The sequence below is a fragment of the Sciurus carolinensis genome, chromosome 1 (genome assembly GCF_902686445.1).
Source record: "Sciurus carolinensis chromosome 1, mSciCar1.2, whole genome shotgun sequence".
Classification (NCBI taxonomy): domain Eukaryota; kingdom Metazoa; phylum Chordata; class Mammalia; order Rodentia; family Sciuridae; genus Sciurus; species Sciurus carolinensis.
In genome coordinates, this window is record NC_062213.1 from 15,169,577 (window position 1) to 15,313,755 (window position 144,179).

At 43.0% G+C, this 144,179-nt stretch overlaps 1 protein-coding gene across 8 annotated transcripts; it reads left to right on the forward strand.

Moving 5' to 3' along the window:
- Positions 1 to 13,750: 13,750 nt before the first annotated feature.
- Positions 13,751 to 92,819, forward strand: Lratd2 (LRAT domain containing 2). 8 transcript variants are annotated; one of them, XR_007103970.1, is made up of 8 exons: positions 22,581 to 22,661; positions 23,861 to 24,021; positions 47,961 to 48,140; positions 50,061 to 50,222; positions 68,684 to 68,824; positions 69,633 to 69,769; positions 86,652 to 86,783; positions 89,731 to 92,819. XR_007103970.1 is itself a non-coding variant. In XM_047517849.1 (2 exons), the coding sequence occupies exon 2, from the start codon at positions 14,798 to 14,800 to the stop codon at positions 15,728 to 15,730; it is 933 nt and encodes a 310-aa protein (XP_047373805.1). In that variant the 5' UTR covers positions 13,751 to 14,169; positions 14,702 to 14,797; the 3' UTR covers positions 15,731 to 18,854. The 8 variants fall into 8 exon arrangements, 1 of the variants encoding a protein (XP_047373805.1); XR_007103973.1 differs by having other exon boundaries at positions 22,591 to 22,661; positions 23,935 to 24,021; XR_007103971.1 differs by lacking the exon at positions 47,961 to 48,140.
- The last annotated feature ends 51,360 nt before the right edge of the window (positions 92,820 to 144,179 follow it).

A 144,179-nucleotide genomic window follows, 5' to 3' on the forward strand; every position in this document is an offset into this window, starting at 1 on the left:
TTGCTTGCTGCCTTTTCCTGGCTGCAGACTTCGGGGATCATTGGTCTCTCTGGTGGACACACTGGCTTTCATCTACAGTGACAGAGGGAGAAAGGAGAAAGAAGCCAGCATCTCTGCTGCCACCCAAACCCCTCCATCCAAGCATGTGTCTTCTCTCCCAGATGAACTGCTCCGGTTCCAGCTGCCAGAAAGACCCAAGTACCAGGACAGCTCTGCTGGGACAGCCTGGGAAGTCTGCACTTGACCCCTCACAGGGTCTCCTGGAGACTCACCTGTCCAGAATGGTGGGTGCAAGCAGATGATCCCAGGTTCAAAAGGAACCTTCCAAGTGGGTTTTAATGGCATCAGGAGTCCCAGTGCCAAATGATGACCAGGCAGGGGAAGCAGAGACCTGCCTTCAGGATAACAGATAATATAACCATCAAACTCAACATCCTTGACCTGGGTACCAAGACCTCAAAGACAACAAGAGGTTCCCAGGGACAAAACATTAAAAACAAAATCCTTAACAACAATAGCCATAGAGACCCTTCTGTGTATGGCAAGACAGTACTCTGGACTGCCTTGGACCCTCCAGGTGCATTACCTTGAAGTTCAGTCTAGCCCAGACTAAAGCACAAAGAGGTCAAGTGATTTTGCCTGAGATTTGCCTGAGATTGCACAAAAATAAAGAGAAAGTGTTGGATTAAAACAAGTGACCAGGCTTCAGAGACTGATTTCCCAACCTGGTGCTTTCCAGGTACTAACACACACCCCAGAGTCACCTGGATGTCTTCCTAAAATGCAAGTTCTGTTCCAGCAGGTCAGGGAAATCCTGCATTTTGATAAGCTCCCAGGGGAGACCCATGCTGCTAATTGGAGGACCCAGAAGCAAGTCACTCAGCCTCTCTGAGGCTCCACTGTGGAGATAAAGTCCCCCAGTATCCATTCATTTACTGATGGCAACTCAGAAGAAATATGTAACCAAGTGAAGTGCTTATCCCAACACCTGGAACAGTCACTAGCAGTGAAGAGCAGATACTACTCTGTGAAGGAGAGAACATCAGGTATTTATTGACTATCAGCATCTTGGAGACTAAGCCCCTGACACTCTGCTAGGCACTAAGAAGGCAAGAGACTGTACTACTCTCTACAAAGCTGGATGGATTTCCTCTTCAGCTCAGAACAGGTAGAGCCTGATTTCTCTTAGCAGTCTATCACTGCAGTTAAATTTTAATCCTAACAGATTGGCAGAATAACGCCCCAAGGCATTGTGAGATGGCTGATCATGAAGCAAAAATGTAATTATTTTCATTCTACTCCAGAAACTTATGCAGGTGTGTGAACTAACACAGTTTGGAAAGATTTTCAATAACAAAGGGTGCAACTAGGCAGGTTTTACTCAACCTCCAGTTAAACAGAAATCTAGTTAAATACAGACCTTCAGAGGGGAGTTTTCCAAATTAATCTGTTAGATTCTGCCTGAAAGTTATCCACATAATGTCTGATGAAGCCAGAGCCCCTGGGGTTTGTGGACAATGGAAGGAAACAGGCCAAAGATGCTTTGGTAAATGTTGATCTAGTCCCTGGCAATTTTCACCGGAATTTGTAAAGAACTAGGTAAGGGGAATTGGCCGGATAGAAATGGGAATCTTTCTGACCTTGCCAAACTGGCGGAATTCTTCATACTCAGGCTGGTGCTGCGTTAAGTGCCTGCAGGGATGCAGTGATTTGGTACAGCACACTGAAATCCAATTTATTTATCTTTGTTGGCATGCCCCCAAGGCACTAATGGCTCAGATCCTCCCCTGGTAATAAATTCATTTGTCAAATGAGTCAGGATCCCCAGGTTAGCCTCTACCCCTCTGCACCCTCGGCAACCTTATATAGAAAGTTCAGGTTCCAATACCCGGGGCGGGGGGCATCCTCCACGGGTCTGTTTCTGAAATCTGCAGGGGTGAGCTATAGTCGAAGCGACTCAGCTGAAGCCCTTGGTCAACTGCTCTGTACCCCACTAAGAGGAGGAGGAAGAGGAAAAAGAAATGCCTTGGCTTTGTTAATGGTGGTATTTTGCCTACCAAGAAGCTCCTTCCTGTGGTCTGTGACAAAGGCAGGTTGACAACTATTGAAGTAGAGGGTGCCTCGCACAGTGTGGCCTTGGACTCGGATCTGCCTGGGTCCACCATCCATTGGTTGTTGAAGTTCCTGGTTCTGGGATGGCATCTTAGCATCCACCAGGGAGACCAAACCAGTAAGCGATAGACAGATGACAGATAGCCAGACAGACAGACAGACAGAAAGTGAGTGAGAAGGGATTTATTAGGGGAGTATGCTCACAGGTTATGGAGACAGATATCTCTATGGAGACTGGGGATCTCGGGATGCTGGCAGCATAGTCCAGTCCAAGTCCAAAGACCTCGGCACTTGATGGTGCGATTCTCCGTCTGAGAACACAAGAGGTCACTGGTGTTTGTCCTGGAGCCCAAAGACTAGAGAACGTGGAGCTCTGGTGTCTAAGGCAGAAGGGTGTTCCAGCTCAAGAAGAGAGAAAAGGAAAAAAAAAACATCTTTTGCTGCTTTGTTTGGACCATCTGGCCCCCAGCTCAATAGGTGGTGCCCCTACCCGTTGATTGTCCCCACTCAGTCCACAGACACACGGTCTCCTGTGGAAACAACCTCCCAGACACACGCGGAAGTAACTGGTAACGGCGTTGCCAGCTGCCCAGGTGTTTTTTAATCCAGTCAGGTCGACATCTAAAATTAGCCATCACAGAAGGGGACGAGTCCCTTCTGGAGGTTCACTTTACCCTGCCATAGAATGGGTATGAGTGTCCTAACACTGTGAGGTGGCAGGGAGGGTTTGCCAGGTGACACAGTGCCTGTCACAGCATGTCCTGAAGCCACCTCAGAGACCTCAGAGACAACACCTCATCCTCTCGCTGATTCCAAGCTACGAATGGAGTGACTTCAGCCACCCCAGTGTGCCAAAGGTAAGGTCACAGCTGTTGACTTGCAGCGCTCCCTCTGAACATGCTCTGCTTGGAATCCCCACTTACTTTCCAAGCCCATAAAACAAAGGCCAAACTAGGCGCTCAAGAATCCATTACTTCAAAAATGCTTACCGGACACCTAGGACATGCTGTGGTGTGAGGGGTCCTGCAGCACAGGGACTGCATCTTAGTCAGCTCCACATGTCAACTCACCCCTGAGCAAGAGGCATGGCGGAAAGCAGTGCTCAGTAAGGACCCCTGGAATGGGACGGCCAGGCTCAGCTGGACTGCAGTGTCCAGAGGAGCACACTCAGCTTTGGCCACAGGCCCAGGGCCAAGCCCTGTCCTTAGACCAAAGTCAAGTCCTGGCCACACACCCTGAGAACCCCACCCATCCTTCACTATGCACTCAAATCCCACTCATTCCACAAAGTAGCAATTAACTCCTGATGCAAACTTCAGCAAACACTCGCTTGGTATCTGTTCTACTTAATCGACCTTTATTATTTTCTTCTCAGTTTCTTTCTTTTTTTTCTCTTTCCTCTTTGACCCACACTTGATCAGCTTTCACTTGGTACCACTCAACACCTTGGTTTTGCAAACCTGACCCACACTTGAAAGGGTTTTCTGAAGGAACTCTTTTCTTAAACCCCCCAGAATAAGAATGGCAGCCCGTCTGAACAGATTTATTTATTCTGCACACATTTGTTAAGTTCTTACGGTGCAGAGGTCACTACACGGGGTACAAGAGTGACACATGAAAGCCAGGCCTCCTAGAAAAACCAGCCATAAGGATAAACGAGGAGGTCAAGTCACCATTGCGGAAGTGTTGTGCAGGAGAACCGAGGGCCTGGGAGAACAAGCTGGCTGGCAAAGGCCTCTTTCAGGACGTAAGCCTAGGCATAAAGAAAGCAAAGAATTCGGCTTCGGGAAGAGCAGGATGGGAGTGTTCCAGGGCCAGGAAATAGTCACCTCAAGGTCTGGGGCCAGGATCAGGAAACCCAGGATGCTGCGGCTGGGTCAGGGTGGGCCAATGGGGAACCCGTAGGAGGTGAGCTGGAAGCCTGGTGAAGAATCGGCCTCAGCAGTGAGCACTGGGCTCCAAGAGAATGACGCCATCTTCCACTGATGGGCCAAGGAGGAATGTGGAGTCAAAGGGAGTTGGCTCTTTCCTTTAGTGTCTGTGCCAGGCGGGTGGCTGGATGTTACCCCCACGCCATGGCACTCTCTGCTGTCTGACTGTCACGTCTCTGATACTGAGAATGACGCCAACTTTGCAGGTGAGGATCACATGAGCGATTGCACGCCACGCTCTTGGAATGCTGCTGGATGCAGCCAGAACGCAACGAACGCTAGCTGCTACTATTTATTTTGGCCTCTGTATAAGCAGGTCCATAAAGGTGGCCACATGCTGCTCAGTGAGCTGCTTTCAGTCGACAGGGAGGAGACGCTGGGAAAGCGCCCAGCATTGTGTGAAGGGTGAGTGCCGGGCCCTGAGACGGCTTCAGCCACCTCCGTGACGCTGGGGGTTTCTCCCTCCCAGGTCCAGCTCTCACATTTGCGCAGGGCCTGCCTGTTTTATTTATAAGCCACATGAGACACAACATATCTGGAGGCCACTTTCACCCTCTTTTCACTGCTCAATAAAAGCAACTGTCCTTTAGAGAGAGACGTACATTCCTTAGGTGTTGTAATGAACTGACAGTTTGTGTTCTCCCCAAATCGTCATGGTGAATTCCCACCCCCATGTGATGGTACTGGAGGTAGGGCCCCGGGAGGTGATATGTTTCGAGGGTGGAACCCACGTGAATGGGATTACTGTTCTCAGACAACAGTCCCAGGAAGCTCTTCTGTCCTCTTTCTGCCATTCAAGGTACAACCAGAAGGCGGCAGTCTGCAACCCAAAAGACGGCCCTCACTAGGATCCAACCAGGCTGGCGCTCTGATCTCTGCCTCTTAGACTTCAGCACTGTGAGACAGGAACTTCTGTGGTTTATAAAACCACCTTGTCTATTTTTCATTGTTATAACAGCCTGAACTAAGACAGGTGTTTTAGGACCTTTGAGACTTGTTGATGCATTCTGCATATCTTTGCTCTTATAGGAAAGACAAGGTCACTAAGCTTTTGCCCTCAAGAGTCCAAGAGGAAATGCACTTGAAGACAGAGATCTAGGTGGAATGAAAATAACTAAGAGAGGGAGCATCGTCCAATAGAAATGTGGTGCAGCCCCACGGGTCAACTACTGCACAGGCAATTTAAGTTTTTACAGTGGCCACAATGAAAAAATTAAAAAAGAAACAGGGTGATATTCACTTTAATAATATATTCCATTTGACAAAACAAGTCATAATTCAGACAAGTGACATTTCAGATGCTCCATAGCCATGTGTAACCATGTGGGACAGCACAGCGTTCTATTTTCTGATGAACTTAGTCCTGTACCTGGGACCAATTTCTTAACCCTCTGAGAGGCCACTGCCTAGACTCAAGTGCCTGGCATATTGCAAGCATTTAGTAAGTTTTAAAATTAATTTCCTTATTTGTAAATTGAGAATAATTCTATACCAATAAGACCTGGGAAGATAAGTAGAGACAACCCATAAAAACCCTTTCACTTTTTCACTGAACCAAAATCTATTGAGCCTATCATGTGCCATGCACTGTTCCTGGATCTGGGGATACAGTGAATAAAACAAGGATCCCTGACTTCATGAAGCTTCTATTCTGGGAGAGGTGATAAATAAAAATAAATTAGTAAAATATACAGAATACTAAAAGATGAAAAATAAACAGAATATGTGATAGGTGATAGAAAAGGAAAAGGAAAAGGGATGCATTAGTCCATTTTCCATTGCTATAACAAAATACCTGAGACTGGGCACTTACGTAAAAAAAGAAAGGAGGCTTATTTTTCACACAGCTTCAGAGGTTCAAAACCATGGCTTCAGCTTCTGGTCAGCTCTGGTGAAAGCCTCATGACTGAAGGCATCACAATAATGGAAGTATCTGAGAGATGAATGACCTGGCAGGAGAGGAAACCAGAGAACAGTTGACAGGTGAGGCTCACTCTTTTATAACAACTCTCTTTGGAACTAACCAGATCCCAGAACCGCCTTCATCCCTTCTCAGGGCTGTGCCCCCAAAGATCTAACCAACTCCCAGTAGGCCCCACCTCTTAAAGGCCCCAATACCACACTGCAGACCAATCCTCTAATCCGGGGATCCTTCAGGGACAAACCACATCCAAATCATTGCAAGGGATAAGGAGTACGTATGAGAGAGCCATTTTAAGTAGAGTGGTCAGAGAAGGCTTACCAGGAAGCTGACATCTGAATTGACTTAGAGGGACATGCCAGGAACGGATCTGGAAGGAGGTGTTCCAGGTAGAAGGAACAGGAAGTGCTACAATTCTGGGAAAGACCCACGCCTGCCCTGGCATGCCCTGGGGGAAGGGCAAGAACAGAGGGCCAGTGTGTCTGGAGGTATGAGTGACAGGTGTCAGAGAGGAAATGATGGAGGCAGGTCAGCCAGGGCCTTGAAGATGACCATAGGAACCCTGGCCTTCTCCGAGGAAGGGAGATGAGGGGCCACAGGAGGGTTCTGAGCAGAGGAACCACCTGGCATGGCTCAGCATCACACAGGATCCCCAGGGCTGCTCTGTCATGAATGGACTGGAGTGTTGTGAGCAAGCCATGCGGATCCCTTGGCCCCGGACCTAGAAATGAAGGAAAGAAAATGGACGGACCCCCTAGATTTGCTCAGCCCTCCTCTACCCCACATGTTGGGTGGAGGTCCCCCAAACCTGGGCTGCCGAAGCCATGCTGAACCAGACCAAGGCTGTCTTCCTGTCTCTCGTCAGAGTGCTTCTTTCACGGAAGCATGAAAAATGCCTAGGGAACGAAAGGAGGTTGGGTGTGCTCTGCGAAGATTCTCTTGTTATTGACAGCCTTGCCTGAACACCTCAGCCTCCCTTTCTCACACAAGAAGTGCAGAATAAGATTCTTAGAATTTAGATTTTTTTTTTTAAATCCCTACATTTGGATTTGCAGATATGCCAATATTTGGATTTGTAGAGCTGTAATTTAAGCCAGTCTCTCCCCTGGAACTGCCTGGCGAAATGCATCTTTCATGAGGCTCCTGCAGGAGCCCAGCTACAAGCTCAGACTCCTGAGCACAAATCAAACTTGGGCTCCACATTAACAATACGATGGCAAGGGCCTCCAGAAACAGCAGGCTTCTGGGAGGGACAGACTCCACGGGTGTACCCGCCTCCAGGAAAGGTTTCGAGCTCCCTCGTAGAAAACCTGGCGATAGGATTAATGCATGGAGAGCTGAGGGCTTGAGGCGGGCTACAGCCTGGCTGCTTCTCCAGGCCGCTCCTCATCAGCCAGGCCCACCTGACAGACCAGCTCCGTCTGGTCCAGCCTGCTCTGGTGACCTGAGCAAAAGAGCACAGAAGGCAAGGAGAAGGGCCTCCCCCAGCACTCTCTGTGCCTCCCTCCTTAGTCAAGGTCAAGGAATAATTCCGCTAAAATGTGCCACCTCTTATGCAGTTTTAATGACCAATGACAAGTGGACTGGGAGGGTGAGGAGAGCAGCCGCAGGCCAGGACCTCAGAGGTGGGCAAGACTCAGCCCTTACCTGGTGAGGAGCCCGATGAAAAACACCCACAAAAAAAGAATGACAAAAAACGGGCTGAGCCGAATGCAACATGCCAGGTCTCTTTTACCAGATGGCTGTCTCTGCCTGGACACTAGGGTCTGCTCTGAGCATAAAACCCCCAATTCTCCTTGCTCTCCTCCCTCCTCCCTGCTCCAACCCAGCGCCATTCCCAGCTCAGCCCTGAGGGCAGCCCGTGGCTCAGAAAGGACAATGACCAGATCAGGGAGGTTCTCCGGCAGGGTGGTCAACTGGGCCAGTTTGCCCAGGCCATGAAGCTCTCAGTGGGAAAGCCAGGAAAGTCCCAGGCAAACCAGGACATGTTGGTCACTCGTACTGCCACTTTCTGACCGAGCAAACACACACACATGCTGGTGATCCTCACGGGTGCTTGACACAGTATGACAAACAGACTCGGAGCCGGACACCTTTGGGTTTGAATCTAGTCGCTTCCTTACAATGAGCAAGAGTCCCACGTTGACCTCCCTTGGACTTTGCATTCTTTTTTAACATTCTTCTCATTTGTTCTTTTAGTTATACATGACAGTAGAATGTATTTTGATGTATTATACATACATGGAGTATAACATTCTTTTATTTAAGATATATTTTTTTAGTTGTCGACTTGTTTATTTATATGTGGAGCCAAGGATCAAACCCATGCCTCACACATGCTAGGCAAGTGCTGTGCCACCGAGTTACAGCCCCAGCGGAGTATAACATTCCTATCTGAGAAATGCCACAGGACTGGTGTGGAGATTTAGTAAGAAGACACCCACAACAGATGGTCATCCTTTCACTCCTCAAACTAGAATCATCGTCTGGCTCTCACATGGGGTATAAATTGTGTCTGGCTTCTCCTTCAGGATTTACAAGGTGCTTCTTATCTGGGGATTCACAGTGAGGCAAGCCCTCCCTTAGCGGCCCAGCAAACAGGATGCTGATTGAGGTTGTATGGTTCCTTTTTGCTACTGCTCAACTCCTAGGGTCCCCACAGTTAATAACAGGCCTAAGTCGATCTGAGAGTTTCCCAGCGTGAGGGAGGTGTAGAGGATCCTGTGTCCCAGCAAACTCGCTGGGTTGGGCGCTGCTGCCATGGGCCTGGGGCCCAGAGTGAGGAGGGGCAGCGTCCAGACTGCCGAGCAGCTGTCCTCCCTCCTGCTCCTGTTGTGTACATTCTTCAAGCAAGCCATTTATTTCAACCAAGACCTTCACTCTGCCCGCCGTGTCTGGGCCCGGGCCTTGTCAGGAAGAAACATCAATTCTCAGTTACTCCCCACTGATGTGGGCAGGAATACCGTGCGGGTGACTCACTAGCATTCAGCTGGACCTGTTTCTGTTGAGTGTCTCCCCCAAGGAGGTGTGTGGCATGGGACACTTAGGCCGGCTGCTGGGGAGACAAGCTGCATTTCTATACTTCAAGCTGCTGTTGGAGACAGCATTTTAACAGGCTGTCCCTTGCTCACCAGGCTCCTTCTGTCTGTCCTCTCCACAGCCTGGCCCTCGGTGGCACCTGCCTCCTTTCTTTCTCCTTGGTCCATTTTCCATAGGACAGCCAGCAGACCAGCCGTGTATTCCAAAGGCAGCCTGCCTCTCCACCTGTGTCCCCTCTCCACCTGTGTCCCCTAGCACAGTCCCGTTCTGCTGTACTAGTCACAACCAACCCTGTATTTTCCTTTTCCCTAAAAATCCAAAACCCTTTCCCTCTCTGGTCTTTGCTTTTAGTCTTCCTTCTGGAGAGAGTGCCAAAGCCAACCCTTCTCATCCATCCATTCTCAGTCCACGTTCCACTTCCTTGGGACTATTCCCTGACAGGCTTATCCAAAGGAGGCCCCTGCCATCACCTCCTCCTTAGTGACACTTACTCAGTCCCTTATTCTCTTCCACAGCCCTGCTCTCTCTGACATTCCTCCTTATCATCTGCCTGGTCCCATCACCATGTAAATGTCACAAGAAAAGGGATTTCGTCTGCCATGTCCATGGCTGTCTCCCTGGAGTCCAGTAGAACCAGACACTTGGATATTTGTTAAGTATTTTAGAATCTGTTTGTCTCTATTTAAACCAAGTGATTGCAAGCATGGGCCTGGAAGCAAAGCAGACCTATGTGACCTTCCCACTTACCAGCTGGGAGAAGCCACAGACTCTCGAGATTTTATTCTCCTTTGTAAAAGAATCAAGAGCAAACTCAATGGCGGCTATCGCTAACCTAGGAGTTGCTCTCTCCCCCCAGGCCAGGGCCCCTGGTGGCAGGCACTTCCTCCACCACTCATCCTTGTATCCACATATCTTAAGAGTCACCTCACCTCCTCAGCAGCCTCCACTGCCCCTTCTCCCAGGACATGATGCAGTGTCCTGAAGAGTCTGGGTCTCTGACAACCCTGAATTCTATGGGGACGGGAATATCTATAACACTTAGCCTGCTGTGCAATACATAGCACAGCGAATAAGACTAGTATAAGACCAAAAATAACAATAATACCAAGTATATCCAAGAAATATGTTTTGAATTAAATTCTCTCTAGAAGAGACATTTAAAATAGATGAATTAGAGAATAATACTAAGCAGTGTATGATCAGGTGCTGAATTACATACCATCAAGTGATAAAATGTGAGATGGCCAGCAGAGAAGCCCCCAGGGCCACACAGCGGACCCCAGTAAGCTAGGCCAGAGGAGAATACATCTCCCAAAGCAACTGCCACTCAGCACCAGTTCTCTTTGGATCATGGGCCTGATGGCTCACAGCCTTGGATTCATCAAGTACAGCCAGAAATATGATTTTTTTAATGAGTTCTCTCAAGTTTTTAAATTGCTGAAAACGAACTTAAAATGTATTAAACAGTAACTGAGATGAGCCAAGCATGTTCGAGAGCCATTTTATAACCTCTGACCATGTACTCAAGGTGACCAGATGGAGGGTGAGCCCCAGACGGCATTAACACAAGAATTGGAGCTGAAGAAATAGCTCCTTTTGGAGAGCGCTCGTCTAGCATGTGCAAGGACCACGGTTCGAATCCCGGCCCCTGAAAATCAAGAATCTACCAGAGGCTAGTTATCAAAAGGCGTCATCTCTTCATTTTCTCACTGACTGTCTTATAAAACCAGAGAGTATTGTCTTTCTTTTTCAGTCCTGGGGATTGACTCCATCCACAGGGTGTGTGTTGAAGATGGGTGCAGGCAGTGTAGCACTGAGCTATATCTCCACTACCTTTTCTTTTCCTAATTTGTTCTAATTAGTTACACATGACAGTAGAATGCACTTTGACGTATCATACATAAATGGAGTATAATTTCTCATTCTTCTGGTTGTACATGATGTAGAATCACACTGGTTTTATAGTTATATATGTACTTAGGGGAATGATGTCAGGTTCATTCTGCTGTCCTTCCTACTCCCACTCCCCCCGCCTCACTTCACTCTCCTCTACCTAATCCAAAGTAACTCTATTCTTCCCTGCCCCCACTTATTGTGAAATAGGAAAAGAATCTTTACCACATGCACCTCGGAAAGAGTATTAATATTTAGGACATGTAAAGAGCTCAAAACACTTAACACCCAAAATACAAAAATAACCCAATCAATAAATGGGCTAAGGAACTGAACAGACACTTCACAGAAGAAGAAATACAATGGATCAACAAATACATGAAAAAAAATGTTCAACATCTCTAGCAATTAGAAAAATGCAAATCAAAACTACTCTAAGATTTCATCTCACCACAGTCAGAATGGCAATTATCAAGAATACAAGCAACAATAAATGTTGGAGAGGATGTGGGGAAAAGGTACACTCATACAATGCTGGTGGGAATGCAAATTGGTACAACCATTATGGAAAGAGGTATGGAGATTCCTCAGAAAACTTGGAATGGAACCACCATTTGACCCAGTTATCCCACTCCTTGGTTTATACCCAAAGGACTTAAAATCAGCATACTACAGTGATGCAGCCACATCAATGTTTACAGCAGCTCAATCCACAATAGCTAAACTATGGAACCAACCTAAGTGTCCTTCAACAGATGAATAGATAAAGAAAATGTTGTGTATATACACAATGGAATATTACTCAACCTTAAAGAAGAATGAAATGATGACATTCGCAGGTAAATGGGTGGAGCTAGAAAATATCATGCTATGCAAAATAAGTCAATCCCATAAAACCAAAGGTCAAATGATTTCTCTGATATGTAGATGCTAATATACCCTTGCATTTTGAGACAAGGTTTTGCAAAGTTGCCCAGGCTGGCCTTGAACTTACTATCTTCCTGACTCAACCCCTTGAGTTGCTGGGATTATAGGTGTGCACCACTCCTTCTCTTCTCCCAGCCAGATTAGGAAGTAATTCTTCAACCATGGCCAAATATTTCTCTCCACTATCCATCAAGCATTTATTGAGCAACTGATAAGTGCAGGCATTCAGATAGAAGGTCGACACAGTCTTCCCTCTGAAACTTTTACATTGGTCAGTTCTAGAAATTAACCACTATTGTGCACCTGAATAGATGTCCTTGAGAAATTAGGAGACACAGTTAGACAACTAGGCCTTGTTACCTCAAGCATTAGACCTGTGATTCAGAGCGCTGGCAGCCCACTGTCATTCAAGGGTATCCTTCCATGGTCTCCCATCCCTGTCAACCCATTTAGCGCCACCTAGAGGCAAAGTAGCCTAACACACTGGACAGTAGCAGAGGTTCCCAGTCTAACAGACATGAGATGACCCATCCTTGTCTCAGTCTAATTCTCCCTATAAAATGGGTACCCACACACACAGTTAACATAGCAGTTAACAGCAGCCCCAGAGCACGTGCTATCAAAAGGCCCCAGGGAATGTCACCCAGTCGCATGTGCCTGAGGTCAGTCTGAAAATATTTCAATTGAATCTGCACATACTGTACACAGAAGCCTCATTTTGGTGGAGCTCATACCGTGATCTTAGACTTGCTGAAGGACTAACTTCCATCACAGCCCTGACAATATTGATTTTTCTGGCTTAAAAGTACATAAGTAGATTGATTTTTTTATTCTCTCAAACTAAAAAGGATCACAGTAGTAGTATATTTCTGTTTCCAGGGGTTGGTATACATACTGAATAAATAACAGCATTACTTGGAAAAATTTAGTCAAAAGAAACAATGATGGAAAACAGGGTATCAGTCTTACGTTGCATTCTTACAAATGAGTTTGGGCACTTCCTAAACTTGTCCATTGTAAATGGGGCCGGCAATTCTCAACCACGATTCTGACCAGTACCCACCCCACCCCAACACACGCGCTTTGGTAGCCTACATCTTAGGTACAAGAGATGAAGTCAGTGGGGGGAAAGTGTCCTCTTGTGGAGGAGGTTAATAAGCAATACTTTTGTCACTTCCTTCTCAAAGTCAGCAGGAAGGAATTATATCCACCAGGGGCCTCTGCTAATTTGTTTCTAATTCAAGGACAATTAGGCAATTCCTACATCCCCCACCCCCAAGAAAAGCTGCCATTTCTGCATGACTTTTCTCAGGACTCAACAAACTGGTAACTCTCTAGAAACAACAGAGGTCATGGAATTAACTTTGTATAACTTCGAGGGACCTGTAATAAACCGCGCACCGGTTTTAGGAGCCAGCCAGTAACGGTCTTCATTCTGTTTTACACCATTTCCTTTCTCTGAATTTTTTTTCCTACCCTCAAGCTTCACACTACTCATTCTGGAAATGCCTCTGAGCCGAAGAGCTTCTAGAGTCCTGCGGACGCCTTCCTATGATCTTTAGGTCAAGAAATAACGTTCTGGACCAGCAAAAAAAAAGAAGCAGAAGCCCCTGATGACTCTGCTCCTCCCTCTCCAGGTACTGAGGAAGAAGAAATGGAAGGGAAAAGAAAGAAACGCTAAGTCTCCTCTTCTTCATTTCTATACTGGCAGGTGGCTCTGAAAAACACAGAGACAGCGGAGGACAAGGGGCCAGCGCAGGGGGCCGGCCCCAGCTAGCGGGCTGATTATTTATCAGCGGGATTTAAACCGCTCTGGAGGGGGCGTGGCCCGGGCGGAGCCCCGCAGCCCGGGTGGGCGGGGCGGGGGTGGGGATCCCGGCGGCGCAGCACCGTCTGGGAAAGACCCGAGCTCCCGAGCCAGCGCCTGTCTCTTTAAATGCCACGGGCTGCGTTCCCGCCCGGGAGCCCGGAGCCGGATCTACAATCCCGTCCCTCCCGCTCCGGCGCTTGTTGCTCACCCGGCCCGAGCGGGAGCTGCCGCCGCCGGGAGCGAGGCTGCCTCCTTCTCCTCGCGCCCCACCTCCCTATAGAGCTGGCCGAGCGGGGGCAGCAGCGCCTGTAGGAGGGAGGGGGCGCGGTGTGAACAGGAATTGCCCCCCGCCTGCAAGTCTTGGGGCGCGACGCAGCCGCGGGGAAGACATGCTTCTCTACCCCCTGCCCAGCTTCGCTGCCGCCGGTGCCGGGAGAGCAGGGACTGCGGAGCCCACACCCGCAAACTCGTCCTAGAAGTCTCGGGGTGCGGCAGGGGGCCCCTCCCAATTTCCCTCGGCTTCCACCTCCCTACGGGTGAGTTCGCGCTGTAACCCGAACCGGAGGCCGGCGAGCGCGCGGGGGAGGGGAAAGGAGCCCCGGGAGGGAGCGCCGCAGGTGAGCCAGGTAGGGTGGCTCACCTGCCCGGGCCGCGCTACGGAATCCTCTACTGCTCCCCGGGGACGAAGGCGTTGAGGGACGTCGCAGGGGCTCGGTAGGGCCTGCCGTGGGAGGGGGACTTAGGAGAGGGGAGATTGGAGTAAAGTTTCTATTTCCTTCTTCCCTCCTGCCCGGACTTGGCAGGTAGGGCGCGGGCGGAAGCGGTAGGAGCCGCTGATGCAATGGCTTTTGCCTGGGCCAGGTGAACGCTGGGGACGGGGGAGAGCGGGAGTTGCCTTATCTCCTGTTACCTTGACCCTGGAGGAGGAGAAACGACGAAAGGCGCGCTGCAACCGAGACTCCCCTAAAATGGCCCCAGGTGCTCGGTCCCCACTCATTCTTTCTCTTAACAAAATGTCCTTTTCCTGGAGGGACTCTTACAGATACGGCTTTCTTTCGGTTCCAACAGGTGGCCGCAGCCCCTGTCCGGGGACCCGTGCCAATGACCCTAGTGGTGGTTTCGCTTTCTCCCCTCGCGGCGGTGTGAACCTGTGTCCACAGCGTGATGGGCAACCAGGTGGAGAAGCTGACCCACCTAAGTTACAAGGAAGTTCCAACGGCCGACCCGACCGGTGTGGACCGGGACGACGGTCCCCGCATCGGTGTGTCTTATATCTTTTCCAATGACGACGAGGACGTGGAGCCACAGCCACCGCCCCAAGGGCCGGATGGCGGCGGGTTGCCCGACTGCGGGGACGGACCGCCGCCGCCCCCGCCGCAGCCTTACGACCCGCGGCTGCACGAGGTAGAGTGCTCAGTGTTCTACCGCGACGAGTGCATCTACCAGAAGAGCTTTGCGCCGGGCTCGGCGGCGCTGAGCACCTACACACCAGAGAACCTGCTCAACAAGTGCAATCCAGGCGACCTGGTGGAGTTTGTGTCGCAGGCGCAGTACCCGCACTGGGCAGTGTACGTGGGCAACTTCCAGGTGGTACACCTGCACCGGCTGGAGGTGAGCAACAGCTTCCTGACTGACGCCAGCCAGGGCCGCCGCGGCCGTGTGGTCAACGATCTGTACCGCTACAAGCCTCTGAGCCCCAGTGCGGTGGTGCGCAACGCGCTGGCGCACGTGGGCGCCAAGGAGCGCGAGCTCAGCTGGCGCAACTCAGAGAGCTTTGCCGCCTGGTGCCGCTATGGCAAGCGCGAGTTCAAGATCGGCGGCGAGCTGCGCATCGGCAAGCAGCCCTACCGCTTGCAAATTCAACTCTCGGCTCAGCGCAGCCACACGCTGGAGTTCCAGAGCCTGGAGGACCTGATCATGGAGAAGCGGCGGAACGACCAGATCGGACGCGCTGCGGTACTGCAGGAGCTCGCCATGCACCTGCACCCGGCGGAACCGGACGAGGGCGACAGCGATGCGGCGCGGACTACGCCGCCTCCCAGGCCCATCCCTTCACCGCGCTTGGAGGGGGAAGATGGAGAGGCAGTGGCACACTGACGGGCGAGTGGAGGGCAGCGCTGCAAAAGGGAGCTGTTTGCAGCAGCCGCTGTCCCCTTTCTCCTCCTCTTCCTCCCTCCCTCCCTCCCTCCTCTGCCACCTTCTGGGCCCCCCTGGGATTCCTGGGCCCTTTGGAAAATGGAGAGTTGGTGAAATGTGCAGCCGGCTGTGGACAGGGAAGGAGGAAGGGAACAGAGGGAGCAGGTAGGAGCGCTTTTGAGTGAATAGATAGTATTTCCTGCCGGGCCCCCTCAGGCTTGTCTTCCTTTCTGTTGTGGGGCATACTGTAGACTTGCTTAATCTGGGTTCAGAATCGACCCTTAAACACGCAAGGTTGGAGAAAAGTTCAGAGTACCTTCAGATCCCTGCCATTACCTCTGCTTCTCCCCTACACTGAGCTCAGAGGATGCCTGGTACAGAGGCCAGAGGGGGGTTGGGGAGACACCACCATGGCCTGCAGCCTAGAGCTGCTTATCATCTTCCCCCGCTGAGCTGTGAGTGGGATCCAGAAGGCTGGTGTGATTTATTTTATGGGATTCCTGGGGCGCGAGGCTGGTGAAACCACAACAAGGTCTGGGAGCATCAGACCAAAACCAAGCAGCCCCTATTAAGTGTAACAAATAGTTGAACAAACTCGGGCCACAAAGACTACCTCCCTTCTCCATCCCCAAGTAATTCATCTTCAGGAGCTGGATCTTAGCTTAGTCTGTTGCTCCACCTGCCCCTTCCAGGTTACAAGTAAATCATTGTCAAGGGCCAGTCATGGGAAGGATTCAATTAAGGTTCAGGTCTGCGCCTTTGTTTTTCTGCCTGCTGTTGTAGACACTTAGAGCTGTGTTATTTGTTAGCAAAGGAGAGAATAGCCCTTTGTGTCTGTGATCTAATTAAACCTGCTTGGCTGTGCTGGTCCACAGGTCACAGATGGGGTTCACTCGTGCACCCCATAAAGCATCCACCAGGGAAGCAGCTGAACAGTGCTGCCCTGGCAAGAATAAGTTAATCTCCTCTTCCACTTCCTTCCTGAATGGTGAAGGTAACCCTTTTAAAACAAAGCTTTGTTGGTGATCCTGTGGTTTTTTTCCTCTTTCCTTTTTTAAATTTTTCCTCTCACAGGCCCATCTCCCTCACCCTCTCTTCTGTTCTTCTGGTGGTAAAATCTTGGGCTTGAGACCTGTTTCAGTAGAAAGATACTTATTTTGCCAGCCACACTGATGCGGTTTAATTCAAGGGGCAAAGTCTTTTTAATACTGCAGTAGTCTCCCTGTTGCTTGGAGTACACCCCTCCAGAGTCTTTGCAATTTAGAGGGGTGATGTCCATTACAGTTGCCCCTTGGTGTAGTCAGCACAGAATCCGATGACAGTCCTAAACACAGGTTGGTGGTTATGGGATCTGATAGTAGCAGACTGAGCAGATACTACTTGGATTTGCTACTAAGCAACTGTGTGCTTTAGTGTGAGGCTTTGAATAATTTTTCCACCTGTCCCTTGTATTCTGTGGGTGTGCCCTTGATTTTGAGTGCTTCTCAGTGCCTGTTACCAGTGCTATCTCAAAAGCTGAGTAAATTTTGAGGGTTTCGTTTTTTTGTTTAATTCCTTCTTGGGTGTTGTTATAAACTACTTTGGACAAGTCATTGAACTAATTATTAACAGCTGGAATAGAACCGTCCTTAAGTAATTCACAACCACCTTCATCCTTGGGCTTTTTGCTTGGAGAGCTCTAAGTCAAGGCAGTGAGACTTGAAGGATCTTCATGTCTGTTTACTTTTTTTCAGACAAAGAAGTTGAGGCCATAATTTTTAAATGCCCAAATCTTCTTATACCCCAACGTGAAACCTTTCTGTCACAAGGGCATTAGCTGTGTTGCCAGTTTTCACAGTGGTCCCCAAACAGGTCCTGTTCCTTTGATTGTTAAAAGTGAACCACACTCTAGCCCTGCTGGACATCGGAGGAAAACCAGTCTCCATCGGAAATGGAGGTCTAGTTCCCACATTTAACACAGCTTTGCATTTGTATTCTCTCGCTCATAGAAAAGCAGTACAAGAGAAAATTGGGTAAAGACATTTAGGAGAACCTACTATATCTAACAGATGGGTTGAACACCATCCAGACGGTAGGGGGGAAAAGAAAGAGTTGTCACTGTCCCACAACTCTGGACCACAGGACTCTTCCCCTCCCCACCCCTCCACTCTTCATCTGTCTCCTTCCTCTTCCCCAAAATGGAAAGTCTGGTTACACTGAGGGTAGCAGTGACTTTGTGTTGTTCCAAATGAGACGAAGTCTCAACTTGAACCAAGAGCTCCTATAAAACCTACTCCAACAGTTAGTAACAGACTGCTCCAGGAAGAGGCTTTTGATAATGGCTTGAAAATGGACTAGAATAGGAAATAGATCTGTGCCAGATGATCCTTTTGGAGCGTGGTGCCAGCGTTTCTACAGAGTACCAGAGATGCTAAATGTGTAATGCTTAGGAATAGGAGATTCCACTGGAAATTTTCGTATGAATATACTGCTTAAAGACAAGCCACAACCAACTGGTGAGGGGTTCAGATCTCTTAAGAGCTCCAGGTTCTTAAGATGGATGGCAGTGTTGTGGAGAAGTGATTTTTTTTTTTTTTTTTTTTTTTTTAAATACCCTGGCAGTGACTACATCTGGCACTTTAGAAAAAAAAAAAAAAGTATATTTAATAATTTTTGTTTCTCCTTAGGAATAAGACTTTAAAACTATTTTGTACTGTGAATTACGGATGCTCTTTGAAGGAAAGAAATATCGATTCCAATATTCCTCAGAAGCTCTGGCAGGGATAAGCAGGACATGGACTGGAACGTATGCTAAATGAAACCAGACAAATTCTATTTTCTTACCTGAGCAAATATTTTATTGAGACTGCTTATGTGTGTCAAAGAAGCCCACAACTTCAGCTACACAACTTTTTATATTAAAGGAACTCATAGTTTTTGTAGCTTTTATTCCACATTTAATTTAAAATGACTTTGTAGCACTAAAAATGCCTAGCAGAAGACTTTATTCCAGACCTTTAAGAAAATTTTTAGTTTTTATGAGAAAAAAAAAAAAAAATCACTTCAGTGGTTATACTTCTTGTGTCCCTGGTGCTTCGGGCCCTAACAGCACCGTTGGACCACACTACGACCATATGGAACATATTTTTTGGAAGTAAAACTTTAATTTTATATGACATATGCTATAGAAACTGAGAAAATTTAAGGACTACTTGTTTTCTATTTTTTTTTTTGTTTCTTTAATGGGATCCACTGTGTTGAAGACTCTTGATATTATGTGCTTGTCTAACCATTTTTTACAAATTAGAATATAATCTCATGTGATCATGGTCATAAGATTTGTTTGGAAAGTTAGATTTTACTTGTGAGTTTTGTTTTTTTTTTTTTTTTTTTTTTTTTTTTTAAATCAGAATACCTATAAACTTGACTGGTTTATTCAAATTTTTCATTATGTGTTTTATTCTTGGGTATAATACTTGTGACCCATGGAGAATTACACTAACGGGATAAACTTCATCTGCATATTATTTCCCAGTAAATTGTATGAACCTTATTTTTTGTTGAAGGTTGTATGTTAAATCAATGTTATGTTCTTATACCACTTCTTGAGAAGGAAGTTCCAATTTGAAATTGTATCATTTCCTTCAAAATGAAGGGCAGTGCTTAGTTAAATAAAAGATTGATGATATCTTTTAAGCCATTTCCTCTTCACTCTGTCTTATTAAAATAAAACCCATCAAGTTCTTTTGAAAAAATGCTTGAGGTTTTCTAATAAGCCATCTATTAGGGGGTCACTGAATTCCTATTTTTTCCACTTATATATTGTACTATTTTCTGATATTTTTGATCCAAATTCAAGCTTTTCAGCTTACTATTAAGTTTTCAGAGAATATTAGTATGTATCATCTTTGCATTGCTCAGTAAACATTTTGATGGATTCATTTAGTGACTCAATCTTGCATTTACTGTGTGAGAATTAATCACCTATTGCTTTTAAGCTATCATTGTTCATGAAAAATATGAACGTAAATTTTCAGTACACATTGATTTTCAGAATCAATGCAAAAATTGCTGGATACCATGTTCTCATTATGGAGTCTACACCAGGGAGTTAGGGTGTACAGTAACCCATGTTGCATCTTGAGCGGGTGGTTTGAGTATCAGTTAAAAGGAGCATGCTCACCACATAATTTGATTACAACAAATGGGCAGACTTGATCACATAGCACTGTTAGCATGTTAAGTGATGCAATTGCTAGCAGTTGGTAGGGGGACCATGTTGAACGTGCAGGGCATTAGCATGCCCTATGCCAGTGACAGAAGCCACACAATCCCAAGAGGTTCAAAAGCCTGGGCTTTGTCAACAGACTCCTATGAGGATCTTAAATAAGGAAGTTGAATGCTGAAGGTTACAGGAAATCCAAGCAGCAATGAAGTCATTTTGAAAGCCCCAGACTGGGAAGTCTTAATTTGACATTGACCTCATTGGGGAAATAGGGGAAGGAGAACCTAAGAAAACTGTGCATTTATTCCCTGGGTGGTTTTGGTGAAGGCTGCTGTGCCTGTATTTCCTAAGTGGACTGAGCTTGCTTAATGTAGGAAAATGACATGTTCCAAAGCGTTTAAAAGGCTCTGCAAAATGAACAAACCCACAATATGTGCAAAGGTCTTTTATTTCCTTTACTGAATTTACCTGGAAAACTGCTTATTAAACAAATACAGCAATTTTATCTGTAGAATAAATGCAAAAGCTGGCTGGTGTCTGCATCTGCTCTTGGAGTAAACATAATAGGCAGGAGGGTGCAGAACCCCAGCCTGGTATCCATCTAAATCAATCAGCTCTCCAAGTAAGAGTGATATTGAGAAGAGAACCACCTAGCCATGGGACCGGGTGTGCCACAGTGATCTAGGGCATATTCAGAGGCTGAGGCATGGGGAAGTTTTTCAAGACAAAAATGAGAAGGATCACATCAGATATTTTGAAATAATCATCCTTGGCCACAATGATTAACAAGAAGAGTGGTGTCAGATTGAACAGGCAGTAGTCAGGCAGATGTCCTTGCAGAATTTTTGTATAAGGTCATGATGGACTCTACCCAAGCTGGTGATTCTGGCAGTGTTTTGCAATAGTTAAGCAATTGCTTTGTAAGATCCCTTCTTTCATAACCTCCCAATTTCATTTATTTATTTTTGGTATTAAGGATTGAACCCAGGGGCACAGTACTGCTGAGCTATATCCCCGAATACTTCTAATTTTTTATTTTGAAATTGAGTCTCACTAATTAGCTGAGGCTGGCCTCAAATTTGTGATTCTCCAGTCTTAGCCTCCCAAGTGGCTGAAATTACAGGTATGCACCACCATGACTGGCCTAACTTTAATTTTTTATAAACATTTCTGATACAAATGACTATTTTCATTCTGACAACTTTTACATTTCTTTCACACTAGGAACTAGAACATAGAGGTTCATTTTTGTTTCTTGTTTTTTTTTTGTTTTTTTTTTTTAAGAAGTGATCCTGCCCATGAGCTTCTTTCTAAGGAAAGAAAAATCAGCTGGGCAGAGTGGAGCATGCCTATAATCCTAGCAGCTCAGGAGGCAGGAGGATTGTGAGTTCAAAGTCAGCCTCAGCAACTTAGCAAGGTCCTAATCAACTCATCAAGACCCGGTCCCTAAATGAATTATAATAAAGGGCTGGGGATGTGGTTCAGTGGTGAAATGGCCCTGGGTTCCCAAAATAAAAGAAAAAAAAATCAACTTTACTCACACATATAGTCCAGATTATAATAAATGGAGGCCCTGTCAAGTGCGGATGGTAGGTATACAAATAAAGCAGATGTGTGTGAAGTATAACTGGAGTTTGAAAACTGGTGGTAGATGGGCATGTGAAGTGTGTAGTCCCTTTGAAATCAGACCAGAAACATACAGGGAGGGGCAACCCAGGACAAGGGAGAAAATGATATTACTCATATTCGCTCAGTACTTAACTGGGAGGCTCCTCAATTCCCAGTGCCTAAATGCAAAGATGGACTAGATCCCTAGTTACTGTCCTCATGTGGTTTCCACCCCAACAGACAGGACAGATCACTACTTCCCCAAAAGAAATGCACAAGAAGGTGTTCAATTACATTGCTGTTGAGATAGATGCAATGGAGGAAATATTCAAGGTGTGTGGGACAAAGAATGTCTCCAGCCGTGATTCAGAGAAGTCTTCCCTGAGGATGTAGTATTTATGTGGAGCCTTGGAAAGGTGGAGCAGAGAGCCAGGTGCTTCCAGTGGACTCTGATTACATTAAGCAAGGGAGGGAGTCTGGGGAGACAATACTTGAGGCTCAAGTGCTCCCCAGATGCCTTTGCTTCAGCTCTTGGTGCTCATTCATCTCTCCCTAGCTTCCTTGCACAACCTGTCCCACTGGTTCATGTGTCTCCAGTGCTTAACAAAGAAGCAGGCAGAGACCATCACTAAAATTTGAATGAGTGAATGACTTTTAGGGTTGGGCTTTGCTAGACTAGCAAATACCCAGAATCTCTCAAGGTGGCATGACAGTGATTTGAAGGGATGAACACAGCTTTGGTTTTCAGGATGCATCGAACAGGCAGCTGGAAGTGACTGTCCTCTCTGCCCTCAGCACTGCTGGTTGTCCTGCTAATGCTACTGTGGCCTTAAGTCACCAGCCAGGTTAGGGAGTAGAGTACAGGGTTCAGGCTTTTGCCCAACACAGGGGAGTGGACAGGTGGCATGGCAGACTGGATGGGAAGAACATTAAAACAGCAGGAGGTTTTACAGCCTTGCAACTGTGATTGGTGATTTCATTCAGCTGGCGGGCCACTGCGGCCATACAGTCTGGGCTGCCATCCTCTGAGAAACTCGAGCGGTGTGGTCAACTCCCAGGGTCTGCTTACCTTGCTATTCAGTGAGTTCTTTTTGCTCTCATAACTGGGAGGGTTTTCAGTTACAAATCTGAACTGTAGATACACACACAGCAGGGAAGAGTGAATAGTGAAAGTTTTGTAGTCAAAGTCCTGGGTTTCTCTGCTCCAGCCTCTGCTGATTATTAGCCTGGGAACCTTGGGAATAGTTACCTACTCTTCTTGGAAACTTTGTTTCCTCTTCTGTACAGTGTACTTGTGACATTGGACAGTTCACTTAACTCTCTGAACTTAAGTTGTTTTGGTAAAAATAATACTATATTTAGCATTTCATATTTAATATTAACAAACTAATAAAAGTATGAATATATAATAATACAGAGGCAGCATATCTACCTTAAATGAGGGTTGTGAGGACAAGATCAATAACCATTATGATGGGCTTAGAAAATCTGGGGTAATGTATGTGTTCAAAAACTTTATTTTGCCAGGCACTGTGGTGCTCACCTATAGTAATACCAGTGATCCAAAGGCAGAGGCAGGAAGATTGCAAGTTCAAGGCCAACCTCAGCAATTTAGGAAGACACTGTCTCAAAATAAAATTAAAAAGGACTGGGAGTGTAGCTCAGTGGTACAGTACCCCTGGGCTCAATCTCCAATGCCACACAAACACAGAAATAGCCTTATTTAAATACAGATTCTGTCTAGGAGAGGGAGATCTTCCCTTTAGTCTTGCAGACTTTCTCAGCTTGATATGGGAAATTGGTAAGATATGAAGGAGATGATTCTTCTTAATTCTTCACTGTTCAGCAGGTGTCATAGTGTTTGAAATGTTTGTCGAGCCTTGATCTTTAGTAGATGAACGATTACCTTTGTTTGCACATTTTATTATGTTTACTCATTAATCCAATCCCTCTTTACTGAGAATGTTTAAGGCACTGGGTGTTAGATGGCCCGGCAGGATAAGAGAGGATTGTTCAACGAGGACAATAACAGGGAGGATATCCTCTTGCCCATGCTGATCTGTTTTACTCATTACCCCACTTTCTGGACAGATCATAATGTCGTCTCCATTTTATAGTTAAGTAAGCAGTTTTAGTGAAATTGGCTCTCTGATGTCACATAGCTGATACATGACAGTTTCTGGCCTGAAACAGGAACACTGGTCTCCAAAGCCCCAGGCTGGTGTTCCTCCCTTGGAAGACACCTGATCACTCCCACCAGCCCTTCTCCTTACCCCTAGAGAAGACCCTTCTGCTCCCACATTCCTGCTGGCAATGTTACCTGAAGAGCATTGATGTGTCACTGTTACTGTAGCACCTGGAGGCATGACTGGAGGGCACGGTGAACGGGAACAGAAGGGAGGCAACTCAGCCAAAGGGGATTTTAAGTTCTTATCGTGAGGTGAGTACTGATAACACACCTGGGGGGAATATGGACCGTCCCAGAATGACCCTACTCTCCCTGTGACTGAGCATTGTGACAGCCCCTCCTTCCTCAGCTCCCTTCTGTCTGCCCTTCTGTGACTTCTTCCCCCACCCGACAGGTGGAGGTCAAGTAACACAGCCCTCTTCAGGTCCTGGCTCCAGCCTTTGACCTGCTCTGTGACCATGGCAAGTTAGTGACTTCCGTAAGTCACCAGACTTATCTAAAACTTATGCACTCCCCAGAGCTGCTCATTAGCTTAGATGAATAAGTTAAGCGGATCACAGGGCACTTACCTAAGTGGGTGGCGTTGGCTCTGCCACATTTGACTTTGCTTTGTGTAGGGTCGGTGCCCTTGAGCAAACCCCTTTACCATGCTCAGACCCGGGTTCTGCGTTTCTGTGTGTAGCACCCGACTCTAGTAGCAGTCTGTGACAAGATTCCAGGTGTAACCTTAATACTTGCAATGGTTATAGATGTCGCCAGTTACTTGACATTTATTTTAAGGAAAAGTCATTCCTCCAATCTCTAAACTTTTTTTCCAATAAAAATGTTATAATAATAAATATGAAATTATAAAATTAATTATACATAAATTAAATAAAAAATTCATGGAAGTGTTTTTGTTGGGGAAAGTGGGCCCTATACACAGAATTTTTAATTTTGAACTGGCTGGCAAATTTTGTCATTTTATTTAATACTAGAAACCACACCTGAGATATGGATGGGGAAAAAAAGATGATGATAGGAATAAATTTATTCAGGTCTCCTTTGTCTCAGAAAAGCATTTAGAGATCTTTGTTCATTTTTTAATGTTACTTTTTTCAGAACTGATTCTCTTTCCCTGCTTAAGCCAGAGTCCATTCCCCTTTGCCACCTGGCTCCACTTTTGGCCAGTACCTCATAGCCCACAGAGAGAATTCTCTCACCTCTTACTGGATGTTCATGCTCTATTTTGAGGGAGTCCATTTTTTTTTTAATTTTCAGAAAAAGTGAAGTTTTTCCATAAAGTCATAGGCATCAAATGGTGGTAGTTCTTCGAACCAATATATATTTTTAATACTATTTGAAAAATTAATAAACTTTTTATCTTCTGGGAATTGAACTCAGAGGTCCTTAACCACTGAGCCACATCCCCAACCTTTTTATATTTCATTCTAGAGACCGGGTCTCACTGAGTTGCTTAGAGCCTCGCTAAGTTGCTGAGCCTGGTTTTGAACTCTGGATCCTCCTGCCTCAGCCTCCCCAGCGGCTGGGATTACAGGCTGCGATCCCACGCCCAGCCAAACTTTATTTTAGACTCACAGAGACCTCCCACACACTGTGCCCTCCCGCCGCCACCGTCTGGCATCCGTGTGGTGCCCGTGTTGGGATCAGTGAGCTGACACCAGCCCGATCTCATGATCTGAAGTCCACAGTTTTATCGGGGTTCGTCCTTGTATGCCATGTGTCGCGAGCTTTGACGGAGGCACCCACCATTGTAGCATCTGCAGGATAGTTTTACACCTGACCTTTTCTCCTCCTTCCTTTCTTTGCCCCCAGGCTGAGAGCTGGACTGTTTCTAGCCCCTTTGCCTCATCTTAAAAGACACTTCTCCGTAGGCCCTCTTGCCTTCTTAGCCAGGCCCAGGGACACTCTTGGCTGGAGGGCGTCAGGCCTTCTTGAAGTGTTTATGAGACCGACCAGCACGGGGTGCCCGGGGGCTAGAACGAGGAATGCCAGGTGGTCTAGGCAACCGCCCAGGTTCCACTGGGGCAGGACAGCAACCCAGGCAAAACCTGAGATAAAGCCTGATGGCGGGAAGGCCGGGCTCCAGGCCCGTGAGCAGGGACAGCCGGCCTCACGTGGTGGCTGGGGAGGGTCCGGGTTAGCAGGTCCGCCAGGTCTTAGAGAGAGACTCCGACAGCCTCTCCTCTCTCTTCGACACTCTACTTTTGACAGCAAAGCGCACATCTCTGCAGCTGGTTGGAGGAGTGGGGTGGGCGAGGCCAGCCCTACAGGTTACCTCGTAGTTACTAGTAGTCACTAGTAGCTGCTTTCCTTCCTTTTGTTGATGTAGACGTCAACCGAGTAGGTTACCTTAGGACGAGCCGCAGGGATCTCCATCCTACCACAGCAAAAGTGTCCTCTTCAGCATTGTCTGGCTGACCCTAGATAGCACGAGGGTCCCGACCCAGGAGGACGGGCACACTCTGTCTTGAAGGGACTGAGAGATACCCCGGGAGGCATGGCTTGCTCAGCCAGCACCGCCCTGTGCAGTGCCTCCCAGGAGATGGGTATTCATTTGCAGAACGAAAATAACATGTCGACTAGCGTGCACAGTTCCGGAGTGAGCAGTGATAGACGTGATCCGCCACAGCTAGTCCCGGCACGTCGTGTGCTCAAGGAGAGCCTGTCAGGTTCCATGGTCCTTCCCGGGTGTTGCCCCGCGTCCACGACTCGGCCCCCGACTCAGCTCTCAGGAGGATTCGATTGGGACAGATCTCACCAAACAAGCCTCACTAGAGCTGAACCGGTCAGAGAAGGTGCCGCACTGGGCTCCGTAGTGGCTCAAACCATCTGGCCTCAGACATTTAGGTAATGTCACAAATAATTTGTGAAAACACACCACATACCCAGGTGCACGTGCCAGCAAGTCAAGTGCACCTTGAAATCTGAGTCTTTGGTTTCTCTCAGTGTGACAACCTAAGAGGAGACGCTCTGAGCATTGGTGTCACTATAAAGGCCTGATCATTTTCTCCTCCCTGGTTACTGCCTCTCTCTGCTTGCCCTGCCTAAGAATATTTTTTGTTAACATTATTTTTGTTACTGTGTGTGTGTGTGTGTGTGTGTGTGTACAACCAGGGTGCCCTACCCCTGAGCTACACCTTCAACCCTTTTTATTTTATTTTGGAGGTCTCACTAGGTTGCCTACACTGGCCTAGAACTTGGGATCCTCCAGGCTCAGCCTCCTAAATCCCTGGAATTACAGACCTGTGCCACCACACCCAGCAATTTTGCTACATTTTTACATATCAAAAATAGTCTGAGCTTAATGCAAAAGAAACTTGAATACAAGTCACAATAGCTAAACTGTGGAACCAACCTAGGTGCCCTTCAACCGATGAATGAATAAAAACGATGTGGCCTATATACCATGGAATATTACTCAGCCTTATAAAGAATGAAATGATGGTATTTGCTGGAAATAGATGGAGCTGGAGAATATCACACTAAGTGAAATAAACCAATCCCCAAAAAAACCAAAAGTCAAACGTTTTCTCTGATATGCAGGTGCTAATTCACAACGGAGGGGTGCTGGGGAAGAAGAGTTACTTCAGATTAGGTAGAGGGGAGTGAAGGGAGGGCAGAGGTAGGAAGGATAGTAAAATGAATCAAACATTATTACCCAATAATGTAATATATATAACTATACAACTGGTGAGATTACATGTGTAACCAGACAAAAGAGAAATTATACTCCATTATGTATGATGTATCAAAGTGCACTCTACTATCATGTATAACTAATTTTTTTTAAAAAAGTATATGAAGTGACAGGCAAGGGTCTTCTCAAGTGTGCAGGGTGCCTGTGGCAGCCCTTTAAGACTTTTTTCTGTGAACATTCAGATATGCTCATCTGCATGTGTTTTTCCCAGATGTTTTTTTAACTGCAGTTCTTTCATACTACCTGTATTTCTCAGCTTTTTTTTTTTTTTTTTTTTTTTTTTTTTTTTAACATGTAGCAAATCAGGACTTTGGAATTAGTACACAAAATGTTTGGAAAATTCTTTTTAGACGGCTACTAAATGGAGTATAGTAAACAAGCTTTTGCTTCTTATTTACTATTCTCTAGTTGGTCTCCACTGAAACCATCTTCATTTTTCCCTAATTACAAACGATCGCTCCGCCTGCTCTTGGCGTTCGTGGGGGTTTCTACAGGATTCGCTCACAGAAGTTATCTTTCTAGATAAAGGTTATGCCCAATTTAAATTTTCATAGGAATGGCCCAATGGACCTCTATAAAATAACATTCTAGTAATGCTAATAACATTCTCAAGTGTTTGAAAACATTTACCACTCATCAGTTGAAAGATAGTTCCTGGTTGTTTCCATTTCTGTGACAGTTTCAGGTTTTACCTCCTGAGTTGCCCTCAGATGTTTGGACAAGAATTAAAATGAGTGATAAGCCAGTTTTCTTCTGTGAACATGCAAATTGCCCAAGGCATTTGGATATTGGTGAGTCCAGTGAATCCTAGAGTCCAGCTATGAACTTAGATGAACAATACAAAAATAGTTGTGGAAAGATTCCTGAATTATCCTTCTTCTAGAAACATAAATCTGATTGTGCCCCAGATGGCTCTGTATCCGCCCATGGCTACCAATAGTGCCCAGGATGAAATCCAGGCTCTCTACTCTGGTCGGTTGGCTGGAGCAACCTGGCCTCTGTTTACATGGACCTTGTTCTTATCACTCTTGCAGGGAAGATTGCAGGCACACAGGTGTGTGTTTACACTCCTCAACACAGGGAGACCTGTTTTGCCTAGGCGTGGTGTTTTCAGACCTCCTGACTGCTGCTTACCTGTGTAGAGACACACAGGGCCCCTGGACTCAGCCCCATGCGCAGGGCGTATGTGCAGATCTGACATGAAACTCACCAAACTACTTCCGCTTGTACCACGATGTGTGCTAGCTTCCTCCATTCTCATTTACTCCATTCCATTTTGTTTGGGGGAGGGGGAAATCTTGTTGACAGCCACTGCACTGATCTTACCGCTTATGAATGCAAGGCCCAGAGTCCTGAAGTTCACCCAGGTTTCCTCCCACTGAATGGCAGAGGCCTTGGCTATTCTGCAGCCTTTCATGCCTCAGCATACATATTACCCTCCTTTGCTGTTGTATCCCACCTTGTTATTCTACCACAACATCCTGTTCATTTCTTTTAGATCAATTTCCAAAATTGTAATCACCTAGTCACGTGACTTTTCTTATCCCATTATTATTTGTCTCTCCCCAGCTAAACTCAGAACCAGGACCTCATTTGCTTCGAGCACCACATGTAAGATAGATTTTGGGAAATAATAAGTGCTCAGTAAACACTTATGAGTGACTAAAGAGATGCTGTTTTGGTGCTGGGTCCTGAGATTTGGGTTCTCCTCCATCTCACAGTCTAGCACATTCTGTACACCCTACTGCTTTTGATCACAGAAAATTTTCTCAATAAATTTTTTAACTAGGAGCTCCCTGGTTCTCTCCCTTTAAATAAGATATCAAAAGGTGAGACTGCATATTCTATTTCCAGAGGCAGTGTGTGGAGGTTAAGTGGGGGCTGCGGGCCAGATTGCTTGGACAGCAGTACTCACCTCTTTGTCCCAGATGGCTTGGAATGAAGCAAATGAAAAATAGAGAAATGTACAAGTTGTTTGTTTCAAGAAAAAAATCAGAACTAATATCTAAATAGGACTTTGCATTTCACAAATGTCTAACCTTTACAATAACCCTGTGGAAAAGGGTGGAAGATTTAAAATCATAACAATCCTGCTTACTGAGATGGGTCTTGGTGCTAGGTCATATCAATTCATCTCATATCCTCAAAATAGCCCTGCAAGGCAGCCGTTACCCCATTTTATGAGAGCTGCTCAAGAAGATTGAGTGAGAAGGTGGCACAGCCAATAAGAGGTGAGATTGAGACCCCAAAACCAGTTTTTCTGTCTTCCAATCATGTAGTAAGATGATGTGGTGGACAAAATAAGGCCCTCCTTGAAAACGTCACATCTGAGTTCCCAGAATTTGTGCATATGCTAACTTACATGGCAAAAAAAAAAATATATATATATATATATATATACATACATATATATATATATATATATATACATATATATATATATATATATATATAATAAAAACAGACTGTGTGGATGTTCCTGAATTAAGGATTTTGAAATGAGATTATCCTGGATTATCCCAGCTGGTCCAATGTACTCTCAAGTGTTCTTATCAGAGGAAGGAGAGAGGTTGAAGTCCTGGATGCTTTCACTTAGCACAATGTTTTCATCCAATTATAGCATGTATCAGAACTTCATTCCTTTTGATGGCTGAGTAATATTCCATTTTATGTAAATAACACATTTTGTTTATCCATTTAACTATTGATGGGCATTAGGTTGTTTTCAACTTTTAGCTATTGGGAACAATACTTCAATAAGCAGTGAACAAAGCAATGAGATGGGAAAATGCTATGCTGCTGGCTTTGAAGAAGGAGCCATGAGACAAGAGATTTGGCTGACTTCTAGAAGCCGTGAAGGCAAGGAGACCATTTCTCCTGTAGGAATGCTGCCCTCATGACATCTTGGATCTAGTCCATCAAGGTCTGTTTCAGACTCTTGACATTCGGAAATGTAAGATAAAATGAACTCTATTGCTTATCTGCCAGTCTGTGGCAGTTTGTTACAGCCCCAGGGAAGAAATTCAGTGGCTGTGGAGCTTGTGTGGACTGATTGCAGCCGGCCCTCCAGGTCCACGAGTTCCACATACGCAAATCGATCAACTGCAGCCCACGAAAATTTGAAAAAAAAAAAAAAAAAATGACATCAGTATTGCATTGGTACATACTTTTTATCTTGTCATTATTTTCTAAACAATACGGTATAGCAACTATTTACATAGCATTTACATTGTGTTAGGCAGCATAAGTCATCTCAAGGTGATTTATGGTATAGGGGAGTATGTGTAGGTTATATGTCTTGACTATGGCTTTTATGGAAGGGACTTGGGCATCTGCAGATTTTGGTATCTGTGGGATTTCATGCAACCAATTCTCCACAGATACAAAGAGCAGATATATTTGCTCTACAAATGCCCACTGAGCATGTCTTTCACACAGAGTGGCTCACAAGTATCAGGAGCCTGTAATTTGCTTACAAACATCTACTTATTTCTTAAATTGTGGTACAGATGAGAGACTGAGGCACAGAGGAATTAGCTGCAGTAAGTCCACATGGGCCCACACGTCGGCGGTGCACATGAAGGGATCAGTACTGACTCACGCCACACGCAACCAAGCTCAGTGTGAACTGTGCACCTGGCTTAAGTCGTGTGACATGGGAGAGATAAAGCAAGACGGGACTTCAAAATCTTGATAACGCAGCCCAACCTTTCCAACTCCAGAGGTCTGTGTCTTACCATTTTAAAACTTGAGGTGAGATGCACGTGACATCAACTTGACCATTTTGACCATTCTGAAGTGTCGGATTCAGTAAAAATAAGAATGTCCACAGTGTGGCACATTCACTGTCACTGCCTGGTTTTAGAACATTTGCATCCCCACAAAGAACAACCTCCTACCCACTGAGCAGTCGCCCTGCCCCGTCTCCCTACCCTGGAAACTACAAATGTGCTTTCTCTCTCTGTAGATTAGCTTCTCCTGGGTCTTTCATACAAACGGAGTCATAGGACGTGGGGCTTCTTAGCATGTTTTTAAGGTTTGTCTGCATCAAAGCACTTGTTTCACTTTGTTCCTTTCTATGACTGGATACTATTCCTTTGTAGGTGCATTGCATATTTTGCATATTCATTCATTTATCGATGGGCCTTTGGATTATTTCCACCCTTGGGTAATGGGAATAATGATGCTGTGAACATTGGCATCCGACTATCTCTTTGAGTCCTTGTTTTCAGTTGTTTGGGAATACACCTAAAAGTGAAATTGATGGATTGTTTGGTGATTCTTTGATGAACTTTTTGAACACGGCCAGGGTGTATCTCAAAGCAGCTACACCATTATCTCCACCATTTTTTCTTAAGTAATTCTTTGTAGTGCTTTTTGTTTTCTTAAACTGAACACACTCTAATGTAATTTTAACATTTTGTTGACAACTCTGTATGGTTAGCATTAATTAAGATCAATGAAAAGCACAATTGTATTAGCTTTTTAATTTGGGGGGAAAACAGTATAATGATGATACTAATGATAATAAAAAAGTTCACCATTAAATAGCATATAAAATATAAGATCCTATTGTAAACAGTTTCTATATGCAAACTCATTTAACCCTGAAGAAAACTGTAAGATATAGGTCGATGTGTTTATTATTTCTCTCTTCGTCTTAGGTAGTATAATACAAGCACAGCGAATTCATATCACTCAAATAATTAATTTCATGTGAAATTAATTCCTTGTCATAAGACACGTATTCTCCGTGTTTGGTTCCTGAAGTTGCAATGCCAGTATTAACCTGAGAATTTTTTCGACAAGTTAAGTTCTTGGGCGGGGCCCAGACCTATTGAATCACAAACTTTATAGGTGTATCATCCAGACGTAGAATTAAGCCTTCTAGGAAGCCCTCTAGGAGTCCCGATGCGCTGAAGTTGAAGAAACTTGCCTGAGGAGACTTCCTTATGGAGGTAAGTTTGCAAGATAAAATACAGTACTCGCAGTCACATTTAAATTTTAGAAAAGCGATGAATATTTTTTTCACTAGGGTAGTTCTGCGACACTGCATTCTGCAGTTTTATTTGCCGGTGAATGTGCAGCGTTTCATCGCAAGGATTTGGCTAGTGGTCGAGATCTTCATTCCGATTTCTTTGTAAATGGCTTGAAATCATGAACTAAGTCAATGTGGCATCAAGTTCTCAGTGCGCTGAAGAAGTGAGGAAGCCCAGGTGGAGGTGCGGTGGGTTTTGGAAGGTGGGATGCAGAAATAGGAGAAAACCTAAGGATGCGGCAGGGGGTGGATAATAAAACTGCAGGGATGTTACGAGCTGATGAAAATCTGCTGTGTTGTGCTTACTGTGCTGTGGGGAAGCCCAAACCCAGCCAAGATCTGGAGTACCTAGGATGAGGACTCTGGGCAGCTCAAGCAGGAAGGAGAGAGGGGACTCTCTGCACTGGGGACAGAGGCAATGAGTGAGTTTGGAGGGTAGTGTGGCCCTGCACTGCGGCTTCTTGGCAGGCCCCTGGGGACGTAGCAAGGTCACAGAGGGTGACTTCATGAGGTCTCAGAGACCAGATCCTGGGGTGTACAAGTCCTGATTTGACAAAATATCCCCATGTCCCATAAGAGTGAGGAAGTTGCAGGGATAGAAGACATGGAGGCCCAGGATGCAGAGACCTCCCAAAACCTTGGTTCAGGATAGAGTGACCAGGGAAGAAATATGAAGTTAGACTTTTCTTTCATCTTGGAAACCTTGGGCTTTGGACTATAAATTCAGTTGCCTTATGGAAATAACATGAGTGATAATTCTTGGCCTTCTGGGGACATGGTCTGAGGTTCACATCTGCCTGCGTCTCTTTGACCTGTTCCTGTCCCAGGTCCTATGGCTATCAACATGGATGGAGCAGGGTGGACCTCCAGTATTATACCATGCAATTTTGAAGGTTTTAATGGACTCATGAAAATCTTTATCTATGATTAAATTAGGAGTAAAGACAACTTTTGCTGGGAGAGGAAATCACACACACACTAATGTCCTATTGTATGGCTGGATTTGTGTTGAGCTTTTACACAACTGATGTATTAGCAAAACCAACTGCCTGATTTCATGCCACAAATGGAAAACTAAGAGCCAGAAACGATTCATCATTTACCCACCGACTACTGGGACTTTCATAACAAAGCCCCACAACCAGAGCAGCATTCTGCACAACAGAAATTCATTCTCTCATTGTTATGGTCTGGATGTGAGCTGTCCCCCAAAAGCTCACGTGTGAGACAATGCAAGAAAGTTTGGAGGAGAAATGATTGGGCTATAACCTTAACATAATCAGTGAATTAATCCCTGGTGGGATTAACTGAGTGGTAACTGGAGGCAGGTGGGGTGTGGCTGGAGGGAGTGTTTCATTGGGGGCGTGGCTTTGAGATATATATTTGTATCTGGCAAGTGGAGTCTCCCTCTCTCTCTGCTTCCTGATCAGCATGTGAGCTGCTTCTCTCTGCCACACTCTTCCACCATGATGTTCTGCCTCACCTCGAGCCCCAAGGAATGGAGTCAGCCTTCTATGGATTAAGACCTCTGAAATGTGAGCCCTCAAATAAATTCTTTCTCATTTACAGTTGTTCTGGTGGGGTCTTTAAGTCACAGCAGTGAAAAAACTGACTAAAACATTCATGGTTCTGGAGGCTTATGTCCTAGATCATGCTGACAGAACTGGTTTCCTCTGAAGCCTGTCTGCTTAGCTCACAGATGGTCATCTTCTCACTGTGTGTTCACCTGGCCTTCTCTCTGTACATGTCTAAATCTAAAGCTCCTCTTTTTATAGATAAACCAGTTGCATTGCATTAGCACCCACCCATGGCCTGATTGAACCTTAATTACATCTTTAGAGACCCTAGCTCCAAGTATAGTCATATTCTGAGAAACCAAGGAATAGGACTTCAACATATGAATTTGGGAGATCACACCTAAGCCTACAGCAGGCTGGTGCTAGAACCCAGAATTTCAGACTCCAATATCCTGTTCGATTTAGAGGAAAATTTCCCATTCGGTTCCATCTGCATGTTAGTTTATTCTGGAGTATGTATTCTCTAGGCCATTCGTGTACCAATGACTATTTCCTGAAAACCTACTTTTCGTCAGGCATTATTTTTAGCGCTAGGGTCAGGGCTGTGGAAAGGGCAGGCAAAGATTCTATTTCTTTATGAGTTATCTAGCCAGGAGACGGTCGGAAAATGAACCACCAAGAGAATATTGGATAAATGTTACACAGAAAATTCAAACAGTGACTTAAAATATATTCACTTCATCATTAGTCATCCAGGAGAGGTAGGCTTCTTCACGAAAATGACATTTAAGCTAAGATATGAATAATGAGAAGAGGTAGGCAGGTGATGTCCTGGGAGAAAGAAAACCAAGGAGGACAAAGCTCAAGTACCTTGAGATGATGTGTTCAAGGACCTCAAATGAAGTGGGAATGAAAGAATGGTCTGAAAACTTATGGGAATGTGCTAAGATTCTTCCTCCTCCCAGGTTCTTCAATAAATTAAGTCACCTAATTGTGAAGACTCCTCATGAGTTGAAAGATGGTAAAACTTATGAGATAAGTGACTCTCCTGTGGTCACAAAATCAGTAGCAGGATACCTGGGTCAAACTGTGTGTTTTACATTGCATTGTGCTCTATGGGATTGAGAAATCAATTGAGATTGTTGTGACCATATAGGCGTATTATTTTTTCCTAATGAAATTGGGTAAGAAAATGTCAGAGATGATCGTAAATATCTTAGCAACACTCACACTGGATGAAATTTTTGTTATTACTTTATCTCATGAAGTCAGATAAGGTTCCCCCTCTTTTCAAATACCTCAGTGTTTGCAGGCGACAGGAAATAAAATGTATTTCTGTGGGTCAAGGTTACAGAGATAGGGAAATGACATCCTGAAAGCTTACCTCAAGGAGAACACAGATTTTCCACTTGCTTTGTTTTCCTTCTAAATCTCCAGCTCTTGTCACACATTCAATACACATTTGTAGGGTGAAAGAATGTTGCTGGAAACCATACCCTATAGGTATCTGGGTTCCTTGGCACAGTTGGCATTTCATTCTCAATGAAATGAGAAGTCATTGAAAGGTCTTGCGCAAAGGGTGTAACTAGATCTGACTTGTGATTTTAAGAGCCCATCCTCCCTACCATGTTTAGAATGGGTTTGTTTTGGGTGGGCAGGGTAATAATGGAAATGAAGGGCTTCTCAAGTAACCTCCAATTGATAAGGATGCCTTGAACTGGGATAACAGCCGAGAAATGAAGGAGACAGATTTGAGATACATGCTCTATGTAGATTTGCAGATGCACTATGGTACAGAGGAAGGCTCCAGAGAGAAGGTAATTAAAGAATCAAAGATGATTTTTGACTTAAGAAAGTTAGGTGATAGGGAAGAAGTTAGCTTGAGGGTGAACAGGTTGATGTTGGGGAGAAGGGGAATATTTGGAGGTTCAAGAATGAAGAGAATGAATGAACTCAACCAAAACTGTTCCCCACGTGTGTGGTGCTTTACAACCCAGGCTAATAACACATCAGGAAAATACTATCTGTGTCCAGAAGTATAGATTCTGCTTCAGTAGTTGTATGCTTGTTGGAAAAAAATTAAAGAACCAGAAGTAACCTTTGAGTAATGAAGACCACTTGGCACATTTAACTGCAGGATGTGGTCAGGGGAAGAGCACATTTGGGCCACCTTGGTTGATCGTCTCCAGCTGTAAAGATAACAGTCATTTGTAAAATGATGTGTTTCCAGATCATGATTCCCAGGTTACACTCTGATCTTTGGGCCCTCTGCTGAAGGTATTATTATTATCCTCCTTGAATAGGTGTTGAAATGGAGCTCAAGGCAGGGGAAATCAAATGTGTACAGGGCATACATTATATGCTAGACCCAGTCCTTGGAGCTTCCGAATGCTATTTCATTGGCTCATCCGTGTAGCCTGTCATTGTCATCCTCATTGTACAGATGTACAGCTGAGGCTCAGGGTTCCTGTGATTATAGGCATGTACAATTGCTCCTAACTCCAGCACTATTTATTTCTTACAGGGTCTCAATACCTCAAACTCATGATCCTTTCACTTCAGCCTTCTGAGTAGTTAGGATTATAGGTGTTCATTACTGTGCCTGAATCTGTTTGTTGTCATTGCTTTTTTTTTTTTTTAAATAAGCTACCTAGTCTGTGGTAACTTATTATAGCAATTTTTCATTACTACAATGGCCCATTTTCCATTACTACAATGAAATACTGAGACAGGCTAACTTTATAAAGAAAAGAGGTTTATTTGCTCACAATTTCGAAGGTTCAAGGGGATGGCACTAGCGTTTGCTCAGCTCTAGTGAGAGTCCTCTTGGCTGTGTCATACCATGGTAGGACCACAGGTGACTGAAGAGGAAAGCATAGCTAGAAACAGGAAGCCAGAGGGGAAGTGGGTCCCACAGCAGTTGACCTAAGGGCTTCCATTGGGTACTACCTCTTAAAATTTCTGCATCACGTCCTAGTACCACCATCATGGGGCCAAGCTTCCAACACATGAGCCTTGAGGGACAAACAACACAGAATCCCTAGCTTAGCCCAAGTAGGCCAAGACAGCCACAGAACCAGACACACAGCACATCCCCCTAGAAATGCAGACCCACTGGCAAAGGACCTACACCAAGCCTGTTACCATTTCCACGGTTGTATTTGCCAGTCCAAGAGTACATTTCCAAACCAGCTAGCAATGGCCGCTTCCCTGAAGTCCACCCTGCATCAGCAGAGCACCCCCATCTCATGGGTCATCCAGCCTGTGCCCCTGTGGGTAGTCCCACAATCTGACTAACCAGCAGGTGCCTGTGGGTCTCTAGCTCTCAGGCCCTGCTGCAGCTGAGTATAGCATTTTGATCGGTTGATACCTGCAGGAAAATGCTCATATCAGGGCTGAATATTAACTTAGTGCATATAAACACTATTTCCTTTGTTTACAGATGTGGAAGGAGCTGAGGGAGGGAATTAGGTAACTTTGTTCAAGGTCACACTGCTAACAATGACTTAAACCTGAGACTGTTTAATTTCCAAAACCACTTCCAGTCTCCTTGGATTCGAAGGACTTATTTCTAAACCTGGTGACCTTGGGTTGAAGATGTCACTTGTTGGAGGAGGAGGAGAGGGAGGGAGTTGGGAAGGATGGGTTGGGCTTCCTTGCCTATCCAGGCTTTGCAAAGTGCCTAGACAGAGAAATTGTCCTTGTCTTTTTGTTCAGGGAAAATAATGAAGCTTACTGGTCAACTTTAGACCAGAGGTCAAACTTAACTTGTTAATTATTCACAGAGTTGAAACAGCTGAGACAAGTCAGAAGTACAAAGCTGATAGAAAAAACTTTTGGAAAATAACTTTTTGGAGCAGAATATACAGATATTTTAAGAGACAGACTGAGAGCCAGTGGAAGCAAAGGAAGGGAGAATGACCCTGGAGCCAGATGGCCTCCTCTCACCAGCCCCGTATTATTAGACAAATCATGTGAGAAGTAACCTCTGCTTTGTCACTGGGAAAATGAGAATAATATCTTGAAGAGATATTTAGTCAGAGGCAAGGGGTACCCAGTTCTGAACTCAATCCTGGCACCAGGAGTGAGAGCTAACTATTTTCTGACTTGGAACTGGTTGGAGTACAAACCAGACACTATGATTCAGCATCTCAGAGGCCACCAGCGCTCCAGGAGTTAACCCTTACATTGCTGAATGGTGGATCAATGATTCTGTCATTTGTCACCCAGTATGGAAATCGTTTAGTATCTATACCCACAGGTCAGGCTGAAAAGCATCCCTGCCCGGAAGTAGAAAAAAGCACTCTGCCATGCCAGGTGCGCTCAGGAGGCTGAGGCAGGAGGGTCACTTGTTCAAAGCCAGCCTCAGCAACTTGGCGAGGCCCTAAGCAACTCAGTGAGATCCTGTTTCTAAATAAAATGCAAACAAGGACTGGGGACATGGCTCAGTGGTTGAGTATCCCTGGCTTCAATTCCTGGTACCAAAAAAAAAAAAAAAATATATATATATATATATAAAAATAAAATAAAAATATATATATGCATGCTCAGTCCTCATATGATGAAAAAGGAGTGCTTTGTTTCCAATAGCACAGAAGAGGTAAAGCGAACATAGACGCCTTCCCCCTCCTATCTCCCATCCTTGATCCACAGAGGTAAAAATTAATAGCTGGAAATTAGCCATTCAGCTTCCTTTCTTTCATGTCAACAGAATTATAACAATGACTGTTTTAATGTTGCTGTAAGCCTGGGAATATTTTAGGTCTTCTATGTGGACTACATATTATCTAATCTTCATGACCGCACTGTGCAGAGGTCTTTGGGCCTCTTCCTGTCTCTCTCTTTGCTTCCTGGACACCCTAAGGTGGATGAACCTCACCCACCCTGTGCTCCCAACATCATGATGTGCCTTGGCTCAGGCACAGCAGTGACAGGGCCAACTGAACATGAACGGGAACCTCTGAAACCTCGAGCCAGAATTAACCTTTCCTCTCTAAATTGATTTAGCTCAGGCATTTGGTATGGTAATACGAAGTTGGCTAATATACTCTGTTTTATGCTTGCATAGCATTTCTTAAATGGACGTTTCATAGTTAATCCAACTTATTGTTGGATGTTGAAGTTGTTTAAATCTGTCCTGACAGTCATGGTTACACTGAATATCTTTGAAGTTCTAGCTTTTATTTGATGTCTCCTTTGTGCCCAACACTCTCAGTCCCTCTTACAAACCTTTTGTTATTTAATGTTCCATGAGATTAGGAATCATCCACTTTTCAGGTGAGGATATTGAGACTCCAAGCAGTGAAGTAAACTGCTCAAGATCCAAGGGATAGTGAATGGCAGAGTGTGGAATGAACTCGGTCTCCCTGACTCTAGAACCTCTCATATCACTATCACCATGGAGCATGCACGTGTCCATGGGAATCTTCTTCCAATACCATACTCCTGTATGCTTTTTCTTGTGTGTTAATCTTACAGAGACTCTGTAATTTTACTTACAAAATAGGAATAATGATACCAACTGTTATGGACTGAATTGCATCTCCACAAAATTCACATATTAAAGCCCTAATCCCCAAAGTGATAGTTTTTTGGAGGTGCGCCTTTGGAAGGTTATTAGTGTTAGGTTCGTTAAGAGGGAGCTCTGGTGATGAGGTCAGTCTCCTTGTAAGAAGAGAGTCCTTGTGGACTCTCCCCCAGCCTCTGCCTTCCTGCCAGGTGAGGACCTGGTCAGAGGCAGGCTTCTGCATTCCCGGAAGAGAGCCCTCCCTGGAACCTGACCAGGCCGGGCCCGTGATCTTGGACTTTCCAGTCTCCAGAACTGGGAGAAGCAATTTCTTCTCTTCATGCTGCCCAGTCTCTGATATTTTCTGATGGCAGCCAAGTAAGACTAGCATACTTACCTCATAAAATTATTCTAAAGATAAACAGAAATGACAGACTGTTTTTAACATTAATTACAGAGTTATGACATGCCAGCTCTGTTCTAAGAGGGGCACATGAACTTTAGTTTCCTAAGTCTGGGTGACTTAACAAAATGTATTCTCGCAGTGCTGGAGATTAGAAGTCCAAAATGAAGGTGCTGATAGGCCACACTTCCCTAGAAACCTGTGAGGGCATCCTGCTGCCTCTCTCTAACTCTTGGCTAGTGGTAGCATCACTCCGATCTCTGTTACCAGTGTCACATAGCACCGTCCTTGAGTGTCCTGAGTTTTCCCACCACTGTATTCGTTTGAGGACACCAGTAACATTGGAAGAAGGACTTATACGTTCTAGGATGGCCTCAGTGTAGCTAATGGCGTCTGCAATGATCCTGTTGCCAAATAAGGTCACATTCTGAGACAGTGGACATTGGAATCTCAACATCTAATAAAATGTCACCACAGACCAACACATGACTTTATTCAAGCTCCGTGGCAACAAAATGAAGTAGATGTTTTAATTTTTTTTTTTTTTACTACATTATGATTATTCTACTTTAAAGATGAAGACAGTAGGGTTTAAATAGTTCACATAACTTGTCTAAGAACACAGAATAGACTAAGAAAGTATATATTATCCTGCTTCTTGGCTAAAAATGTTTGGGATACGGGAAGCACTCAGAAAAAAATGTTCTCTTTGTTTGTTTATGCTATTTTGAAATTCCTCAGAAAGGACCATATATCCTTGAGTACAGGTAAATCTTTGCAGAAGATCATGCAGTCTCTGTTGCAACTTCTAAACTTTCCTATGATAGCATGAAATCAGTCAAAGATAATATGTTTAGTATGTTAGTCATACTTTCATCACTGTGACAAAATACCTGAGAAAAATAACTTGAAAGAGGAAAGGTTTATTCTGGCTCACGGTTTCAGAGATTTCAGTACATGGTTATATGACTCTGTTGCTTTAAGGACTGTAGTGAGGCAATAAACATCATGGTGGAAGGACATGGCAGATGAAAGCTGTCCACCTATGGCAACCACAAAGTCTAGAGAGAAGAAGGGACTAGGGCAAGATATAGTCCCCAAGAGCATGTCCTCAAGGACCTACTCTTTACGACTGGGTTCCTACAGTTTCTACACCTCCCATAGTCTTGGGCTCTGAATCCCTTGGTGGATTAATCCATTGATGAGATCAGAGTACCATGGTCCAATCCGTCACCTGTGATCATCACTGCACTGGGAAACATGCTTCCCATACATGAGCTTTAGGGGGATGTTCCAGGTCCAAGAGTTACTTGATGAGCATGACCTTCCAGTAAGCATTATATGCAAAAATAGATGGTGGCTGGACTTAATTTTCAAGCCCATAGTTGGCCAGTAGTCACCCATGAATCTTATAATACTAACAGAGCATAAGATTCATCTTTTCATGAGTGGCTGATGGATTTGATTATTTCCTATTCTTCACTCCTTCCCTCAGCCCTGTGGTCTTGCAGTGGACTGCAGTGGACTACAGTGGACTACAGTGAGCTAAGTACATTTCTCTAGCTTTCTTATTGTAACCAATAAAATGTTAGCAAAGGTGACAAGATGATTTTCTTCATTTTCTTTGGTAAGCATTTCTTTCCCATGATCCTTCATGAGAAGGGCACACCCTGGGAAGCTGCTGGCCTCAGAAGATGTGGACATGTAGCAGAGACCTGCACCCAAATGGCAGTTGGAATCCTGCTTTACCCAAGCCCAGATAATGCAGCTGACTCACGAGTGGGAAATAGATATCTGTTTATTTTATTTATTTTTTAAATTTTTAAATTTTTTTACATACTGCATTTTGATTCATTGTACACAAATATGGTAGATCATTTTGTTTCTATGGTTGTGCATGATGAAGATTCATACCATTCAAGTAATCATACATGTACATAGGGTAATGATGTCTCATTCCACCATTTTCATACCCCACCTCCCTCTCATTTTCCCTCTACATGATCTAAGTTCCTCCATTCTTCTCTCACCTCCCCTCCCTATTATATATCATCATCCACTTATCAGAGAAAACATTCGGCCTTTGTGTTTTTGGGATTGGCTTATTTCACTTAGCATGATATTCTCCAATGTCATCCATTTTTCTGAAAATGCCATAATATTATTATTCTTTATGACTGAATAATATTCCATTATGTATATATACCACAGTTTCTTTATCCATTCATCTGTTGAAGGGCATCTAGGTTGGTTCCACATCTAGCTATTGTGAATTGAGCTGTGGGATGGTTTGTTGCCCAGCAATAACCAACTAATATCAAAGGAAACAGACCCATCCTCAGAGCTGGCCTTTCTAAGGAAGATACTCATGATTTGCCTGTGGCCACTTACTTTCATTTCAGGACTTGAACCAATTATAAGGAAGCATCACTCCAGTGGGTCATGCTTATAATCCTGCATCCCTCTTCAGTACAACAGAAACCCTAAAATAATGACAAGAATCAGAGACAGCAAGGGAGAAAGCAGGGGTCTTAGATTTAGTTACTTCCTTGCTTCCCTTCTTTCTCCAATCCCTCCCCTTTTGTTTTTTCCTTCCAAGTTTTTTGTAATGTTAGGGATTGAACCCAGGGTACTCTAGCACTTAGCTACATCCAAGTCCTCATTATTTTTTTAAATGTTGAAACAGTGTCTCACTAAATTGCTAGAGCTGGACTTGAATTTGCAATCCTTCTGCTTCAAACTTCTGAGTAGCTGGGATTATAGGCATGTGCCATGGCACTCAGCATGTCTTAGGGCTCTAAGATTCAAACTCAAGAGTAGACATTCCTCTGTGACCTAGGGAGAGACTGATCTGTGTCCACATCTTTAATATGGGCCAGGGATTCAACTCTCTCTAGATCATGAAGGACACTAAGTGGCGTCTGGTATGAAGGAGATGCCTTGCCAACCAGGTGGAGTGCAGGGAAAGCCAGAAGGGACGCCTACATCTTCAGTAAGCTGTCTGCATAGATCTTAGAACTTTTAGGAACTTTCCTAAGGTCAGGTGATCGACCTAATATGATCTTTACATAGTAAGTTTCAATAAATATTTGATCAGTTCTATTCAGGTGTCTTAGGATGGATAGTTCTGTCTTTCTTGTCTGCTTAGTTTTCTAGTAGCTGGTTTTAGCTTCCTAAGTAAATAGGAAAGTTGGCAATTGAACGTTGTTCTTCAGGACACTCACGTTTCCCTCTCACCTGTGCTCAACTGCTTCCTTTTCCAAATTCTCATAAAGTGCAAGTGCTGACGATGATGGAAGTGAAATTTGTTAGGAAAAGATATAAACTTCTGTAAAATAGGATTCATATTAGTTTTCTTTTTTCTTTTTAATGACAGCTTTATTGAGATATAATTGATACACCATAAGATCATCTTCTTAAAGTGTAAAATTCATGGTTGAATATAAATATCATTATATGGATATACTACATTTTCTTTATCTGTTCATCAGTTGATGGACATTTGTTTTTACCTTTTTCTATTGTGAATAATGCTGCCTTTCAATAGTGTCCTTCAAAGTACTAAATATTAAATTTTGTTTGAACAATTTGTTTTTCATCTCATATTTGTGTTGTCATACTTAAGAATCCATTGCCTAATCCAAGACCATGAATACTTGCTCCTATGTTTCCTTCTAAGTATTTTATAGTTGTAGCTCTTACATTTAGACTTATAGCTCATTTTGAGTTAACTTTTGTATATGGTGTTAAGTAGGAATATTATTTCATTCTTTTGCATGTGCGTATTCAGTTGTCATGGGACCATTTGTCGAAAACAAACACTATTATTTCCCTGTCAATAGTCTTAGCACTCTTATCAACATCATAGGTCATTAACTTAAGGATTTGTTTCTGGATTCTCAGTTCTAATACACAGATCTATATGTCTACTTCTATGCCAGTTACTCCTTGTCTTGCTTAGGAAACTTTGTTACTTGTTTTGCAATCAGAAGTTTAAGTCCTCTCCTCTATTCTTCCTTTTCAAGGACTGTTTTGGCTATTCTGGGTTCTTGCATTTCCATATACATTTTAGGACATGCTGCCAATTTCTTATAAAAGCCAGTTGGGTTTTGATAAAGATTACATTGACTCTGCAGATCAGATTGGGGAACATTGCCATCTTAAACAATTATTTTACAATCCATGAACATGGATGTCTTTCCATCTACTTATGTCTTCTCTCATTTATTTCATTGGTGTTTTTAATATTTCAATGTACAAACTTGTACTTTTTTGACAATTTTATTGTTAAATATTTTGGGGGTTTTGATGCTATTGTAAATGGAATTATTTCTTAATATTTGATTTTCAGATAGTCTATGGTAAATGTATATAAATGTATTTGATATTTATTTTATAGCTTATGATCTTGCTAAACTCATTTATTAATATGAACACATATATAGTCAATGTCTTAGGATTTCTAGAAATAAGATCATATTTTATGCAAATAGAAATTGTCTATTTTTCTTTTTTAATCTAGATATCTTTTAATTATTTTTCATGTTTAATGCTCTAGTGAGAATTTCAACACGATACTGAGAAGTGACAAAATGGTCTTATTCCTGATCATGTGGAAAAATAATTCAACCTTTTAGCACTAAAATGTTAATTGTGGGTTTTTCATAGATTCTTTGTATCAGCTGAGGAAATTTCTATTCTTAGGGGTTTTTTAATTGGTGTTTTTATTATGAAGGGTGTTTGATTTGTTCATTCCTTTTGTTATTGAGATGATCATGTCATTTTAAAACTTTGTTCTAGTAATATAATGCATTACATTCATTGATTTATTTTTCACTGGTGATTGAACCCAGGGGTGCTTTACTACTAAGCCACATTCCTAGGCCTAACTGATATTTTAAAAGTATTGAACCAAACTTGTATGAGATAAATATCATTTGCTATGGGTGTATATGTTTGTAGATTCAGTTTCTCTGATGCTTTCTCAAGGATATTTTCATCTACGTTCATATAAGATATTGATTTGGTTTTTCTCTTGTTATGCCTTTGCCTAATTTTTTATCAGGATAATGTTGACCTAATAGTATTGTGTCCCACAGGTCTCTGAGACTGTTTATTTTATTCTTTTTCTTTTTGTTTTAATATTCAATAATCTGAGTTTTATGTGCCATCAAGCTCACTGACTTTTTTCTTCTGCTTGCACAAATCTGCTATTGAACTCCTCTAGTGAATTTCTTATTTCAGTTACAGTAATTCTCTAGAATATTTTTGGTTCTTTTTTCAAATAATTCATATCTTTCAATTGATAGCCTATTTGATGATACATTGTTCTCATATTTTCCTTTAATTTTTTTGAATGTAATTTCTTTTAGTTCTTTGACTGAATTTATTGCAACTGATTTAATGTCTTTGTCTAGTAAGGCTAATGCATGGGCTTGGCCGGAATCACTTTCTATTGACCATTTTTCTCCTTGTATATGGGTCATACTTTCCCACTTTCCTGTTTCTTGTATATATTGCATTTTGTTGTTGCTGTTGGAAACTTTGGAAATCAGGGCTTTCACCCTTCCCCAGCTGACTTGTGTTGTTGTTGACTGTGCTGCTGCTATCATTTGCTTGTTTAATGACTTTCTGGATTAATTCTACAGTCTTTGGCTGTCATGTGTGGTCACTAAATCCTATATAATTAGTTTAGTTATTAGCTACTGATTGGACAGAGATTTTCTTACAATATCTTGAGTTTTGTATGCATGTGTGTGTGTGTGTGTATATTTTCAGTGTTTTGGTAAGTTCTTCATAACTTCTACCTTTGCTTTAACTTCCATCTTATACTGATAACCAGAGGTGAGAGACTAGGATTTTCTCAGGTTCTTCCTGGGCATATATAAAGTTCTGAAAATGTACATGGATTGCAGTTTTTCAAAGGCCTTATGGATAGTTCATTCCCCGGTTTTTCTTGATAAGATTTTTGGTTAGCCTCTGGTAGCCCCAACTGGTATCGCCTCTCTCAGCAGTTGTTAAAGGATTGTCACTGATCACATTAGACAATATCTTGTGAATAGACTTCTTCTCCAAGAGTGAATTCTGATTAGGTCACATGAAGGACATTCCTGGAAAGTGGAGATTTTTAATGAGCTGCCAGACTCGGGTCAAATAGTGAGGAATTCTCTGGGGATGAGGCTTCTGGGAAGCTCTAATATGTTTTCTCTTTCCAGTGCCTACTAAGCTACTAGTTTTATAGCTACTGTCATTGTGAGGCTCTTAAATTTCAATACTAGTGAAGAGCTGGAGAGACGAGGCTGGACATAGGTCAAGTTAAAATGCCATGAGACGGCTTTACTGAAATGCAATCATTTCTCTGAATAAATTTTCCTTGGTTGCAAGCCTTTTGCAAATTTCCAGTGCTTTGAAAAGTTGATTATGACACTTGTCACTACTTTTCTCATTGCTTTTATGGACAAGTGAATTTCAAAAGTTCTTAATTATTACTTCAGAACAGTCAATTATATTATAGTACATAATATAGCTATGCAACAAATTGAACAAATAGTATCTAGAAATACATCCTATTGATTGTCTCAGTTTTTTGTAGGGTCAAAAGACCTGGCAGAGAGTAGTGGAGGTTTTTGCTCAAAGACTTACAAGGCTGAATCTACAAGTGGTTGGAATGTGTTTTCTGAGAGTCCAGGGTCATTTTTTTACACTGATTTAGGTAATTTCCAGATTCAGTTTCTTGTCATTGCAGGACAATAGCCAATGGTCAAGTCTCAGCTCCTAGAGGCTACCCTTAGATCCTTACCATTCCCTACCAGCTTCCTTTAGCAAAGCCACAGGGAAAAAATCTCTTATCTGTTAAGATGGAGTCAACTATGATGTAACCTAATCAAGAGGGTGACTATCACATTCACAGGACATCCAAGAGCAGCAAGTCAGGGTTGTGGTGGGTTTTCACACATCCATCTACAATGAACACCATTTCCAGATATATTTTGGTTTGTACAGCACTTTTTATATAGCACTTTCCCATAATTGATTCAACTTACTCCTTACAACAGCTCTCTGAGATAGCCAGGGATGGTGTTTCTAAACCCATTTCGAGATTTGAATCGAAGGCTCAAAGAGATCCTATGACAAGCTTATAAGCACTCAGCTTGTAAAGGCAGATGCCCTCCTGACTGTAAGTCCCATTGCCTCTGTCCGTCCCGCACTTGCATGCCCTGTCAGCCCAATTTTTGTTTTGTTTTCCCACAGCAGGTGTTGAGGATGGATAGTCCTGAGTCCCCTCTAAGAGACTGTCCCTGCCACAGTCTCCCTTCCTTGGGCTTCTGCCTGTCCTGCCTGGGTGCTTGGGGAGAATGTCTGGGCATGGAAATTACTATTAACCAGAAGTTTTGATAAAATGGAGTTTTCAGGGATGAATTGCCATTTAAATAGCTGAAAAATTCCATTTACTTCCAGCAATGTATTCTGAATGCTCCCTCTGGCCCAGCTCAAAGGGGTAGACAGTCATCTCCTGCAGAAAGTAAATGGAATTTTTATTTTCGTCTTCGAAGTGCTTTGAAATCAGCAGTCTTGTGACAGGCAGTGGAACCTCAGTGAAGACAACATCAGAAAGAATAGCAGAAGGTTGTGAAGGTAGTTGGCCACCAACCAAATTCACTTTCACTTTAATTGAATGACTTTGCAAAAAATAGAAGAAATTCACCATTTAAGATCAGCCTTCCTAGCACTGTGTTTTATTGCCTGCTTCAGTGTGTCTGAGCATCTAAAACATTGTCAGTTTTTTTAAGTTGCAATTCAGACCTTTCATTTATTCTGCTGTGTCTTTCTAGGATTGCATATGGATGCTTGTGTCCACATCATTCAATTCTTCAAATGTTTGAGGAGAATGAAGCTAGGATGTAGTTTCTTCTCCAGATTCTACTTTTCTGGCTCTTGCATAAATCCCACAGCTGCAGTGAATAGGTGCTCTTACCCTCTACCCAGGCCAGACCCCTGTCTCAGAGGAGGTGTATTTCATGTTCCAGAGTTCCCTGTGCAATCAGGCTGCAGCCAGACTCCAGCTGAGACCTCGTCCCCTTTAGCTCCCTCTCCTGCCCATCTCCACCCTGTCACTTCTCTCTCCTGAGAGCCCTCTGCAGTGAGTCTCAACCACTCAAAACCACTGACTCAGGTGCTGCTTTGAATGCAATGATCTAAGACACAAGGTAAGAAATTTCTGCTCCACCCTTCTGCTCTTTTAATTAAAAAAAAAATCACACCTAGGAATTAAAACCTTTGCTGCAGAGAAACTTGCAGTTAAGTAAGGCTTTGCCAAGGTTTCTATCTGGGAGTCATTTACCCCTCATCCTATTATCTGGACTATGACCATGATACATGGAAAGGTCTTTGGGCAACTGAATAAGATGTTGAAAATAGAAGCAATCTGTACTTTCATTGCTTCAAAAGGGCAGGTTTTAGAACTTGATAGATAACACACATGAATGGTCCTCTCCCAGGTGCAAGACAAGCTGTAAGTTCTGCAGCTCCCTGTGACATAGGACTCAACCCCCACCTCAACACACAGACACGCACACACACACCTCACAGTGTTGCTAGGGAGCAACCATGTCATAATACATTAACTGTTAGTGCATATCAGGACTTTAAAAACAGCACTCATCATTCGGGCCTTGTATGAGAGGGAAAAAACAAACACAACGACAATAATGCTTTTTAAACAAGGAGGGACTGTCTTCTAAACCAGAGCACATGATTCAAATTCAAACTTTAGAGACTTTTAGTTTCAGTTCAGTTTCACTGAACTATTTTAGTCCTATTAAGGCCAATTTCTATTTCAAATCCAAGGCTGATACTTGTGCTTATGCACATAAAAATGGAAAACCTCTCCAGTTCTCAGGGAAGCAGAAATGAACGTTAATATTGTCTCACAGCACCCTGCGGCATTGGATAGGAAGGGCACGGGCAGCTATGCCAGAGGACTTGGCAGATTACCCCTCCGGGTGTGGAGAAGTGGGCACTAACTGGGGAGCTGGGGTGGGCCTTGCTCAGCATCCCCGCAAGTCTGCTGGGTGATGAGTGCAGAGTGCTGGGTCTGCCTCATCCAAACAGGGAAGGGCAGCCAATGTGGGAGGTGCACATGCAGCATGTAAGTCTGGGCAGTGACTGCACCATGGGTGTCTTCCTTACTCTCTGTAATTTTTTTTTTTTTTTTTTTTGTACTGGGAATTGAACCTAGGGGTGCTTCACTGCTAAGCTACATCTCTAGGCTGTTTTATTGTTTTAACTTTGAGACTTACTAAATTGCTGAGGCTGGCCTTGAACGTATGATCCTCCTGCCTCAGCCTGCTAAGTCGCTAGGATTACAGGCATGTGCTTCTACACCTGGCTACTCTCTGTAACTTTATGTAAGTTTCAAATATTTGAAAATAAAAAGTTAATAAATGACAAAACTAAAAAAGAAATAACTGAATGAGAATAACTCATGCGTAGTTTCACTTTGAAATGAAGTTCAGCTTCCCGTGGCCCCTTCCTGTGGCTCTCTCTACTTCCTGGCCCCGAAGTGAGGCAGCTCTCCTGGGCCATCACGCTCCGCCTCACTCAGACCCAAAGCCACGAAGTCAGCCCACCATGGACTGATCCTCTGAAACCAGGAGCCCAAAGTAAGCACTTCCTCCTCTAAGTTGGTTTTGTCAGGTATTTTGGTCACAGTGATGAAAAGCTATCACACATCTATCAACATTCATGTATTTCACATGCACATGATCTTAACAGAACTTCTTAGCAAATAAGCAAAGCTTGGGTATTATTTTACCCTGTAAATGTCTGTTTCTCCTCAGACCTCAGGTTAGACTTGTGGCCTCAGTTCTTCGATGGGTTCAAAATAGCTGTAATTTGTAGTATGTACAGCTTTTTTTCTTATTGTGAGAGTGAGAGCAATATTCTTAAACTATTCTTTCTAACTCTCTGTATTTCTGAACTGAAACTAAAAGTCTCTACACTAAAGTTTTGGAATTTGACCATGCGCTCTGGTTTAGAAGACAGTCCTCCTTTGTTTAAAAGCATTATTGTTGTTGTGCTTGTTTTTTCCAGGTAACTAGTAAAATTTCACTTCTGTTTTCCATCAGTTATCTGCAGTCCTCCACACCTACTGAGGTCTTGGATCTACCCTCTGGGTGGGGCAGCCTATGGGTATTTGACCTGGAAGAAGCTGTGTAAGGGTGATTTGAGGAGCTGAGAGGACGGCTGGAGGTGGTTCCTGGTTTCCATCCCTCTGCTTTTTCCTCAGGGTTTGTTTGTTTCTGAGACTAATACCACTAGTAATGCCCCCTTTAGTCCTTTGGGGGCTGGCCTCTCCCCCCCAGCAAAATTTATTGTAACTAAAATTTTAATTATTCTACCAATGAAGAACTTCAGTCACAAGACAAGAAACTTCAAACTGAGCTCTGGCTCTCTTGGGGCATGGAAGCCTCAGCATCCAGGGCAAAGTAGGGAGGTGGTGTCCTTTTAGTCCTTGGAGGGAGATGTCACCTTCACATCTGGACCACTCAAGCAGGATCTGGACTATGTGATGAATAGGGCATAAGAAACCCACAAGCAGAAGCAACATCTGGGCTCTTGAGAAGTTCCCTTTACCAGTCAGTCCTAGTGTGTGGAAAAGAGTGGGGGAGAGAGAGTGCAAAGGCATAGCCCAGTTCCTGAAGAAATGGGTGAAGGTGACAACACCTTAGGTCCACAAAGAGCAGCTAATTCTTTACATAGTGCTTTGTGTTTCAGGCAAATGCCTAGATATTTTTCCACTGACTTTTCATAAAATCACACACAAACATTCTCCTTATCAGTTGCTCTTCACCATGAGGGTGAGACAATGATAGCCAAAATAGTGCTTCCTGTTGTCCCGGGAAGGTTTATCACATAAATATCTTCCTGGCAGTGGTGTCTTTTCATTTTTGGTACCCCTAGTACCTCTGTCATGTTCAGCACTGGGTAGCCAATACAGCAAATATGTTAAATGAGCACATTGGAAATGACATGAACATGGGACCACAAGGGACTTGAGACCCACTAAGGTCAGGGCCATCATTCTCCTTCTGTTGTGTAGTGATGAGATTCTGGGGGAAGTTTCCTAGGCTTCTGAGCCTCAGACTTCACACATATGAAATTGGGGTAAAGATCACAGTTGCCACAGTTGTGGGTTGTTGAAAGTCTCCCACACGGCAGGCTTTAGCACCCCGCAAGACAACACGGTGCACATGATGGCGCGACCATGACGGTGTAAGGTAACACTCACTGAGGGATCCTATGCTGCTTGTCTGCCGCCATTATTAGAACCAGTTCCTTTCCACATAGCTCATTCAAAGCAGCTCACTGTTCCTAGCTCGCATTTGAGGAAGCGGAGCGTGTGAAAGCGCTGTCCGCGAGTCAAGGTGACTCTATTACTAAACCAACACAACAGCAGGCTGGCTCACTCTCCCTCACCGTCCATAAAGGAAGGTTTAAAAGCCACCCCACTACGTTCCCTTGGAGGAAAAGCTCTTGCTGCAGGGGTTTGCTGAGCTTCCCTGAGCCGGGGCCTGACACAGGGTCACAAGCTGGGTGATGGAACACCTCATCCCTAGTTGAGCTGAGTTTTTTTCTTCTTTCATCCCTCCACTCTTTTGCTAATCAACTTTTCTAGGTTTGTAAAAGGATCAGTTTTACTTTCATTCTTCTCATCCTTCCATTCCACCCCTAATAGCTCTAAAATCTATATGTTTAGTGGTAAAACCAATATGAGGGCATTAAGTAGAAAGAATGGTGACTTTCAGTCCTGACTCTCTTCCTGCTTCCTGACTCTTCCTGGCTTGCAAGGAGACCAGGCAGGGGCTCTCCTTAGTTAGCCTGTGTCCACTGTGGTTCCGTGTTGTGGTCCTCCCCCTTCTACATAACCTGGGATGGTGGAGGGAGGAAGGACTCGGCAATGAGGCACGCAGAGCCACTTACCTTCAGTCAGTTAGATAGAAAGAAAAGTGTAAAGTACTTTAAGTGAAAGCTATTTAGTCCATGTGCATTATGATGATCCTATTAATGTGAATCACAATCATGAATCTTAGATGAGATTAAGCAAACTTACCTGTAAAGCTTCATCTTAGTAAACACTGCCTGATGATGCAGGAAGATGCACAGGGATACCCCGTGGAGAACTTTGCTACAGCACATTTCAATAACATGTGCACCCGAGTGGTGGTCTTCTCCCCCACCCCTGGACTCCTTAGGAAGAACAACTTCGGATTCACTGATCCTCTGGGTTCCCCCCACCTTGTATCTTGGGGATCAAACCAACTAAGCTACATACATCCAGTCCTTTTATTTTTATTTTTATTTTGAGATAGGCTCTCGCTAAATTACTCAGGCTTGTCTCAAATTTGCAATCTTCCTGCCTCAGTGGTGAATTTCTGTCGTCCTTCACTGTGTCCTTCTGCCTTGATGTTCTGCCTCACCTTGTTCCAGAGCAAGAGAGCTGACCATCTCCGGACTAACACCTCTGAAACCATGAGCCCCAAATAAATTTTTCTTCTTCCTATGTTGTTATTTTCAGGTCTTTTGGTCAAAGCAGGAACAAAACAAAGCAAAGCAAAACAAAATAGAACCAAAAAAAAAACCTAACTGCAAACATCCATTAATACTACAATCTGGTTTCTTTGTTCAATCCAGAATAAATTTCATTCACTCAACCTGCCTTTTATGGATTTAATAGTTTAATAATAAATTTGGTAAAAAGCACTAAGGGAAAAATGAACCAAAAAGAACATAGAAACCTAGGTATTCTGGTCTTGATGGAAAAAATCTAATTGCTTTGAAAGGACAGCTGAGACCAAAATAGCATGTAGCTTGCCTCCAGGAGGAAGAAACTCACAGGTGTCTTCTTAAAGGTGGAACTTCTTAAAGGTGGGTTTGGAAGCCGGAGTCAAGGTATTTCCTAAGCTGCTTTAAGTGTCCGAGGGTGACTGTATCAGTCAATATGCCAGGGCCCAAGGAGGGAGTGGGTTGGTTCAGACACTGCTTCAGTGATATGTGAATAAACTTAGGACCTTCCGTATTTCACTCTTAGCCTTCTGGTCACTTTGGAGCTCATGGTCCCCCTAAAAACAGATCCCTGGCTTATAACCCACTGGGAGCAACTGCCTTTCTACATTTGCCCATTTGGAATGTGGTTACTTCAGGTGGTATTAGCTTGCAAGTGCAGCATATGGAGTGGCGTGTTTAATGACGATGAGGATGGACTGCTGTTCCAGTATGCACCATGCTAGGGACTACTATAGGATTATTATTATTTCAGCAGCTTTTCACAAATACTCTGCAAAATGAATTTACATCCTGGTTGATAGCATCTGGAAATAGTTTTACTTTTCTTCCTACAACTTTCAAACTCACTCAGTCACATTTGTTTTCTGTTCCTATGATGTCAGATGGGAAAGGTTTTGTAGTTTCCTGACCACCTCCGAGTATTAAAAAGTCCGCTTGCTTCTAAGTCAAAAGTGAATTTCACATCCTCTTTAAAAACTTCCTCCTTGCCCAGCTCAGCCTTGTCCAGATGCACAGGCACCAGTTGAAGTGTAAGGGCACTTGGTTGGTGTGCCCTAGATCCCCCACTGCACCTTTCACCCTATTCCTTAACTGCCATTGGATTCCCAAGGTTGTGGATGAGAGGCCACTGGCAGATGTTGGCTGTGGTGCTCTTTTGGCTATTGAGGTCTTCCCAGTCGTATGATCCAAATGTTAACGCTACATGCAGTATCTTTGGAGACCCTGACCTGGCAGTGAAACTGGGCTAACCTAGTCTTTTTAGTCCACTGCCCCCTGCTGGTATCCCTGTCTCTCCATGTGAGTTGGCTGCCTTCTATGGCATTCACTTGACCCTCATGAAACACACATACTTGCTTGGCTACTGTGGACAACTTGATGAGCCCCAGACTCAGTCTTCTCCAGGCAAGCCCTAGACACCTGTCTGTGCTGTCAGTGTCAGGAAAATGGATTGAAGACCCCCAAGAGCAGTGTTGGGGACAAGGACCAAAGAGGAAAGCCTTGTTGCTGCCAACCAAGCTACAGGAGAAGGGAGAAAAGGACAACGTGCTAAAGAGCAAGACACCTAAAACAGGTGGCAGCAAACGGCAAAACCCAGAAAAGAAATAGCTGTGTTTGAGTATGGTTTGTCCCCAGAAAAATTCATGTTGAGGATTGTTTCCCACTGTGGCAAAGTCTTGAAGTGTTGGAAGCTTTATGAAGTGATTACTCCAGCTCCATGAACAGAGTGTTGTAGTTCCCACAAGAGTAATTAGTTACTGTGAGAGCAGGTTCCTATAAAGTGAATTGCATGTACTCACTTCCCTTCTGACCTTTCACCATGCATGGGACAACAAAAGCTGAGAAGATGTGTACTATGCTCTTGGACCTTAGATTCATGAGCTAAATCATCCTTTTTCCTTATAAACTTCTCAGCCTTGGGTATTTTGTTATGGCAACCAAAACCATTAACTAAGACTAGACTAAGACAGCTATTCTTTCAATTGCATTTTGTGAAAACATAACTCAAACCAGTTTAAGGGAAAAAGTTAATTGATATGCTCAAGTCACCAAACTATTGAAAGACCAGAGGTGACCCAACTCTAGGAATTGATGGATTCAACACTAGACTCCTATTGAATTTTGTCTCCAACTCTCAGTTGTGTTTTTCCATGAGAGCTGGTTTCTAGCTCTCAAGCTGGTGTCTCCACGTGACAGGGGCATGACTAGAGCAACTCAGATTGACAACGTCATGGCCAGACAGAAAAGAGAAACTTTTTTTGTCAACTCCAGGGAGAAAAATCCTAGGGAAGTATTTTGATTGGTTGGGCTGGGGCCAATTCTATAGTCAGGGACAAAGGCCCTACTGTTGGTCCACAGGAGTTACATGTTCCTCCTATGACCAGGAAGATAGGGTTTGTTACTCTAAGAAATGAAAGAATCATATAAACAAGGCCACTGGGGGGAATGACAGTTAAGCAGTGAGTCCATTCTATGTTTTCTATATATTCTTGTTTTGAGCAAGTGGTCACAGATGATATTCAGAAGCAAGCTCTGGGTGACCATACAGAACAATTGTAGGGGAAGGACACCAGGGCTCATTGGATTCTCACATGTGCTACCTAACGTCCAAAGTGTCACCTATGGAGTCACTAATCTTCACAATACAAGAACTCAATGTTTAATTCTCTTTTTCTAAAGAATAAGCCAATGTTCATAGAAGTTAAATGATTTGCCCAAGACCAAAGTTAATAAATATGAGGTCGAGATTTGAGCCCATGTTTTGGACTTCTAATATGTACACCTTTTCCTCTGCACTAGATATTATTCCATACTGGAGGGACTAAAGACAGAGTAATGATATCACCTATAGAAATTCTATAAATAAAGTAGATGATACTTCACAGAAATGAGGCAGTGCTGCCTGTAAATGTGGTCAGAAGAGAATAAAAGTCCAGACTGTGCTGCTGAATAAACCATGTATGTGTGTCACCAGAAATGTGCCTTTTCAAAATTTGTATATTAAATCTCTAGCCCTCAATGTGGTAATATTTGTATAAAGGGCACTTTAGGAGGTGATTGAGTCTAGATGAGGTTGTGAGGTTGAAGCTCCTGCCATGGTGTTATTGTCCCAACAATAGGTTTCACAGAAGAGGTTTCACAGTGCTCTGTCTCTCTCTCTCCCCCATGGTTGGAAACAGTGAGATGACAGACATCTGCAAGCCAACAGCAGAGACCCCACTAGAAGCAAAACCAGCCAACACCTTGGTCTTAGACCTTCCACCCCCAGAACTAGGAGAAATAATGGTCTGTTGAAGCCACCCAGTCTGCATGTGTCTTATCTCAGCTTCAGTCCATGGCTTCTTTTCATTCTCTTAGTTTGGGAACAGCACAGGACAGAGAAAGACTTGCTAATTTCTAATGGCATCTAGTATCAAATGTACTACTTACACGACTTACGCAAGTAACTACTATCTCTCCCTCCCATTATGGCCTCCATAGATGATAAAACTGCATAATCCACTGGGTGTATGTGGATCCTCGTTCCTGTCAACATGTGGAACTTTGCACAGCCATAGGAGGTGACTTTAAAAGAGGAAAAAAGGTGGTTGATGTGTTTTTGACCAATATGGGGAAGAGATGAAATTCTGAGGTATGCACAGCCAATCCTTCTCTTTCTACCAGAGAGGAGGCTCTCATAAGGTGTAGGCACTCAAAGATTTAAGAGTTGGAAGTAGGAGATCCAACAGTACTGGTTTGTGAAGATCTGAGGAGTTTCCCAGGATATGTGATTCTAAGAGCTAGAACTGGAATATCCCAGAAACACCAGAATAGTTGACTGTCTCCACCCCCATCTCCAATGGAAAGGACCTTAAAGTGATAATTCTGAGACATAAAATCTCCACAATATATTCTCTCCTCTGGGGCTTTTTTGATTTCATGTATGGCAAATGTGATGTCAGATATCAATCATATATGATTGATAGAGATGGGCTTTAGCCAGATATGAGGAGAGAGAAGGCTAATTCAAGACTTGTCATCAGAATACCCATGTGCAAATACTGCCTTTGTGTATAACAGTTGAAGAAACCTGGATATATAATTTGCCTTTTTAGTTTCAGTTTCCTCATCTGCAAAAGGAAGACACTGCTTAGTAAAACCCTCATAGTTTTGTCTTGAAAATTAGAATTCAATGACTTCCACCTGGCACATGGTGGGTGCTTCTCTTACTGCTCTTGATACTATTAGCAGTGTGAATTCTTATTCTTAGCTCTGCCACTCACCACCTACATGTCCCAGCTCATTGTAGCTTCCTCATCCACAAATGGAGAAAATGGCACTTACCTTACTGAGATGTTAGGAGGACCTAGTGAGGTAGAGCAGGTGTGTAACGGACACAGTGGAGGACACTTTATCAATTCCTGAGCAGTTTAGGGCTCACGTTTTTCTTGTCTCATATTTAAGTCTACCAGTAGAGCAGAGAACAAAAGACTTTCTAGACTGGGTCTTAATCTTTGATATGCCATTCCCAGGGTCTTCCTTAAGAGGAATTTTCTTTTAAAAGAGGCTGTAATGTTTTTGTAAGGCTGAGAATTTGCTCTAGAGACAGTTAACCAAAAGGAGTGTCAGTCATGTTTCGACAAGTGTAAACATCATTGGAAGAAGCATGCAATTTTAAAAACTATTTAATTGTACGACCCACATGCTATCTCTGTTCTCATTCTTCTGGTTCCTTTCCAAATATAGCCACCCACTGACAATTACCACTGAACAATGCAACCCACTGAAGGCTTTTTTAGGCATAATGGAGTAGATATTTTATAACTGGCCAGCACAAATTCCTTCAAGGGCTTGTTTGCTGTGTCCCTTCCTCCTCCCCTCTCCCATTCTGTCTTTCCTATGCTTTCCCTCTCAGTTTCTCTGGTAGAGTTTGCTGTGTTCCTCAAAGGCTGTTTTCTCTCGTTCAGGGGCACATGGACAGAGTGCATTTTTTAGGCTTCTTTGTCCTTAGGTGCAGCCATGAGACTGAGTTTACCCAAGGGAATGTAATGGAAGGGGTGGGTCCCACTTCCTCATGTCCTGGCCCAAGAATCTTCTCCTTGTCCCCTGCTGGTGGGATATTGAAGTCCAGGAAGTGTGGATGGTATTGAAGTCTCCATCAATCTGGATCCCAAGTATATCTACTACATTAGCACTAACCTGACTTTAAATTACCCTTAGCCCTGACATTTGAATCATCTTTGGAAGATTACATGAGGGATAAATGAACTTTACATAAGTGATCATTACTTCATATGAGTGAGAAATCAACTTCCATTGTGTTAAGTCAATGGCATTTCTAACTGTGTCTGTTACAACCTGTAATTTTACATAAATTAATGCAGCTATTCCCCTGAGGACTCTTCTTCCTCACTTCTGATCCTGGTTCCCTTAAAACTTCTCTCAAGTCTGATGAACAACACAGATTGCAGAGGGTGATTCTATACTTGCTCACTCATAATCAATACAGTGCTCAGCAAAGAACCTTTCAAGAATGAAGAACTGCGCCTTTAAGAAGAGTAGATAAAATAATATTTATTTCCCCTGACATACAGTTTTCTTTCATCTAACAAATCACTCAATATGGGCTCTTCTATTCTGTAGGCACTAGAGATAGAACAACGAAAGCCAAACACTGCCTTCAATAAAATAGACAACAAAAATAAGGTTTGGAAGTTGTAGAAATTTATGGAAGCCAAGTGAGGGAGTAGTCCCTCATTCATAAGGTCCTCACTTATACAATCCTTTACTATTCATTTGGGTCAAATGAGGGATTTCTAATTCAACTTGGGTGTCAAAGAAAACTTTCAAAGAAGGACCTGTCTTGATTATTAAAGAATGAGTCGGAACAAGGAAAGGGACAGAAGAAGGTGTTCCTGCATGAGAATCCTGAATAAGAAGGCATTGAGATAAGGCTCCCCTGCAGACTACATTTGGGTCAGACCTGAGCTGCAGAGGTTAGAGGTATGACAGGATAAAATTGGAGGTAAGACCGGAACCTGTAAGGATCATGTTGAAGATTGTCTTAGTCAATTTTCCATCACTGTGACAAATACCTGAGAAAAAACAACCCAAAGGATGAAAGGTTTATTTGGACTCAAGGTTTTCAAAGTCTGTGTTTGAGTAGCTCCATTGCTCTGGGTCTGAACTGAGGACAGAGCATCATGGTGGAAAGGCATGGTGGAAGAAAGCAGCTCAGATAATTGCAGCTGGATGGAGAGAGAGAAGGAGGAGGAGGAGGAAAGAGTAGAAGAAAGGGTCAGGGATAAGATGTAGTTCCAATGAAGCCACCCAGGTAACCCACTTCCTCCAGCCATGCCCTAACTGCTTTGGTCTCCACCTCCTCACGGTGGTCCATACAGCTATCAATGGATAAATTCACTGACTGGGTCAGAACCTTCATGATCTTCCCCAGAGCTCCCCTTCTGAGCTCTGCTGCATTGGGGATCAAGCCTTCAGCACTTGAAACTCTGTGGGACATTTCACATCCAAACTATGGCAAGGTTAATGTGTGCCTGATTCCATCTCTTCTTCCCTCTTTATTAATATATCATTTCCCAGTATTTCCATCAAATATAATTTCTGTTCTTCATCCATGGCTTTCCTGTGTACTAAGCTTAGTCCCTGAGGTGGAAAAGTCTTCAATCATTACCAAGGTTCTCCACAATTTCTGAACTGTCACTGGGTGTCCCTAGGGTCAGTCTTCCTATAGGTGAATTTGTTGAGGAGCTTCCGTGAAGGTAAAACTTAGGGGAATTGGATAGAACACACTGACAATTCCCTTCTTTCTGTACAGCACAAGAGTTTTTTATCCTCAAGCACATTATCATATTGTTGTATTTTGTCCTTTTTACTCATACAGCCCTTTACTGTTCATGATGGCTTTTACTTAAATGACTTCATTTGATCTTCCCTACTGTCCTCTGTGATTTGCAGAATGGATCCCATGATCTCATCATAGAGGTAAATGGTCCCAGTTCTACAGAGGAGAGATAATTTGCCTCTCCTCATTTGAAAGTGGTTCAGCAAGGACCAGAATTACAATTTAACACTTATGTTCTAAGCTTCAATATCTTTGAGGCAAGCATCACATCTAAATATTGTCACCTTCCCAGTGCTTTATAGTGGCGCTTAATGTGCGTTTGCTGACTAAACTTGAGATAGTGTTTAAGAGCATAGACTTTAAAGTTAAAGGAAATCTGGATTCAGCACTTGGTTCTTGGTGTACTTGAGGCAGTCACAGTCACCTAAGCTATCAAGGCAGTGGTTTTCTTGTTAATAAATGAACTGCTAATGTTTTCCTCATTATGAGAAACAAGTTATATGAGGTGCTGAGCCCAGTTTCCAGCTCAGGGAACTGATGAAATATACTAAGGATTATTATTAACTTGACCCCTCTTTCCAGTTATTACTACTTTATTTTACAAAGATTTAAATTTATTCAGAAGTAGACAGAATATCATAGTGAACCACCAAACGCCAAACTGACAGCTTCAAAAATGATCAGCTCGTGGCCAATTTTGTTCATCTCTGTGCTCATCTTCTTTTCTTCCTTGGATCATTTTGAAGGAAATATCAAATATCATATCCTTTCACCTGTAAGTTATGCAGTACATACCACTAAAGACACGGACTACAGAATAAATAAATGAACACAATATAACTCTCATTCCTTCCCACTGAAATCAATAGTTGTAGTTAATACACAGAATTATATCTCCTCAAAAACATCCATGCTTATTATTATCTTAATTGTGTTTTTACCTGACAGAGAAGAATGAAGATGGCAGATGTAATTAAGGTTACTGGTCAGCTGGCCAGGGAACAAGGCCATGGGCCTGGATTATCCAGGTGGATGCAATGTAATCACAAGGATCCTTGCAGGGAAGAGGGAGGCAGAGAGATAGAACCATGGAGAAGGCAGGGGAGAAGGACTCGGTCTAGTGTTGTGACCTCAAAGATTAGGGGATGGACCATGAGCCATTGAATGTGGGCCACCTACAAATGTTAGAAGAGACAAGGAAATAGATCCTCCCCCAGAGTCTCCAAAAGAAATACAGCCTTATGGACACCTTGATATGCCCAGTGATAACCCTCTCAGACTCTGGAACTATAAAATAATGCAGCTTTATTGCTTTAAGCTACTGAATTGGGGGTAATTTGTACAGATAATTACCACAGGAATACACTAGTAGTTCCTTAAACTCAGCAAATATTCAATTGACTTAGCTTATGATTTAAACTTATAGCTTAGAATTCTAGTAATTACATTTCTCTGTTTGGGACGAAATGTCTTAATATTCTCAAAAATATTCAAAAGACTTGAAGACTGTATATGGTCATATCATTCAAATTAAGCATGTTGATCCTAAAATAGAAGGTTATTCTTTAATGAAGGTTCTTTTATTTATTTATCTGTTCATTCTTTTATTCATGCATTTTTCTTTTTGGAACTACAGAGGCCTACTTGGGCTATTTCCTGTGTTGGCCTTTGGGAAGTTAGATATACTACTTCTTTCTTCTTTGAGGTTGTAGCTGTAGGATAGCAGAGATTAAAACTCTAATTTCTGGGTATACACTTTTGGGGTTAATTTTAGCTCTATCACTTACCACCTGTGTGGTCTTGGCAATGAAGTAACCTCTTTGACCCTCAGTTGCTTCATATATAAGATGAAGTTAATAATGGTGCCTACCTCATAGAAGTGCTATGAAGGTTAGGTTAATAAATGAAGAACCCATAGAAAGGTTCTTGGGATGTAAACATTCTGCAAGAATTTGCTTGTTATTATTACATACTAGGAGTTGATGAACATTGAGTCATGCAAATTAAGCTCCAGTTCTGAATCCCAGATTTTTCATCTACTGAACAGGATTGACAACAGGAGACTGCCATTTTTAAAGGAAAAAAAAAATTTATTTATTGTTTGTTTGGGAGAATCATTTTCCCCACATTTTTATTGGTGCATTATAGTTGTACCTATTAAAGGATTTCTTATTATGTATTTGTACATGCACAAAATATAACAACATAATTTGGCCAATGTCACTCCCCAGCATATTTCCCCCTCCCTCCCCACTTTCCTGTTCTCTTTCCTCTACTGATCTCCCTTTGATTTTTATGGGATCCTCCCCAACCTGCCTTTCTCTTCCTTTTTCCTCTTTAGCTTTCACATATGAAAAAAAAAAAACACATGACCCTTAACTTTCTGAGTTTGACTTATTCCACTTAACATAATGGTTTCTAGTTCCACTCCTTTTCCTGCAAAAGACATGATTTCATTTTTTTGACTGAATAAAACTCTATTGTGTGTATATACCATATTTTCTCTTACCATTCATCCACTGATAGACACCTACACTGGTTCCAAAATTTGAATATTGTGAACTGTGCTGCTACAACCATGGGTAAGCACTTATCACTGTGGTATGATGACTTTAATTCTTTAGGGTAAATACCAAGGAATGGTATAGCTGGGCCATGTAGTGGTTCCATTCCTAGTCTATTGAGAAACTTTCATACTAATTTCCATAGTGGTTGCACTAATTTATATTTCCACCAACAGTGTAAAAGTGTTCCTTTTTCTCTACATTCTCTCCAGCATTTATTATTGTTTGCATTCTTGATGACTGCCATTATAAACCAGACAACACAAGTTTTAGCACAGTTCTTAGAAAGCAATAGATATTCCACAGATTCAGGTGGTAATCGTTTTTATTGTTCATTTGGTTGCTCACTTTCCTTCAGAAAGTTCTGGATCCATGAGGCTGTTGAAGAAGGAGTTGGAAAGCCAGGTGCTGATCATGCATTTCCTCTCTTCTGTCAGGTGCTCAGTGTTTGGCTTTTGTGCTGTGGAGGGAGGTGGTTTCAAAATTATTTCAAGGTTGAGTCCTGCACCAAAATTCTTCTAGTCTTTTTGGGAAGACTGGTGTGGTAGCCATGCCCTCAGGGGGACCCAGGTGGAAGAGAACCGTGACTTGCTTTTAACCTTAGAAGACCCAGAGGCATGGGATGTCACTCTCTTGGTTAGGCTGTTTCCTAGCAAAGGCTTGTCCCTTTCCAGAGTTTAACAACAGGAGTGCTTTCAGGGAACTTCTGAGCTAGCTGAGAAGACACCCTTTACTCCTGCTGTGCCACAACACTCCTTGGGCATTACCTGACTCTTCAGAAAAAACTGTGTTTCAGTGTCTGCAGTTTACTGCTGGAATTGATTAGTGGAGCTGATCAAAAATGGGTCCAGGAGAGAAATAAGTTGACTTTATGCAGTTCCAGTCCAGGTTCTGACAAAGAACACCTCCTTGGGTGGATTAGAATGAGAACATCAGTCACAGCAAAAAGACTGTCAGTTTGGGGGGCTGTAAAGAAGATCCAAGGCCTACAGAGTGACATCACTGTGCACGCTCACCAGCAGCAGAAATTAAGAGGCAGCTCTTGGAGAGGGAAATGTCCTGAAACACCTGCTGTTCATGGTATAATCATCCCTGAGAAGACTAGGAACTTGCTTGGGACACCTAGGAAACCAAGGCACAGACGCATGTGCCACAGCAGACATGCACGCACACAGAATCAGATGCAAGCAGAAACACAGGCTTCAAGAAGTAATCTAAGATTTTTGTAGTCAGAAAATCCTTTACTTTTAGCATACATTAATTTTTATACTTTGTCCTTTAAAAAGAGGATAAGGAGCAGGAACTATGAACTCTTCTTTGCTTGGGGTCCCTAAATGTCTAGAGAGAACTCGATCAGGACGCATACCTACCAGTGCTTGGAGATGCTCACTTTCACGGCTCTCCAGACCCCTCTGATGGAAACAAGGGCACCTAGTGAATTCCTGCTTAGACGTCCAGTCACATCCACTGGGTTCCCTCCAACCTGAACAGATACACAGACTTGAGGCCACATTGGGCTGGAGGAAGCCGAAAGAACAGCCAGGTTCTCTTCATCATTGAAAGAGTGGAGACCAGACTCGGAGGCAATGGGTTCCGAGGTCACAGGGCCACTTGGGTGCAGAGACAGGAGCCGCAGCCGCAGCCCAGGCCTCTTCCACCCCTTCCTTCTTGCCATTCTGCCTACGCTGAAGGAACGAGGTGGGTGGGCATTCAAGGAATGCAAACTCACGCTCATGTTTGAATATTAAAATTTAACATTATAATTTTAGCCTGAAACAAAACTGAATTAAAAAAGTACATCTGCTAAAAAAAAAAAAACCTTTAAATAATGATTTTCTAACCTCAACACTTGATTCAGAGTCATTTGCCCCTGTGGATCTATTCCTGGAAGCAGGGGCAGGGACAGAAAGGCGACCTGCTTGGTGGGGTCTATCTCCTATTGGGCATTTCTTCCTTCTCCATCCCCCTCCTCACAGCCTTAGCTTCTATATGGTACCCCAACTTCCCTCTGCTCCTAAGTCACCTTTCTCCCACCATCAAAACTGACAGTTCACATATTCACCAGGTGACCCACACAAAACACTAAAACATGAATAGCTTAAACTACAGAAATTTGTTTCTCACAGTTGCAGAGGCTAGAAGTCTGTGGTCCAGGGTTGGTTCCCTCTGAAGTCTATGAAGGCAGAGTCTGTCTCAGGCTCTCTTCTTGGCTTGTAATGGCCATCTGCTTCCTGTGTCTTCATCTTCTCTCTCTGCATGTTTGTGTCTAAATCTCCTTTTCTTCAGGGATACCAGTTAGATTAGATTAGGGCCCACTCATTAGTTTCATTTTTACTTGGTCACCATTGTTAGGACCTTGTCTCCAAATGGGGTCCCATGCTGAGATTATGGGCCTTCCGACTTTATGGGGTATGGTGAGCATAGAATTCAAACTGCACCACCAGCCAAGTTCGCAGCCCATGGGCAGCAAGCTGGGGAGAAGAGAGGACTTGTTTCTCATGGCTCTCAGACCACCACTGTCCACCTTCATGAGCTTGGGGGCATGTCACCCCCTCTGTGAGCCTCCAAAGTAAGCAGAAACCACAAGAGCTTTTCACAGCCCTGATGGCAAGCAAACAGGACAGCATTTGAAAAAGTCCCAGGACAACATCTGAGACATCAAAGACTCTCAATAATTATTGGTTCCTCCCTTGGTCCACAAGGAAAGAAAATTCACAGGTAAGGACCTACCTCAATCATCAAAAAAGAAAACAGCACAAAGGACACCCACACATCCGCTCTTGGGAAGCTCTGTTCAAACAAAACCTGGGAAAATGGAGAAGCCACAAAGTAAAATAAAGAAAGCAAAGTAATCAATGACACTAAGATGTGACCCCTGGGCTCCTCCTCAATATTTACATATTCATACAAAATTTCTTATGAATAGGCAGGGTGATTCCTTGACATTATGTTGCTTTTCTGATAAGGGAATACAGGTACTGATTCATAAAATAAAATAAAAATCATATATATGTAATATCTCACACACAATATATAATATTTGGAAGTATCATTCTTTACTTTTTTAAGTAAAACCCTGTTACCACTGGCATTTTTTAAAAAAGTGGAATCATATAATAAGTGGCATTTTGGAATATCTTCACATTCATCATGTGCACCTGCAGCCTACTTGCAGGAATAAGGACAGTCGTGTAAAATTTGTAATTACATCTGGACAGACTTAATCCACCCATGCTTCTATTACATCAGTTACTGAACTGTTCCTGAGATCATCTCCTTGCAGGACATTCTACAGTAACAGGGAAAGAAAACTGGGTCACAGAATTAGGAATAAGGTACAAATGAGAGAACAGGAAGCTGGGGAGGGCTTTGAGTGGAGGGAAAAGAGTCCGAGCAGCAGCAGAGAGCGGAGCCTCCCCCACAATGTGGGGAAAAGGGGCTCCTGCCCAGAAAGTGCCTCAAGTGTCTGCCATGTCACCATCACTGTCTTGTGGTACAGGGTTGGGAAGCACATGGCCAAAAATTTGGTCAGGGAGCTACAGTTGATTTTGTTGTGTAGACTTTAGCAAGGCAATCACTATCTCTGTGCTGAGCTTTGTCCATCTGTAAAATAAAGATGGTTAGAAAATGAACATTGTCCCTGTCAGATTCTATTAAAAGAAACCTTGAACCTTCTAGGATTCCCCAGAGAGGAAAGGGACAACTGAAGGAATAAAGAGTCATGCCATATAGAGGAGGACACAAGTCCAGGACCAGGGCAAAGCCAAACTCTGTTCAGCAATTTCTCCCCGCTTATCACAACCCTGTCACTGTCCCTTCTGCATCCTGTCAAATTGCCATTCAGATGGACTGAGGATTCCGTCTTCAGAGGGAGTGGAGACCTCCAGGTCAAGGGAGGCACTTCACCTTGAAGGACGAGGCCCAAGCTCCAAAGTGAGTGTTAGGCTGGCACATCAGACTCTTGCAGACTAATTACTGCATATCTGATTTATTTCCCTCCTTAATGCTGTTTATTTTGTTTTATATTCAAAATATAAGATCGCTCCCTGAGTTGAGAGATTAATGACTTTTTTCTCCTTTGGCAACACATCATCTGCGGCCCAGGTTATAAATAGGAGGTTGAAATCCATGACTCATTGTTTTTGCCTCTCCATTCAGGACGTCCCCTGAGATTACCTGGGTTCCTTTTTTTTAAGTGAGAGTCATTAATGTCTAATTATTTGCTGGCTGTTATGTTGGAGGCTTTTGTTTTTAGGAAATGCTTTCTTTTGTGCCCTATTCCTGGAAAGCTTTATATTTTAATCAACTAGAATTTTCAACATCATCGGGCAATGGCCTGATGGATTACACTTTGAATGTTTGATCTAATCATTGAACAAATAAGCATTTGTTGTGGGCTTGCTGTATACAAGTGAATGGTCAGTTTCTTGGATGCAGCTGGGCCATGGTTCAGACAGTAGGAAGAATACACGGGTAGGGGATTTCTCCCCAGGTGGATTGATTTTGTGCTTTGAGCTCATTCATCTGTTTATTGTTTATTCACCCACAGATCCATTCAATATCCACTGTGCCCACAGATTCTACTGGGTTTTACTCCAGGATGGTGTGTTTGGTATTCATTCATTGACAGTGCCAACCACCAAACCCAATTCCCTGCAAAGTGTAACCCTCCAACTAGACTATGGGATGTAGACAGAGATTGGAAAACAATTATGAAGGGCTTCGTGCCTTGACTTGATTTAGTATCCTTATTTGTGCTTTATGCTACTTCCTAGCTCTTTGCCTTGGGGCAGGTTACTTAACCTCTCTGGGCCTTGATTTCCTCATGTATTAAAAGGTGAATTCGTCAGTGCCCAGTCAAGAATGTAGACAGCACTGCAGATATAACCAGCAGACAGGGATTTAATGCAGGTCGTTAGTTAATTTTTGGAAGAGGTACTGAAGTACGAGGGAGAAGAGAGACACTCAGGCCAGAGAGCTCCTACCGACCTTCGCAGAAGCACAGCCTGCTGTCCTGGAGGGGGTCTTGCTGCTACTGCTCTCAGGCGTCCCCGCAGCTGCACCGGCCAGAAGTTGCGTTCCAGCTCTTACTGCTACCATTGGTGGCGGCTCCAGCGGAAGCAGAGGAAAAGCGAACAATACAGAAACTACCTTCTCCCTTCCTTTAGCTTTCCAGCCTCTTCCCAGTGTCTGCTACTTAGACAGCCTCACCGGAAGACAGCTGACCCAAAAGTCAGGGAATGAAGTTTGCAGGTTTCCACCCATCCTGCAGTGGAAAGGAGAGCAGAGGAGGACAGAGATGAAGCCTACACCTAACAGACAAATAACCAGCCATGGTGGGGACAATAATGAAATCTCCCTAGCAGATAATGAGTCAGGTTGGCGAAACCATTGAACAATGCCTGGCACATTGTAAACAGTCGATGTTAACTGTTATTACTAATATCTAATGACTTCAAGGAATCAGGGAAAGGGGTATAAATAGTAGTAAGAGATTAACATTTGAGAAACCTCAGCAGGGGTCCTGGGAGAATATGAACATTAATGAGTCATAGGAAAGGCAGGGATCACTTAGGAAATGAATGTACCATTTGTGCAATCAAGCTGGAGAAGCAATTAATTACAGAGTTATTTTGGCAATAGAATTATCTAGACTTAGTGATTCATAGAATTTGGGGGAGAGAGCAGTTCCAAGACACTTTCAAACTTTGGATGCAGGTGACTAGATAGTGGATGGTCTCATTATTCATCATTTACTCACCAGGGAGAGGGTGGAGTATATCTTATTGACCATTGCTCCCCACAACTAGGAAAAGGCTTGGTACACTGCATGTGCCTGATTAATAGTTATCAAATGAGCCAATGAATAAGCAGTCTGATTTTCCCACTTTGTGAAAGAAGAAATTAAAGCAAGGAGACAATTGGTCACATTCCCAGGGTTCTATATCAAGTACTAAATTTGCATACGTGAGTTTTCTCCTGTTTGCACTTTGCAGTGAGCACACGGACCCCACACAGGCAACATAACACCACAAGCACATAAAATCATTGGTCTCCACGCAACTGTGACCCTGGAATATCTAGAGACCAGGTTCTTATATTTTAAGAGAGAAACTAGAACAGAGAGGCTCTTAGGCAGATTATATCCATACAAAAATCATGGCAGTTGCTGGCGTTTGCATAGGACACTCGTCAGTAAAGAAATGAAGATAATTTCCTTCTTAAACAAGAAGGTGTTACCTACCTGGCTAGTCAGTGGTAGGAGCTGGGATGTGCTTTCTTAAAATGTATCTTCCCTCTAGGAACTTGCAATATGGGGTAGAATCGTCAAAAATTCATTCCTTTCCTGGATTTGAGAAGGTGGGATAGTAAAAGATAAGAAGACCTGCCCGCAATGCTGCACCCGTCTCATAGTGGATGCTATGGTTTCTGGGATTTCTTTTCAGACAGAAGATACCAGAGTCAGAGTTTGTGTTGCTGTGACAAAGTGCCTGCAAAAATGACTTGGAGGTAGAAGGATTTATTTTGGCTCAAGGTTTCAAAGGTTTCAGTGCCTGGTTGTCTGGCTCCTTTGCTGTGGGCCTGTGGTGAGGCAGAACATCATGGTGGAGAGGGCATGGCGGGTCAGAGCTGCTCAACTCATGGCTATGGGGAAGCAAGAGAGAGAGAGAGGCCAGAGAATAGATGGAGTCCCAAGGGCAATCCCCAAGGACACACTCCTTCAACCAGTTTCCTCCTCCTACCACCAATACCCACTAATACTCCCAAATTATCTTTTCAGTTCGCTGATGAGGTCAGAGTCCTCAGGGTCGCATCAATTCCCAAAGCTCCACCTCTGAACGCCGCTGCACTGGGGATCCAGCCTTCAACATGTGAGCCTCTTAGGGGACATTCCAGATTCAGACCCTAACAGTCTGTGCAGGTGAGGACAGCCTAGACCCCAGCACCTTCCTACTGCACTTCTCAAAAGGAGGTTCATGGATGTCCACCTGTGTCATCTGGGATACCTGCTCCAGAGCAGGTTCTTGGGCTCTAACCAAATTGGAACTTCATGGGGTAGGAACCTCGCAGGAGGGCATGCCTGGGGGAGGCCAAAGCAAGCATTCCTCAGGCATGACCTCACGGAGGCTCCTACAGCAGAGCCGCTGCCCTGCTCTTACCAGAGTAGTCTCTCTGGTCCTTTAATCTGCAGTCCTTCCTCTGGTCCTTCCTGTGTACTGGACATATCTGCACCCTCGCAGTTTTTACACTAGCCTTTCTTCCCTGACACTAGCCTTTCTTTCTCTTGTGATGATGAGACACAGTCAAATTAAAATTCCCCATCATCCCTGGGAACCAAGTTCAAGTTCCTGAATGTGCTTTGCTTTTTCTTGACTCTAAGCATTCATTGCACATCTACTCTGCACTTGATCCATCTCTGCATTTTTTTTTAGACTATCTTTTCAAACAACTAGAACATATTCTTTTCTGAGAGCCCTGCCCTCCCCTCTCAAGTTGCACAGGGCCTTTGTGCTCTCCTTCTCTGAGTGCTTCCTCTTACACTAGAGTTCTTTGTTTAACTGCCATTTCTACCTCACACTTGGCTGTGCACTGCTGTGAAGAAAGAATGTGGGTAGATTTTTGCTAGTCTCTGATTTTGGCCTGAAAGCACCCTGAGTTAAATGAGCGCAGAATTGACCCACTAACTGCAGATCATGTTCTGGCACATGAACACATATGCTGTGTTACAGGGAAAGCAACAGATAAGCGCTCACGTCCAGTCCATGGTACCAGTTTAGCAAACCTGCTACCTCTGCTCACCTAGTCCCAGGGCATCAACCACAGTGAAAATGCGAAGGTGATCCTCCTTGTGTCTTAGCTTTCTTGGGTAAGTGTTCTTGTTTGAAGGTGATCTTGGGGTCGGGGCGGGGGGCAAGTGCACAGAAGGACTCGATGCCCCCTCTCTGCCTGGGTAACTTCTCCCTAGTGGCAATGCAGTTTTTCTTGTTCCCAATCATGTGGAGGACACGCTTCCCCACCTTTCTATTTCAGAAACAGGTCTGTCTCCAACACACTCAGTCATTTGTTTTCCAGGATTTGGAGCAGAATTAATTAGTTTGGAAAAGCACTGGGACAATGCTAAGTATTATTAATGGCACAATTAGTGGTTCCTTCCTACAGGGGATGCAGTTCCGCCTCTGCTGGCTGTTCTTAGAGACAGGCCCTGCTCTTCCCAGCTTCACTTTAACAAGCTCTGCTCAGTATCCTGACCCAGGACTCTGTCCCATTACACCCAGGCACCACTATAGCCAGGAATTCCTTTATATCATAATGGGCCTGGGTTTCAGGACCCTGTCCACTCTGGCACAGGAAGTGGATGGACCGAGGCATATATCCTTAGCAAGAGGCTGACTTAAAGGACACAAGGTGGAAGCAGAAGTGATATGAATCCAGCATGCTTTAGCCCCAGGAATTACGCTTGGTGCTTCCCACATTTATCTCACTTAATTTAATCCTCATTGCATCAGCCTGATAAAGTGCACACTGCTATCCCATTATGTAGAGGAAGAAATGTGAAGGGGTGAGAGTTGTCCACTTACACACTCCTGATAACTGTCAGAGGCAGGATTCATAGCTACGTGCTTTGACTTTAAAATCACCAGTGTTCAATCAATAGGTGAACCTGGCATGTAGCAATGACACACATACTCTTTGGGGACTTCCTGGAAATTGGTAACAGGTCTGGATCGCAGGATATGTCCCTATCCCCATGCTAACTCCTCCCATGTCAGTAACCTTCTCTGGGTTTAGTGTTTGGCCTTGCCAAGGATCTAACCACCCATAGCTCTCCATTCAGTGTTTTCCTTCTATTTGTTAAGTCTTTGCTGGAATTGTCTCCTTGTCCGGATTCCTGTGGCACATTAAAGACAGCGAGAGCTAATGATGACGAGATCTGCTTTGGGGTTAGCATGTGTTAGGATCAAATACTAGCTCTACACACTACAGATCCATGCACACCCATGTTTATAGCAGCATAATTCAAAATAGCCAAGTTATGGGACCAAGCCTTCAACGGGTGAATGGATGAAAAAAATGTGGAGTTTTACTTAGCCATAAATTAGAACATTATGTCCTTTGCAGGGAAATGAATGGAACTAGAGAAAGTCATGCTAAGTGAGGTAAGTCATACTCAGAAAATCAAGAATTTCATATTTTCTTTGATATATAGGAGCTATAGAGAAAAAAGGAAAGAAAAGGAACCCCATGAGAACAAGAGAGAGAACACGAGAGTAGTGAGATGGGATAGAGGGATGAAGAAGGGGAGGGAAAGGGAAGATACGGGAATGAAACACACCAAAGTATGTGATGTGCATGGGTGAGCATATTGCGATGAATCCCACCATTCTGTATAATTATAATGTACCAACAAAATTAACAAAAAATGCCAGCTCTGTTACTTGATAACTTTACACCCTGTGAAATGTATTTAATGTTTCTTCGTCTCCAGATTAGGAAGATGCTTGAGTCAAATGGTTTTTGTGCCCCCGATCCTCTGCTCTCTCCTTCATCTCTCAGCTGTCTCAGTCATCAGCAGCTTCAAGGAGCCAGGACATGGAGTTAAAGGCTCCTCTGCAAGCTCTGAGAACACTCCACACGCTGGCTCAAATTATGCTCACCATATTACAAGAGCCTTTGCACTTGACTAGACCATAGGCATTTTACGAGCAGGGATTATATGTTGTTCACTATTGGGAGCCTCAGTCAATAGCGTGGGAACGGGCACAGGCTGAAATTTCAACTGAAGTTTGTTGAAAAAGCAAAGGGAGGATGTGATCCTTGAGCTGAGTTTTGAAATGTGGGTAGGTTCTTAGCAGGCAAACAGCGAGCCGGAGGGCAGAATGCAGGGGCTGCTGGAATGAGGGGCTGAATCCAGCAGAGGCTTGGAGTTGGGAAGCATCTGGAGAGCTGGGAGGGCCACTGAGGCGTCTGGGGATGGCTGAGACCAGGATGCATGCCAGGGAGGCAGAGCAATGTCGGGCTGAAGTCCCTTCTGCTCCGGGGATCAATGTTTTGGTCTTCAGTCTCAGTCTCCACTGAGGCTTGAAGGGAACAAAATATTGGTTCAACTCGAAGGAGGTTTTGTTGTTATGGTTTGTTCCAGTTGAGCCACTTCAGATAATGCATTGATTTGGTCACACTCTGAAGCCATGCACTAGGGCATATTTGTAAAAATCAAAACAAAAACAAAATACTTTTGATTCAAGTCACAGTTCAGGGGAAAAGCCATGTTTCTTTAATTCAAAGGAGCACTTAAAACCATGGTGGTATTTCTGATGCTGCCGTCCATCGTTTGAAATATCGTGTCTGTGCTGGGGGGAAGCGTCACCTGGTCTTCCTCTCCACTCACTTCAGGGCTGCCCAGATGTGACCGTCTTCCCTCGTGGAAGTGTCAGGAAGGGATGTCTGCTTTTCCCTCCGCTCTCCTCCCTCACCCCTGTACTGATGAGGGCAGGAGTTTGACTTGCACAGTTTTTCTAACTGTGATCAGTTAGGGGTCATGAAATCAACCAAGATTGAGATCTACATAAAATGAAGCAAAGTCAAATTAAATAAAAAGAACACTCAAAATATTTTTTTGCTGAAAACATATTAAGGTTCTGTAAGTGGGTTTGGCTCCTGGGTACACTCTATTGTGGGTCTTGGTTAAAACTTCTAAGATCTCTTCATCTGTTGCTGCCCCTGACTGGGACGGACCTAACACAGGCCACTGCTCCTGCAGGGCCTGCCTGGCTTGGCTTTTTTCTCAGGTCACTTGACAGCTTCATTGGTGCATTTCCTCTGTTGCTGCATCTTGAGTGTAGTTTGAATGTTGGGGTCCAGGGCTTCTTCTCGGGGCACAGCCGGAGGCTCACACTCTCCTCGGTCCTTGCGAGGGTCAGTGGGTTGTAGCCAGGCTGAGATTCGACACACTGCACTGAGGAGCCAGGCCCTGCTTGGCAGGATGGCTTGTGTGCTGACAAAAGCACACTGCCAGTCGTGGGAACCAGCAACGGCTGAAAAGCGCTGCTCGCTTGGTGTGCCAAGCCACACCCCATGTGGCTGCTCTCACCCAGAAAGGGTGTCTTTGTCTGCTGCATCCAAAGGTTCCAGAGAGGTTTGTGGTGGCCCTGTTGCTTTGCAGCCTCCGGCCGTGGTAGTGTGGAGGTCTGGACTGGGACTAGGGAAGCAAGGCCTTCTTCTTGGTAGCAGATCCCATTGCAATTTCTCCAATCCAGAGTCCTTCCTGAGGAAGCTAAGAAGCTAATATTTATTTCCTAATTGGCACTGGCATCTCATCTCAATGGATACTAAACTAAGAAGATAAAGCCAAGAAGGCTGTAATTACAACCTCTAGAAACCACAACATGTATGGACACACTTAATGAAGGGTTAGTTTCTGTTCTCCACTCCTTCCGGAAGTATCTGCTATTAAAGTGTGTGTGTGTGTGTGTGTGTGTGTGTGTGTGTTTATAGTGATGGTGTCTTATAGTCAGAACTGTAAGACATGGTATTGGACCTGGCTCAGTCCTACACATTTCTGTGAGTTTCAGTTTGGACTTGCTTTTTCCTGCTGTTTTAACTGGTGCCTCGACTCAGAGCTGAAGTCTCTGTGTTTAGAAGACCTTGTTATTTATAATTCCTTGTCCTTTCTTTCCTTTAATCTGTTCTTCCTCTTCTCTGCTCTCTCCCTATGGTCCTTCCCTTTCTTCCTCTATGATGTAGTGAGTTTTAACCTTTGTTAATCCACGTCCTTGTTCCCTGAGGATTGCATCATTCACTATCATACACAAAGAGAAACAAAAACAAAAAAAAAAAAAAAAAACTTTTTTATGCAAAATAAAGCAGTGAATCTGGACTTTTGAATCCAGTTCGTGTCTCCTTCCATTTTACATAGGGAGCTTGCTTCGGAAAGGGGCCAAGTTTAGAATCAGATACACAGGCAATAAAATGTATTTTCTACCATTAAACTTTGGTTTACCTTTCGGAGCCTCAGTTCTTTTCATCTGAACATTTGAAATAAGTAGGGAAGACTCAAATGGAAATTGATTTATTTTTCCTCTCCCAATAAAGCTGCCTAAAAATGTTGCTTGGCACTTTCAAAATATGTGGGGGTAGAAAGTCATCTTTGGACTGATTTTTAGGGATTCTGTTAGACATATGGGTAATGTCGGATGGTATGATCCAGAGGGAAAGGTAAATTAAAGAATCATATTTCTCCTTCAGTCACTCCTGAGGATGGCTGGCACTTACTCCAAAGTGCAGAGCTGGGGCAGGATGGCAGGCCAGTCTGTGCAGGGGGGCAGCTGAAGGGGCTGATACTCTTATTCAAAGATCCCAAGTTATAAGGACTTCTTGGTGGCAAAGGAACTGTGATCTGTTTTGAGTTATGCACAGGCAATGGGACAACTAATGTAAAAAGATTATATTGCTTTCCTAGAGGTACTGTAACAAATCACCCCAAACTTAAAAAATAGAAGTTCATTTCTCATAGTACTAGAAGCTGGAAGTATGAACTCAAGGTGTTGGCAGGTCCTGCTGCCCCTCAGGGCTCCTGGGGAGAATCCTTTCTTGCTCAGGAGGCCGTCGTGCTCAGCATTCCTCTGTTTGTAATGCATCTGTCCAGACCTGCCTTCCTGGCTGCACAGCCTCTCCTTTGCGTCTTTCCTCTAGATCTGTGCCCACATTTCCCTCTTCCTTTAAGGATACCAGTACCTGGCTTAGGATTCACTTGAAGTCCACTTTAACATCATTACATCCTTGGAAACTGTTCTGAATACGGTCACCCACATTAACAGGTCCTGGAAGTTAGAACTTGAGCACCTCTCTTTGGAGCACACAATACACCCACAACAGTGTTCAGGTGGGTAAAAGGATGTGGGGCTAGTGCGCTGGCCTGGCGCTGAGTCAGAAGACAAGGACAGGCATGTTACTATGGGTCTACAGGGTCCTGGAAGCTGGAACCAGTTCCTCCTGTCTGGATTGCACTTGGGAATGTCTTTTGTCTGGGCATAATGGAAGAACTGGTAGTGAAGCATTGCTGCCTGAGGTTTGGGCTTGTTGAGATAAAGAGCCCTTGCCACAAAGTGCAATCTGGGGCTGGCTCCGCTTACCATAAAAGAATCTTTTCTCTGGGACAAGCATGAAGATTGACTCAGCTCTGCAGTTTGAACTTGACCCACCCCAAAACCTTCCTTATTTAGTAACCAACATTCCTGCCTTGCTTCCTCTTCCCCATCAGAGTCATTGTGTCCAGATAGATGTGATGTACTGGCTTGGGTTCTTCTCCAACTTCCTCCATTAGACAATAGCAATGACCACAATATTGGTGGCTAGCATACTAAGAAGGCTTCCTGTGTGCCAAGAAGTGTTCAAGTGTTTATGTGTGTTTTGCCATTAATCTTCCAAAACCCCCTTTGAGATAAGTGCTATTGACATCCCCACTATTCAGTTAAAGAACCCAAACCAAAGGATATGGGGCTGGGTTCTGGGACCCAAACTGCTGTGCAGATGGGGACATTCTGTCCAAGTCTCTCAAAACCTCAGTCCCCATATGTCCTCCCCATCAGGAGAGTGAGTGCATCCACCTTTCAATGCAAAGTCACCTCCGGGCAGGTAGATCCTTGGCTTGGCAGAAGCTCTTGGGAGCCACATGGACTTTAGTGTCCACACCAGAGTGTTCATGTCAGCAGAGGACACAGTTAGTCTGCAGTACCCAGAAGCTCCTTCTCATCCCTTAGTATTTAACTCATTTTTTCCCCTCCAAAAATCCTCCCCAGTCTTTCCCTAGGCAGGGATCATGTAGGTCACATGGACATTTCCTTTTTCTCATTACAACAGTGTGTTCCTGAGGAAGGGGTTACCAAGGTAACCAGGAAGGGTTTCCACACAGTCTTCATGGAGACTTCAGCTCTACTTAATCGGATTATGTGTTCTTGGTTGACTCCATGCTTGTGATAGGAAGAACGCAAATTTTCCTTATTTCTTTAGTTTTCTTGTTTCCATTTTGTATGTTTCTCACAATGCCTCATTGGTCTTCAAACGTTTTCTAGAATTTGGTAACAACTCATCTTTTTCTGCTTTCTAAACTTGAAAGTCTCTTAACCTTTAATAATACAAATGCCTCTTTTGAGTCACACTTGCCCTCAATGTTAGCACCAGGGGATTCCTGCAGGGATGTGATGGGAAAGAATTGGTGTCTTTGAAGGGTATAGGTCAGATATTCGGACTCCTTCCTGTCCCACATATGTACTGAGACATGATTTGGTGACATTTTCTGTAATTCAAATAGCAAAGAAGGTGGGGTATGGTGGTATACACCTGTAATTCCAGTGTCTTGAAGGCTGAGGCAGGAGGAACACAAGTTCAAAGCCAGCCTCAGCAATTTAGCAAGACCTTAAACAACTTAGTGAGACCCTGTCTCAAAAAATAAATAAATAAAAGGAGTAGGGGAGATGGGGATGATGCTCTGGAATTAAGCATCCCTGGGTTCAATCGCTAGTTAAGTCCCCAACAAAGAAAAAAATTAGCAAAGAAGGACACTCCAGTTTAAAAATATCATAATCACATGCTACTTTTCTGATGATTAAAAGAGATGATGCTTGGAAGCACCTCAGTTATTCTGCCTCTTGCCATATTGCACTTTCCTTTAATATCTAGATACATGAACTCAAGTCCATCCTCTGAATAGCTGGGGGAGTCCAATATCCTGTCCAAGATTCCTGACGATACTTCAGGGGCAACCTGTACCGTCTCATGACAACTGTCTGGCTTTCAATCCTGGCTTCTCATCATCTCTTAACATCCATCTTTGCTCCATTCTCCAAAGTACCCCATCATAAAACTGTTTCTGTCTTTTTTGACATTTTTTAAAAACAAATGTCAAGCAATTACTTACAAAGAACAGAACACATCCATGAAAGTAAGTACAGTATTAGAAGCCACACATTCTAAAATTTCTTTGGCCATTCCCAGTGATGGGATATGTTGCAGTCTCTTTCTCTGTGGGTTTGAGCCTCATAGTATTTTCTGGGAACTGCTTCCTCTCCGTTGTCATTCTCTCCTAGTTCTTTTCTTCCCCTACTCCAAGGACTCAACCCAGGGAACAAAGCCTGAGCTGTGGATTGGGGCAGATGGGTAGTGACTTTACGAGCACTTTCTTCCCTGTTTGTTTTTACTTCCTCCCAGATCACAGCTGATTCGCCTTCCTAACCAACAAGGACATCAGAATGTTTTAAGTTTGCAAGCTGCTCATCATGCATGTATATGAATTTTAAGCAAAATAGAAACTTTGAAAAAAAATTTAATTTTCTTAGCCTCCATACTTAAAAAAGATATCTCTCTTTATTAGCATTTGCTAGTGGAAGAAAGAAAGAGGTGGTAGAAAAATGCATTGTCTGCTGTCTGGAACAGACCTCCAAGGCCATGGGGATTTGCTCTTTTATTTTTTTTTTTTCTACTTCAGGTAAAGCACATGGAGGGGAGCTTAGATGAGTCAGCAAATGTTGGACTTCACTGGGTCTGATCACCCACCTTCAGCTGCCTGCAAACCTGGGTAATGCAGAGTCAGGCAGCTGGGCCTGGTGCTAAGTCTCTGTCCAATCATGCCACCCAAATTGGCACACTCCTAAGGATGGAGCCCAACTGCCCTGAGTATTTCAGGGGAAGTTGGACAAGTTTTGTGACTGTCTGGGATATCAGGCATCAGACTGATGCTTATTGCAAAAAATCTTACCCGCTGCTGTTAGTGTCAGCATTTCTGTGAAGCTTATGGGGATAATTTATGCTTCTTTCCAGCTATTCCAGTGCTTCCTCTCCATTTTTTGAGACCATCATTTCATGGGAAGAATCTGGCTCATCCATCACCATCTTCCAGATTCAGCATGTTTTAGGGAGACCCGTGGACAAATGCTACATGGAGGAGGGGGAATGGGCAGCCAACCCTAATTCAACCTAACCTGGGTGTCATGAGAGGGAAGACGGCTTTTCTCCACTTGTTCTAAAGTTCAGTTTTTAGTTTTACTAAAGCGATCCGTGAATGTGGCTTAGAGTCACATAGTCCTACAAGGCTTATTAAACAAACTCACAAAGCCATCTCACTCTTCCCTATCCTCTAAGCCCCCACAAGCAATTATTTAAAACTTTGTAGCCTCTTTTTTTCTTGATATATTCTTACATATGTCTAAATACTACTTTTGCATTTGTCAGTTCACGGATTTAATTTGCTACTCACTGTAGAAAATGAGGATTTGGGTCTCTTTTGCTTCCTTTCTCAAAACCTTATGGAAGACATGTATATTTCTGTTCTCCTAAAAGATCTTATCCATTATGGTAAGATATTCAGTGTTTAATTAATCAAAACATGTAATTTTTTTATGAATTCACTATTTAAATACATACTTGTAAATAGGTAGTCATGTATCTCTTGGTGGGAATGCATCTAAGGATCCTATCTTGGGCAGTGCTAACGTGCCAGCATCGTGGAGAGGGTTGAGGTGACTAGCCTGCTGCATACCTGGCTACATGGCATGGCCTGTCACTCCAGGGTTCACATCTGTGCAACATGGAGCTGTACTGAATACAGTAGGCAGCTGTAACATGATTTATGTCTCTAAACAGATCTGAACATGGAGAAAACCAATGGTAGGAGGTTACATCCTCATCATAATTCTTTGGACCACTGTTCTATATGTGCTTTGTTGTTGACTGAAATGTCATCCTGTGGCACATGTCTGAATATATCAACTATATAGTATGTTTGTGACTCATTTTCTTTCTTGCACAGATTCTTACTCTTACTGAATATAATAATTACCTTTCCTTGTTTATTTTCTTTTCTGTGCAGCTCATTAAGTAATCCCTGTCTCTTTACGTTCCCAGTTGTCCTCTGATCCAATTCTGACACATGAACGGCCCCTCAACCTCATCTTGAAAAAGGCCACTTGTCCCCTGAGACACAGCCACCTTGCTCTTCCCCTTCACCATTATCTCCAGGTCTCACATCCTCTGCTATTACATCCCTTGGCCTCCTGTAACCCCTGAATCTCTTTCTTGGTTTAGTTGCTTCTTTCATGAATGCACCCTCAAGGAAATTCCAGGGGAACAGATAGATGCATGAGGGTTAACGTTTTTTGATATTGTTTGCCTGCAAACATTTTCATTGCTCATTGCTTCAATCTGAATGCTTGTTTCTCAGCTGAATTCATATGTTGGAACCTCCTCTCCAGGGGATAGTGTTCAGGGTGGAGTCTCTAGGAGCTACCCAAATCATGAGACCCTTAAGAGGTTTCAGAGAGCTGCTTTGTCCCTTTCACGGGTAAGGACGTAGCTAGAAGGTACCATCTCTGAGCCAGAAAGGAGGGCCTCCCCTGGACACTAAAACTGCAGGCACCTTGATCTTGGGCTTCCACCCTCTGGAACTCTGAGAGGTGAATTTCCGTTGTTTATATGCCATACCATTTATGGTATTTTGTTATAGCCCAGCCAGATGCATGCAGTGTACAAAATGTTAGCAATCATTTCGTTTTTTCAGAACTCCAAAGGCATCTCTTCCAGCCCCTCATTAAAGCTGCGTGGTTCAAAGCCATTTTGATTCTTGATCTTTTGCAGAGAAACTGCTCTCATCTTTCTCAGGAAATTTTTGGTAATTCCCCGCCCCCCCTTTATTTGGGTGCATGAGTCTTTTTAAAAAATCTATCTGCTAAGTATTAATTAGGTATTAAATGTTAATTAAGCATGCTTTTTTATTCTGGAAACTCAAGCCTTTCATTCTGGGAACATTTCTAGAATTACTTATATATTTTTGCTTTTCTTTTTTCCGTTCTCTCTTTCTTGAGTGACTATCACTGGAAAAATTCAAGATTTTTGGCTTATTTTCTCTTTCTCTCCCATTTCTACTTTTTTTTTTTCTTCCCTCTTTTCTTCTATGTACTAGGAAATTGCCCCAACTTTACCTTCAAATTCTTTGGTTACTCTTGATAATAATTATTGCTGGCTACATCCTTTTAATTTTTAAGAGTTTTTGTTTGTGCTCCCACTTTTGACTCATGGGTATAATATCTTGATTAAAAAAAAGTCTCATGCAGCTTCTTTGTTTTGCACTTGACTGTTCACGTTACCGGCGCCCCTGAGGTGTCATGTGATCCTGGGGTGTCTCACGTTTAAGAGTGGGATTCTACAGAGCTGACTGGGAGCTTGAATGCATGCCTCAGGCTTCTCAACTCACTGCATGAAGCACTGTTTGTTTTACGTTGCTGGAAACCTCTAATATTACATTTAGGTCTTTATTGCCTAGGGCCTATTGTGGGTTGACGTCTCTGGAAGTAGACACTGAGTCAAAACTGGGGTGCAAGTGATTCTTAGAGGCTGACACTGCTGGTGAGAAGGAGCAGGCAGGACTGGGCCAAGGAAGAAATCAAACTGTGACTCGGGCCACCCAGAAGGGAGCTTCCCATCATTGTCCCACAGGGGCCTGGAAAGCCTGCCTCTAGGCCCCTGGCTTGGTTGATGACTACCATACCTACCCAATGACTACTAGATGCGAACCAGGACCTGGGTGGGGCATCTCTGTCTACCATCAACCAAGCTGGCTCTCCAAGAAGGCTCCCCCAGTCTCACCCTTTCTACAGTATGTGGGCTTGTTCTGAGAGTCAAAGGGGTAGGGGAGTGTCTCTAATCAGTCTAAAAATGTTCTCATTGTAATTCTTTTATTATTATTATTTTTAATTTATCTTTTAATTTTTTACAGACTCCATTTTGATTCATTGTACACAAATGGGGTACATAATTTCATTTCTATGGTTGTACACTTTTGTGACATGGGTGTCCCACCTTTATCTGTATCTCATATTCCACAGATAAAAGACCCTTTAATTTATCCATTCCAAAGAATAGGTCCTCAGACTGTGATCCACAAAAAAAAAAGGTGGAATTTAACTGCTTCTTAAACCTGCTTAATTTTTTCCTCTTGTTGTTAGCCTCCCAATTTTCCCATTTCCAGAAATAAATAGCACCATTGATTTTTTTTCTCTGATGTTTTGGAGACACGTGCAGCATAAATCGGCTCACCCAACTGGCTTTCCCACTGCAAGTGTAGGATCGTCCTTGGAGTTACTATGCCCTGTCAATCATCCATCTGCTTTGCAGCTTCCAACATGTTGCTGCAGTTATATCCTCCCCTGCTCTCTTTGTCCTTGAGGGATTATACTTAAAATAATCCCTTTCCTCTCTTTTTACTGAGTTTGGGTCATTGAAGATATATATGAATGTATATTGCCATCTTAAACTTGATGTTGTTTTTAAAGAGATACAGTCTGTAATTTTTCTCCCCAGCTGATTGTAAAAATTCCTTGGCACAAATTAGAGAAGCAGCACAGGATTGTAAAAGCAGCAAGGGTTTATAGCTAGTGGCTCTTTTACCTGATTAACAAGATCTTTATTCATCTGAGCCTCATGTAATTGTCAAATGGGGATCAGAGTAGCTTTCTGCAAGTTATATGAGATCAAATATATAAATTACCTTACTTGCAGTAAATAGCTATAAATTTAGTTCTTAGTTCTCTTTGAACCTGCAGATGGATGTGTCTTATATTAAAACATAACGAGGTCAAATAAAACATTTGAAATTAGACTGTGGGTGTGCTTGCTTATTATCTTTCTTTGTGGCTTGGTAGACTTTTTCTCTGGATACAGCTGTGTTGGATTGACTGCCAGGTGATCCTAAAGCAAAAGATGGCAGAGACCCAGTTTTCTAGCATCCCATCTTTAGTTTACCAATAGAATTTTGGTTTCTTGACATTTCTTTTTTCTTTCTCTCTCTTTTTTTAATTTCCTCTTTCTTTTCTTTCCTCCCTTCCTTCCTCTCCATTGCCCTTCTCTCGCTCTTTCTTCCTCTTTTTTTAAATTGTTGTTTTGTCTCATAGTTCATTTGTTTTTATTCCCATTCTTGGTCTGGGTTTCAGGTTAATAAGAGACATGGTATGCATATAAATTCACTGTTTCCATAAACCCTGGCAGCTTCACTTTGGAGGTTTAAGAGCGACTATAATAAGTGAAGAGGAGATCACGGTTGGGTGGCTGAGTGGCATGCATTGCTTGTTTATGAGTCCACATTTAAGTCTGGGGGTATGACACACTGTGGACTGTACCTAGCCAACCTTCCTGGGGGCACTTGCAAGCAGGCCTGGCTGGCTTTCCAGTCTCATTTTCGTGCACTGATGCTCTCTAATACTTGACCCCCAATTCCCCTACACTCGAAAACACATTTACAGACACATAAACTACCTCAGGTGTCCCAAAGTGTATGAAATATCAAGTTTGCATATGAAAAATGGAGATTCCTGAACATGGTCAATAAGAAGTAAACTTTTTGCACTTCATTTTATGCTTTTCTTTAGAGTCTTTTGTCATAGCAATGTGTTTAAAGCATACAATTAAATATAGAGGTAACAAAAGAAACTATACTGTTTTCTACCTACATAACTATATATGCATTGTCTCATGTAGTAATACATATGCTTATTGATTAACACACAGAATATCAAGATTTAGCACCAAGTTTAATGACATCTACTATTTCTGCATAAACATAATTTTGAAATATCTGCAACAGGAGTGATATGTCACCAAAATATTTGTGGTTTCTACTGGTGACATCACATAAACTACTACTAAGATTTAGTTAGTTTCTTACTTTCAAGATGCTAAACTTCAGTTCAGTTTTAATGAAAATAAAGATGTAAATTTTGTTTCCATCCAAGTTCAGGGACTTCCTGAGTTCTAACTATGCACTATTAAAGTTTCTGTGAGAGCATTGTTTTAGACTACACTCCTGTGCTAGGCTTCTGAAGACCAGACCAAACCAAAGTGGAATCACTCATGCTAAGTACCTCATAATCAAAATGAGACTTGAAGTAAGTAGGTAAACCCCCAAACAGAAAAGTTTTCCCTGCAAACAGGAGAGTAACAGCAATCAATCAAAAAGAACCCATTCTATCTGAGTTATGGTAATAAGGAAATCTTTTCTACTTAAACATTGTACCCCATCCACCTTTTTAAAAAAATTTCTATTTTTTGCTTCTTTCTTACAAAAAAATTCCAAACCATTATGCCCAGTGGAACTCTCAGTCTATTTTTTTTTTTTTTTTTTTTTTTTTTTTTTGCCACTCTTGGAATTAAACCTAAGGGTGCTCTATCCCTGAGCTACATCTTCAGAACCACCCACCACTTCTTTTTTTTCAGTTTGAAACAGGGTCTTTATAAGTTTCTGAGGTTGGTCTTGAACTTGTGATGGCATCTCCTACCTCAGTCTTCCAAGACACTAGGATTGAGGTGAGCCCATCACACCCAGTACTTATTTTAATTTTATAGAATGATGTGGTATACAATTCTATAATTGCAAATGAGAGGCAATCAGTTGGGCATGGTGGCACACACCTGTAATTCTAGCTGTTTGGGAGGTTGAGGCAGGAGGATTACAAACTCAAGTCCAGTCTGGACAATTTAGAGACCCCATCTCAAAATAAAGTGAAAAAGGCTGGGAATGTAGCACCCCTAGGTTCCCTCCCAGCGTGTGCGCGCGCGTGTGTGTATTACACCAATCAAATCTTTAAACATGTTGTCATTTTGTTTTTTGCTTAAATCAAGTTTTAAAAAAGAATGCTTTTCTAAACCTAAGCCTACTCTATTGGAGTCTCTGGGACAAAGCCTAAGAATCTGCATTTTGATAAGCTTCCAGAACAGATTCACTGTTCTGATTTAGCATTATCACAGTAACTGATTTAGCATTTCCCCAATAGGCCACAGTTTCAACCCTCTGTGTACCTATAAGCCTCGCCCCTGGCTTGGAAGGTCCTTGAACACTGGTGGACACGATTCAGCTAATCACATCTTCAAAGACTTCCAGGATAGTTTTCTTTATCCCCTATGCCCTATCTTCAGGCAGATTTAGTTGCTCTTTAGTCTGGCTCCATGGAGTTCTGGAATGTACTCTTGTCTCTGTATAAGATACAACCCCAGTCCTGCCCCGCCCTCCACCCCATCACAGGAGAGAAGTGGGGGAAAGGTGCTATTGAACAGTAATAGCAGGAAAGACCAAAGAGCTTCTGAAGTCCTGGAAAGCATATTTCCTGTTTCTAATGATAAAACCCAACCCACAAGGAATCCTCAAAATGGGGTCCACTTTGGTGAGCCTTTTTTAGTTAACTTCTCATCTCTGAGCTCCATTTCAGGAGTTTGGAGTTATCATCCTGAGCTTTCCAAGCACATTCCTCGGCCTTCTTTATCGTCTGCAGTGTGGTCCTTGGACCTTTTTAAACTTATCTTCTTTGCTCTCAAATCCGCACCCTCAGCCCTTACATCCATTCACTCCTCTTGTCCCTCGTCCCTCCTTCTTGTTAGTTCCCTTACAGTTTTCCCTGCAGTTGGCGGGGTTTTGCAGGATCTTTAAATTTTGAAAATAGAGCTGGGGAAAGAGAACCTTTGTCCTTCACAGTGCTCGGATCTCTGGGTGGGTTATGTTAAATACAGTAGCAATAATCTACCAGGAAGCTGAGGCAGAAGGATTGCAAGTTCAAGGTCAGTCTCTTCCACTTAGTCTCAAAATTAAAAAATTAAAAGGACTGGGGCTGTGGTTCAGTAGTAAAAGTCCCTGGGTTCAATCCCCGGTACCCCCACCCCAAATCAACTTTATTCCCAAAAGACTCCTTCAGACACCTATTCTGCCCCTCATTAGGCTGAACTGGGTCTGTCTTCTCAGTTTGAGTTACATTGTCAAAATCACCCAGTTCCAGGAGAGACCGGCAGTGAGGGAGAAAACCCCATCAAACCACATGGAATCATCTCCCTGGTGCTTATTTTATCTGTCTTGTGAGACTGTATTCTTCAACAGGAGAGTCCAACTGTTTAATCAGTTGCTTTTTTTTTTTTTTTTTCTGTTGGGTTATTTAACCTCACATTAAAATTCTCCAATTATAATAAGCATGCTACAGGGGTAGATTACATAGAGCATTTCTCTCAGAGTGACTTGCATAGTAAATGGTCAACCAAGAAGAGATTCATTATTTGTCTCTTATTTTCAACAATCATCAAAATACCAGAACATAGTAGTTGCTCCATAAATCCTCAAGGACTTGAAGTATATGAACAAGATAAGAAACCTCAGAGTAGGAGAAGCTTTGTCCAAATTCTGAGCCTGCCACTAACTGTCTTCCTAAAACTTGCATAAGTTCTGTCCTTTCTAGAATTAATACCTGGTCCCTCCCCAGACTGAATGGATTATCTAATTTTAAAAGCAGTGGTTTCAAGTTTCATAATCCACTGGATTTCTTAATAAAAATAATACTTAACGATGAAGATGATGTAAAGTAACAGTATTTCAGATTGCCACCCTAATATTTCATAAGAAAATTCTATTGTAACTTTTATTGTGATTTTGATTATTAATCAGGTTGAGAACTATTGCTTTAGGTCCTATTATATCCAACTCTCAAAGATTGTTTTAAAATAGCACAGGAAACTGTGCAAATAGCCTCCATAGGAAAATAGAACATGAACACTTAACGGTACACTGGATTTTTAAAAAATTTTATTTATTTACTTATTTATTTTAAAAATTTTATTTGTTCTAATTAGTTATACATGATAGTAGAACGTATTTCTGCATTTTGATAAATCACACATAAGTGGAGTATAATTTCTCATTTTTCTGATTGTGCATGTTATGGGATCACATTACCAAGAGCACATCACTCATTTCTGTGGTCCCTACCACCTCACCTACTCAGTAAATGTTTGTTACAAGCCCATTATGCAAGGAGTTTGTGGAAGAACCAGGGAACAGCATACAGGTCTTTCCTTGGAGAGACTGAGAAGTTGGAATGGAAGAGAGATAAGAAAGTCAGTGAACTCACCAGGTGCTGTGGCACACTCCTCTAATTCATTCCTTGGGAGGCTGAGGTAGGAGGATAACAATTTTGAGGTCAGCCTGGGCAACTTAGCTAGACCCCATCTTAAAGATACATTAAAAGGGCTGGATGTAGCTTAGTGATAGAGCCCTTCCATTTTTAGGGGCGGTGGTAAGCTCCTGGGAGACGACATCATCTTCTCTTACCCTTTATCAAACACAGCGGCCACTCCCCTGAAGCACCAAGGTATCTTAAAAGCTAACACGCTAAGTTGAACCCTGAACTGTGATCGTCAGGCTGATTAACATTGAAAACTCCTCTATATGCAAGATGAAGTATAATTAAAGCTTCAATGCTATTAAATTAGAGGGGAAAACACCTGTTTCTTTCCCTTAAAGAGCAGTTGAATCAAATTCTTAAGCATGGACCAAGTGCTCATTGTATACTCAAACCAAACTGAGTTTTGGCTTCCAGAGGCATGGGAGTGTGCCCTGGAATAGCAGGTCCCATCACTGAGATGCCTGGGGTGGGTGTGGGGTTCATTTGCCTAACGGGATCATTAAGATTTTCCTAGTGTAGACAAAAAAAATATTAACTTGTCAAAGAAAAAATTGCTTAAATGTCATTAAAAAGTTTGATGCTGTCATTATTCTTCTTAATGGTGCAAAAATCAGCTCTGGACGCCAGTTCTGAGATTGCATTGTTAAAAGAATCCTGTGCTGGAAGTTTCAATGACCTAATTACCATATTTATTGCCAGATTCTGTTTTCTAATTCCTGATGACTTTGTCCAACATATTTATATGCTGTTCCTTTTCTTTTTTGGCTCCAGGTTCTGGGTTGGGCTTGTTGTAACATGAATTGGAGAGCCTTTGGACAACAGAAAGGAGACTGGGCAGGGTTGGCCCTGAAAATGACAATAGGCCAAAGCCAGATGAGAGGGGAAACCACAACTGGCTGCCAGGTAATCATTACCAGCATCAGAGACACCGTATTGTGGTGCAATGGCTATAAATTAAGTTACACAAAGTAATCTGGCTTTCCCCTTGTTTTGATGACCCATGCTAGGGTTCCCCTTGAAATCTGCTTAGATCCAGAAAAGAACCAATCCTCTTCCTTCTTTCCTTAATCAAATCTCACAAATTCCTCATCCTGAAGAAGACAAATTAAATGCTAAGCATCCTTGGGTGTCTTGTGGTCCTAACCAAGAGAAAGCTTGATGGTAACTCTTAAGTCTTTAAAAAAAATGTACCTTGCTTTATGGGGCCTGAATTCTAGTCTCTTACTGCTCAGTGTGCATAACAATTTGTTTTGTGTCTTTTGAGGAGTATGGAAACTATTTAGAAACTCACAGTCTCCCTTCGGCTTATTGCAGACACTCTCAATGTCACCTGGTTATCTGCAATATGCTCTAGTGGCTAAAGCAAACAGCACTTGACTTCCTACTCTATTTTCTTTTGCTTCTTCTCATTAAGTAAAGATCAAAGAAAGCACCAAGCACAGATAAGTAAACAATAAAATAGAGAATCAGTTCTTGAAATTGCCTTCTCTTTAATGATCAGATATGATCCTCAGAAAGACTTTGTGTTTCCATGTTGGCATAGCTGAATACTTATAGTATCTGCTTCTAAATTAAGATATTCTTAGCATTTTTTTCTCTAAATTATTGTAATATTTTTATATACCCCTTTTTCCCCAATAGAGATTAAAAACTCTCCCTTGATGGTTGGGTGAGTTTCACATATTGTTTTAAAGTAAGATAAGATATTCTTAGCTACTTGCTCCTTAAATTTTTGCAATATGTTGCTATATTTCTTTCTTCCCCCCTTTTAAGTTAAAGACTATCTTTTTCCATATGTGCCTTTTATTTTTTTTAAGGGATCCAGTGCTCATATTGCACTTTAGCATCCATGGCAAGGGTGTTCTTTGCTTACAACAGGTAAATACAGATTGGCTCCCTGGAATAGACTATGATACTATGATAAAATAATGTGCCTAGTAGGTCAAACCATGGACACATGCAGCCTCTTAGATGTGCCCAATTACAACAGTACTTAACATCTAAATGATAATGATGTCTTAAGCCCCAGAAGGTAAGTTAGAGCTTTTCCAATTAGAAAATGAAGGAAGGACAATTTTCACATTTTCTGAGCATGTGCAAAGGCCAGGAATTGAGCTCCAGGTTTTCCTTGTATTTTCTTATTTGTTCCTCAAAACAAATCCTGCAAGGCAGGTCTTATTATCACAATTAGGTGTACATTCAATTATTGATTCATTCCTTGTTCACAGTCTGTGGTAAAATAAGAAATATTTGGCCTTTGTCCCTGGTTCCCCACAGGGTACTCCTGAAGTACTTATGGTTTCCTGAGTAGTGTGGATCATAGGAGCACATTGTTATATTTGGTTTCTGTACAGAGCTCCTAAAACCCTTGGCTTTTCCCAAGTCTATTATTATTCATTACAAAGTTGGATGACTCCCGAGTAACATGGTGACTTAGGGTGGTGTCCCTTACATAGCCTCAGGATGGGGCTGGTCACCAGAAAGACCAAGTGATTACAAGGCTGAAACTTGGAGCCTCACTCACTGACCTTGGCAAGCAGAAGGGAAAGCTTGAGATTAAAGAGACTAAAGTTCTATTAAAAAAACAAAAACTCTTGAATGATGAGATTTGATGAGCTTCGGGGCTGGTAACACCTCAAGGTTCTGGGAAAGTGACCAGACATCCCTAAGAGAGGGTGTGGGAGCTCCTGGTACCACCTCCCTCCCCTCCCTATCTCCCACCATACCTGGCCCCATGCATCTGCATCTGCATCTCTTCCACTGGGCGGCTCCTGCTCTGTATTCCTATGATCAATGTCAGCTAAGTGTTTCCTGGAGTCCTGTGAGCTGGTACAGCAAATTATCTAACATGGGGAGGAGAGGGTTGTGGAAACCCTCAGAATTTATGGTCAGTTAAAAGTTCAAATTGTCCAAGGACCTGCGAATGGCATACAAAGTGGTGGTGGTCTTGTGGGACTGAGTCCTTCCTCTGTCAGGTTAGCTAGTGTCAGAAATGAATTTCATTTGATTATATGTATCTGTGTCTGGAGATTTAGTGAATTGGTTGTTGATGTTGGAAAATATCCCCCATACTTACAGACACACAAATTTGTCCATTTTATTTACTGAGTACCTTCTAGGCTCTGCTGTACGACATGGGCCAACCCTGCCTTTGAGGGACTTATCGCTTAATGGGAGATGAGTAGCTAAGTGTGGAAGATAGATCCTGAAATGCCAAGTTCCACGACAGAATATGAATAAAATGTTGATGGAGCTAAGAGCAGGACTTGGAGTCATCGAGAGATCAAGGAACTTTCTCTCCCTGCCTTTCCCCAGATAGAAACCACAGAGAACGGGGCCTTTGGCTAAGAATGTAATTGAGTCTTTGCTAGGGCAGCAATCTCACTGATTTTCTTCTCGTAATGAAGGAAGCAGCTCTCACCACGGACTCTGTTCTTTTCCCCTGCAAGCTCCAAAGGCCCAATTTAAAAGGATGGGAGGGACTAAACTCTACACTGCAGGATAAGGTGGTTTACAGACTCTATGGGTAGAAACAAACATGCCAAATTGCAAAGCACTTCCCAAATTCGTTTCTTCCTATTGGTGGTTTTGACTATTTATTCCCCAAGTTTGTGCTGGGGAGTTGCATGTTGGGAGTGCTTGACCTGATGCACACATTTCTTATTCTCATTTGAGGGAAATTATGAAGGAATGGGATTTGGGGGCCCTGACAATACTAGGATCTTGTGGGAAAATCTCCTCTGTACTGTGAACTTCCATTGGTGTCAATGATGGTACTTGTGTGGCATTTCCTGATACCATTTCTAGCCCTAACCATGTATCCTTTCTCCAATTCTCTAACAATAACTAGGTATCCAACAGTTCAATTGAGCTCTGACGCTAACTACCCAGAACTAGTAAAGAGCCCATTGGTCAAGGTTCAAGCCCGGAAGACGGCCCCTACTGAAGATGATTCCCAGCCTGCACGTACTTCTGTCTGTCCAACTGCAAACTCGTGCAGTCCCAGAAACCTTATTCAGGTTTGATCGTTTGCAACCGTGACTCACAGAACTCAGAAGAACTATGTACTACTATTTACCATTTACTACAAAGGCTACAACTCAAAACGGCTAAGTAGAAGAGATGCATGGGACACGGCATGGGGCTAGCGCAGGCTCCCATGCCCTCTCAATGCGCCATCTTCCCAGCATGATGATGGGTTCGCCAACCAGAAAACTCTCTGAATCTTCTTGTCCAAGAGGTTTTAGGATCCATTCTCTAGCACTGCCTACCTTGCCCCCATCATCAAGGGGTGGGACTAAAAATTCCTACCCTGTGACGGTGTGTTTGGTGTTTTGGTGACTAGTCCCTATTATGACACTGCCTAGGGGTTCCATCCTAAATCTAATTATTAATATAAACTAAATTTGATTGAAAGGGGATTATTATGAATAACAAAGTACACCCCTGTTACTCAAATTCCAAGAGTTTTAAGATCTTTGTGTGAGGACAAAATCTAAATACTTGTTTTATCATACCACAATTGTCCATGGTAAATAGAAGAAAAGGATTTTAACCAGGTTTCTGATTCCTGAGTCCCTCCACATCATTTCCTCTGTCTCTTGCTCCTTTGACATTACTACAACTATCATATCTTCAAAGAAGATCCAAAACTCAGATAGCACTGGAAGTACAATGGAGGTCAATAGCCCCAGGGCCCACAGGTGACACCCTGTGGTTTGTGCGCCAGGCTTCAGGATGAGGCTAGGAAAAACAAATAAGTGATGGCCAGTGATACTGTGCACAATGTTTTAAGTTGCTCATCGCACCATGACACCCAGTCCAGAATAGGCAGCAACTGTGGAGACTGAAATCCAGTGTATGCCCTGCTTGCCAAACAGTATATCCTTATGTAGGGTGACTTTGTTGCTCTGGAAAAAGGAGTTTTCCTGTAGTTTGCTCAAAGCTGCCATTTGGGCTAGCTGTGTCCTGCGCACATCTAAATGAGGTTTATGAAAGCTATCTTATAATGTAAACAAACACTATAGCCAAGTTAGGTGAAAATTGCAATATGCAAAACTATTGAACAATATGAAGAGAGCCTCATCGTGGTTATAGCTCTGAAAAAGTATGGAGGCCCTCAAAAAACTAGAAATAGAATTACCAAGTGATCCAGCAATTCCACTACTGGGTATAATCCAAAGGAAAGAAAGATGGTGTGTAGAAGAGATGTCTCTACTTCTGTGTTTACATCTCCCTCTTTGTTAACAGTCAATACCTGGGATTAATGTAGGTGTTCATGAACAGATGGATGGAAAATAGAAAATGTGGTCTGCTTACATAATGGGATATTATTCAGCCAGAATAAAAAAAAAGAATGAAATTCTGTTATTTGTGGCAATATAGATGAGCCTGGAGGATATTATGTTAAGTGAAATAAGTTAGACAAACACCACATGTTCTCACCTGCAAGTGGAAGCTGAGACAGCTGATCTCAGAAGTAGAGTGGCCAGTAGAGGTGAGGAAAGGCAGGGTGGGGGCTGGAGAAGGGAGAGCTATAAGGGCACAGGTGAACAGGAGCAATGGCTTCCGATGCTCTATAGCACAGTATGAGAATTATGATTGACAACAGTTTTAATTGTCTATTTCAAAATAGGATTAGAGGATTTTGAATTCTCCCAATACAGAGAAATGATAAATGCTTGAGGTGACAGATACACCAGTTACCCTTGATCACTATGCATTGTATGCATGTTTTGAAATATCACACTGTACCTCAGAAATAGGTATAGTTACTATGTATTGATTTAAAAAGTAGAAAACCATATGCTTAAAAGATCAGAGACAGACACTGACAAAAGCTACCTCAAACGTTTCAAGGTTTTGAGACTCACTCTTGCAATATACACATGTTGTTGAGCCCACAGGGTTTCATTGTCCAACTGTGTAACAGAATTTTAAAATTAACTTCCTTGTAGAAGATAATATTAATTAACATTAAAAATGAACAATTATACAAAAAAAAGATCTAAATTGAGATATTAGTTCCTTCCCTCTTATTTCCTTCTTTCCAAAATTTTTAGTAATCTAGTTGCATTGCATTTATAATGAAAATACATATTTAAAAACAAAATAATGTAAATCGGATTGATGTATTTAACTTTCTCGACAAATGAAAGTATGTGTTGTGTATAATGCAAATTTTAAACCCAGTCTAAGTGGACAGAGTCCAGATCACTGAATAATCCCAAATAAGAACAGCAAGACATATGACAGCCAGAAATGTCAAGGATTAAGAGACTGCTTTATGTGCAAAAAAAAAAAAGAGGTACACATTCTTTTTTCTACCACCACTAACCAATTTCCTTCCTCTATTCAACATGTGTTCCAACAATTGAAGGTTTATTTGTCACAATCAGGGACTCTTTGAATATGAAAGTGCTTCCTGGATGAGGATGAAGCCTTGCAGACACCATACTGTGTGTAAGCTCAATTAGATCCACATCTAAGTGAGAGTCCCCACATGCAGCTTTCTGCTATCAGAATCTTCTCAGATTGAGAAGCCTGGGGGCAGTTATGCACACTTCCCTATTACCAGTCTTCTCTTGGTCTACTGTTGCTGTAGAGGACTTGCTTTAGAGAGATTTAGAGTTGAAGCAATGAACTTCAAAAGAAGCACTCTACCAATAATGACAAAGACAATGGGGACGCTAATGGAGATGCTGGTGAGAGTTAGCACTTGCCAAATGTTCGGATCACCTGGCACATGCCCAGTGCCTGCCGTGCTCAGCGCAAGTGTCTCCATTTCATCCACACAGCATTCTTACAGTGCAGACACCCTTTCCTCTCCCACCTGACAGGTGAGTAGACTACCAAAGTTCCCAACTGGTCCAAAGTCAAGTGCTGTGGCTGGGATTTCCACCCAGGTGGAAGACTTGGACTTTCACCCAGGACATTGGAATTTTCTCTACAACAAAAAAAAAACCTTTTTTTTTTTTTTTTTATAAAAAGACAGAGAGTAAATATTTTGGAATTCATGGGCCAAGAGATAGAAATGAGAACAGAGTATGGCCATTCATATATAAAGAGAGACGACTAACTTGTATACATTTTTTTTACTCAAAAAATTCAAAACAATTGACAGACATTTAAATCTGAATTTTTGCAGTCTTCAGGGGTCACAAAACATTATTTTTTAAATTTAGTTTTATCATTTGAAAATGTACCAACACCTTTAACTTGAAAGCAATGCAAAAAAAAAAAAAAAATGGTGAATAAAGTGGAAGAAGGAGAATTGTAGTTGGGACTGCTGCTGTGTTTGGGGCGTCTGGTCCAGTCAGGGGTGGGAGTGGGTAGGGGCTTAACCAGACAAACAGAGGAATTGGTGACCTGTGACTGTGGGTGAAAAGGAGAAAAGGACACAGAAGTCCCAGAATTCCAGTTATGTTTTTCAGCTGACACTTTTCTGCCCCAGTCGGAAGTATAATCCACCGAATGGACAGGGCCCCATTCTGAATTTTTAGCATTGCAATTCTTAAGGGAGAGCAAACAGAATACTTGAAATTGGAACTTGTCTGGAAAATCCAGCATATGTTCGTTTAGCTGTGGGTTAAGATTAGATGTTATAATTGGTTTGGAACGCTGCCCACTTGTATCTTTCTTGCTGTAACCTACTTGCTTGAGGGAGTAGGAGAAAGATGGAAGGAGTGAAAGGAGGAAAGAAGAGGTGGGAGAAGAGCCATGTTTATGATCCACATTTCCTCATCCTCTCTTAAGGAACTGTAAAGTTTCATCATATGCCTTGGCAAACTTAGGTATTTACACAGTACTCTGGATTTCAGCCAAGTCTGGCAGAGGTCAAGAGATAGAAAGGACACTGAGAGGAGGTTCGGGGGTGACATCATCAGCATCTAGTCAGGCAGCCGTCAGCAGGTAATTAAGCTTCCTGGCACTGTGTTGCCCCCATCAAGCACAGGAAAAGGTCTAGTCTGGCAGTCCTTGTGGACTGGGACCCTCAGTTCCATCCCACCTAGGACCAACAAGCACTCCTGAGAAAACGGGTTAGCTGGAAGAGGTTGTGTTTGCCCCTGTACAAGTCAGGGTTCTCTAGAGGAACAGAATCAACAGGAAGTATGATTAAAATGGCGGGTTTATTAGGTTGGCTTAAACAACCAGAAGGTGGATAGTCCACAATGGCCATCTGCAGGCTGGAGAGCTGCCAGAACCAGTAGCTGCACAATTGAAAAGACGGAAGCCCCAGAACAAGAGGGATCAGCAGTGTTACCCTGGTCCAGGACTGAAGACTTCTGGAAACTCTCTGGAGAATCACTGGCAGAGTCTGCTTTGGAAGAGTGAAGAAGCGAGAGTCTGTTATCCTCAGATGATTGTGGCAGCAATCAAGAACCCCTTCAAGGGCCAAAAATATGCAATGGAGAAAAGATAGCCTCTTCAACAAATGGTGCTGGGAAAACTGGAAAACCATATGCAACAAAATGAAATTAAACCCTCTCTCTCACCCTGCACAAAACTCAACTCAAATTGGATCAAGGACCTCAGAATCAGACCAGAGACCCTGCATCTTATAGAAGAAAAAGTAGGTCCAAATCTTCAACTTGTTGAAGGATCAGACTTCCTTAACAGGACTCCTATAGCAAAAGAAATAAAAGCAAGAATCAACAACTGGGATAGATTCAAACTAAAAAGCTTTCTCTCAGCAAAGGAAACTCTCAGTAATGTGAAGAGAGAGCCTACAGAGTGGGAGAAAATCTTTGCCACTCATACCACAGATAGAGCACTAATTTCCAGAATATATAAAGAACTCAAAGAACTCTACACCAAGAATACAAATAATCCAATCAACAAATGGGCTAAAGAAATGAACAGACTTCACAGAAGATGTGCAAGCAATCAACAGATATATGAAAAAATGTTCAACATCTTTAGTAATAAGAGAAATGCAAATCAAAACTACACTAAGATTCCATCTCACCCCAATTAGAATGGCAATTATCAAGAACACAAGCAACAATAGGTGTTGGAGAGGATGTGGGGAAAAAGGAACACTCATACATTGCTGGTGGGATTGCAAATTAGTGCAGCCACTCTGGAAAGCAGTATGGAGATTCCTCAGAAAGTTTGGAATGGAACCACCATTTGACCCAGCTATCCCACTCCTTGGCCTATACCCAAAGGACTTAAAATCAGCATACTACAGAGATACAGCCACATCAATGTTCATTGCTGCTCAATTCACCATAGCCAGATTGTGGAACCAACCTAGATGTCCTTCAATTGATGAATGGATAAAGAAACTGTGGCATATATATACAATGGAATATTACTCCGCCATAAAGAATGATAAAATTATGGCATTTGCAGGCAAATGGATGAAATTGGAGAATATCATGCTAAGTGAGATAAGCCAATCTCAAAAAACTAAAGGACGAATGATCTCGCTGATAAGCGGTTGAGGACATATAATGGGGGGTGGGAGGGGTTAGGGTTAGGGTTAGGTTTAGGGTTAGGGTTAAGGAGGGTAGTAAGAATGGAGGAAGGAAGGACTGTATAGAAGGAAAAGAGGGGTGGGAGGAGTGAGGGGAAGGGAAAAAAATAACAGAATGAATCAAACAACATTACCCTATATAAATTTATGATTACACAAATGGTATGCCTTGACTCCATGTACAAATAGAGAAACAACATGTATCCCATTTGTTTACAATAAAAAAAAGAAAAGTCAAAGATAAAAAAAAAATCAAAATGACCATACTTTCAAAGGTGCCATACAGATTTAATGCAATTCCAATTAAAACTCCAATGACATTTCTCACAGAAATAGAAAAAACAATCATGAAATTCATCTGGAAAAACAAAAGACCCAGAATAGTCAAAGCAATCCTGGACAGGAAGAGTGATGCAGGAGGTATCACAATATCAGACCTTACACTCTACTATAGAGCAACAGTAACAAAAGCAGTATGGTATTGGCACCAAAATAGATAGATAGACCAATGGTACAGGATAGAAGACACAGAGATTAAAAAAAAAAAAAAAAAAAAGAACCCCTTCAAGAAGAGTTGAGCTTTCCTCTGCATCTGCTTCCTTGTTCTTCCAACTTTTATTCTATTCAAGCCACCATCCTACTGGATGGTGCTACCCAAGTTTAGGGAGGGTCTCCACTTCAGTTGGTTATCCTATGCCAATCATTCCTAGACACACTCTCAACAGCACACCTCTAAGCCTCTTAATCATTGGCATATCTTAATCCAATCAAGTTGACAAATCAAATGAACCATTGCAGCCCCTAATCCCAGCTACTTGGGATTCCAGAGCAGGAAGATCACAAGTTCGAGACCTGTCACGGCAACTTAGTGGGACCCTGTCTTGAAATAAAAAGACTGAGGATATAGCTCAGTGCTAGAGCACCCCTGGGTTCAATCCACAGTGCCACCATTTTTTAAATAAAAAAAAAGAAAAGAAAAAGTGTTAAGAGGAGACAGTGCAAATTATATAAATGATCACATTTTGTTTCACAACATCAAGCACTTTCTTAAACTCTCCAAGAATGAGGCAAGGTTTAGAGTTCTTTGGATGGCGATCTTAGGGAGGCTACTTAATCTCTAAACCTCAGTTTCTCCATTTGTGTAATGAAGATAATATCTGCTTAGGTGTTATGAGGCCCAGGTTCATTTATTAAATCATCTATTCAAGGAGAATTTATTAAGTTCCTTCCACGTGGATCCTAAGTATAAAAAGATATAATACATGGTCATGTTCCTTAAGAAGCCTGCAGCCCAGAGGAGGTTGGTAGAACACACACACGGAGCTACATGGGCACTGCATGAACAGAGTGGGACACCTTACCCCATCTAAGCGGGTAGTGGGTCTCAGGAAAGTGACTCCAGTCAGAAGTGAGTACTGATGGCTCAATGCAGATTAGTCAAGAAAAATGAAGAAAGTCTGATCTAAATAAAGGCTGTACAATAAACACAAAGGAGAGAAGAAGAATGTGGTATGCTCAGAAAACTTCATGTTCTTTGTACTGCTGGAAAATATAGTCAGAGGAGTGTATTAGTCAGGTTTTGTTCTTGTGTCCAAAATACCTGACAAAAGTAACTTAGAGGAGGAAAAGTTTATTTTGGGATCATAGTTTCAGAGGTTCAGTCCACAGTCAACTGACTCCATTGTTCTGGGCCTGAGATGAGGCAAAACATCATGGAGGAAGGTCATGGAGGGGGAAAACTGCTCTACTCATGACACCCAGGAAGCAGAGAGAGAAAGAGTGTGAGGAACCAGGGACAAAATATATGATCACCAAGGTATGCCTTTAGTGATCCACTTTCTCTAGCCATACCCCACCTACCTACAGTTACCACCCAGTTAATATCCAAATTTTTTATCCATTAAATTTATAAAGCCACTGATTAGGTCCACTGGCATATCTAATCATTTCACCTCCTGCATTAACATAGGAGCTTTTGGGGGACACCTTATATCCAAACCACAGCAAGGAGTATTGAAAAATAAGGAGATTTCTGATGCATAGTTAAAACATTATGCCACTTTACTTTAGCTCAGCTCTCCTAAGTTCAGTTTCATTTTACTGGTTCACATATGATCATACTCTATTGTTTGGAAGTGAGTCACTAAGCAAAGCCCACATTCAAGGGGTGGTATGTGAGGTTCCAGGTCTGTGTGTATGTATGCACATGTATACACACATATGCATGTGCACATTTGTGTATAGACAGAGACCCACCTCAGTGTGGGCTACACTCAGTGACACTTCCAAAATAATTGAGTATAGAAGGGAACACATGGTATTACCCTGGAGTAGTTTGTCAAAGGTTACCTTGGTGGAGTGACCAAGGCTAACTCAGTGGCAACTTATGTGGATGACACATACCTGGGCTAGATGTGATGAGAGGGACACTCCGTTCTGCGGTCTTCTTCCAGGACTCCCACAGCCCAACTACCTGTGAGAGAGAGAGTATAAGAGGACAGTGTATGAAACCTCTGACCAGTAGCTCTCCCAAAATAGTAAAGGTCATCAAAAATGAAGACAGCCTTAGGAAGTGGTCACAGCTCAGAGAAAGCTAATGAGACCTGATGGCTCAGTCCAATGTGGTTTCCTGCATGGGATCCTGCAACAAGAAAATGGCATTAGGGGAAATCAGTGAAATTCAGATAAAGAAGTTCAATGAATATCAATTATCAATCTTGGTTCCTTAGTTGTAGTAAAGGTGGCATAGGAATATAAATGTTAACAACAAAGGAAGGTGGATGAGGGAGCTTTCTGAATTGTATTTGCAACACAAAGAGAACTAAAGTTGTTCTAAAATAAAATGCTTCTTTGGAAAATGCAATGTTCTCTTTAGCTATTGGTTAAGACATACAAACATATTAGCAAGGACCTCCCCATTTTACACCTTTGTCACTATCTGAGAGGGATTTCCAGTCTCCTTCCAACACAAGCTGTGCTGAGAAAAAAAATGAACATTTCTGAGATGGGCTCACATTAAGGCTTATTTGAAGTGCAGAGTTCAAAGAGAAGCAGCAACGTAGGAGGGGCTCCTTGGGCTTCAGATTCTCCGAGGTTCTTTTCATCTGACACCTAATTTCCTATGACGGTGTTGGACTCTTTCCTCCGATAACTTGGATTCAGGGAGAAGGCCAGGAGAGTCTAGCAGTTTTCAGTTTCCCTCACAAATTCAATCCAATAATCGGGGGAAATGTTCTCTCACAAAACCGAAGAATGACAATCTGCAATGACCAAGCTCTAGCAAGGGCATGGGTGGCAACGATGATGTTGTCAAAGAGACCGAACCCGACTTATGGGCACGTCTGGGCAAGGGACTCTTCTGCCTCCTGGTCTCCATCATGAAATGACAGTCTTGGAATGTAAGTTCCGGTTCTGATCCCCTAGGACTCATTTTCTAAGCGGTTGTTAGCATGTCTAGGGGCATGGCATCTCTTCACCAGACAGAATATTTGCAGAGCCAAGAGGTAATTCTAAACACTGATTTAACACAATTACATTTTGAAAGGCGATTTACTTTTCAAACCAACAAGTCTGGCTGGATCAGCCACCGGGGCATATATTTTTCATAGAATTATCTGTTCTACCCATCTCTGTTTTTGGTTTGACTCATATGGGCTGGTTGGTTCTAAGAAAAGTGTGTTTCCTTTTTCATTTGCAGAGTTTCCTTCTAAAGCATGCGTTGTCTGGAGTCCTCTTGCTGCCCAAACGTTGCCCACAGGCAGATGGGCCTCCCCTGCTCCTCTCTGCCAAGAAAGGAGGGGAAGAGCTCCCCTCAGCTATTCATTCTGACAACCACGTTCTTAGTCATTGTCTGATTTCTTCCTTCACATATTCCAATATGTAAAGTGAACTACATTTGGTTTGTTACTAGGAGATCAATCTTAAGTAGAAAAAAAATCTATAATTTAGTGTGACTAAAGTAGACACGAGGTGTTCAGAAGCCCAGGAGGGGAGCAACTACTCTGGGGATGATGGACCTGGTCCTGCCCAGAGCCTTTATACCTGCTGCTTCCTTGACCTGAGAGCCTCTTCCCCAGACACAGCCATGGTTTCCCCTGTAGCTTAGTTCAGTTTTCTGCTCAAAGATCCGCCGGGGTTGAAGCCTTCCTCTACGACCCCATCTCTCACTGACTGTGCTCAGCTTTCTTCAGTGATATTGCAGTGCATATTTATTTGTTTATTTATCATCTTTCTGCTCACTGAATTCCAGGAGGGATTCCAGGGTCTATTATGTGGACCACGCTCTCTCCATACCTCCGTCTGTGTTTTGTGAGTGTTTGTTGCTTCTTGGATGAATGGAGGGATGAGTGAATGAAGGAACTCGGCGTAACACATAATGGTTTCATGGAGGAGGTGGCAAAGTAGCTAAACAACCACAGGCCTGAGTGGGAGGACCCAGGAGAGATACAGCCAGGAGAGGAATGGCAGGCAGAGCAAGCTGGTGAACAGAGGCCCCAGGGACGAGAACTTTGAGCGCCACTCAAACTGCAAACAGTCTGGCATTGCTGCAGCTTGGTGTGAGACAGAGGTGGGGGTGGGCCCGTAAGGTTGGAGACCTCAGCAGGGCCAACCTCACATTTGTATATGGCAACCAAGCAAGAGGCTGCTGGGGTTCGGGGTGAGGTGCCATGGGAAGAATCCCATTGGTGGATAGGGGAGACACTTCTCATTTTCTCAACCTTATTCTGTACCCGCCCCCACCACCATATTCCCAGCAGCTTGAATCTCCTTCCTTTGTCTTTCTGGGGTTGCTCAAAATTATTTTGGCCGGGTCTCACAGCAAGGAATACATTAAACGTGGTACCCTGTTCATAGATAGGTTGAGAGATGGTAAATAGATACACTAGGAAAACATAAATCCTCCTACTCCTGCATGAACTCTCTATTCCTTTCCGTTCCACTCCTTTCCATTTTGTTGTGTTCCATTTCATTCAGTTTTTCAGAGTGCTGATTGCTCTCACTAAACTGATTTCTCTCCCCACTGTTTTCAAACATAACTATAACTGGGTCATGATGTAAATATCTTTTTTACTGAAGTCTACATTTTTTTTGAAAGACTGAGTAATACTTGTCTACAGCCTGAGGTCCATGCCCAGACATTTCTACATCAGAGAGCACACTCTAGGCAAATGGCCCTTGACCCTAAGATCACTCAGAACCCACTGGGAGAATTCTGTGATGGAGAACCGGGAGGCCAGTTAATGGCCCTTGCCTTTAGCCTCCCATGCTTAAGGAGCAGGCTGCTTTCTGAGAGTGTGCTTCTGAGCATGCCAATAGCAGTTGCCTTTCAAAGCATAGTTGCAATAAATGAGTTCTTAGAATGACCTGGATTCCAGGCAGGGAGCCCCAGGGAATGTGCGTGATTTCTTGTGAAGATCATCATTGCTGATTTCAGTCGTCCTAGCAAAGGGAATTTAGCAGACTTGCATGTGTCTGGCATGGATGGGGTCTGCATGGTTTGTGGGTTGTTGATATTAATTTGCAGGAATGAAAATGGATTTTTGAAAGAGATCTGGGCCCAAAGCAACCAGAAGCCCTCCACATGACCTCTAGTGAGGGAGAAGTCGGTACGCTGATGGGAAGAACTTAGAACTGTGAGTAATGAGACTTGGAATTGAGTCTAAGACTCTCTTTGTGTGACTGTGGGCAAGTCATTTCATCTGTCAGTTTCTTACAAATAAATCAGGTGTAAGAACACCCTCCCTTGACCTCACAGAGACATACAAAAAGTATGTAAAAATTGCTTTGAAACATCCAAAACTCTCACACAAAAGATAACAGTTTACACTGAAGGTGAATAATGACAATCAATGGCCTCAAACAATATGACATCTTATATTGAACATGAATAATGATAATTGATAAATGTCTTCCAAACAATAACAAAACAACCAATAAGGAAACAGTCCCCAGATACATAAAAAAATTGATCGATGGAAGAAAAATGTGTTTAATCTGATCAATGAAGCAGAGCAGGAAACAATGAAGGCAGGATTCAAACCCAGGATATTCTGGTTTGAAAGTCTTTGCTGCGTGCCACCCTGCTGTGTAGACACTCCACTCCCAAGGCTGGCTGCCCCAGGGACCAGGAGTTTTGTCCTTCTCTGGATTCACCACGTCTGGCCCAGAGGATACACTTAAATCTGTGCTCCTTGCACATAGTCTCATTTGTCTTTCTCTTCTGCTTTCTTTTGGGGATTCTTCAATTGTTTTGATCTTTTTATTTCTATTTAAATTACTCTGGCACATAGGTTAGCTCCCTGTAGCATTTGGAGCAGCAATAGGCACACAAATCTGTGCTGTACTCAGGAATAAAATTAGTTCTGGCTAAAAATATATAAAACTAACCGATGCCCACACTGTTCATTTTAAAATATGGGCAACTCCAACCACAAATGCCACCAAGAAATCACACAGACGGTCTTGTACGACCATCGTACCAATCCTGCAAAGATGAATCTGGAGCCTGAGATCGCTGTCCTGCCTGGCTGGGTCATGTCTGACGCCCTGGGAGTGTCTTGCCTTTTCTGAGGAGGCCTGGCCTGGCCCTAGCAAGGCAGAGAACACAGATTCCTAATCCAGAGTGCCTGTGTTTCTGTGTTTATGTTGCACACACTCCCAGAAAGTCACTAGGTTGATTTCCCAGGGCTGCCATAGTGAAGTGCCAGAGCCTGGGTGGCTTCGACATGAGAGGTTTATTTTCTCATCAGTCTGGAGTCGCTCAAGGTATCTGCAGGGTTGCTTCTCTCAGGGCCTCTCTCTTAGGCTTGTAGATGACCATTTCCATGTCTTGATATTGATCTTCCCTCTGTGTGTGTCTGAGTCCCCATTTCTTCTTCCTCTAAGGACCCAAATCACATGGGATTTGGGCCTGCCTCCGTACCTCATTTAAACTTAATTACCTCTTTCAGGACCCTCTCTCCATGTGGACTCGCATTCTGAGGTACTGGGAGTCAGGATTTCAGAATACAGTTTGATGAGGACACAGTTCGGCCCATAATAGTCATAGACTGGGATCAAACAAAAAAACCCTCACATGTGGGCCGAGGGAAGATGTGACCTGATGGCACCAAGGTGCTCTGTGCATTCCTGGAGAGTCATTCACTGTGTGTAGACCTGCACGTCCTCACAGGTGCCATGGAGGGGAGGCAGGTGTTCATCCATGACTGGGAAAAGTAACAGAAGTCACATTTATTTTGTGTTCTTCTAGAGTCGGTGAGGTGGCAGGGCTGAGATCAGGGCCTTGTGGTCGCTTTGGACGGGGTTCATGCATCTGGGCAGGGCCTGTACCCAAATCAATGTGGTGCCCACCGCTCCGTCTAGACTAGGGAAGACCACTCTCTTGATACTGGCTTTTGCCATTTTGGAATCTTTCTGGACCTTTCACTCCTAAGGAGTTATCGCTCTTCCTTTCTTCCTTTCTTAAATTCAGTTTTATTGAGGTATAATTCCTGTAAAGTAAAATGCAGCCCTTATTTGGAGAGAGGTTTTGGTTTGTTTTTTTGCTGTACCGGGGATTAAACCCAGGGTTCTCAACCACTGACCTACATCCCCAGAAAGTTAAAATATTTGTTCTGAGATAGGGTCTTGCTAAAGTACCCAGTCTGACTTTGAACTTATGATTCTCCCGTCTACATCTCCTGAGTAGCTGGGTGACAGGTGTGTACCACCATGCCTGGCCTCGGTGTAGAGTTTGAAGGTTTGAGAAATACATCCAGTCATGCAAGTAGCACCCCAATCAAGATACAGGTCCTTTCCAGCCACCCCACAAAAATCTCTCCTGTTCCCTCATACTTGCTACCACCCTCCACTCTCAGTCCCTGACAACCACTGATCTTATTTCTGTACTGGTCATTTTGCTTTTTCTATAATGTCACATAAATGGAATAACATAAGACATCATATAAATGAATTTCCAATGCTTTTGTGATTCACCCATTTATCGCAACGATCAGTAATTTGTTCCCCTTTATTATTGAGCAGTATTCCATAATATGAATTTCCCACCTGTTTTTTCAGTTACAATCTCATGGGTGTTTTGGTTGCTTCCATTGTTTCAATATTATGCTCCATTCTTGCATGTAGGCCTTTTGTACTCATGATTTTATTTGGAGGTAGGTTTTCATTTGTTTTTTTGCTGTACTGGGGATTAAACCAGGGTGTTCTAAACCAGTGCTTGGTGAGTTCATTTGAGTTTCCCAAGAAGTAGATGCAAAGACTAGATTAGACATGCAACAGATTTAGGGAAATGTCCATGAAATAAAATGTAGAGAGAATAAGGAGAAGACAGGGAGAGACCTCAGATCACCATGCGGGTCTGGCACTTCTGGGAAAGGAGAAGAAAGGAAAGGAAGTGAGCAGGAAGAGTCACAATTGGGGTGGTTCTAAGATTCTGTCAGAACATAGGACAGGGTGGGGGTGAGCTAAAATTATCTTCAGAGGACTCTTTTATCTCACAGGAATGGATCTGATTAGTGTGTTCACTGGGCTCTGAGCAGGTGCCAGGAGCAGCCCACAGGAGGTACATCTGCAGCGGCAGGACAGTACTGGCGGATGTAGAGAGCCTGGGCCCTAAGTTGGTTCTGGGCCTGTGGCAGGATAGCCGAGGGCTGCTGCAATCTGTGAATGAGATCCTGGGTTCTGAGACAAGGGTGCTTAAGTACAAGAAACTACCTCACTCACCCTAACTGGCTGCACCATGTTATTTCCTACATATGACCTCTACATGAGACTGGAACTGGAACTCAGTATGAGAAAAGGACTAGAACTCCACATGAGAGTTCCAGGTTCTCTGTATCTTCACCAGTGCTGTGTATTTTCTACTTTTTGTTTCTTTGTTTTAATTATTTTTTATTTTACAGACTGCATTTTGATTCATTGTACACAAATGGGGTACATCTTTTCTTTTCTATGGTTGTGCAGGATGTAGATTCATACCATTCCTGGTTGGTTTGTTTTAATTTGAGTCGTTCTGGTAAATGTGTACTAATGACTCATTGTAGTTTTAATTTGCATTTCCCTAGTGAATAAACATGTTGGATGACTTTTCAGGAGTTTATTTGCTGTCTGCCTCTCTCCCTCAGTGAAGTGACAATTCACGTCTTCTGAGCATTTTAAAAATAAGACTGTTGTTTTCTTATTGTTGAATTATAATTGTTGTTTATATATTCTGGAGACAACAGGTATGCAGTAAATAGGTATGTTGTAAATGGTTCTTCTAGTCTGTGCTTTCTATTGTTCAGAAAACAGAAATTTCAAACATTTGAAGTTCAATTTTCATGTTTTATGGCTTATGTGCCTTACCTAGGACATCTTTACTTGATCAGATCATGAAGAATTTTCTTCCATGTATTTTTTATTTTTATTTATTTTTATTTGTTCCAATTAGTTGTACATGACAGAATACATATATACATTTTGATAGATCATACATAAATCCTTCCATGCATTTTTGTTTTAAATATTTTAATCCTTCTTAGAAGAATACAAATTTGAACAAAATGCATTTATTCCATAAATACAATAGCAGCAAAACTTTCATATCCAGTTCAGAAATTGTGCTTTCAAGCAGGAACGCATGCTTCATCAACTCTGTAAACTTAAGGATGTGTCTGCTTCTTGCAAAAAGCTGGATATGTATGCTCCCTGGGATCTCAGAACAGGTCTGTTTGGTGACCATCAAGACTCCTCTACCTTCCAAATCCTTTGGCATCTTCCATGTTTCTCATGTGAGGTCCTTCAGCCCAGAGACAACCCAGAGGACACAGCCTTGCAAAGCACTGATGCATTTGGAGTCATCTGTTGTTTTGAGCTGCCAACAATTTAATAGTGTCTTGATACTTTTCACAGGGTAAACCAAACATAAAAAAGATGGTTCCCTTCCTTCCCTTCTAAGGGCTGAGATTCCACTTTGTCAGTTGAGTCTACTCGTTTGTATTTGTCAGTAGTTAATCCATCAGGCATTATATCTAGAGATTTTATAGCTTTGGGTTTCACTTATATTCATGATCTATTTCACATTGACATGTGTATATGGTATAAGTAAGTTTTCCATGGAGATTCAGGGTTTTTTTTTTTGTTTGTTTTGTTTTTTTGCATAGGGAGATCCAATTGTTCCTGCATCAATTTCTTGAAAACAATGTCCTCTTTCCACAAAAGGCCTTATTATTTCTGTTACAAACAACTGACCTTGCATTTATGGTCTATTTCTAAATTTTCTATTCTGTTGTATTAATGTTTATTTCTATCGTTGTGCCAATATCACATCTTGCCAACCCTTTTTTGAAATTTCGAGACAGGATCTCACTAAGTTGCTTAGGTCCTCACTAAGTTTTGGAGGCTGGCCTTGACCTTGCAATTCTCCTCCTGAGACACTGGGATTACAGAAATGTACCAAGATACCAGGTGAGTTGTGAAATGTTTCTTCCTCTTCTATTTTTTGGGAAAACTTTGTGTCTGATGGATATCAATCTTTCTAAAACATTACCAAGTGAAACAATTCTGGCCAACTCTAAAGATGTAACTTAGAATTTAACTTCTTTAATAGATAGTAGACTGTTCAGTCTATCTAATTTTTTAGTGAGCTTTGATAATTTGCATAGTTTAGTAATTTGTCCATTCTCTTCAAATTAATTGGTATAAAGTTGTTTAAAATATTTTCTTATTATTCTTTTCATGCGTATTGGAGCTGCAATGAGGTTTCCTCTTTAAATCCTGATACTGGCCATTTTTATCTTCTCTCATTTTTTATTTGATCAGTCTGGTTAAAGATTTAACATTTATATTGATAATGTCTGTAACTCACACATAAAATAAAATCATACATGTGAGAGCACATATGGCCGTTTCAAGTCACTTACTTTGCAACCTCAGAATGTCCTTCAACTAAACTATTACTGAGATGTAAGAAAGGTCAACAAGCACATGCTATCAAAAATGAACCACCAGCCTGTCAATGATAAAGATGACAGTGACTATAATGGTGAGACTTAGACCTTAGAACAACCAGTACTTATGGTTAGTGGTTCACATGGATTCTATTACACTGCTTCCATTTGATATTATAAATATGGAAATAAGACAATAAGTATTTCCAACTTATTATGCATAAAATCTATTTACGTGTGTTATTACATGCTATATGCCCACTCACTAATACTCTTTGGAAATGAAAGAAACAATCAGGGAATATTTATTAAGTAGGAGTTTGAATGGTAGCATTATTATATGTTGCTAAAAACTAGCAAATGAGTTGACAACAACTTAGTAACCCGTGATCTCTCTTCTGTCTTTGTGATCAGAAATGTTTTTAAACTTAGAACTTTCATATTTTATAAAGTTAATAAGACGCGTGCATTTTCCTCTTGTTAACAACCTCTACAGGGTCTGTGGCCTCATTTCATTGCATTTTATTGTTTGGTGGAAAACAATCGCAATGAATAACCTCACAATATTTGCTATGAAATGAGATACTCCAAAATGCTATTCTTCAAAGACCTATTGAATTTCAAGATTGTAGATGAGAATGAACTATAAGTGTATGTGGTCAAAATTTCCCATGAAAAATAGCCTAAATCTCCCATAGAATATGGTATTTTGGCTTCTATAGTATCCCTTCTTTCCACTAGGTCTACTATGACCAGTTGTTCCTCCAGGGTAGAACAGATTGCTGTTGCTTTATTGAGCACCAGATGAAGTAATTGGCTTGCATTTAGAGACTCATGTTGAATGAAAATTATGCTTTTCTCTATTTTTTGGCCAAGCTTATACAGTTGAATTTGGGCAAAGCATATCAATGTATGCTTGATGCAACTGTACCATAGAATACTCGCTTGAACGGTTTTACCCGAGCCAACAGGAATAGACAGGAATAAAAATAAATACCAGTGCCAAAACACAACCTTCCTAATCAGTGACACATTTATAGGAAGTTGAAATGTATGCAGAGATGCAGAAGATGATGCATTCTAAGGTCTGCCCAGAAACAAGTTCACGTGGCAACCCAAGCTGGCGAATTGGTTGTTCTCAAGATGTGGATGCTTCCAAGTGTGAGTTTGAGTATTGCCATTTTTAAAATAATTGCTTTTTTAAAATTATGTTTATATCAAATCTTAGAGCTCTACATGATAGTTTGGTTGTTTCTATGGTTTATTCTAGATGATGACAACAACACGACAATAGTAATAATAATAACCCACTCATCGTAAATAGCCTAATTTTTATGTCTTGAGTAGTTGTCATGTGCTGAGCTTGATTTGATGTGTTTTCAGTATATTAATTCATTTACTATTCATTTACTATGATATTATTTATTAATTAATAAATTTAATATTTATTCCTTCAATAAAGGCATTTACTGAACATTTGGAGATGAAAACTACTCACAGGCATTATTTCAGACTCATGATACTCAGTGGGCAGAGGTTTTGCTTCCTAGTGAGCGTTTGGCAGTACTGGGGGGCATTTTGCTGGCTATAACTGGGAAGGTGCTCCTGGCACTGGTGGGTAGAGGCCACACCACACACGACGGATTCCTACCACAAAGAGTTATCCTGCTCCAAACGTCAGCAGTGCCCAGTCAAGATGCCCTCCTGGGCAACAGAGACATGACCCTGAACAAAATGGACACAATTTATGCCTTTATGCAGCTTGTACTTTAGCAGAGAGAAACAGACCTTTTAAAAAGTATTTAGCAAATGGATTAGAAGGTGATGAAGGTGTTATAGTATGGAGAACAAAGCAGCAACTTGGGGAGAGGGGTAGGAAGTGTGGTGGGTGCAGGGTGGGGTTAGAAATCCATGTAGTTCGTAGGGAAGAGGTGATTTTGTAAGAAATTCCTGAGGACATAAGGGGAAACTTCCATGGAAACTTGGAGAAAATAAGTTCTAGGCAGAGGAAACAGCACTGGACAGGCCTCAGGAAAGAGCATGCATAGTTTTATCAAGGAAAAACAAGGAGATTATTATGACCTGGGGGTGTCTAGGAGCGACATGTTAGGAAGATGGGAAGGAGGAGAGACTGGGTTGGATTTGTAGACCAGCATAAGGGAATGTGTTTACTCCGAGTGAGGGGGAGCCGTGGCAGGGTTTTGAGTCAAGAATGCCAGAGTCCATTGATGAACCAAACCAAATGACAATGGTCCATTGACAGCATCCCACTGACCACTGACCACTGCAATGAGAATGGACCACTGAGGTCCAAAGGTGGAAGCAGGAGACAATTAAAACTCACTTCAACAATTCAGTGGCAGATGCCATGATGTAAACAGGGTTTCCGATAGTCAAAAAGAGAAGTGGTTGGATTCTGGTCGAAGGGACAGAATTTTGTGGATGTCTATGGCAGGCAAGGGAATTATCATAGAAAGTTTGCTTTTTGTTTGTTTTCTGGAATGGGCCCCTTGAAAAAAGTAATTGCATTTATTGAAGTGGAAGCAGCTAGAGGAGAGGTTTGGAGTTGGAAATCAGAATAGCATGTTTAGTTCAGATTTTAAAGTTGGGGGGTACCATGGATTAAACCAGGGGCCTTAACCACCAAGCAACATCCCCAGCCCTTTTTATTTTTTAATCTGAGACAGGGTCTCACTACATTGCTGAGCTTAGCCTCAAACTTGCAATTGTCCTTCGGTAGCCTCTCAATTTGCTGGGATTACAGGTGTGCCATGCCCAACTTGGAGGTTTAATTTAGTCATTTATTTGAACATTCATGTGAAGGTGTTGAAACACTCATAATCACCTGTGAAGTAGGTATTACTGTAACCCCATTTTTCAGGTGAGGAATCAGGAATAAAGTTAAGTAACTTGTGCATGAACAACCCAGTTTTTAAGTGTTTCAGCTTGCAGTTTGATGACACAAATAGTTGTCTCCCTAAAATATCTCTTCAGTCCCTCTCTTCTGGGATGGCATCTCTTCATCTCCATTTCTGTAGATTTCCTTGACACCAGCTCTTGGAGAGAAATTTTCTGTATTGAAGTGATACCTGAAGGTTCAAGGGTTATCTCCATCAACTTTTTCCTTGATTGACTGTCCTCAAACCAACCACTGTGTAGAATCTAAAGAGAAGATGAGAATTTCTCAGTTGCAGAAAACTTGATCACCGGTGGGGCATCTACGTAAGATACGTCCATTATAATCACGTACTGAATGTCCACTTGGGAACATGATGGACTGTGGAGTCTCTAGGACCGACCAGCATTCAGAACACAGCCTCCTTCACTCACCAGACCTAGTGTACTGGGACCAAAACCTTTTTAATTCTGTGTTGAGCGAGTGAGATAATGCACGTGAGAATTTTATCTATGTGATATGCCCAAACATCCCAGTGGCTTCGTCACCTTGGGGATTCACCCTTTGCGGGGGTGATCATTAGCAGATACAGAGTTTAAGTTTGGGTTGATGAAAAGTTCTGGCATGGATGGGGTGATGTTTGCATAACAATGCAAATGTGACTAACGTCACCAAGCATGATACTTGTAAGTGCTAAAACAGTAAATTGTATATATTTTGACATACATTTTAAAAAGCATAGCAACAAACAACAAAGGAAGCTCCTTGGAGCTCTCTCTGAGGTAGGCTGGAGTTGAGGTCAGGGAGGAAAAATGGGGTCCACAGTCAGGACCAAGGATGGAAGGTGGACCTTGTCCCTGATCAGCCAGTGACAGTGTCCATTCTCCACCACGGAGCTGCTGCACAGTCTCACTGCTCAGGAGAGCTTCTATAGGTGCAGGTGAGGAGGAAGAAGTGGAGGACTCTCAGGCCACTTGATTTAGGTGCCCTCTGATGCAGAACACTGGTTCTAGCACTTCAGTGATGGAGATTTATGGTACGCACGTGCAGATGCGCACGCACGCGCGCACACACACACACACACACACACACACACACACAGAGCCACTTCCCGAACATTGTGTCTGAAGGGTCAGGGTGTTAATTGCCTATTGCTTTACAAACAAATTACCACAAGCTTAGAGATTCCAAATAACACAGTTTGCTACCTCACAGTGCTATGTGTGGAAAGTCTGGGGAAGCTCAGCCGATCCAGGCTTTCTAAAGCCAAAACCAAGGTGCCAGCAAAGATGTTCCCCTTTGGAAGGCTCTGGAGAAGAATCCTTTCCCAAGCTCAGTCAGAGGCTGGTTGAGTTCAGTTCTTTGACTTTTCAGAGTGAAGGTCGCTATTTGCAGCTGGTGGGCAGCTGGGGCTGGTCTCCTACCTGGTTATGGTCCTTCTCATGCGCTCCTCCAGCAACACAGGTGGAGGCCCTCTGGACTTGAACCTCTCCATCTGGAACTTCCTGCATCCTTCTCCTTTTTGACACGCTCATTTGATTGGGCTGAGCCTACTGAGATAACTCTCTTTCAGTGACAACTGGTTAGCAACCCTAATGGCATCTGCAAAGTTCCTCCATGAACATTTGGATAACCAGGGCAGAGGGGCTTGGGAGGACATATTCAGAACAAGTATGCATCCCATACTTACCACGAAACATGTTCCTGATCTTCCCATTTGAAATTTCAACAGCACTCCAAGCCAGCACCCACTTCTACTTTTGGACTGTGCATTTCTCTAATTTACATAAGCTCTCAGTGTGCTATGCTAGTTTTGCTACAGTTGTATTTTCTGCCTCTTGCACTGGAATGTGTGTTTCCTGAACAAACACTTTTGTCTATTTTCTGTTTACTGTTCAGGTCAGTGCCGGGTATATAGTAGGTGCTCAATTAGTAGTTTTAGAAAAGAGGAAGGAATACATATTAATGTATTAAACATTGCCATTGTTCCTAGAGTTCCTCACTGTAATTGTTCCTGTTGACTCTATTTTTGTGGGGGTGGGTACCAGGGATTGAACTCAACCACTGAGTTTTTATTTAGAGACAGGGTCTCACTGAATTGCTTAGCACCTCCTTTTGCTGAGACTGGCTTTCAACTTGAGATCCTCCTGCCTCAGCCTACTGAGTCATTGGAGTGTGCCACTGTACCTGCCTTGACTGTATTTTTAATCCCTATTTTATAGATGTTTTTAACAAAGGCTTAATGGAAATGTAGCAGGATCCCCAGAGCTGCCTAGTAGCAGGAGGCAGAAACTAGTCACGTGACATTAGGTTATGGAGTTATAGAGTTCAGAAACCTCACCACTGGCTATGTTAGCAGTAGTGGAATCTAGAAGGTCAGCACATGGACTCTGGAGTCAGTCTTCCTGGAAACAGTGTCCAGCTCTGCTGTTTGACCTCAGGCAAGGCACTTAACCTCTCTGCATCACTATTCCCCTTTTGTGGGTGGGATCTGATAACTACTACTACCCCAGAGATGTCTGTGAATATTCCATAAATTAATACAATGGTGGTGCTTAGAATAGTGTAGCCATTTATGTATTATGGCTTAGGTACCATATATTTAAATTTTATTATAAGTAATATAATATAAACACATTAACATATTTTATTAATATCAAACCATAATCTATTAAATAATGTTACTAATTTAATCAACTTATAAAAATTAACATTATGTATGATATATCATGTTATTTATAGTATGCACTATAGAGTATTATTTCTTTAACTTGGTGTGCACATGCACCTGACTCCCATCATTGACCCCACAGTCACAGTCTAGGGGTTGTTTAATTTTCCAAATATGTCCAAACTTAACAATACATTCATATATATATATATATATATATATTTTTTTTTTTTTTTTTTTTTTTTGGTACCACAGATTGAACTCAGGAGCAATTAACCACTGGGCTATATCCCCAGTCCCTTGTATTTTTTATTTTGAGACAGGGTCTCATTAAGTTGCTCAGGGCCTCGCTATATTGCTGAGATTGGCCTTGAACTTGCGATCCTCCTGCCTCAGCCTCCCAAGTCACTGGGACAACAGGCTTGCACCACCGTGCCTAGCAACAACATTGGTTTAGACATATTGTATCTCATATGGGTGTGTGTGTGTGTGTGAAGTTACCCATTTTATAAGTGGCTTTGGTTGAATAGGTGGAATATGCTAGGGTATGTTTCACGGGAAATTGTTTGTGCAACTTGGAAAACAGAAGACTCATGAAAGAATTCTGGAGAGGTTATCTGATGAAGGTGCAGGATTTGGTTTTTAACTAATAACCAGCCACCAAGGGCCCACAGCAGAGCAGTGATTTACCCAGCAAGGTGGGCTGGGCTTCCCTCTACACAGCCAGCTGTCGCCTTTGATGTGAAGCCGCCTGGTTCCCATCCACTCCCATGGATATCTGTCCATCTGGCTTTCAACAGGAAGCTGCAGAAACAGAGAGAAGGCTTTGTCATTATCATGGATGAGTGCTGGGTGATTTTTTTGTGCTTTGTTTGGTAGGAGTCATTTACTTTGGAGGGAGGTAGAATCCGGCCTGAGCTGTACTGTGCAGTCAAATCCGTTGGCAGACAGGAGAGGTTCTGAAATCCTTTCAGAGAGAGGCCCTGGAGTTGGGCCTTTCTCAGGCGCCTCAGGCAAAGCATTCCTTTGATCTTTGAGAATCTCCCTCCAGTCAGAAAGTACTGGCCCCTCTGTGCTGAGTGAGGACAGCTTTATTCAGTGTAGGTAGATCATAGTGGAACAAATCCCCGAGGAACTTAAAAAAATAATAAAGTGTCTAAAAGGCAAAATCAAAGTCAAACAAATCACTAATGAGCATCCCCTAAATATTTTTCCCAAAACACTAAGAATGATATACAGACATCAGAGGTGATATTTAGTTAAGCCTATGTGAAAAATCTTTCCATTCATTCATTCATTGATTTCATCATTTAACATTACTCATTGTGGACCTACTATGTGCTGGGTGCTTTGCTAGGCAGCAGAGGAATGAGGAAGGTATACAACTATTGACCAAGGTGAAAATACTTTCATTATTATTCTGTTTATGTTTGAAGCTGAGACTTCAAAGCAGATGTCCCAAAAGAAGTCTTAAGTCTGTTCAAGAAACCCATATCGACCCATATATTGCTAGGAATTGTGCTAGGCGTTGAAGGTGTATAGATAGGATCCCCAAACCTTAATTAGAGATTTATATCAAAATAGACCCATGTAGCTTTTCAAAGCCATCTTCTAATGAATTCATGGTCACTGATTTGTCTCCCCCTTAGATGTTGAGTCCTAGTTCCTGGAACTATAAGATGTGATCTCACACTCACTATTATGTCACATTTTATGGCAAACGGGATTCTGCAGGTGTAGTTCAGGTCACTAATTAATTGACTTTGGGTTAATTATCAACAGTTACACTGGTGGACTTAATCTAATCGCTTTCATAGGAGAGCGGTCCTCTAGTTGAGAACAGAAGGAAGTCAGAGGGGAGACTTGGATGTAAGGGATGTTTCGTTGCTGAGATGGAGAGGCCCCTGGGGCAAGGACTGAAGAGCTGCCTGCAGATGCTCAGAGAGGTCCATGCTGTCAGCCAGCGAGAAAACAGTGGCCTCAGTTCTACAACCCAGAGGACTAAATTCTGCCGAAGCGAACACTACTGAAGCGAGCCTCAGTCTCACTGGAGAAGAGCCATCAAGAAGCCAGTCACCAGCCCCCTAGACACTTCGACCTCAGCCTTCTTAATTCCTAAGCAAAGAGGCCAGAGAATCTGCCAGGACCTCCCTCTACAGAGCTGTGAGATTACCAATGGATGTTCCTTTGAAGCTGCTAGATTTATGATCATTTGTTACTTGGCAATAATGGCATGAAAACATCATCCTTGGTTATTGTGTATTTTTATAGATAATTTGTAGCCCAGATGACTTAAAACTTAAGTAGATGCTGAGAGACCCATGTGGTTCTTTACAATTGATAATAAAAATTAGCACCTTATATTTGTACAACCTCATTTACAAAGTACTTTTACATAAAATGTTCTTATGTGGGGAATCTACTTCCAGCTAAGATGAAGAAACTGAGGGTGGGATACGCCATGACCTGCTGACCAACACTATGGCACGTGACCAGAGTGGCTTTGACTCCGGGCCCCACCGGCTCACCTATCCAGGCATGCGCGTCAACATGGCGTCCGTCACATGGGTGGTTTTTCCATCTTGTTTTCTCTTCGTTGCTTCTACCTTCATTCCAGTTGGTGTTATTCGGGGAATTCTCCTCCTCCTGCTTGTTTATCAAAGAGCCGTGGACCAAATAAGGGCAGTTAAATTTTTCTAAAACCTCAAAACATTTATTGAACCCTATCACAAGCAAGCTATGCTGTTACCATAGACCAAGCACGCTGGTGTCTCTCTACAATCTCAGAATTTATTGAATAGCAATGAATTTACGAGATATACAACTTTCAGCAACTGTATGCACTTCACGGAATACTCATGCATCAGCTGATAGTCATAAACTCAGCAATTACAAGTTCTTTTATTCCATTCTTAACAATTAATACCTGAAACACTGAAGTCACATAATACACCTTCTACAATTACATCTCTCTCTATATATGATACTGTGTGTGTGTGTGTGTATATAAATATCATACACACATACAAATGTATACACACATGTGTTACAGAATGGCTATGTACACACACACACACACACATACACACACACACATACACACACACTACAGGATGGCTAAGGAAGGGTTAAGGTGGCCACAGACCTTCTGGAGCCCAAACCCAGTACAAAGACAGAAAGCTGAGGAATGCAGAGTCACTGCAGGAGGTTAAGAAAGATTCCAAACCAGTTGAAGAACTTGTTCAGGGCACAGAGCGCCAGATTGTGTAACTTCTTCTAGGCCAGGACCCAGGTTCAGGTGTCAGCGTGGGGTGTCAGCTTGGAGTGGTCCCTGTGCTGTCATCACATGCAGAGGACTGTGCTGAAGCCTGTGGCAATTTTCCTGGGCTAAACTCAGAAGGAGTGACCAGGGATCAGTATGCTGCTGTCTAGCTTTGAGGTGCCCTTCGTTTATGGGTCTCAGGAAAGGGGGTTATTTCATTCAGTGGTCAGGTACATTTGATAAGATCATGGGTACCTGATTGAACCCAGGGGTGCTTAGCACTGAGCTACATCACAGACCTTTTCTTTTTCTTTTTCTTTTTTTTTTTTAATTTAAGACAGGGTTTCAGGGTCTCACTAACTTCTCAGACTGGCCTTGAACTTGTGATTCTCCTTCCTCAGACTCCTCCCTGGGCTCTGGAATTACAAGTGTGTGCCACCATGTCTGACTGGCCTGTTTTTCTTTTTATTTTTTCAGTGTGGGATTGATCCACCCATGTATCCATGTGCTTCTGATTAAGTAAGCTCACAGGGTGGGTCATTTTTATTAGCATGATTAATTTATGCATCACTTTTGCCACATGGTTGTACTAAACAGATGGTGATTGTTTACTTGTACAAATAAGTCCTTCAACCTCAGCACATATACTCAAAATGGGGTAACCCACACCCAAATAATGCTATGTAAAATGGAGTAAATCTGTCTTAGGCCCTGTCTGAAAACTACTGTTCTGTTTCCTTATGGGATAACTCTACAGGACACAGCCTGCTCCCCTCAAGCATGTAGTATGTGCCATAGAACCAACAGGGCACATAAAATAACCATGTCCTCTTGGGTATGTAGCATGACATTGGGTCTTGGACATAGACTCACCAAGAAGATGTGGAATACCCACAAGACAGAAATCGACTTCTGTTTGTGTATCGGGTTCACAAAATGAGATAATCCCACAATCTTTCTTTGTCTCTTTGCAAATTTTTGATATTTGTCTTTTTCTTCATGAAAAAAAAAATTATTTGGGGTATCGTTTATATTTCTAGAACATTCTAGAGAAATGTGCTGCGTAGACTGGAATCTGGGAGGGCATAAGATAAGATTCCCAGCATGTGATCCTATTCATTTCCTAAACCAGTCAACCTCCCACAGGTCTCCTTCCTCCCCACTAAACCCTTCGGAAGGGAGAGATCCTGCACACTATTTGGCAAGGCCAACAAAACCTGTGCTCCCCCCGCCCAGAACTCTACCTTCTGTCCCTTTGAATCAGCCCAACTTCCAGAGGAGATTGTGATTGAGACCAGAGGCCAAGTCACTCTTATCCAGGAGCTGGCCTGACTAAAGCAAGCCCTGGTCCCTTGCTGTGTCTCTGAATTTTTTCCTTCATGATTCTTGGAGGGTAGAAGGAAATAAAGTGTCAGCATAAAGTAAACTTGAGATTGAGCCCTTGGACAACCCGTCACACCCATTATTGTCTAACCAAACAACTTTGATTTGTGGGGCCAGACCAAGCTCTCCTGTCTATTGCAATCTGCTGCTGTAACACTGTTGTCAAGGGAATAGAGACCTGTGGGGCTGAACCTTCCCTCCCCTAAGAACATCCTGAGGCAAGCTGGTACTCTAAGATGTCTATCAGAAGTTACCTACAGGAGGACTTGGAAAGGACATTTTGTGACCAGTGTCAGCTCAGGAAGATTTGCTTAGGAGGGATTTATGGCCTGTGATCCCTTGGAAAGTCAGTTTTTCATGACATTGCCCACTGTTTCCATTTAGATTACAGCAAATACTTGCGGCAGGTAGGGGGTACCTGCCCTCACCTCTGCCACTCAGCCATCACGTGGTGACTGTTGGAAGCCACCCTTCCATTGCCTATAGGTCAGAGGACACTCTGGTGTGCACTCCATATTGCTACTTCTGAGTCAGATGGAATGGACATGGGGCAAGCAACTTCAGTTTTATTTGGTTATTGAGAAAAGCAAGGCCAGTCAACCAAAGACTCCTTGCAGGAGCTGATGGAAACCCAGGGAGAGAACTGAAGGATTGTCGACATTGAGTATGCATGTGATGGGGAAAAATCAAAAGCCCACATTCCAGAAAAAAATCAAAGTGCGTTATGTCTACTTCTCTTTTATTGAGAACAGATTTTAAAAAAAAATCAAAGTCCCATCTGTTCAGTGTCAACATTAGATTGTACATTGTGTTTTATCAAAGCGGGTTTGCCATGGCAGTGGGGGCTATATTTTTAGAACGTGCTTGGAACCTAGAGTAGCTGAAACAGAGCTTGGCCTCCAGGGCCTCTCCTGCTGCCTTGTGTTTGTGTTCCTCCAGCAGTGGACATTTTTAATTGATTTGTTTGACCAGAGGACCTGGAAAGAGCCAAGGAGGTGCTTAGGGCCCTGGCCCCACATAGGGAAGCGCCCACAGCCTTCAGCACAACAGGCAGCCTTTGAATAGATTTGTACTAAGGCTGGGCAGCAGCCCTACCATGTCTACATCTCAGGAGTTCACATTTGGGGGCTCCTGGCTAAATCTGTTCTGGAGTTATGCTGGTAGAAACTGAGCCCTTGGGCCTGCTTTCTGTCTCCCTTCATGTCTCCCAAAGTCGCCTTCTGCTGGTCAGCTGGCAAGCCCAAGTTGACTTGCTCCTAATTACTTGGCTTCCAGATCAGAAGAGAGAAAGTTAGACAAGGCCATCCACCTCGCTGCTTTTCCACCTGGCCTTGATCGGTGTGTCCAAGTTCAATTCTGTGCCACTCTAGTTATTCTGAAGATGAAACATTTCACTCTGTTGTGATTCGAAGAAGGACCCTCCAACAGTTGTTGCTTTCGAGATACACATTGCTGCTGTCAGGATTGCTGCTCTGAGCTCCAAGTCACTGCTCCTGAAAAGGATTGCCAGCCTGTCCTTGAATTAGTGGTAGTAATGAGAGTTCTGAAGGAGGTCTCTTTTCAGAGAAGAGTCATCAAGTGACTCCTTCTGTCACACAGGTTTAGAATAAAGAGGTATCCATCAGGAGTTGTGTGTCAATCACTGAGAAGCTCAACATGCAAAGCTGATTTCTAAGGATGAAAAGGAAGACCAGTTTTGTATTTAGAGCCCAAGATCAAAAAGAGGCCTCAGAAGACGTGAAGCTCAGAAGATGAGTCAGGATGGATCAGGTTGATTCAGGTGAAGTTTAGTTAAAGGAGATCAGGTAGGCAGGCCAGGCTCCCACAAGCACTGTATGTAGAGAGGGAGAGTTAGTTTTGGCTAAGCAGGGCTCACTAGTTAGTCTTGAAGCCAAGATGGCGAAGCATGTCCAACATGGGGGTTCTTGGTATTCTTATTGATTACCTCAATCAATAGGGTTTTGCCAGCCAGCAGCAGACCTACATCAGATGCCAAGTTATGCAGGAACTCTCTGGAAGTGGCACAATGTTATTGCAAGGAGGAATGGTAGTTGACAAATTGGACATCAGTGGTCTCTCTCCTGGCTTTTGAGAAGCAGAGCCAACCTCACTGTATATGGTAAAGATTGGCAATACACCCCACGACAGTGACTGGGGCCGTCTCAAGGCGTTGTCTTTCTGCTCATATACTAGGGATGTATTCTTGAGATTATTCAGAAAAATGAAGAACTGTAACCATATTTGGAAGTGACAAGGAAGCAGGCATATTCTTCAGTTTCACCTCACATACTCTGAGCTTGAGAGTGAAACTTACAGCTGAAATTTAACAGTTATTTTAAGAATAAAGCTCCATCTCTTGCCTTTCTAATTACAATTTCATTTACCTCATCCCCAAAATATTTTTATTAGGGAAAGTGTATTCTGAGATATTTTTGACCCCAAAAGGAATAGATGTGAAGACCTGATAGGTGTTTTTCTTTCAAAGACATTTTTGTGGAGATTAGTTCAAAAACTCTCCTTGTCATCTGAAGAATGTGCTGGTCATGGCTGCATTCCTGGGATTCCCCAAGAGACTTAAGCTGCAGACCCTCCATCAGCAAGTAGGGCTCTTCTGTCAGAGCAGCCACCCAGCCTCCTGAGAGGAAAATCACTTCTGGGGATTAAAGGGACCCCAATTAAATTTGCATTAGTGAAGGCGATTTAACTTGAGGTCATATTAAATCAGGCCACCCCTGCTAAATGAATGTAATGGAATTCTCTTTGTGCTTCCTCATGGCAGTGCTAGGGGTAGTGCCGAGGGAGTGGGGGATGGAAAGGGCTTTGGAGGCCAATAGTCCTCACACTGCAGTTCAAGATCAATGGACTTTTGATGTGTTCCTGTTGGAACTAAGGTTGCAGCTGATTTGATGTGGTTTGGAAAATGCTCTTTTTCTTTCTTTCTTTATTTTTTGGCACTGGAGATTGATCTGGGGCATTTAACCACTGGTCCAGCCCCCCCCCCCCTTTTTTTTTGAGACCAAATTGCTCAGGGTCTCACTGAAACTGGCTTTGAACTTACAATCCTCCTGCCTCAGCCTCCCAAGCTGCTGGGATTACAGGTGTATCCCACAGTGCCTGGTGGGAAATACTGTCTTTGGACTGTGATTTTTGGTTCTTCAAGAAAAGAACAAGTTCCTTTTATTTCCATGATTTTCATTCCCTCATATTTTGTACTAAGTGTTTATTGAATGAAGGAAAAAATGGATCATACTGATTACACAGCCAGGAACTGGGCTTTCAACCCAAGCTCCACCATATTGATTAGAGTCACTCTGTGCCATTGCTCTGGAAGCATCTTATGTTTTGTCTTCCTGGATATAATGACATAATTTGTATGTCAGATTCTCCAAACTAGACTGTGAGGTATTTAAGGAAAAGAGTTTTATTTCAATAGCTTATTGTTTAGCAAGGGAACTTTTTTTTTTCCTTGCTTCTGGGCAAGAACATGTGCTCTGGACCTAGATTACCTTGGATTGTAGGTATTTCCTACAGCCATTTTCCTAGCTGTGTGATCTCAGGTCAAGTGCTTAACTTTTCTGTCTCAGAATAAGACTGTTTTAGTTAGTTTTTTCTTTGCTGTGACCAGAATTGACAAGAACAATTAGAGAAGAAAAAGTTTATTTTGGCTCATGCTTTCAGAAGTTTAGCCAAATCCATTGCCCTGGGTCAAGGTGAGGCAGAACATCATGGTGGAAGGGCATTAAGGAGAGAAGCAGCTCAGGACACAACAATCAGGAACCAGAGAGAGCTCCACTTACCAGGGACAACATATATACTCCAAAGGCATGACCCCAATGACCTACACCCTCCAGCTACACTTGGCCTGCCTAAGGTCACTGCCCAGTTAATCCATATCAGTGGATTAATCCACTGATTAGGTTATCTTTCTCATAATCTAATTTCACCTCTGAAAATTCTTGCTTGTCTCACACCTGAGCTTTTGGGGGACACTGTATATCCAAACCATAACAATAATGTTATCAACTACCTCATAGAGTTGTATGACAGTTAAACACAAATAAATTTTAAATGCTTAGAAGAGTGGCACATGCCCAGTAAATACTAATGACTATTTTCTTTATTAGGATGATGCATACATGTCAATAAAATATCAACACTCTACCTCATGGAACTGTTTTCTTCTCTATAAATAGGGGCCATAACAATGATAACAGTAATAACCTAAAGGGCTTTCCTGAGTTTTCTGAGGATCAAATGAGACAGTGGTTAAGACGCAAAATGCTTTTTCAAAAACCATAAAGCATTTCGAGACACATTTCTAATATTAACTGCAGCTCAGAAAGAAGTGATTTGCACATAATTCCACTGTGAGGATGAAGCCGAGCTTTGGTGGAATATTCTCGGTGCTTCTGAGTACCCAAAATTCTGCTTAGCTGTGATGGAAGCTGTCATAGCCTTTGGGATTACTGGGCCTTTTCCAGTATTTACGTTCAGGTCCAGCTACCTGTCTTTCAGTAAAGCACTATGTTTTAATCAAAGCTGCCTGGCTTTAGTGTCTTCATCCTCACTGCCCTTGCCCAAAAGTCTGACAGTTCCCAGAGCTGCCCTGGCCTCTGAGATGCTAGATATGAACAGTCAGTTCCTTAAGAGCAGACTAGATGCCCTATGCATCGATTTCCTTAGGTACTACTGAGAACGCAGAGAAAGCATAGAAAAGCGTAGACTAGGAGCCGGAGCACCTCCCCCAGTAGCAAGTCTCGGTGCCCTTGCTAAGCCTGCTGATAACTCGGGATTCTATTTCCATATCTACAAAAGGAAAGCAATTAGATTGTTTCCAAGATTCTGTTGACGTCAGGGGTCCTCTGTTTTGCCAGCACTCCTGTCATGCTCTAGATCATGACCTTGGTCCATCCTCAGCCCTTCTTAATCCACAGTGTTTCCATTTGTAGTTATTTCATGGGTCATTGTTTTGTGCTCGCATGAGTTCATTCACTATGTCAGTTAACGGCAATGCTCATTTACACACGCTTACACACACACACACACACACACACACACACACATATACAGACACAAAGTGCCATACACTCATCGTGGGTAAAGACTTAAGGCTCAGCTCTTGGCCAACATTTCTTTCTTTCTTTCTTTCTTTCTTTCTTTTAATTGTTTTCCTTTTTTAGTTATACATGATAGCAGAATCCATTTTGACATAATCATACAAGCATGAACTATATCTTGTTCTAATTAAAACCCCAGTACCTTTCCTCCCCTTTCGTCTCCCTACTTCCTGCTTCCTTTCCTCTATTGATCTTTCTGCCATCTACTCCTACTTAGTATTTTAAATTAATTTCTTGTGGATGTACACAATGGTGAGATTCACTGTATTCATATATGGACATAGGAAAGTTATATCAGATTCATTCCACTGTCTTTCCTTTTCCCATCCCCCTCTTTCCCTTCATTCCCCTTTGTCTACTCCATTGAACTTCTATTCTTTCCCCATCCCTACCCTTGTTGTGGGTTATCTTCCACAAATCAGAGAAAACATTTGACCTTGAATTTTGGGGGGATTAGCTTATTTCACTTAGCATGATAGTTTCCAGATCCATCCATTTATTGGCAAATATCATAAAGTCATTCTTAATAGTTGAGTAATACTCCATTGTGTATATGTACCACATTTTCCTTATCCATTCATCTGTTAAAGGGCACCTAGGTTGGCTCCATAGCTTGGCTATTGTGAATTGAGCTGTTATAAACATTGATGTGGCTGCATCCCTGTAGTAAGTTGATTTTTAAATCCTATGGATATATCTGGCCTGCATTTTTAATGTAATCTTTATAGCAACTTTAGGAGGATGGTATTTTTCTCCTTATTTTCCAGATGGGAGGAGAGAGGCTAAGAGAGGATAGCCATATTACCCAATGGCACAACACCAGTAAGTAGTATAGTTAGGATTCAAATCCTCTGATCTCACTCCACCTAATCATTATCCTATCTGGCCTCTGAGAAAGGATAAAGAAAGCATGGCATCTGGTCTAGAGTAATCAATCTATTCTTTTTCCCTACAGTCATCACCTAGCGGATGTATGGGGAAGGAAGATTTGTAACTCAAGAGGCAGCACACGAGTTAGCAGGATCCACAGTGAGTCAAGAGGTGACGCATGCTCGGAGGAGATCCCACCAGGGAATCCAGCAGTGGTCTGAAGGGCTCTGTCATTCTCTTTGCTGACATTTTGAGAATAACATGGCGGAGGGCATGGGCAGGGCAGTTTCCCTGTGAGCTGACTGTCAAGGGGCCTGGCAGATAGACTGTATGATGGAATCCAAAAGGAAGAAAATGTGACCTGCTCAGCACTTGGTGTCTATTACCACATTTGAAACTCCACGACTCTGAGCAGGACTATCATCGTCTTCATCTTATGGACAAGGACACCCAAGCTTAGGGAGGTGACTCTTTACGGATGGCACTGCCTGTGAAGAACTATTTTTTTTCCCAAATAAGCTATTTTTAGATCTGTTGGAATAATCTGATCTTTATAAAAAACATGCAGAGATAATGTACAACATTCTGGTATATCTATCTCTCAGTTTATTACTTCTAACAACTTACATTATCGTGGCAGATTTGTCAAATTAAGAAGCTCAAATCAACACATTATTATTTACTAAACTCTAATCTTTTTCTGAATTTTACCATTTTTTTCCCTGACTAATGTCCCTAATTAGTTTTCTAGGTCTACCATTAAAAAATTACCATAGTCTGGGTGTCTAAGAATAAGAGGAATTTGTTAATTCATAGTTTCAGAAGCTGAAAGTCTAAAATCATATTCCCTGGAAGACCATGTTCCCTCTGAAATCTTCAGGAAAATCTGCATTTCTTCTTGTAGCTTCCTGTTGTCCCCAGCAATCCCCAGTGGTCCTTGCTTGTAGACCGAACCTCTGATAATGATCTTCATCCTCCCTTGGCATTCTTCCCTGAATCTGTGTTTGCGTACACACTTCCTTCTTTTTTCTTAAAAAAAAAAAAATGTACATATATATATATTTTTTTATATATATATATATTTTTTTTAGTTGTCAATGGATCTTTTATTTCATTTATTTATATGTGGTGCTGAGGATCAAACCCAGTGCCTCACCCATGCCGGGCAAGCGCTCTACCACTGAGCCACAACCCCAGCACCACATTTCCTTTCTTAAATACACAGTCACGTTGATATTATGGCCCACCCTAACCCAGTGTGAACTCATCCTGATTACGTCTGCAAAGACTGTGATTCTACAAAAGAGGTTCTTGATGTTGATTTGGGGGCAGTACACCACCCAATCCAGTACAGTCCTCTTGCTCATTCAGCAACCAATCCAAGGTCACATTGCATTTAGTAGCTGTATCTCCTCGTTATCTTCTGGTCTATTACAGTTCCTTAGTGCTTCTCTAATCTTCATGACCTTGGCAGTCTTGGGGAGTAGGTATCATAAAGGCCTGAGTTTGTCCATATTTTTCATGCCAGAGCTCAGGTTTTGCTTAATGAGCTATAGAGATGAAGCTTCCATCTTCACCTTTCCCTTGGGTGACCTGCACAGCACCGGGCACATAGTTGAGGGCTCATGATCATAGTTGGGGCCTTCCTACCCACATTCCAACTGTCTTTCCCCATCACTGTCTGCAGCCTATCCTCTCTCACACATTACAAACCTGTTCACATTGCTACTATTAATTCACAGTTTTTGATTTTCACCAACATGTCACGTGCTATTGCAATCATAACTGGACATGGCCCTTTCTTGGTGGACTTGACAATCGAAATGGCAGGAAGGCAGAGGTCACCTCAGGGGTTGAGCTATGTGAAGATTTCTCAGTTTGTCAAGGCTCAGATGACGTGACAGCAGGGAAAACTAGAACTTGCTCTTCTTTTCTAAAAGGTGGATTATGTGAATTCAAACCTTTCATTGAATATTAATAATAACCAAACAAAGATAGACCTCTTATTAAGCATCCCTCAGCTTTCAATTCAACTCAGTAGTGAGAGAAGAGTATATATAAATTAGTGGATTAAAGTTCTGAAATCTACCCTAGACATATATTTGCTTTTTTATTTGTTTATATATTTGCTCAGAGATGAATATGTTCAGGCTGGGAGTGAGCAGACTGGTAGGCTAGCTCTGAAGAAGTCATCATTTGGAATTAGCAGGACTTCTTTTAAGTCCTAGGTCTCTTGAGTTACCACATCTGCCTAAAGTTAAAGCTTTGTTCCCCCAGGCTACACAGGGGGAGATACATCTTGTAGTGTTATATCTACCTGCTCAGTATTTGCTTCCTCTTTCATGGACATGGCTCCTTGATCTCTCTTCAGGTCCCTGCCAATGCTGCTGTGATTTGAATGTGTCCCCTGAAGTTCATCTGTGGGAAACTTGATCCCCAGTGCAACACTGTCCAGACATGGGACCTTAGAGAGGCAAATAGGTCATGAGCCCTCTCCTCTTACAAATGGCTTCGCTGTAAAAGTGAGTTTGGCCTCTCTTGCCTGTGTGTGACACAGCAGAAAGGCCCTTACCAAATGTAGCACCTTGACTTGGACTTCTCAGTCTCCAGAACTGTGAGCCAAATAATTAAATTTTGTTGTTTATAAATAACCCAGTCTGTGGTATTCTGTTACAGTAGCACAGATCAGATTCCAACACACCCCTACTGGATGCAGCCTTTGTTCCGAGAGTCCTGAGGTCCCAAGCTAAGGAGTGGATATGTGCCTGAAGATAGCCCTACTGGACAACATGCCTTGGCAATTTGGATCTCCAGGGCTGTATCAGAATGGTAGAAATGGGTGGAGAAAATTTGTTCTGGAAGAGGCATTCTGACGAGGCTCTTTATTGGTTCCTGCTACACTGACCCGTTGGGATGACTTCTCTTGATCTTTTTTTTGTGTGTCTTACAAGTCTCCACTTAGCCCCACTTTTCAAAAATCTGCTATGGAAGTCAGAGTTCTTCTGCCTATGCCCCCAAACCCTGACAGACATCCTTTAGCTTTCTCACAGAACAGCCCCATTCTGGAGTAAGTCCTTCCTCCTCTTAGCTCCTGTGTTAACCTGTTTATCCGCTTCTCATGGCATGTACACTTCCTCCGTTACGTTCTGCCATTGTTCTAACCTGCTCCCGTCACTCAAGGCACAGCACAGGGGTTGCGATGGGATGAATCATGTGCACCCCCCTTTCATATATTGAAATCCTGAATCCCAGTACCTCAAAAAGTGACTATTTTTTAAAATAGAGTCTTTAAAGAGGTAAAGTTCAAGGATATCATTGGCTCAGTCCATTACCCAACATGACTGGTATCCTCATGAAAGGAGAGATTAGGAAACACACACACACACACACACACACACACACACACGTCATGACCTCTGAGGAAGACAGCCATTAGGCCACAAGCAAGCTGTTAGGTCCGCAGCACAGTTGTGCCAGGGTGGTGTGGCTGTGGCTGAAATACCAAAGAGAGTGCCTGGAGATGGCGTGCGAGACCCATGATTTATTGGGGAGGGTGGAGAAGAGATCTGTGACTGCTCCAAGAAGAATTGGGGACCAGCAGCTCCATTGCTCAAGGTGCCTCCAAGCAGAGCCACATCCCTAAGACACTGCCCCAGGAAAGACTGCCTGTGTCCCTCCCAGCACTTTGCCCATCGGTGGCTGACCAGACAAGTGACACGTAGTCTCTCCACAATGTTCCCCAACTCCAGCGCCAGTTAACCACAAGAGAAAGAGTTTTATAGGTTAATTGGTGGAAATAATGACATCATTAAACTTGCTTAGTTTGCTTTGTTCCTTGTATGGCCTGCATTCCAAGGAGTAGCTGTTCCCATGCACAGGAAGCAAGTCATTTAAAAAAACAGATAACATTACCTTGTCTTAGTCTCCATCATCATGAGAAAAGGCAGAGTCCTTGCAAGATAACAGTCACAGAGGCTTGGGTCCTGGGAACCAAGTGGCATCTCAGGAACAGGGTATTCTTTTGTTGATATTCATCTTTCTTTAAGGCTGGCACCCAAGCCAAGGGGAGGTTTCTGGCCTTAATAGAAACCAACCCTGCTAACAGCTAGATCTCACACTCTCAGCCTCTGGAAATATCAGAAAATAAATTCTTCTTGTTGAAGTCATCCAAACTATAGCACCTAGCTATGGCAGCCCTAGCTGACTGTGACAGTGGCCAGGGATACAGACTCTGGGTAGGGCCACAGGCTTCAAATGTACCTGCAACCATGGGCAAGTTACTTCACCCTTCAGTGCTGACGTTTTGTGGTAATGTTGGAGGCAGGGAGGAAGAAGCAGAAGGTGTTTTGAGACTCAGTCAAATTCAAGAGGAAGTGAGAGAATGGGACTAGATAGGCAGAATTTCTCCTTCCAAATTGCCATTACCTCAAGTCACTCTTCCTTTCCAGAGAGAGCAGAGGGGACAATTGGGTTTAGCTAGGAGAACTTCCTCCCTGTGGCAGGAGACATCAGGAGTAGAAAAGAAGTTCCCTGCCTACTGAGTTAATGGTTAGAAAAAAAAAAGAAAAATAGTTAATCAAAAAGCAATTCCATTCCTGTGCTTTGGACGAGTCCCCTGACCTCCCGATGCCCTCTCTCCTAATCTCCAAAGTGGTCATAACAGCACTTGCATCTTAGAGCATTGTTGGGCATGGCCGATGGGAGAAAATGCATTTAACTTGCAAAACATTCTCTGCCAGTGTCCAAATTCCTTAAAGGCAAGCACTCTGGTTTTATCAGTCACCTTTTCATTTCATGTTGTAATTCAGGGCCAGATATATGGCAGGCAGTCTGCTTACATTTGCTGGATGACTAAGTGGTGGCTGTTATTATTAAGGGAGAGAGTCAACAGATGGACGGTTGTTCAGAGCTGGGGCTGTCGTCTGCTAGTTTTATGTGCTAGCCCCAGGCTTGTGGCCATAATGGCAGAGTATCATTTAAGGTTCAGATGGAGCATACATCAAAAATGATGATAAAGGAAGAAATTCAGAGCTTTCTACATCTCAATTTTCTGCTGCAATATTCACCTTCAGAGTGGGTAGAAAATCTGTAAACGAATTATGACGAATTACTTGTAAATGGTAGAGTGTATCTATGGGGCCGGTGTCCCCCTCCCCCAACACACACACACACCGGCCCATCTAGCACGTTAACAAAGATGATTTACTCATTGTCTTCCTGTTATCAACGAGGCAAATTTCAACATCCTAAACTTTTGCAAAGTTTCCAGAACACTTGTTTATCTCATGCTCTTCCTTCTGCTTCCAACCTCCAGGTCAGGCAAGTATTTTCTCAGTCCCAGCTCCTGCTTTGCCTTCTGCCTGGGTTTCCCGGTCCAGCATGTCTGCAGGAACTGCCTGCTCCCCTTGCCACACTCAGCTCTGGCACAGCCTCCCCAGGTCCAGAGAGGAGTGATTTCCGGGAGCATGGCCCCAGCTCCCCATCAAAGTCCCACTGCACCCGAGCGTCACCGTTCATTTACCTGCTGGTCTCTCACGTTGAAGCACACACTCCTCCAGAGCAGTGGCTGGTGCCTCCAAAACTGCACCTGGCAGACATTTCAGCAAATCAGATGAAAGAGTGAAGGTCTTCCAGCTTCCATTAACTGAAGGCCTACTATGGGCCAGGTACTACGATGAAATACTTACATTCAGACCTCAGTTAGCCTCCTGATGTGACGAAATGAAGGCTGAGAGAAGCTGTCACCTGCCCAAATCCTTCTAGCGATTAGTCAGAGTGGGGACTTGAACTCAGGACCGAGCAACTGACTAGGCATAGAACATGCATTTCATGAGCATCTGCTGCATTCAGGAGGAATCACTGCAGTGTTTTCTGGGTCGAGCACATAGGTTTTAAAGTATCTTCTTTTGAAACAGCAGGACCCAGGGTGGGGAGGTGAGAGGGGGTCACCTCGAAATGTCAAGAACTCAAGTCAAAGGCAGCAGTGAGGAAAGGGAGCGAGGACAGACTGACAAGGAATCCCAATGCAGAGGCTTCTCTGCATTCATTCCCATAGATGGGAACAAAGAGGGCTTGACATCAGCTGAGAAGGGCTCTGGGTTAAGTGAGAGGAAGCACTGATCCTGGAGACCTGGCATGTGTGAATGAGGTGGGCTGTGTTCGTCTCTGATGTTTTTTGCCCACTTTTCCATTCTCAAGAGCCCAAATTTCAAATATCCATGGGAATTTTTCTCCAGGCACCCTTGCCACCTAAAACACATTTTTGATCATTAACAACCAATGCACGGTAGCACGGCTATCCCGTCCTCAACCCCACTGTCCCTGCAACTGCCTTGTCTGAAAGCCCCTCTCCCTCACTCCCCCTAGTGAACTGCTCACATTCCTCCAAGTCTATGGTCTCCTCCTCCAGGAGGGCTTCCTGAACCTCAGACTTGAGGACCCGTCCTCCCTTCTGCATTTCATTTGACACTCTCTGGTGTCTGTGTGTGCATCTGTCTGTTTGTGTGTCCCTTCACTCGCAGAAGTGAATTGGCTTTGATGCCTAAACCATGCCTAAGCCTCAGGGCTTCTCTCCAGAAGCTCCCTTTGAATGTTAGACATCACTGATGACACAGAGTATTTCAAGAGAAGATAAGGCAGAGAGCAATCAGAAAGAATGTATATGTGTGTTTTGGTAGATTGCCCAAAGATAGCTCAGAAAGAACAATCTTCTATCTCAAAAGCCCAGAAATCTGCTGTGATGTGTTTTTTCATTCTAAAGAAATACTTACTCACTGGGTAAGGTGACACACACTTGTAATCCCAGTGGCTCAGGAAACTGAGGCAGGAGGATGGTGAGTTCAAAGCCAATCTCAGCAAAAGTAAGGTGCTAAGCAACTCAGTGAGACCCTGTCTCTAAATAAAATACAAAATAGGGTTGGGGATGTGGCTTAGTGGTCGAGTGTCCCTGAGTTCAATCCCTGGTATAAAAAAAAAGGAGAAGAAGAAAAAAGAAGAAGAAATGCTCACTTGGTTTTGTACCTTATCTTGTGATTTTATTTTGATGTTTTCCAGGAGGTTCCTCCTAACCTGTATAAGCTATAGGGACCACTGCTCCCATTACTTTGTACTGCAACTGACTCGCTTTGTCTCCTCTACTGAGATGTGGCTTTTTGATGTGGGCATCTAACTTACCTGTGCACTTTCAGAGCTCAGTTAGACTTACTTCCCCCATGCATGAGAAGAAATCTCCCACATTTAAGAAGGAGGTCACTTGCTCCCTTGCCAGTTGGAATTTTTTGTTTTTTTAAACCTGGAAGTCATCTCTTGAAGAAGCTCTTGATGGTATCACCTGAACTGTTTGGGCACAATGAAGGTGGTTAACCAGGGTGGCCAGTTCACTGTCAGAAATATCACAGATCTTACACTTCTTTAACAAGTTGCTCCTATGATTTCCACTTCCCTATACCTCTTCAGCAACCAGGTAGGCTCTGTACCTGACAGACTGACAGGTGTCACCTAGAGAGGGGCCAGACAACCTTCCTCATGACTCAACCAAAAGAAGCACCTCATGGTTATTTAACCACTTGCCTCTGGACACATGCAACAGCCCCTTCTGGACCCTTTACTGCCCCTGAATCTGGCACAGTGGGCATATGGCAACTCAGTTTTTGAATCGTTGCATTCAGTCCTTTCTATTGAAAAACTTCAGGTTATGCATTCCAAAGGATGCTCCTTCAATATGTTAATGACTTTGAACTGAGAAATTAAAAAAAAAAAGAAAAAAACAGCAAAGGCAAAGGAGATGCTTTCTCTGAGCTCCTCTGCTCTGCCTGCAGACAGAGCCTCCACAGGGAAGTGAAGAGTCCTCAAGCCCCTGGCCTGGAGCTTCATCCACCAGGGAGGATTAACTAACTCATAGGTCACAGGAGAGACTAGAAGATGATGACACCAAGAAGACAAACTTGGTCACAAGTGATCATCTGTCCTCCTAAGGTCTGGTCATCTTTCTCCCACATCGCTAACTCTCCCTATGTTGCCTAAGTCGCACTCCTTGCTACCCCATGCAGAGGGGGAATAAGCTCCCCAGTCTCATTCCTTGGGGGACATTCACCTTTCTTTTCCATGACCCCCCCATGTACATAATAAATCTATATACCTTCCCACTTGTTGATCTTTCTACTGTCCATTTACTTCATAGACTCAGTTCTAGAGCCCTCAAGGGTACAGGACGGGGTTTTCTCCCTGCACTATGGTTTATTATTAATAATATATTTTAGAACCATTACCATTTATTGTTCATTCTGTTCCAGGAAACGTGACATGCATTCTGCAGGCGTGACCTCACTTAATGAGGCATGGTTGCAATGCGATGTGTCATCATCCCCTCTTACGTGGGCAGCTAAGGTTAACTTGTCAGATTTCACATAGCCAAGAGCTGGGGAGTTCTGGATTCAACCCGGAAACCTTGGCTTCTCTGCAGTCCAGTGGAGATAAGCCTGTCTTACCTCATGGGCTCTCATGCGCCTCCACTGCAATGATGCCTGGGAAAGGGCCACTGTCCTAAAGTGGTACCCGGAGGGGCAGCAGCATGAGGAACCTCAAAGCAGACCCACCTGGGAAGTGGCCCCAGATCCCAGACTGATTTGACAAAGTCTACTCCCAGACTGCACCGGGCTTTGCAGAGAGAGATTTCCGTTAACATGCTCACATATCTGCATTGACATGTAAAATTGATGTACGTGAAGGTAAATTTTTACAATTGAGCGCTGTCAATTTCACATGATTTACCTAAAGACACATTGGGACCTACAGGGAAAAGTCGGACAATTCTCTTTTTGTCCCCTTCCCTCCACTGACCTGCTTTTTTCTTTCTTTCTTTTTTTTTCCCCTACTTCTTAGAATGACAAATGAACAAAGACCCAACATCCGTCATAATTTCCACAGGAAGTAGAGGGAAGGACAGTAGGAGATGAAGAAAAGAGAAGAGGAGTCATTTAGAAAAAGGAGAGCATGAAAGAGAGACAGTGACTTGTTATTTCCAAACTTTCCCTGATGCAGCTTGTAAGTTCAACCCGTCCTCAAAGACCTGCCTGGACAGGAAGGTGCCTCTGACCGTCCAGATCAGGAGGAGCCCTCTCTCTGAGTCCCCGCAGGGTTTAGGAGAGCCCCACTGAGCATCCTGTCAATGTACTGTGCATGGAGCCTTCTGTGGCCACACAGCCTCTGTACCGACCTGGATATGAACACCGAGTGTGTCGTAGATTCTTTGTTTTGGACAGATGATATGCATCACAGGAGAAAAAAAAAAAGAACTTAGAATGGTTGGTTCCAGCAGTTCTACCTAAGAACCATCCTAGGACCCTGGAAGACCCCTTGGTATTCAAAGGGCTCTCGCTCAGGGGCAGTGGAAGGGAAGCCCTGTGTAACTCTCAAGCACCAGACAGAGGAGATAATTCTTGCCTTTGCTTCCTATGTTTCCCATAATTTTCAGACCTGTTTTCTGAACTTAGACCAACATCTTGATAGAGATGCTTTTATTATTTGCTGACATTTTCAGAGAGGCATTGGTTTAATCTGTATTTCCCTTCTAAGCATCCTCAGTGTTTGGGTTTTGTATAGGTTGCCTTGCTCCAGAAAGTCCAAGGCCGCCTGCTAAGACACAGTAAGAGAGAGAAATGGAAACTGGTGAGGAACTGAAATCAACAAGGCAAGGAAGAGTCAAATCAGGACAGTGGCCAGAGGGAACAAAGTCCAACATCAGCCAAATTTCCACTGGAAGGAGAGGGAAGGACAGACGAGATGAAGAAAGGTAGCGAGGAGGCACTTAGAGAGGGAGAGAGAAGAGAGACAGTGGCTCTCTGGAGTGAGGACAGAGATTCCAGGTCCCCCTCACTGTCTCCACCAGGACCTGGCACTGCTTCTTATTGCCACAGAGGGAGACCCTGTGCCCGCCAGAGCCGGGCGTCAAGCACCTGGCTTCTGTTAAGGGGAGGTTTACACCAGGGCCATTTCTTTCTGCTGCATCCTAGGGAGTCACAGTGCCAGGAAGAAACAGTGTGGGCCAGTCTGACCACCACCTCCTGTTGTCAGCGTCATGGATGGACCATGGGTTCTTTGAGGACAGGTCACATTATGGGAGCAAAACCAGGCTCCTGTCATCACCACATAAGGCAGCCACACAAGCCACCCATAAACAGTGTTGTCGCTTTGCTCTCCTACTTCTTTTTATTATTTTTAACTTTTTTTGGCACTGAGGATTGAACCCAGGATCACTTAATCACTGAGCTATATCCCCAGTCTTTTTTCTTTTTTAAAAAAATTCAAGGTCTTGCTCAGTTACTTAGGTCCTGGCTAAGTTGCTGAGGCTGGCTTCAAATTTACAATCCTCTTGTCTGAGCCTCCTGAACATCTGGGATCATGGGTGTGCACCAGCATACCCAGCTGTCGCTCCACTTCCTCAAAGTTTTTCTGGCAGTGCGGGTGGTGATGCTGAGCAGCTCAGGACTTGGCTCTGTTTCCTTTCATTTGCTTTGCTCCAGTCAGTCATACGTGTGAAGATACCTTGGTATCATGAAGGATCCAGAATTGAGCACTCTGAGGTTCTGCTATGGTTTGAACGTGTCATTCCAAAACTCATGAGGTGGAAACTTAATCTCCAAATTCATACGTTGATGGTATTTTCCTGCGGGGCTTTTGGGAAGTAGTCAGAGTTAGCTGGAATAATGATGGTGGGGCCTTCGTGTTCAGCCTAGTGGCTTCATAAGCAGAAAAAAAGACTTGAGCTTACAAGCTGCTGCCTCCACACCCTGTGATCGCTTCCACTATGTTTCGGTGCATCAAGAAGGACCTCACCAAATGCCACACCTTGATGATATTGGATTTCCCAACCTCCAGAACTGTCAATAGTGTTGGCAAGGTTGTGGGGAAAAAGGCACACTCTATACATTGCTGGTGGGACTGCAATTGATGCAACCATTATGAAAAACAGTATGGAGATTCCTCAGAAAACTTGGACCAGAACCACCATTGGACCCAGCTATCCCACTTCCCAGTTTATACCCAAAGGACTTAAAATCAGCATACTACAGTGATGCAGCCACATCAATGTTTATAGCCACTCAACTCACAATAGCTAAACTATGGAACTAGCCTAGGAGCCCTTCAAAACACGACTGGATAAAGAAAATGTGATATATATACACACACAATGGTCTATTACTGAGCCTTAAAGAAAAATGAAATTCTGGCATTTGCAGGTAAATGGATGGATCTGGAGAATATCTTGCTAAGTGAAATAAGCCAATCCCAAGAAACCAAAAACCAAATGTTTTCTCTGATATCTGGATACTAATTCAAAATTAGGGGGTAGTGCTAGGGAAGAATGGACTTACTTTAGATTAGGTAGAGGGGAGTGAAGGGAGGGGAGGAGGTATGGAGATAGGAAGAATAGTAGAATGAATCAGACATTATTACCCCATGTACATATATAACTATATAACTAATGGGATTCTATATCCTATATAACCAGAAGATTAAGAAATTATACTCCATTATATATGATATATCAAAGTGCATTCTACCACACATGTATAACTAATTAAAACAAATTTTTAAAAAATGGAATAAGTTCAAAAAAATAATTTATTTTCCTTTTAAGTAACCCAGTCTTATTAACCAATCTTCATTGTGTTATAGCAACACAAAGCAGGCTTAACCCGGTTTCAAACTAGGTATGTTTAATCAGAATATAAACTTTAGGGTCAAATGGTCTTTGCTATTTAATCTCTGCAAACATTAATTTTTCATCTATCTACTTGGAGTTGGGTTATTTCACTGGCTTGTTTGAAAAAAAGGTTAAATAAGAAAAACTATGTGAAGCACAGGGCCTGGAACATAGAAATTTATCAATAAAACTTAGCTACCATTTGATGTTCTATATTTTAAATTTTTTATTTTGGAATTTATAGGAAACTTGCAAAGATCGTATAGAAAGTTCATGTATAATATTCACTCATCTTTCCCCAATGGGAATATGTAACCATGGTACATTTGTTAAAACAGGACAATTAACATTGGTAGAAAACTATTAACTAAATGAAAAGACTTCAGTAAAATTTCATCAGTTTTCTCATCGTCGTCTTTGCTTGTTTGTTTCAGGGTTTCACACTGAGTTTGATTATTATTGTTGTTAAAAATAACTGTATGACCTTAAAAAAGTCACTTTCCTCATCTCAGCCCCAGTTTTCTCATCTGTCATCGGAAGATCTGGAACCAAACCAAAGGGTTTAACGTCTTCTGACTTTGTGGTATAATTGTCCTACATTGTGTAAGAAATGAAGTCTCATCCAGCACTGCCATGCTCAAGTGACAAATTGCAGACTAAATCGGAGAAGAGAAATGTAGTGTGAAAAGCAGATTCAATGCAGTCTATCAGCAATTTAGTTACCTCTGGCTCTGTGTCCCGTGTCCCGTGGAACCTGAGATGCTCTTTTTTTCCATTTCAGCATCTCTGAAACTGATGTCTGTTGTCCCACAGCCCACTTGGCAACACCTTTTACTTAGGGGTAACAATTAATCCTCTGTCTTGCAGGTCCGGGACTCAGCCTTGCCAAGTGCGACGGTGCCGGTGCATTTGCGGTCTCTGTGGGGCACATGCAGGCAGCATGCCCAGCAGTTGCTCCTCTGGAGGTCACATTTCTGACCACAACTGTGGAAACAGAAGTTGGTGGAAAAGGTCATCAAGAAGCAGAGCCCTGTGCCACCAGCTGGTCATTTCAGTAGTCAGTCGATGTCCCTTTCAGACTGTACCTGACTACTTGGTGTAACCTTGGCGGTCTATTAAGAGTAGCTCCTGGGTATCTGAGAAGAGATCACTAAAAGCAAAGGTCTGACCCTGACTCATGAAGAAAAGGACAAGTTGTTTTGTACTCTTTGTGTAAAATCACAGATAAGATTGTTTTGTGTTTTCAAAAACCATCCTTAAAATTAGCATTTCTAAAAGAGGTCTGCCAGTACCCATGTGGTGTGGGGGTTGCCTACTTCCAAACTCCTGAGCAGGTGTGTGGGCTGTCTCTCTTCTTTCAAGGAATATTTCGCTCAATTTTTTGATCAAATGATAGTGGACACCTGCTTCCTCTCTGCAGCCTTCTTTTCCTAGTTAGACCCTGAAGAATTGATCAGTTCTGCCTCTGGGAGGAAGATACGTGCGTGTGTGACTTGTACGGAGTGTGTTGAGGGCTGTTCTCAGTGCCAACACACGTAGACTCCCATCATCCTCACAACTCTATGCACTGTCACCTCCCAAACCTACTAATGAGGCCACTGAGGCACAGCAAGTTTGGTGACTCCCCTGAAGGTCATGGCCGTAGTAAATGCAGGGCTGGAGTGCACCTGCTTGAGTGCACCTCTGTTTCAGCACAGTGACCTTCAACTCTCCATGTGGTGAACATGAGCTTTCTAGTGGGGGGCTGCCTCCTTGCTTTGCACCACTGGGGATTTGCCCAGTGGGCAGAGGAGAGAAGAGCACGGCCAGCAGCCCGGGCTCCAGGGCTCACCCCTTCAGGGCTCCATTGTCGTTCCTGATCCAAAGATGAACCCCTCAGTGCCCAGGTCTTTACCACATAATCAGGGATCTTGCTGGTCATCAGGTCACTCTCCTTACATCTGTGAAATTTGGAAGACACGCTGTGTCCTTCCCAATCCAGGGGTATTGACAGGGTGAACACAGTACATCTTTGAAGGGAACAAAGTATGTCACAGATATAAGGCATTTTAATAATTAGCAAAACTGTAACTACATAAAAAGACTGCATTACAACATCAAAAACTAAACCACAGTGCGCACACCAATTAAAAACTGTGTGCCAATTTATATATGGGATGCAAATCTCTCTCCCCTCAATCCATTATACTGCCCCTGGAATAACCTCCCTTTTAAGGCAAAACTTGTCACAAACTCCTCTTTGTCTACTTGAGTCATTTCTAACAGGGGAAAATACTACAATTAATATTTAATGAGAACCTACTTTGTATCCGACACCATGTGACTGCCTTGGCTCTCATTGTAGCATATAATTACAGAATGCTATGATTTTACCTTGATGAGCCTCAGTTTTTCCATCTGTAAATTGAAGATAACAATGATATCTGCAGACCCACTGTGTGCAGGTGTGTGAGTTGTACCAGGCACAGGGGCACAAGGGCTAAGTGAGTGCTGGCCCAGTGTAGACAGGAAAGATTTGTGTACATATTGCCAGTTTTCAGGAGAAGCCAATGGTGTCTTGTTCTAACATGAATAGTATCTTATAACAACTTCCAATAGATGGGAAAGATGAGAATTTTTGCTGCTTTATCCACAGGCTCTAAATAGACCAGGAACAACTCCTGGTCCCTAACTCATAAGGACATTCTGAGAACTGATTAAGTAAATATACAGACTGCACAGAAGAGTGCTAGAACAAACAGAAGAGGAGCCTTAAAGTGGCAGTAATCATACTTTATTTGCATTTTCTGGAATAATCTCTTTTATTCTATTCCTCATCACAACTTTCCCAACCTTGAAACGAAATACCGTTTTTAAGCAGCTTTATTGAGGTATAAATGATATACAAAAAAATCGCACATATTTAATTTGTACAATTTGATGAGTCTGGTCCCATATGAACAAGTCCACGAAACCATCTCCACAACTCAGGTGACACATATCCTCATCACCCCTAAAAGTTTCCTGTGTCCCTTCATTTTGTGTGTGTGTGCGCGTGTGTGTTTTAAGGTAAGGAAATACTATTTTTTTGATCCTTGTTTTACAAGTTCAAAAACGGAGCTGAAGAGGTTAAATGATATTTTACCAGGCCTTGAGGCAGTGAGTACTGAGTTCAGGATCCAAATGGAGGCCTGTCAGCTTGTGATTGTGCACTAACCACTGCACTGTGCTGTCTTCCAAGCAGATTCCACCCCATCATCCACCTGGGCTGAGTCTGTAGCATCCCATGAAAGACAGTGTAGCAAACTCACCCCTGTTGCTGCCTGGCTGAGGTCTCATTTGTCCCTGGCCTCTAGGAGCTCTTCTACCAGTTTTCTGGGACCTGCTCTTTGAATTCCCATTTGACTGACCTGATCCCCGTGGGACCTTCAAAGGGCAAGGATCGAGGAGAGGACTGGATGGGTTGGCCTGGGGGAGACTGAGACCCTTCTCTTGTTCCCCACCACTTCCTACCACCTAATTGCATAAGAGGGAGAGTATGGAGAGAGAAACCCAGGACCTGTTCTGAGTAGGAGGGAACATGTGCCTCCTTCTGGTTCTGCCCGGACCCCTCTCTCCTTGACTGAATCCCTATGCAGTGCCCTCTTCTTCTTCCCAAACCCCTAGGGTGGCTGCAATGCCATTGTGCCCTTGACCTTCTTTCTTTCCTGATTCTGTGCCTGGCAGGTGCCAGGCAAGGCAGGTAGCTGCAGACTTGGGCTTCTCTGCAGGTCAGGAGGGCATGGCAGCTGAGGCTGGCCCTGGTGGCCAGTCTGTGGCTCACACAGGCAAGCATCTCACAACACTGCCCTTCAGTGCTCTGGCTAGTGATTGGCAAAGAGCAAAGGAATGGTGAGATGTTTTGAAGCTTTCTTTAATACTTTATGTCTTATATCAAAAATCCAGGAGGACTTCCTTTTCTCTGCAGATTACATCTACTTCTCTTAATACAGAGATGCTTAAAATTCAACCAAAGAATAAAGCTGATGGATTAGGAAGAAGTACATTCCCAAGAATTTGTGTATAACATGTGTGATGGTTAATTTTATGTGTCAGCATGGCTGAGTTATAGTGCCAGCTGTCTGGTCAAACATTCATCTTCATATTTCTGTGAAGTTGTTTTACAGATTTCAATTGCATTTGCAATCAATGGACTTTTGAGTAAGCAGATTACACTTATAATGTGGTGGACCTCATCTAATAAGTCAAAACACTTAAAAATTAAAATTTCCCAAGGAACAAGGGTTTCTGCTTCTAGATGGCAATATAAAAATTCTGCCTGATCCCCACCCCCACCCCCACCCGCCACCGTAGATTGAACACTGCAGTCTCAGCTCTTAACTGCCTCTGCTTCCTGCTGGTCTGACTATAGATTAGATTTCAGACTTGCCAGCCTCCACATTTATGTAAGCCAATTCTTGCTGAAAGTTTTTGTTTTTGTTTTTGCAGTGCTAGAGATTGAACCCAAGGCCTTGTGCTTGTGAGGCAAGCACTCTACCTACTGAGCTATATCCCCAGCCCATGTAAGCCAATTCTTTAAAATCTTTCTCTTTCTCCTATTGCTTTTGTTTCTCCAGAGAACCAGAGCTAATACAACCTGACACCTAGCTACTCTAGAGTATGTTCTTATTTCCACCTAGAGTGTACTGGTGACAACAGAAAAGCCACGTGCATTAGTCACGCAGGCTGGCTATGCTGTGGTAACAAATAAGTCTCCAAGTCTCAGTGGCTTAGCACCATACAAACTTATTTCTCCCTCATATCACATTCCATCACAGGGGACACCGTCTCAGGCTACAGGGTTTAGACAGGTGAAATGACTGATTGAGTCTGTGGGGACGGTAGCAACCTAGAGAACAAATACTTTATTTTATATTAGGAAGCTGTTGTTACTTTATGGAAAAAGGACCTCCTGCATCCACCTCTCCTAACCTTTCAGTAAACAAGAGATGCTGAAATTTTAAAATTTAAAATGTCTAACTTTGATATTTTGATAACACATTCTAATTAAACAAAATAAAATTTTATGTAGGCTAAACAAAGTCTTTCTGCTTATTGCAACAGGCCTAGGGGTCTCCAGCTGGCAACTTCTATTTGAAAGTCACTACCCAGCAACTTTCATTCTTGTTTATCTTGAGCTTAGGCTCACTATGATCAAAACCATAGTTCCAAGAAGAGGCAGTGGAGTCCTATTTATGAATCTCAAAGGCCTTCATCTGCCAGCACCATGTGGGAAACCAAGAAACTCTAATGAGAACACAAAACCAGCCTGCACAGTTACTCAGCCTAAATACACACACCAAGAGTGGACAGACCAGAAAATAAGTGGGCCTTTCGAAAGATCACTTCATTGGGAGTATAGATTGGAGCTCACCTTTGTTTAAAAGTCCTTGCCAGAGACAATTAAATTGAGGGTCAGTTACCAATATAATACTTCCCATTTGCTTTAATGACATTACCTTAATTATCTTCAGAGAAGAGTTATAGAATTCCAAGAAGACAAACTGTGGGAATGAATTCCTGGGTGGGGAAGGAGGAAGTGTGGCACTGTGTATGTTAAGGAAGAATATCATTATTCCAAGCACCATTTCCTGTTTTACATGGTGACCAGAATCATACTGAAATCCTCACAGATCACACTGGAAAATAGACCTTATTACTTAGACCAAGCAGCAGAAAAACTCTCCAAGTGTTTTCAACAGAGGAAGTGCACTTCTCAGAATGGGTTATGCAAGGAATGAAGGAGTCTGATAAAACACATGAGAGTGAAGGAACCCCAGAAGGAGACACTTAGCTAAAGCAAGAAACCACTACCACCCTTGGGTGTGAGGAACAAAGGGACAAGGCTGTTGCTCCCCACTGGCATCTAAGCTGCGTGAGTGTGAAGACGTCCTCTGTTTGCGACCTGCCTTATCACTCATACTTAGAACGGTGGGCATGGCTATGCTAGTCTGTTCAGGGTACCTTAACAATACCCCAGACCGCTGGCTTAAACAACAGACCATAATTTTACATAGTCCAGGGGCTAGATATCCACCACAGGGTGCCTTCATGGCTGATTTCTGATGGGACTCTTCTTACAGAGATCTGCCTCCTTACTGTGTTCTCACATGGCTTTTCCTCATGGTGCATGTGGAGAGAGGAGAGATTTCCAGAATTTCCTCCTTTTCTTTTAAGGACACCAACCCTGTAGGATTAATGCCCTCTGTTAGTCCTCTTAGTGTCCTTGTGAACAAAACACCTGAGTAGAAAAAGTTAGAGGACAGAAAGTTTATTTGACTTGGGATTTCAGAGATTTAGTCCATGGAGGACAGACTTATTGCTCTGGGTCCAAGATGAAGCAGAACATCAGAAATGTGTAGTGTCACTAGATATGTTGACCTAACAATTCTGTGCTATTCATATACATACTGTTAAGTGGAAGGGGTATTTGGAAGGGTGAGGGGGAGAAACACTGCTCCATTCATAGCTAAGCAGGAAGCAGAGAGAGGGAAGGGGCCGATGAGGCCACAGGGAAGACACATCCTTCCAGAACATGCCCCAGTGACTCACCTCCTCCAGCCTTTCCTCCACCTCCAAACATTCCTCATTAACAGAGGAGTTTGGAGACACTTCCTATCCAAACTATAACAGGTTCCACTCTATGACCTTCACGACCTCCATATAAGCCCTGTCTCCATATACAGTCACACTGAGGAGTTGGAGCTTCAACACAGAAATTTGGGGAGAACACAATTCACTCCGTCGCATGGGTACATAGCAGATTCTCAACACTAATGGGACTGAATTGCATTTCATCTATCCTGTTCCATGCTGTCCTTCTGCACTGGCTTTAAGGACTTTGGTATCATGCAGAAAATTGACACAAGGCTTTATTCTATTTTACAGTGAGCAGGAATTATCACAAGACCACGGGAACTGCATTCCATGTGTCCTTTCATTAACCTTTCTAAGTGTCTGGGTTCTTGGAGGAAGGAGCAAGGCATGTCTTGCTAAGGTATAAGGTGAGACAAGTTCATGTCCAGCTTACCATCAGAAATGTGGTATGAAAAATGGTGGACTGAGACAGACTTCATCAACCTATGAATCTACATGGTGCACAACCACAGAAATGAAATGGTGTGCCCCATTTGTGCACAATGAATCAAAATGCAGTATGTAAAAAATTTTTTAAAAAATTTGTAGTGTCACCAGATATGTCAAGTGTAAAGGACATGATGTGTCTACACAATTCATATACATCTGTTAAGTTGAAGGGATATTTGGAGGCTTTGTGTTCAGCAATAGGGAATGTGTATCTGAGAGTGAGTTTGTTTTTATGGGTGAAAGTGGGAAAATACACACATTGAGAATACGTAATACAAACTAACTCTTTTGTAAGTTCAAAACTAAATCTATGTGTGGTTGGGCATATGTGTGGGAGTATCCATGTGGGCACATGTATGTCTGTGTGTGGGGTAGACTGTGTGGATGGGGTGTATGTGCCCAGGTGCGCAGGGGAGAGGATGGGCAGGTGGATGGAGGGAGGGAGGTGTGTGCGCTAGAAGGAATCAGGAGGGTCTCCTGGGGGAGTTAATGTTACAGCTCACAGTGAAAGGATAAGTTAGCCAGGCACCCTGGTGATAGTGATGGAAAAGACCCACCAAGAAGAACTGTATTCAAAGGCCCGGAACAGACTTATAAGAATGTCCTAATGACTAGATTTTCGAGAGCTAGAAAGATGAGAGGCCCAGCCTTAGAGAAAACAGGCAGAGGTTAGAAGACCCTGTGTGCCCCACGGCAAGAAACTCAGACTTTGTTCCAAAGAAGGACGGACCAAGGACGAGTCACAGATTAAGCAGAGTCCGCCCAGCAGGTTCAGTACTGCACAGAGAGATGTTGCAGACTTGTGTCAAGTTACAAGAGAAGGTTTGCTCTGGGATAAAAGTAGCTCTTGTCTTTCCTTGGTAGGTCCCAGAATGCTTGATCCCAAGTTGGAGGATCTAGGGGGAGAGGAGACCAGCAGGCTGCTACTGAACCTGACCTGCTGGAGGAACTTTTGAGCTGCTAAGGACCAGAATCCCCCCTGAGACTCCCTTAGAAGCCTTGCCATTTCTGGGCTCATGGATTCTCTTCATCAGCAACCTGTATTCCAAGCCTGGTGCCCACGGAGGGAGGGAAGGAGAGCCCAGGACTTGGTGCCATTACCACCAATCATTTGCTTCTTGATAGCAGCAGATCAGTTAATGATCAGGAGGCAGGATGAGATCTAGAAGGGAGAGGAAGATGGAGGTGTTGATGAAAGGAAGAGAGATGGGAAGGACAAAGGAGAAAAGAGAGCGATGGGCTCAGAGGGCGAGGGAGCAGGAGGGTGGGGCTGAGTGATGGAAGCTAAGTGGGCACACACAATCCAAAGATTCTTCTGAGACCTGGAAGGGAGGGAGGAGGCAGGCCCAGGAGGGAGAATCCATCTGTGAGAAATGATGTTACTTGAATGTATCCACAAAGACCTTTGGGCATTTGCTGAGAAACTCAGAACCAGGCACTTGCTTGAAAGGGGTTACGTGTTCCTCCACCATCTCGCCAATTTTCCTATCATTTTGTCCTGAATGAGAGCCCTAGGACACCACCCACCTCCATTTAAAAGTAGCCTGATTTCACAGCCCCTGGGCCTGCGATGCGGCTGCTCTGATATTTTTTCATGGGTTTTCCATCTGCTCCAACCATCCCAAATCCAATTTCATATTTGGCATAAAGTAAATCAGTTTCGAGAAATATCTTGTCATCATCCAAATCAAAACGCCACATTCAAAATGCTGAATGCCAGCTACAAATTGTTAGAAGGGGTTGCAGAAAGAGGAAGAGACTTTGCTCTAGACAGGAGGGGTGAAAAACACATTCGAATGCAACATAGTGGCTCACTGGTGTCTAAATTCCTTGAATAAAGCTGGAAAAAATCTTGAAGCTTGGCCAATCTGTTCTACAGATAACCCCTTTTTTCCTCCAGCCTTCTTCCCCTTCTTTTGTTCCAGAACCTTCTAATGGCAAAAACCACTTCTGAGTGCTAGCCAGTCGTTTCTTATGAGTATCTGAAACAGTGGATGGGATTTGCCCACCTTCTTCTGGTCTTTTCCAGCGGCTCTACTGGTGTCTGGTGAGACCTAATGGCCTCCCTACAGGCCTCGGGCTCTCAGGAGTCTCCTCAGTACCATGCGGAGGTGGCCTGACCCCTCATCTCGGGGGTCCCAGAACCTATTGCTTCTAGCTGTATTGGGTACTATGTATTAATCAAATTTTTGGTGATGTAAACTATCTTTATTGATCATTGTGCACAATTTACATGCCTCAAAACCACACCCAATAAATTCATTTAATTAAAATAAAATATAAAAAAAATAAAATGTCCAAGCCAGGGGACAAAAGAATAATGTGAATAAGATGTCCTTGAAGCGCGAACTGGTGACAAGACATGATTTCTTAAAGACAGCCCTCAGGCTGGGCTGCCTTCAATGCCCTTGGTTTCATTTATAAATTCTTAAAACCTCATGTGTGTGGCTATCTGGGAAAGAGTCTCTATTAGCAAGTTGCCAAATAAAAATGGTCATTTCCTTCTCAGTGGAGAAGCACCCAGCAGAAGAGGGACAGAAGAGGTAACTATGGCTACCCAATGAGAGGCAGTGATAGTGACAGCCAGCCATGAGCCATGGGGACGTGAGCTTAGGGGAATAATTCTGTAAACTGGGGCCACTATGCTGACCCCCACATGCTTTCTTTCAAAAAGCAATTTACCTGCAGTCCTGCCCTCCTGGCTTAAGTCAATGGGACATGTTCCATTCCTCAGCAAACCTGGTATCTGCAGGAGAAATGCAGACCCAAAAGGTTCCACCCTGACAAGCTACGCTGAAGAGAAAGACTTTCGTAATCCTCATACAGACTGGATTCCAGAAGTCAGGGAGATAAGGATAATGCCCCCTAACCATAAAATCGTTAAGA

Coding starts and splice junctions, on each gene's coding strand:
- Lratd2 (XM_047517849.1), top strand. CDS start 14,798: ATGGGCAACCAGGTGGAGAAGCTGACCCACCTAAGTTACAAGGAAGTT.